The sequence below is a fragment of the Talpa occidentalis genome, unplaced genomic scaffold, assembly GCF_014898055.3.
Source record: "Talpa occidentalis isolate TD23 unplaced genomic scaffold, MPIMG_talOcc4v2.1 talOcc4.9, whole genome shotgun sequence".
In the NCBI taxonomy this organism is placed as follows: Eukaryota; Metazoa; Chordata; class Mammalia; order Eulipotyphla; family Talpidae; genus Talpa; species Talpa occidentalis.
Genome location: NW_023605305.1, coordinates 62413966 through 62558144, shown reverse-complemented (window position 1 = coordinate 62558144; position 144179 = coordinate 62413966). Strand labels below are relative to the sequence as shown.

At 43.3% G+C, this 144179-nt stretch overlaps 1 protein-coding gene and 1 long non-coding RNA gene across 2 annotated transcripts; one reads left to right on the top strand and one right to left on the bottom strand.

Annotated features, from left to right (window-relative positions):
• Positions 1 to 47125: 47125 nt before the first annotated feature.
• JUN (Jun proto-oncogene, AP-1 transcription factor subunit) lies at positions 47126 to 50715 on the bottom strand. Its single transcript, XM_037498772.2, has one exon. It carries the CDS (start codon positions 50326 to 50328, stop codon positions 49327 to 49329), a length of 1002 nt encoding a protein of 333 aa, XP_037354669.1. The 5' UTR covers positions 50329 to 50715; the 3' UTR covers positions 47126 to 49326.
• Positions 50716 to 51232: 517 nt separating this feature from the next.
• On the top strand, positions 51233 to 138934 carry LOC119236174 (uncharacterized). Its single transcript, XR_008550425.1, has 3 exons — positions 51233 to 51425; positions 126793 to 126885; positions 138736 to 138934. It is a non-coding gene; the product is annotated as an uncharacterized LOC119236174 (long non-coding RNA).
• Positions 138935 to 144179: the final 5245 nt, after the last annotated feature.

Genomic DNA, 144179 nt, shown 5'->3' with positions numbered 1-144179 from the left:
AAGTGAAAATCTGGATTTAGTGTGAACATATGTACTTAATAAAACAAAACAAAATCCTAAACAGAGGGAAAAAATAGAAGGAATTACTCTTAATGATGGTTATCTTTGGGTGATTATTCCACCCCCATCCCCCAACTCTTATTGCTTATATTTTACTTTGGAATGAGTTACACTGAAAATGAATTTGTTTCATTATACACTTTTGAAATATCAATGTCCTGTACTAAAGATTTGTGGCTAATCCTTTTAAGCTTACCAAGGGAGAGTGTGCAGAGAAATCCTCTGTGACTCAAAGAAAAAGTATCACAGTATCACTGAAGCATCTTGAAGCTGGAGACTCAAGGAGGAAAACCAAAGGTCAAGGGGCTTTATTTATTTATTTTTTTTAGATTTATTTATTTATTCATACAAGAACTTGGGTACAGGCCAGAAGTGCAGTGGGTGAGAGGATTCACCAGAGACAGAGTGGGGAACAGAACAGGCAGATTGACCAAAATACACTGCTGAGGGGAGCAGCGGGTGAGACAGGAGATGTCTACTGCACCATGTGGATTGCTCCCCGACTGGGGAGCAAACTTGTGCTGCCGTGGTTGCAGATAGCTTCATAGGTTGCATCTTAACCTCTTGTACCACTAGGGAGGCCCCAAAGGTCAAGGGGCCCCAAAGGTCAAGGGGCTTTAAATCTTAATTTTCTCCCCTACTCCAGTGCACAGTACTAGTGGGCCTTCCCAGAGAAGACTGGGCTCTGGGATTATGTCCATATCTCCACGGTGTCTAGGATCTAAAGGAACTAAGGCAGCCAACCCCTGCCCTGACCCAACCTTATCTTGAATCCCTCTAAAACCTCCCAGTAGCCTCTAGACCCTTCTTGGATACTCCTAGCAATAAGGAGTAGACACAATTGAGTCAGACTCCCTCTAGTTGGGTAAAGAGTTCTGCCTAAAACTATTCCTCTTCCCATGATGTCCACTGCTATTCTTTCACCATATGAATCTTGTTTAGATCTAGGTTCATGAAACCAGAGATTGTGTCTGCTCTGGGTCCTCAGCATATGACACAGAGCAAGCACTCAGTAAATGCTACAGAATGAATGAACAAGTGAATGAGTGAATGAAGACGCTTCTTGAATCTTCACCAGGCCAAATATGCCAGTTCCTTCAACAAGTCCCCTCTTATGTGTGTCCTGGACCCTCACCACTTTCTTTTGGCAATTGTCCCACTTGGCAATGTTCCTATTCAAATGTACAGTTCAGGTATCTGCACACTAGTCTCAGGACATGAGTGGTGACTATTCATGGGAGTCATAACTTCCGTTGTTTAGAACAATCTATCTTTAGGATGCAACTCAAGTCAATAGCTATTGATGAAATCACTTTATGTCAAAAAAAATCTGCACTATGTTTTTAGGGTTTGGCTACTGTTATCTTTCCCAGTAATACTGTGTTCCTTATTTTGATTATTCAAGACACTGTGCAATGCAATGGAAAGACACAGGGCTAAGACTTATAAGACCAGGCTTCTGATGATTGCAATGGTGGTGCTAATACTGGATGCCAGGTTCTTTCTGGGCCACACATCAGTCCAAGTACCACACACATGTATTCTCTTTTCATCCTAGTTGTAAATATAGATCATATTTTTATCCATGTTTTACAAATAGAAAAGTTTGAGGTGTCAGGAGACTAAGCAACTTACTTAAGCTTATCTCTACCATTAACTTGCCAAGTTTAATCATGCACTTGTCTCCCACACTCTTTGTTTCACTTCCCTTATCTGTTGAATGATGATCATAATCACCACTGGAGAATTATTGGGAGGATCTGTTAAAAGGGTACAATGAAAATAACTATTAAATCCTATATACTTGCAGTACTTTATTGTAAAGGCTCTGGTTTCCAGAACACTGTCTGGAGACCTAGACTTCAATTTCCTCTCCTTGTCTGTGCATTCCGGATTGCTGTCCATGGATATAACAAATGTTTTCTTCCTTTCTGTGATCCTGGCCTTTTTTTTATAGATTAGGAGTAATTACTCCCAAATGGGTACATGAAAGCCCAATTTCTGCCTAACATACATCAAACCACCCATAAATATGCATTTAGATTTTATTTATTGTTCTTCATTAAATCTATTTCAAATGAAAACAAACAAATCCTCTCTTTCCAAGTATTTAATGAGCTCAGTGCCAAAGATTTTTTTCTGCAACACTCTTCCAGCAGAGGGCACTGTTTCTCTTTAGAGCAGATGAACCTCTTCAAAATAAATGCTCAGATTTTGGAAGGGGGTACAATTTCCCAGGGACCCCAGAAATAAATGTACATCAAAATTCTAGGGATTAATAATAGAGAAATTCCATGAGAGTTTTCTGCCTAAAAAGAATTTTCAGTTAATGCAGAAATGCCTGCTTCAGTGTTCTGTAATATTGGGTGGGACCCTTTGCTTAGAAACAATATAACGTGACAGTGTTTTGCAGACCACTTGGCACACAGGTCATAACGAAGCAACCCGTGGGCCAAACTCAGTCCACATCCATGTCTTACTTTCCCTGCATGAGTTTATTGTGTTATTAAATTGACATTAGCTTAGCAGGGAATTGCCCATAAAATAAAAATTTTTAAGTATTTCTTTAAAAATACATCAGTAGAGCCTCCATGGATGAGCCCACATACTTGCATGGTGACAACCAGCTGGAGTTTAATAAATTCTGACCCTTTGGAACAGGCATGTGCTTGCTAGAGCCCCCTGGCGCCCATCCAGTCCACCCTGCTAGTGTACACCATCAACCTTTGAGACCAAAGCGCTTGAGTTTGTGACCTTAAGGTTCCAGTCCAATGTCTTCATGCTGTAGATGGGGAGAGAGAGCCCAGAACCAGGACAGGACTTGCTCAAGGTCACAGCACAAGTGAGATGCTGAGACCAGGCTAGAATCCGGGCCTCCCGAATCACAAGATCAAGGGCCTTTCTCACCCTTGGGATTTTCAGCAAGATGGTCCTCACTCCTGCCCATACCTTAGTGAGGCAGCTCCATCCTTTTCCTCCTCAACTGCAGGAAGTTCTTGTACTTCAGCAGGTGGGAGGGGCTAAGGGAAGCCCCAGAGAGATGCAAGGAGGGGCTTTAGATGGCAGAAAGAGGAAGAGGGGTAGCCCTGTGCTGGCTGCCCTTGCTTGTCCAGGTCCAGGTTTGCTCATCAGACTCCTAATTTCTTTGTTGACAGGGCTTGCAGAGCTTGGAGTCAGGGTGATTTAGTTCCTTAAGATTTCTGGGCCTCTGAGTTCTCATTTATGAAATGGAAGCACTAGTACTTTGTGGAGGTTGTGTGAATAACACCCATTCTAAGAGTAATGCATCCGAAGTCCATTCAATTTGATTTTCTAGTAGATGTCAAATCAAGGGGGCACAACTATCCTTGGAACATGGGGAGTCCTCGGTAAGTGATAGCAATTACAGAGAGATAGGACCTTCGTTACCCTGACCAGATGTTAGGCCCTAGGCCTCAACCCCTCCATATTTTGATAGCTCTTTTCCTAAACCAGGGGTAGTGCTTTTATAAATCTTGATGCAGAGGTTGCCCCCACTCCCAGCCCAAGTGAATCAGAATCTCTAGGGGTCTGGTCTGGTCACCAGTGCCCCTTGTCACTCTCCATTGCAGCCCATGACTAGGAATCCTCTCCCTAACCCACCACAGCCCCAAGCTTGTCCCATCCCTGAGGCTTACCCTGGGGTCACACTTCCTTTCTACAGTTCTGTCCTCTAAGTCTTAGTTTTCTTATGTGGCTAATAAACACATAAGGGAGACAGTGGGGAGCTTGCCAGCATCCACACCCCCTGTGTTTTCCAAGTAGAAGGTGAATTTTGGAAGCTGACCAGCTCTGTGCTTAAGCCTGTGTTTAGGAATCCAACTCTGTATGAGGATGTGTGGAGGCTTCCCCACACCAACAAGCAATTCTCAGACACCAGCAGGGAGTCTGAGAATTCAACTTAATTCAGCTCGATTCTGACACTGTCTTCTGGGAGGGGACATCCAATTTTACAAGGTGAGGTCTCAGCTCCACCCTTTGCTTCAGGCACCATTTGGCCAGATGGTTACCTGTGCTCCTGACAATCACTGTATAAATAAGAGTTCCTGGGCCTCCCCAGTGGCGCAGTGGTTGAACGCTGGGTTGCGAAGCTGCCCGCAGCCTCTGCAGTGCCGGTTCGATCCCCAGCTGCTCCCCGGCCCGGAGGAGGGTCCCACATGGCCCGCAGACCTCTCCTGCCGCCCGCTGCTCCCCTCAGCAGTGTATTTCGGTCCTTCTACCTGCTCTGCTCCCCGCTCTGGCTCTGGTGAATTCTCTCACCCTCCCGCGCTTCTGACTGTACCCAGTGCTTGTATAAATAAATAAAAATAAAATCTTTAAAAAAAAAAAAAAAGAGTTCCTAGGGACTCCTCCTCAGATTATATTTATTTGCTAGAGCAGCTCACAGAACTCAGGAAACTCATTTACTCACTACATCATTGATTTATTATAAAGGATATATATTTCAGACAACCAGATGACTAGGGAAATTTATGGGGAAAAGGTGAGGAAGTTCTGTGCCCTCACTAGTGCATCAATCTCCCCAAATCTCCCTATGTTCACCAATCTGGAAACTCTTCAAACCCCTGTTTTTAGTTAGTTTTTTTTTTTTTTTTAGGAATAATAAGTATTTTTATGTTAATTTTTAAAAATTTTTTACATCATTGTTCATTTTTTTATTTTATTTTATATATTTATTTTTAAATATTTGTTTATTTATTTATACATGCACTGGGTACAGTCAGAAGCGTGGGAGGGTGAGAGAATTCACCAGAGCCAGAGCGGGGAGCAGAGCAGGCAGAAGGACCAAAGCACACTGCTGAGGGGAGCAGCGGGCTGCAGGAGAGATCTGCGCACCATGTGGGACCCTCCTCCAGTGGCCGGGGAGCAGCAGGGGATCGAACCTGCGCTGCAGAGGCTGCGGGCAGCTTCACAACCCAGTGCTCAACTGCTGCACCACCGGGGAGGCCCCATTGTTCATTTTTAAACAATATTTTCTTCCCCCCACCCCCTCAGGTGTAGTCCCCATAGAGTTTCCTTTCCCAATGCACCCATGCATCATCACCACAGTCCCCTGTGCTCCTCCCTCCCTCCCTCCTCCCCTGCAGGATGTCTCTGATTTATAATTGTCCATTTTTGCTTTGCTGTATTTTGTATTGTTACTATTTTTTTACACTGATGTCTTGTTTTCCCTATATTTCTGCTATAAGTAAAACCATCCGATATTTTTCTTTTTCCTTCTGGCTCATTTCACTGAGCATAATTGCTTCTAGTTCCATCCACGTGCTGTGAATGGCATGAGTTTATCTTTTTTGATTGCTGAATAATACCCCATTGTGTATATGTGCCACATCTTCTTGATCCAGTTGTCTATTTTTGGGCATTTGGGTTGTTTCCAGGTTTTACCTATTGTAAATAGTGCTGCAAAAAACATAGGTGTACGGGTGTTCTTTTGAATCAATGTTTTTGTGTCCTCTGGGTAGATCCCTAGTAGTGGAATTGCCGGGTCATATGGTAGCTCCATTTTTAGCAGGTTGAGGAATCTCCACACAGCTTTCCATAGTGGTTGGACCAGTTTGCACTCCCACCAGCAATGTAGGAGAATTCCTTTTTCATCACATCCTTGCCAACGTTTGTTGCTTGTTTTTTTGATATGTGCCATTCTTACTGGTGTAAGGTGGTATCTCAGTGTGATTTTAATTTGCATTTCCCTGATTATCAGGGATGTTGAACTTTTTTTCATATGCCTGTTGGCCATTTGCATTTCCTCTTTGGAGAAATGTCTTTTATGTTCTTCTGCCCATTTCTTGACTGGATTGTTTATTTTGTTTTTGTTGAGTCCTATGAGTTCCTTGTATATCTGTGTGATCAGTCCCTTATCAGTTGACTGGAGTGCAAAGATTTTTCCCCAATCAGTGGGATAGCTCTCTGTTTTGGTTAATGTCTCTTTTGCTGTGCAGAAACTTTTCAGTTTGATGTAATCCCATCTGTTTATCTTTTCCTTGACTTTCTTTGCTTTGGGTGATAACATCTTTAAAGATGTTATTGCCATGCATGTCTTGTAGTGTTTTACCTATATTTTCTTCTATATATTTTATGGTTTCAGGTCTTATGTCCAGTTCTTTCATCCATTTTGAGTTGATTTTTGTGCATGGTGAAAGGAAGTGGTCTAGTTTCATTTTTTTGCATGTGGTAGTCCAGTTTTCCCAGCACCATTTATTGAACAAACTGTCCATGTTCCATTGTATAGTCTTTGCTCCTTTGTCAAAGATCAGTTGTCCATATAAGTATGGTTTTATTTCTGGGCTCTCTATTTTGTTCCATTGGTCTGTGTCTCTGTTTTTGTTCCAATACCAAACTGTTTTAATTATTATGGCTTTGTAGTATAGCTTGACGTTTGGAAGTGTGATACCTCCTTTCTCCTTTGTTTTCATCAGTAGGGCTTTGGCTATTTGTGGTTTTTTGTGGTTCCATACCAATTTCATCAGCATTTGTTCTATTTCTTTAAAGAATGTCATTGAAATTTTTATTGGAATAGTGTTGAATCTGTATATTGCTTTTGGTAGGATAGATATTTTAATAACGTTAATTTGTCAAATCCATGCGCAGGGGATGTCTTTCCATTTCTTTGTGTCTTCTTCTATTTCTTTTAACAGTGTTTTATAATTTTCTTTGTATAGGTCTCTCATCTCTTTTGTTAGGTTCATTCCCAAGTATTTGATTTTTTTGTTTCAATTATAAAAGGGATGGTTTTCTTGATTTCTTCTTCAGATTGATTGTTTGTGTATAGGAAGGCTACTGATTTTTTGTGTGTGGATTTTGTATCCTACTACTTTACTGAATTGGTTGATTATTTTGAGTAGTTTTTCTGTGGAGTTTTTAGGTCTTTATAGTTTCTATGGAGGCTTCTTTACATAGAATGACTGATTAACTCATTGGTCATTAGCAATTGAACTCAATCTCTAGCTCCTCTCCCCTCCCCAGGCCTGAGAGTGGGGCTGGAAGTTCTGACTCTGTTCACAAAGGTGGTTCTCAGGCAGTGGAAAAAGAATGAATGTATATGAGAAACACATTTTGGCCATCTGAGTGAATGAATATCTTTCTTATAAATCACTTTCTTATAAATCACAGCATTAAAGATTGGTTGCTCCCAGGATTTTTTAATCAATCTACCTTTGGCAGTAATTGGTTTCAAAATGAAACTGGGAACCCAACTATCTTAAGTAAGATGCGAGAAGAAGTTTCTAGATATTTTAGTGCTCCTGAGAAGGAACAAGAAGGGCACTGTGAGAGATGTTGACACTTGCAACTACTGCTGCCATGAGTGACCTGCCAGAGGAGGAAGGTGGTTCTGCAACCCAGCATTTAAAGGTGAATGCTGTTAACTGGAGTTTTTAGGGATGAAATCACTAAGGTGATGAGTATTACAGGACTGAGTCCTTATCAAGTTTCAGACCCTCTACTAAGTACATTGTAATATGTGCTAGCTCATGTTATTTTGACACTAAGGTCTGGCATTATAAAGTACTTCATTCAGTCTATGGAATTAAACCCTGTTAATTTCAGTTTCATAATTTAGGCAAATGATTTAATCTCTCTATACCACAGTTTTCTCATCTGTGAAATGGGAATAATGTAATCTGCACATCATGGGATTGTTGGAAGAACTAAAGTAATGCATGTAAATAATTTAGCACACAATTAGGAGTCTACAAAAATTAGGCCTTACATATATTTTAAAATCTACTCTGTAAGGCAGAGTATTATTGCTGTTGTTACCATCATCTGCTTTTTACATATGAATATAATGAGAATCTCAAAACTCAAGTAACTTGTTTGAGAGACTACATGTATAAGTGGCAGACTGGGATTTAAATCCAAGAATTCTTATTCTTAATTGACTTATGCCTTCCATCTGCTCTCCTGCTAGCCATGAACAGTTGAGGAAATCTCAAAGTTTGCCTGCAGTGAGGCGAATAAAGGGAATTCATCCATGAACACAGGTCCGCAAGCAAACCAAGTAAAACTGAGAAGCTGAGTTGGAGGCGTGGATATGACCAAGAAGCTGTGAAAGTCAAGGAGCCTCTTTCATAGAACACTTGTTAGGTTTCCATATAACAAAGGATCACAGGAACATAGACTTCCAGGGCTCAAAGAACTTTTAGATCGTATAACCCAACTCTTCCCTGTGCTAGAATTCCTACTGGCTTATCCCCCTTAATACTGAGGAATTCCTACTTTCCAGAGTGGAGCTGTTGTAATTCTTAAGAAGTTCTATCATTTGTTGAGATGACATTTGCCTCCCTTGAACTTCCAACCCTAAATGTAGCCTCCAGGGAAAGAGAGAACAACTCTCATTCCTTTGCTATATGGCAGGCAGCCCTTTGGAAACATGGTGATGACAGCTCAGTTCACCCAAATCTTCCCTTTCTTCCAAGCTCCCCCCTCCCCCAGCTTTCTCAACTGCTTCTCAAACAGGCAGTTTCTAGTTTCACCACTATCTTGAGGCCTCTTTTGATATAGGAGCCAAAAATGGGATCAACACTTAGAGAAGGATTTTCTAATAATCAGAGCTGTTCACCAAGGGATCAGTGGTTGATTTCAAACTTTATTGCCTGTATGTAAAATACAGGGGCAGGGAATAACATCTAGTATGATAGACATATGTTGGTTTTGTTTGTCCATAATTATAATGTCTACTTTGGAGAGATGATCAAAATCCACTGGGGATTCGCAGCAAATGACGAGGGTATTGTGCATGCAGATTGGCTAGGATGGTCCGCAAGGTGCCCTACTCTATAGTCATGAGCAGAAACACAAGCTGCATGGGCAACCGGCCTTTCCCTCCTCATTGGTCAGGTGAGTGGTTTGAGCTCGATGTTTGTCCTTGGGGCTTAGTTCCCTGTTGCTGTTCACTTCCTGTCTTTTTAAGTTTGTTCCCAGTTTTCCTTTTGAACTTTTGTATTCCCCAGATTCTCTGAATAAATTCCTTTCTGATATGTATTAACCAGATGGAGTTTTTGTTGCTTATAGGTCTACACCTCTGGTTTTACTGGTTTACTTGGTAACAGAAGAAAGGGACAAATAACATTATGGACTATTCATTAAAAAGTCTCAAAACTAGGAGGAAAAAAGAGTAGAATTTTCTTTATTCTTTTATTACTGTCTTTATATGCTTCTTATGTATGTTATCGATGTATGGTGCACATTTTCAGCTATAATAATGTTTTAAAAATTAACTTTTTTGTAATAAAATAGCATGTGCACATTGTAGAAAATTTGGAAAACACAGAAAACCACGTATTACACATATAAAATCATTACTTGGCTGCCAAAAGTGTGAGTCTATGCCCCAGGGCAGAATTTATGCCCCTCAACATTAGCCCAACTTCTTGGTTACCTTTTGGTCTGTTTTTATTTCATTGGGAATGTGGGCCAGTGCTTATTTTCACAGCCAGATTAATTAATGAGAAAATCCTCAGACTTTCCATTTATCATTTCCAAACACCCACTTTTGATGAGTCAGTTGCCATTTGAACAATATAGGATAATTTTCAAATTAATTAAAACAAGACAACAATAAGGCCCATTTCTTACTCAAGTATCTCTGAGGGATTCTGACTTCATTAATCTTTGGACCACTACTCTCAACCAGGGGAAGGACATTAATCATGTCATGTCTCTCCAGTGGGGGAGGGAGAGGACCCAAAGAGAGTGAGTGGTTTGCCATAGACAAGTGCTGGGGTAATTGGGCTGTATCCAGCTTCGAGTTTTTTTTTTTTTTTTTCTCACTAGACAATCAATCAGCTATGTTTATATATTTAGTGGATACCTATTATGTACTTATTGTTTTATGAGTACTTAGGGGAATGTGAAATGCAAACACTACAGGACTTAGCTCCCATCCCCTTCCAGACCAAGTAAAAGGAGAGAAAGATTTGTATGGAAGATAAGAAGCACAGAGATAATACTGTGATATCCATTAAATATAAGCAGCTGTTATTTTGTTCCTGAACACAGTATAAAAATCAAGTTTCTTAACACTTTACCTCTTTTCTGCTTCTTTCTAAATATCAGCTATGCACAGAGCACTTTCACAAACATCTTTTAAAGTTCATCACAACCTAGGGAAGGAGATGACCCTCCCCTCCACTAATGTTACACAGATGAGGGTATGAGGTCCCTTGGTATACTCTGAGGGCACTCTGTCACCATGCTCTCCCTGATTCTTCCCCTACCACCACACCTCAGTGTCACTGGGTTCCATCTCCCTCTTAGCCCTGCTCTTTCTCCCTCCCCTGAACATCAGTGTCATATCCAAAGGTCTTCAGGCATCTTCGTCTGGCTTAACCCAAATCCATCTATCAATAGTTTCTTATCCCCAGCTATGTCACCTCTTTTGTTTCCAATTCCAGCAGGTGGTGGAATCCACTGACACCCTAGAATCCCGATGGTCAGTCTGGATTCCTTCCTCTCCACTCTCCAACACACATTCTTCCATTCAATCAGCTATCAATTCTCTCTCTTACATTTATTTCTAAACTGCCCCCTTGTCACCATCTCCACTACAAGGGCCCTGGTCCAGACTTTACCCTTTATTTTATTTTTTTAAAGATTTATTTATTTATGCATATAAGAACTGGGGTACAGGCCAGAGGTGTGGGGGTGAGAGGATTCACCAGAGACAGAGTGGGGAACACAGGTGGATTGACTGAAATACACTGCTGAGGAGAGCACCAGGTGAGTCAGGAGAGGTCTGCTGTGCCATGTGGGTCACCTCCCTGGCCGGGGGATCTAACTCATGCTGCAATGGCTGTGGGTAGCTTTATAGTACTGCGTCTTAACGCCTTGCACCACCGGGGAGTCCCCCAGACTTTACCATTTATTTGCTGCAAACCAAATCAATCTTTCTCTTCTCCAATATCCACTCTTCTCCAATCCATTTTCCATGCTACAGCCAAAGACATCTTTTTAACTGCAAATAGAATGCTGTTTACTTGGCTTAAAAAGCATTCAATGACTCCAAATGATGTGAATACAAAAGTCAAACTTGTATCCATCCCACAAAAGTGCTTTCAGTTTATCTCTCATCTTGTAGCTTGAGGCTCAGGATTTTTTTTCTTCCCGGAGATTTTCCCACTCCCTCCATCCCTCCTAAGAAACCCCCACTCATCTTCTAAGGTCCAGCTCAGGTACCACTTCCATTACAGAAGGAGTCTCTGACTCCCAAGATGGGAAAAATCTTGGGATGGAGGAAAGTGACATTAGGTATTTATTTCCTGACTATCCTATGTGCTCACCCTGACCTGGCTATGACCCTCAGTCATCAGTCACTCTTCCATTCAAGGTGATCTCCACACAATTCTTCCCTTCCTGGTTCTTCAATCAGCTCACTCACTAATTCTTTTGCACCTGGAGGCAGTAACAGCTTCATTGCTGCTAGACCAGGGTCCTTGTGAGCTCCCTATGCCCCATCCACAACCTTGTAACACTCCCTTAGTAAATAAACTCTCCTAGAAGGATCCTGATTTGGGGATCCTATCTGTTTCAGAACCCCATCTGATTCACCAATATTTTGCAAATAGAGTCTTATTTCCCATCTGTTGCCATTTCAAAGCTATAAGAGCTTCATTTTAATTGATCTTTCACTGACCTTGGTTTATAATTCATTAGCTTAAAGCACCTTTCTATTCTATTTGTCAAAATCATAAACTATCGAAGTCTATAATTTTTATTTCTAGTGCATAGGCCATAACACAAGAATGATAATTCTTTATGGGTCTGTCCGTCAGACTGTGAGGTCCTTGAGGGCAGTACCTGGTTCTTCTTCACCATTCTCTCCCAAAGCACAGCACTCTGCCTGGAATATAGCAGGCACTTAGTAAATATACAATTAAAGAATAACCACTACTAAACACTCAATAAATATTTCTAGAATAAATGAATTTGGGAAGGATGCCCCAAATTTGAGTGCCTTGGGGACTGCAATTATTAACAAGTAAGCACCTTTTTTCTCTCTGCTTCCATGCCAGGGTCCTGGAGTGTTATTTTGCCAGACTTGGGAATTTCCTGAAAAGAAGTTAAACATATTTTTTCTATCCAAAGCACCTTCGCAACACATACTCAGAGAAAACACACTGCTGGTGTGGAACTACTAACCCAGCTCTCACCCCCATCTTCTCCCTCCCACCCCCCTTATCCCACCCCTTTGGATTTGACAACACTGTAGGAAACCAATTTGCTGTTAATCACAAGGGAGTTTTATTTACTCTGTTGAAAGAATTGAAAAGCAGTCATTTTTATTAGTGCCACAGCTGGTTTTTCCATCATGGAGGAAATACAATTATGCGTCTTCCTATGGCTGAATGCAGACAGCTCCAACCTCATTATTCATTTGGGTAGGAAGCAGGCCTTTATAATGAGCAGGGGGAAAATGCACTGACCTCTCATTTGTAAAGGGAACAAATCTTAGTTTCTCGGATGCCATCGTCACCGCCACTATAGGAAAAAAGGTCTTTTATTATTATACTTTTTTGGTTGCATAATAGGGTGCAGTAGGTTCCAAGGCCCAGCAAAGGCAGTCATTATGGGAAGTAGAAAGAGTGCAGGCTTTGGTTTCAGGCCATCTGGGATTCAAACCAGGGCTCTGTTTCTTATCGGCTGTGGAGGAGGTCACTGCTGATTCTTGAGTCTCCATTTTCTTCCAGGAAGTTGGAAATAGGAAAAGAACAGCTTCTCAGGGTGAGAGGGAAACTTGGAGACTGAATTCCTACACGTGGTGTACAAGCCTCAAGGCGGGACATGATCTGGCCCCTGCCTGCCTCTCTGGCTTCATTGTTCACTCCCCAAGCTCGTATGTCTGCTGCAGCCAGTCTGAATGGCAGACAGCTGCCCAGGGCTTGCCATTTCTCCATGCTTCCCTGATTTTGCACAGGTGACCCTCTGCCTGAGTCACATGCTCTCATTTCTTTTGTTCATCGGGCAAACTTCTGTGAAGCCACAAAGCATTCCCTTCCTTTCCACCCCACAGTTCCCATGCCTTTTTGTACAGACCCTGCTATAGGTTATTGTTACACATAGCCATATGTGTGTCTGCTGATCTCTGTTCTAAGTATCAATACGTGAGCTCCTTCAAGCAAAAATTGTGTGCATCATGTTGGCACAGTGCTGGGTAGAATCGGTGGTCAATAAGTGATTAAATGAATGAATGAATAAAGACTTAGGCAAAGCCTTTATGACCCTGCATAGATGTGGTAGACTCTGGTTAAAGTTATACCATTTTTAATCTGCCCCACTTGCCAGCTCTTACCATAGAGGTACCTCCACTGGTAGGGAGTTTGGGATTAGGAGGATTTAAGGCTTCGAGGAAGTGTATGGGGGATATTGTGTTTCCCTGGCCTTAGACATCCTAGCTGCATCTTGGCACAGAACATTCAACAATAGAGGCTGAATGCCCTTTATCCAGCCTCATCCATTGACATATGAGCAAAGCATGGCATTTGGAGTCAGACAAACTAGGGTTTGGTTTTAAGCTCCCTTACTTTGTTTCCTGTGGCAACATGGTACAGTGGCTCAGAACACTGACCTGAGAGGCAACCAGTCTGGGCTCAAGTACTGGCTCCATTTTTAGATTGTTTCATCTTGGGCAAATAACCTGATCTTCTAGTGTCTTAGTGTCTTCATCTATAAATCAGCATAATAAACACCTCCCATATGGGGTTAAATGGGCTAGTGAATAGGAAGTCCTTAGAACAAAGTTTGACACATGCTGAGGACTATGAATACTATGAATTTGTGTCAGCCCTGTTTTTACTACTAATTCAAGCTGTGTACTTTAGGCAATTACATGTGTTCCCTGAGATTTGGTGTGTACATCTGTAAAATGTGGGTAGAAAGTGCCTGCCTTGCAGGATGGTGGTGCGGATGCCTGCTCATGTATGTGGAGCACTGGATACAGCATCTGGCATGAGGCCAAAGAAGAGCAAAATGGATGAAAGACTGACAACCTTGGGGTGTGTCTGAGCAGGTGGTACTCTTGCCTTTGCCCCTTGTCACCCTCTTCCCTTCCTACCACAACAAGAGAGAGGTCCATGCCCCTAAGTGAGGTCCTTTGCTGCCCCTGAGAGTGGACACTTCCCCTCTTCCTTCCTCAGGGACCTTGCGCCATTGACTCAGTCCTTATCCCTTCAGTCTTCTCCTGCTGCTCACTTTTCCCCAAAAGCACTTAAATGGGCTCCACTCTTTTCTACCTTAGAACAAACACCCCCCCCCCAAAAAAAAAAATTCAGCTTAAATCCCAATTGTCCCTCTAATGCCATTCTTTTCCTTTCCATTTTTTCACAGCAAAACTCCTATCTCCTTCCTCACCTCCCACTCACTCCTCTTGATGATACAGCCTTTAAAAAGTAGGTTGAATATTTGGAGTCTGGAAGCAGCAGGGTAAAAGATACAAGAGCAAAGTGTGTTTTCATCTGGAAAAGGGGACCTAGAGAGAGATTGTGGGGCCGCCAGGGTGAGGGGGAAGGAGTTGGTGGAGACTCTGGTGACCAGCGATGGAATTGCCTGGTCCCAGTCTTTACTCTCTGATGTGCAATCCAGGCTCTGGGTGTGTGGGCGAAACTTGCAGCCCAACAGTTCCTGATACAAACACATGCAGCTCCCTCCTGAATTTTGTGTCCTTTTCCTGGTAGCATCTGATTTTTAATCAAGCACAGTTCAGTGTGTGACAATCTCTCTGTGCCCTTCCAAATGGTAGCCTTCCTTGCAACGGGAGGGACTCATGGCCCCAGGTGTTATAGTATAATTCCAATAGAAAGGGGAGGCTCCAGGTTCCATGCCCTACCCAAGGAAGGGTGGAGCTGAGCAGTGAGGAGGAGCCAGAAAAAATTGGGAAAAGAACTTGGGAAGAAAATAAAGAAGAAGAAAGGTGAGAAGCCCTGGATGAGGCACATGGAGTGGAGAGACATGTGAAAAAGAAGCCATGTTTTCTTGCTTCTCAGCCTTGCACTTGCATCAGGGGATTGGAGGACATGGAAGGAGACACTTAAAAGAGATAGAGACATGGGTGAGAGACCCATGGGGAGGCTTATAGTGGCAGCCTTTATCTTGACTTGTATTTTGATTTTGTTCTTTTCCTTCCAGACCTACCTGGCCCCTACTGCCCTTTGGTATGGCTCCCCACCAGAAGGCGCCTTAGACTTGTGGCAAGCTTTTGGACTTCAGTGGCCCCATTTTGTTTGGCTGGGAATTTACTCATGAGGAGATTGGTAAATTTGGGTGTTTAATTGGAAACTATTTTAACTATATTCTTTCTCTTCTCTCTACTGCACGCCAATTATATTAAAGTTCTTTTCCATTGAAGGCCTTACCCAGTAGGAGTATGTTTTGTCTTTATGCAATGAATGGAAAAATCCATTTAGAACAGGCAGGTTTGTGGGCCCTAGGGTGCCCCTCATTTTGCCTGCTAACACAGGGGAGTCCAAGCAATGCCATGAAGAGAAATCTGAGATAGGCAGATGTAATTGTTGATCTTCTCCCTATGTCTTTCTTTTTCCGTTTCAGAAAAACTTTCTCCTATTTCATAATCATTTGTAATTATGACAGGCTAGGGGCCAGATTCTGCCAACCTTCCTCTGATGTTGTCCTCCTGGAAAGTCAGATAGGAAATCTGAAATGCTATACCTGATAGTCCCAGAAGATTGTAGCTGGTGCTTGTGAAGCAAGTGCTCCAAAGCTCTGACACATCTTAGAGTTCATTTGGGTTTCTTAATAAATGCGAGTTAATAGGCTCTCTTGACAACCCCATTTACAGACAGAGAGACTGAGGTTCAGTGAGGGCCAGGTCAGTAGCATCTATGATTTGCATGGCCTGCCAAGGGCCAGACGCTGACTTGCTGGCCACTGTGAAGACATTATCTCATTTATTCTCAGAGCCACAGCCTTCTTTGCAGCCGATATTGCTTCACTTACAGATGAAAAGCATAGGATTTGGTAGAGACAAGCCTAGTTCTGCTACTTTCTGATTGAATGGGTGACCCTGAGTGACCTTCACTTCTCTGGGCAACAGTTTATTATCTGTAAACTATCAAGGCTGAATTGAGTGGACTGAAGATCTCATTCCAGACTGATCTCTCTTTTGCCCAGTAATTGCCATGCATCTCCTCATAACTTCCAACTGTTAGTGTCAGTTCTATATATTGGAGCAACAGAATCAAGTTATTTCTGTTTTAGGAATGGAAATAAAGTGGGTGGAGAAGGAACTGAATGGTCTGTAACTGCCATTCTGTTCCCATTTTACTAAGTTGTTCTTATGGGTCTTTTAGAACACTTCCAAATTTTTCTAAATTTTAAAACCAAAGATCTGATAAACAGGCAGAAGACCCAGATCTAGTATGGCTTATAGTATTTGCTGTAAGCAACATGTGACCTTGCAAAGTTCATCAACATTTCTGAGCCTGTTTCTTCCTCTGAAAAAGTGGGTGCCTGAGGAATATTAGTTGAGAAGATTAAGCAGGAGAGAGTGTGTGAAGCTGCTTGATGCCTGGTGGGTGCTCAGTAACCAGTAGTAATTATTATTATATATTTTTAAGATTTATTTGTTTATTTATACAAGAACCGGGGTACAAGCCAGATTCGCGGGAGGGTGAGAGGATTCACCAGAGACAGAGCGGGGAACAGAACAGGCAGACTGACGAAATACACTGCTGAGGGGAGCAGCCGGCGTGAAAGGAGAGGTCTGCCGCCCCATGTGGGATCCTCGTCGGCCAGCCGGGATCAAACAGGCACTGCAGAAGCTGTGGACAGCTTCACAGCGCTGCGCTCAACCGCCTCCACCACCAGGGGAGGCCCAACAGTAGTAATTATTATTTGTTTTTTTGTTTAATGCATTGTACAGGGCCTCCCTGGTGGACTAGGAGTTAAGTCTCAGCACTATCACCACTATAGCCTGAGTTCAATCCTGGTCTAGGGAGTTAACCCACCCATGCACAGCAGACCTCTCCTGTCTCACCTGCTAATCCCCTTAGCAGTATATTTCAGTAATTCTGCCTGTTCTGCTCCCCACTCTGTCTTCTCTGGCGAATCCTCTCCCCTATTCCTCTGACCTACACCCAGTTCTACGCAAAAAAAAAAAAATTAAAAAAAAAAATAACCCAATGAAAAGTAAAATCCTTTGCACAATAAAGTGATGCTGGAACACCCTAGGAAATGTTTACAGGTTTTGAATTTAGGATTTTCAAGTATTGTAAAGTTTCCACTTCACTTTATTGCACCTGTGTGCTCCTAACAAAATACATCTCTCTGTCCAGTCTCCTCGTGCCCTGAGCAATCAGTCAAGCATGTTTGGTGAAGGTAGGTGGAATTGGGGTGTGTTTTTCAGCAGCAAGTGAGGTGAGGCACCAGGCGGGTGGCTTTGAGCAGGAGGCCCGGGGAGTGACAGCAGAGGGGGAGTGATGCTGAAACGATAATATTAGAGTACACAGAATAATTCACAGCTGCCAGGTCACGCAACTTGAGATCTGCTTCAGAACAGTCAACTCTTCCACAGTGTTGCTAAGAGACCAGGAGGTGGGGAGGTAGTCATGCCTCTACTGAAAGGGAGGGGAACAACAGGAGCAGAGACGAACTTTAGATTTTGGAAATGATTTTATGGCCTCCTACTCACTCAATGGTAGTGACTTTGAAGAAGTTTCACGTGTTAAAGAAATACATGTCTGCCATGTGCGGATCCAGACCCTGGAGACACAGCTGTGGACAGTGTCTGATCTTGTGGAAATCCTATTGGTACTGTCTGCTTGTTGACAGTTGAGGGGTCTGTGGGAGGTCCAGAAAGGGGGGATTAACTGACTGAGGTCTCAAGTTGACCTGCTGGCTGAGCTGATCTTAGAGTCTTGGCCTCCAGAATCCTAGACCAGGATTTCTACGTTTTCCAAAAGAGATTCATCTGCAGAAGATTTTTTTTTTTAATTTTATTTATACAAGAGCTGGGGTACAGGCCAGAGTTGCGTGAGAGTGAGAGGATTTACCAGAGACAGAGCAGGGAGCAGAACAGGCAGACGGAACGAAAGCACTGCTGAGGGGAGCAGTGGGCGAGATAGGAGAGGTCTGCTCTCCATGTGGGATTCTCCCTGGCCGGCCAGGAATCGAACAGGCGCTGCGGAGGCTACAGACAGCTTCACAGCGCGGCACTCAACCCACTGCGCCACTGGGGAGGCCCTCTGCAGCAGATTTTAATGTTACTGAAACTAGGCTTTGGCTAGATAAATAAAAGTTCTCACTGGAGAGATTTCTGGAAATGAACATAAAATAGGATGTTTCTTTAATTTCCAGGATTCTACTGAGAAATTTTATATTTTTGGGGAGTCCTTGCTTGGCATTATTTCATCCAGTTGGATGAGACTGTGGAGTCTGAATGGAGGTGGTAAGACTTGGACATCTTATAAGTGCTGAATATCAGCTAGACAAGGAAGTTCAGAGCTTTGGGTCCGGAACCAGTTTCTGCTCCTTCCTACTCATAACTTTCACAGCTCTGGATGTTGGTTTTCCCATATATCCATGAAATATTGCATTAGAATGAGCTCAAAATTCTTATCCAGCTCTAAATTTTACAACAAATTACCCAACAATGCCAGGCATTGAAAAAGAAGCAAAGGACCAAGATATAATTCTAGAAAGCAATCGTAGTACAAGGACAGAGGCTTCAGCCCTTCCTCCTTGCTCCCACAGTCCTGGGCAGGATGCTGCCATCACACGAGTCCTGTTGTGCCTTGTGACATGCCATGTCAAAGTCCATTGACACCCCTGGAAATGTGCTCTTGGAGGTCAAGGAGCTTGTCCTCCACACATCTGCATTGCTCCCCAGGGCTGAGCAACATACCTGGCAATGACAAGCATTTCATACATGTTTATAGAAATGCCCTTAATTGAAAAGAGGCAGTTTGGGGAAAGGATGTTCCAAAAGCTACTGAAATGGAAAAAGCACTTCAAAATGTTGCTGTGATCGAGACTCAGACTTAAATCACAGCTCGTAAGTGACAGGGCTGAAGTTTAAACTCAGAACTGGCTGACTCTTCAGACCATATTTAACCTCCTTCACTATCCTTACATGTATTCACTGGTTTATTTAAAATGACAGTTTGGTGTCCTTTTACATTAAGTGTACAAGCTCTGGAGTCAGGCTGCCTGGGATCAAATCCCAAGTCTGGCTCTTGAGCACTGGGTAATTTAGCAGTATTTTAACCTTTCTGTACATCTGTTTTTTAATCCATACAGCAGGAATAATAGTGTTATCTCCCTCCAATAATAATTGAAAGAATGTATATGAGGTGATGTATATAAAGCATGTAGCACAAAGCCTGGCATATAACAAATGCTTACTAAGTACCAAATGCTTTTGCTGCTGATGGTCTTACTATTATTAGCACTAGTAGTAGTAGTGTTTGTCATACAGTGGGCATAAGAACTGGGGTATAAGCAGGCAGAAACTTTGTTTTCATGGAATTCCTTGTCTATATTGATGCAATTCATTAGGGACCAGAAATGGGCCTCTGATTCACAAACTGAAGATGCTGACCAGGTCAGAGGAGAAACCACCTTAGATATTCATGACATGTCAGCAGAAAAGGTGGGAGATGCAGCAGCATTGTCCAGCTCTAAAGCGGTGGGTACTAAGATGATAATCTTTTATTAATGATAAAATCTTCAGACTATTTCATATCTATGAAGAAAATCTGATGGAGATTTAATGATAACAATCAGAGTTTTACAATAGACTCCCAAGCTCAACCATATAATAAACAACATTAGAAGGAGGATCAATAAGTCCCCTGTTTTAGAGATAAATTACTGGATGCCAGAGGGGTCTCATCACCACCCAGCTGCCCCAGCTCTGGTCGCCAATTGGGGTCAGATCTAGACAGGTGTCTACCCTCCATGTGGGATTTCAGGGTACCTGAGCTTTTCCTGATAGCACTCTGCAACTAAAAAGTGTCTATTTCAAAACTAATGAAACAGAGGCACAGACTCTTCCCAGACAGGACTCAAGCACTAAAGATTATTCATGCTTCAAAGACTGGCTCAGCTCTATTTCCCCCCATCTTTCAGCACAAAGTTAGTTGTCCTGATTTCCATGTTCCAGCCAAGGTCACCTTTCTCCCATTGTACTCAACAGTCTTCCTGCAGAGCCACCTTCTTCAAAGACTTTCATCCCCACCAGACCATGACAACTTTGATGTCAGGGTCTCTGTCTTACTTGTCCCTGTGCCCTTAGGCCTGGCACAGAGGGGTCAATACATGTTTCTAGAGTAAAGGAATGCATGAATTATGAAAGAATGAGAAGATTGCACTTCCTCTGCATCAGTAGGGAAATGACACAGAAGAGCCTCCCTTAACAAACTTATCAAGGTGATCTGGAGCTAAATGCTGGTGAGGAAGGTTAGTCGTGATTCGTTCAAGGTCACACAATTAGAAAGCAAAAAGCTAGACCTTCTTTCCCCTCCCTCTTCACTCTATACCAAGCGAGGGCGTGTGGCTCCAAAACAGGACAAAGCACGCAGGTAACTATCTATCAAGAGCTATCAGATCACAGTGAATTCTGAAATGGCTAAGAGCCCAGAAGCCAGACAGATTCGAATGCCACTGGAGCGTGGAACCAGCTGCAATCTGTGGCAACTTCATGTTTCTCAGTTTGCATAAAGTAGAAGTGACAACACCTCCCTCAAAAGGTCATTTGTAGGCTTTATGATTAACCTAATTTGGAGGTAGGAGGGGTGTTCCCACACACCCACACACCAAGTCTGTCATTGTCCTGCCCAATTTGTTGCTTCAGAACAATGGGCAATACATACAGTCTTCTTCATGTACCGGTGAATTTGCATTCTCCACCGTTGCTAAGGTATGTGTTGTCCAGCCTTCCTGGAATAGACAGGTCTCGTCTCACAAAGTGGTTTGTGCTAATTTTTGACCTTTGCTGCTGCAGCCTTAGCTGAGACGGGGTCCTTGCTGCTCTCTAATGCACAGCTGCCACCTGCCAGTACCACAGAAGTTTCTCAGGGTTGGCACAAACTTCAGCGCAGAGACACAGGGAAATGGCTTCCGGTGTGAGCTTGCCGTGAGTCACAGACACCACTGATGCACTGGATGGTGAGCTGGCAGATGCCATCAGCAGATGCTCCTCAGGAGCACGGATTGTTTGTGGCCTGGAGAAAAGGAAACTGTAGTGCTGTGGACTCTGCTTTCTGAAAAGGAAGCCGTAGTGCTGTGGGCTTCACCACGTACTCAAAGAGTTTTGTCCAGACCCGAATGCCCCACTCATTACTCACCGGAAGTCAGTTTGAACACTACACAGGAAGATGACTCTCCTCCAATGAGATGCAGAAGGCCTTTCCAAGGAAATGATTTGAAGTGTTTAAATATTCTATTTCTTAGTCTGCTCTTCCTTTATTGAATCCCTCAAATTGAATGGGAACTTTCATACACACATTGATTCAGTTATAGCATCCTTTGAACACCTTGGAGGAGTTTTAATTTGTACTCATGCCAGTTACAACGCTTCCTGCTCCCTTTAGGCTTCTTTGGCACTGCTGTAGAAAGGATGGGTTTGTCACAGCAATGGGAAATGACACAATGGGCTTGTTACTTTTACAATTGGAAATGAACAAACACAATTAAAAAATAACAGCTCACAGTTGTCATGGGTCAGGCTTGAGTACAAAGCGTTATGGGTCCCCAGCATGCCTAAATGAGCAGGATGGGAACTGATCTCTCGGCCCCATTCAAGTCAGCTTATGAGCACATGGCTATTGACTGTGTGATTTTGAGTGGGTGACTTTTTTGCTTGGGACACATCTGCAACATGGGAGACCCCATATATTAACTAAGGGGATGTGTTAGTTTGCTTCTCACTCTCAAAAGTAGATGTGTTTTGGAATGGGAACTCTTATTTGCATTTTCAGAACCAAGTAAAGATTTGTTACCTTTGGGAAAAATTTGACTTCTTATAGCAGATGTCCTGCCAGCAAGGACATATTCAAGAACCCAGTTCCTAGGGAAAGGAATTGAGAAAAGTCAACCATGGTTCCTGATCACCAAACTGTGAGCAGGGACAACAGACTCTGGGCTTAGGGAAGAGATGCTTAGCCAGAAGCTAGGCTTAAAAGTTTGGGGAAGGCAGTCCAGTTTCATGGGGAAACAAACTTTGTACTTGAAGAGCTTTGGATTTGCAGAGTTTTGGTGCTACTGATGGTGTGATTTTTGAGTAGGTCACTTCATTACTTGGGACCCATCTGAAAGATCTCCAATCTTCTTAGGGTGCATCACATTTTAAGAAAGGCAGCACAGCGACCAAGATCAAAGTAAGACATGCTTGGGTTCAAGGCCCTGGCCCAGCAGGTATGAACCATAAGTTGCTTAACTGGTGTACTTAAACCTTTCTAAACTCAGTTTCCCCATGTGTAAAAAGAAGATATGTATATTTAATCTTATAGATCTGATATGAGGATAATTGAGACAATGCAGGTAAAATACTTAGCATTATCCTCAGAACACAGAAAGTACGTCATAAATGGCAGCTATTAATTGATCCTGGGATTTCAGGTACTGATTGGCAGTGAAGGCACAAGAAATAGGGCTGCATGGTGTATGTTGGGGTGGTGGTGGCATTTTTGGGAATACCCTAGAATTTCCCATAGTATTTCAGTCAACTTGACCTTGGAGTCAAGCCCTAAGTCATGTACTGCTTGGTCTGGCAATATTACCAGATTCCTGGGCTGAGAATACTGTCTAAGTCCTGCTAGCTGGGCCGAGAAGGCAAATGAGGTGACTTTGAGGTGAACTTTGCTGGATAGATTTCTCTTAAGGACTGGAGTCTGACAGGAAGGCAGAACTGAGCTTTATAGCTCTGAAAGTGGGGGTGGGTTTGCAGACATAAATTCCTTTAACCTAATCCTTACAGTGTGCATCACCAGTTTCCTCCTTGTATAAAACAAATCTTCAGAGAAGGGCCTCCCTGGTGACTGTAAGGGTTAAGTCTCAGCCCTATCACTGTGTTGGACTGAGTTTGATCCCCAGCCAGGGAGCTAACCTACATGAGACAGTGGACCTCTCTTGTCTTGCCCGCTGCTCCCCTCAGTGGAGTATATTTCAGTATATTTCAGTGGATCTGCCTGTTCTGCTCCCCACTCTGTCTCTGGTGAATCCTCTCACTGCTTCCCCCACCCACCTCTGGCTTACACTCCATTTCTTCTATGCATAAATAAATTAAAAATAAAAAGCTCAGAGAAGTTCCCTAAATGGGAGTCAGTGCTGGCACAGGGCTCTGAACATGAGGCAAAGTCATGTTCCATGCTGCTACAGTGCTCGTGGCGGGCCCCAACCCCAGGCATCACAGCACCTGCTTTGTGAGGGAGGCACAAAACAGGGTTATTCCTGCCCTTACATGGGTGTTGTAATCATGCTAGCAATGTGATAATGGTTACTGTTCATTGAGAACTAACAAAGGGTGCTAGGTATTTTACGCAGGCCATCTTACAGTTTTCTCCCATAGAAATAGTCAATAGTATTTATTTTATTTATCCATTTTATAATATGAGGAAAGGGAGGTTTAGTGAGAGTGTCCAAGAATATACACATGTGGAGGAAGAGCATGATTTAAGTCCCCTACAGTTCCCCTTTCATTCTTGGTGCCATTTCACTTCCTTTCCTGCTTTGGCTTATTATGCAGTCAATGTAAGTATAATTATATACAACAAAGTATGAATTATATACAATAGGAATGTGGCATTGTCTATCCTTCTCACTAAACTACTGATAAGCCCTTTAACGATCATATATAATTAATGGAATTTTTCCTGTTCTGGTTTGATTTGAGTTTCTACCTTTATAATCATATGAATATACTAATGGGCAGGTGGGAAATGTAGTAAATAGTGGCCTATTCTTAATGCTACTATAGTTAGGATTTATTCTCCTGCTTTTTTTCTTCTTTTGGGGGGAATAATTATTCATGCTCTTTGCCAGTTTTTCTATTGAGTTATATTAGCACTTTATATAGCAAAAAAAAAAATCAGTCCTGTTTATTTGTCATATATATCAAAATTATTTCCCCTAATTTGTCAATGGCCTATTGAGGAAACATACAGTATTTTGAGGGGCCATGCAACAGTTTTGTATTATTTTAGGAAAGCTTCTAACTTCAATAGAAAAAGTAAATTATTTATATGCTCAAATATTATGGGTCAATTACTTTATTTTCTATTCTTTTCCACTGATCTGTCAGTCTAATATTTCTAAATTCCAAATTGTTATAATATTTGCAATTTTATAATTTATTTTAATATCTAATGGTACATATCTACCTTCATTGTTATTTTTCCTTGCCTTATATTGCATATTTATTTTTCTCTAAAAAACATACAAGTGATACACCTTTTTATAGAAATATTACAGATAAGTATGAAAAAAGCAAAAGAAAAAATCAATAACAGTAATAATATCATTTAAGAGTTACTGATATTAATTTTTTTGGGTCCCTCATTCCAACCTTTTCCTATGTGCAAACACATACACACACACATCTTTGTTCTAACAAAATTTAGCTAATGTCCTGGTAAATATGTATCTTAAATAGGTATACCTATTGTTTAACTAGCATGCCCATTATCTAATATTTTACTATGTTTACCATGGTCACTATTGTTTTACTTTACTGTAGCCCTATTGTTGAGCCTGCAAATCGCCTCTAATTTTTCACTCTAGCTGTTCATGCTGATCTCTGTCTGGGTGTGGATGGATCTTTTGCACGTTCCTCTGGCACATTGAACAACATCCGATCTAAGCTATTTTTTAATGTCTAGTATTGGGTTTGTGTATCCACACTAGCTCATTAATTATCTGTTCAAAGACTCCTTCCCCCTCGAAAGAGCCTTTCAGACTTGTTCTGGGAGTAATGTCTATCTCATTGTGGGGGAAGTTGGCATTGTGGTTAAGAACACAAGTTTTGGAATCAGAGAGAACCGTGTAAATTTGTAGAAGTTGCCTAAACTCTGGGTCTGTTTCTTCACCTATAAAATGTGGATACCAATAGTTACTCAGAAAGTTGTAGGGGGATTAGATGTGATTGCATTTACAATGTTCTTAGTATTATGTCCAGCACATAGTAAAATGTTCAACAAAGAACATCTATCCAAACATTGTGCCCACACCAATGACTCAATCGCAACTGTCCTCCTCGCCCTTACAAACTTTGCTATTTGACAACCTGGGGATGGAGCTTTGAAGACTAATTCATATGTTCAGCAGCCTTGCTAAGAAAGTGTGGTCCCAGGAGTAGGGGCTTTTGCATCATCTGGGAATCTCAGAATCTGCAGAATTTCATAGCCCACCCAAGACTTATTCACTCGTAATCTGCAGCTTAAGAAACATCCCATGTGAAGCCCTCCCTGGTGGTGCAGCAGGTTGAGCACAGCGCTGTGAAGCTGTCCGCAGTCTCTGCAGCACAGTTTAATTCCCTGCTGGCCAGGGAGATACCCACATAGCGCAGCAGACCTCTCCTGTCTCGCCCCCTGCTCCCCTCAGCAGTGCTTTCGGTCCATCTGCCTGTTCTGCACCCCGCTCTATCTCTGGTAAATCCTCTCACCCTACCACAGCTCAGGCCTGTACCCCAGCTCTTGTATAAATAAATAAATAAATCTTAAAAAAAAATCCCATGTGATTTGTATGCTCATTAAAGTTTGAAAAGGTATTGGCCTAAGCATCCATGGAACTGGTGGTAGTTGTGTATGTAAGGCTGGGGAAAAAGAGCATATGACATCTCTGGTCCTGGATTTACATTCCTTTTGTCCCCAGCCTATCACTCAGCAGCAATGTATTCTTTATAAAGCTCCAATATCCTTTATCACATGGCATGGTACAGAAAAGCTCCATCTTCAGATTCAGACAGAGCTGGATTTCACTCCCAACTCTGTTATCTGCAGGATTTGTCCCTAGCTGGGAGGCCTGGGGACAAATACTTTAAACTTTCTGAACCCAGTTTCCTCACCTATTAAATGTGGATGAAACACTTTTCTGGACATTTTATTAGTGATTATCACTGATAAACTACTTAAGGGGCTGGCACATGGTAGGGTTATAACAAGTATTTTATTCTGAGTTTGGGTCTCTGTTCCATGATCCATGTGACCAGTCACTTCCTATCCTGAACTTAATTTCATCATCTGTGAAATGGGCATTTAGACCAAATAACCTCAGATCTTTTTCTGACTAAAAGTCCATATCTCTAAGGCATATTTCAGTATACATACATGGGAGTTGTTAAATTGATTTCCATATCATAAAGACATATATCTAAATAATGACATGGTGAGTATTGAAATCTCCAAAGCTGGATTTTAAATCTTTGGAGGGTTTGAGATATATATCTAGAAGTTCTCTAATTTGAACCAGGAAGGTAAATAAAAACCTGGCTTCTCGAAGTGAAGTCTTTTTTTTTTTTAAAGGATTTTTTTAAAAGATTTATTTATTTATACAAACATTGAGGTACAGACCAGAGGCACAGGAGGGTGAGAGAATACACCAGAGACAGAGCGGGGAGCAGAACGACCAAAATACACTGCTGAGAGGAGCAGCGGGCGAGACAGAAGAGGTCTGCCGTGCCATGTGGGAATCTCCCTGGCCAGCCGGGAATGGAACTGGCACCGCGGAGGCTGCAGACAGCTTCACAGTGTTGGGCTTAACCCACGGCGCCACCAGGGAGGCTTTCGAAGTGAAGTCTTAATGATAGACAATTAATTTGAAGTAATTGAAAGTATCCTAAGTAATTCTTTCGCCCAGTCTTTTCCAAGAAAATATAGGACCTGAAAAGTCAGAAATACACTCAAATAATAGTCTGTACTTCTGAGAGAGACAACTAATAGAAGCATCATTTGTCATCTGTTTGTGCATCCATTCAGTCATTCAGCAAAACTTATTTGCGCACCAACTATAGATAGACATTGTAGTAGGTGTTGGGGGTGGGGGTTGGGGAATAAACTGGACAATTACAAGCTTTTCAAGAGATGAGCCAAAAACCCTAATAACTCTAATGCTAGATAAAAACCACAATCAGAGGGAATGATGAAATGCTTTGAACATATAGGAAATGGGGAGACTCTTTCTGGAGCATCATGCACATTAGGAAAAACTCCTAAGCAGATGGAGCATCTAATCTAGGCCTTGGCTGGAATTATTCCATATTTGATTCAACAGATATCTGCTAGCAACTAGTGAACCAAAATGCCACATCCAAGACACATTCATAGTTGAATAGTTGTGAGGGAGTTGTTGTCATTTGCTAATTTTCTGTGATTTGTTCTTCCCTTTTTTGGAAACTTTAGTTTGGGGAAGTTAAATTTAGGGGATTATCAAAAGTGGTCAGTGCTAGATGTTGATTTCTCCATGGCAGACAAGCCTGAATTCATTCAGCAAGTACTTATTAAGTATAATCTGTAGGCCAGTTACTATGCTCAGGAATCAGAAACACAATGGTGAAGCCAAGTGCTGTGTCATGCTCCTGGCAGCCTGGAAAGAGAAAGAGAGAGACAATGTTGGATAATCTGACAGATACATGTGGACTTGTAACTCTGATGAGGGGAAAAGGCTCTCATCATGGGGAATTTATCACTAGGGAGATGGAACAATCAGGGGATCAGGGGAGGCTTTGATGAAGTGAAATGCTTGTCCCTAGACATGCCTGAAGTGTAGGAGTAGAAGTCACTAGGCAAGGAGGAACAGACCAATGCCCTAGGTAGAGGGAACAGCGCATGTATGGGCTACACTCCAGAGGTGCTGGAGAGAAGAGAGCTGAAAGGATAGGAATTCAAGGTGAAGTCAGGCATAGGGAAGGAATGACCTGATGGTATAGGATCCCCAGTGAAAAAATGTTGTCTTTATCCTAAGACTCAGAGAAGCCACTGAGAAAATCTTAACAGGAAAGGGGATGGATAGATATATTTATAGTTGAAAAGACCATCCAATTTTCTAGTTCTCAGTGTTAAACTGGTTGCATTATATACTTTTTGGCTGTGTCAATGGGAATAAAAACAAGGCAGGATAGAATGGTTGGGGGAAGTCCAGTCAGGAAGGTAGTGCTGTAGTTTAGAAGAAAGATGATGTCTCTGTGGCTAGGGTAGTGGTGGTGATGGAAAGCAGTGGAAAATCTGAGAGATAAGCAGGTGCTAAATCAATGGTAGGGTGGTTAGAGATGAAGAAGAGATAAGGGTCATGGATATCTCCCAGGTTCCTCTCAATCTTGAGTTCATTATCATTCACCGAAATGAATCAGCAGTTGGCCTCATCCCAGGCTTGTCACATACAGTTGGGTGAACTGGGCACTGCAAAGTGTATCTGGCTGAATGGGGGAAGCAGGAGTGGAAGGTTGGTCCTTACTCTGTTTGCCAAACTGTATATCTTGAGTTGGGTCTCTGTGTATCCAGATTGCAAAGTCTTCTTTTAATGTTCAAAATGGTGTCATCCATTTGGCTGGATTAAAAAGCAATTAGATCTTTTAACTTTGCATTACAGGCACCCATGCAAGTTTGGAGAGGGAGCTACAAGCTGAAGATGGGGTTGACTCTGGTTGTAGCGTGTAGATGATAAGGCCAGGGACAGAGTACCTGGATGGTGGAGGGAGGAGCTGGAAAAGTTTGTGAGAAAATAAGAGGGCACAATGAACACCAAGCTCAGTTTATTTATCCTGCAGTGGCTGTCTCTGGCCTTTCCTGGACTCCTGACCCCCAGGGAGGGATTCTGCGTATGGCTCACCCTTCCTGTTATTTTGATTCTTTTGTTGGATGCCTCTGATGAAAGTAGATATGGAAATCCAGACAGTTAAAGAGCAGAAGCAGTTTCAGAACCATCCAGCGCTCTCATTACATAGATGAGAATACCAGACCCAGAGGATTGGAATGCTTCACCCCAGGTCCCCACACTGAAATTATCTCCTTACTTTCCTGACTCACCACACCTTGCTGGTCTTCCCTCTAACAAGAAATAGAATGATGCTGCAATAAAAAATAAAAATTAAAAAAAAGAAGATAGAAAAAGAAATAGAAGGAACTGTCACTGGCACTAAGGCACATCAGGATAGGCACCAATATCAGGCTGGGTCAACCTGGTTTTGTAGCCCTATTATGAAATTTTTGCTTTGTGATCTAGGGCAAGTAATTTTATCTCTCTGAACTTCACCATTACCTGTAAGATGGAGATAAGAACATGCCCTTTGAAAGGGGTCGAGAGGATTAATGTGAAGCCTTTGGGACAGAGTCTGTTCACAAGCCGTCATCCAGACCTTGTCTCCACTCCTGCAGCCTTCTCCTGCCCCTGTCTCTTCGCCTAACCTGTTTAGACACTTGGAGTGGATCTGCAGAACATGTGTTTCTTTGGAAGATCATTGTTCAGCACTACCTATGTTCAGCACTTTGAAATAATCACTGTATTGACAAATGACTTTACATTTTCTCTTAACCTTGATTCAGGGTTCTGAGCTTTAAGATGCAAGTGACAATTAAACTCTGGCCCCTAAACCAACTCTCTCCTTTCCTGCCATGATGATGCACAAGTTTCAGGAACTTCATATGAAAACAACACCTTGAAACCAGAAGCAAAAGTAACTGGAACTGCTTCTGCAGGAAGCATAATATAAAAGCCAGTTTGGAAGAAGGTGGAGGGTGGGGGCTCAAAAAATAAACGATCATAGGGAGGCTTTTGTTTTCTCTTTCAGAATGATTTTTGATGGCACATAATTACTTTCATTTCTTCCCTGGCTTTGAGAGGCTGACAAATAGCTGTGTTATTCTGAATATCCATTGTTATTCCTGAGGTTTTATGCGGAGTAGAAAGGATTGTTTTGAACAGTTTCTCATGGACAAGTGGAAGCTGTACTCTTGCTACAAATGATTCATGTGGGAGAAATGATATATAAACAAGGCTGCTTGCTTGGAAAGCGGATGGGAGGGTGAAGTATTGCAGGAGGGATTTTCACTCCCATGCCAGCTAGTGATAAAAGCTAGCACTTGACTTCACAGGGGTGCTGAGACATAGGGACTTCAGAAAGTTTTTAAATCTTCCATCTCCTGTTTCATATCACAGAAGATACTCCCTAAATTTCTGACCATGACCAGTTCCTTTCTCGTGGTAATGATGTATTAATAGGTTGGTTCAATTTTGCTTTGTCCTGTTCTGTCATGTGAAAGTGCAAGGGCTCTAGAAACTGATGGAACTGAGCAGGGTGAGGCCAGAGCAGCCCCTGGAGGCCACATTTAAGGTGGCTCTCATTCTCAGGGTGATGCAAGTGCTGGCTTGCACTGGATGCCCCTGAGAGTAGGTGCCTTCTTAAATTTTGCATCCTGGGTGCTTCTCTTAGCTCACCCAGTCCGGGATCTGGAACAGTGTTAGAACCTGGGCTCCATCACCTACCGGTGGTATAACTGCAAGGAATCAGTTGGCACTAGACTTGGTTGTGACAGAACAACCCAAACAGGAACTTATTTCTGGGCTAACCATAAAATCCTGGGCTAACCTAATGTCTATATTCCATATAGGGGCCCTAGTTTCCTTTGCACATTGTTCTGCCACTCCTGTGGGTTAGTCCTCATGATGCCAATGGAAGCCTCTATAGTCCAGGAAATCCACGTTCCAGGTGGCAGGATAGAGGAAGGTACCCAAACCATGTGAATATGTTACACATACCAAAAGTTAATAAACTTATAGTTATAAAACTTGTAGATCAGACTAAAAATTCCCCAATAATACAAAATATTTTTTGGGATTGTTAAATCCCCTGTACTTTTTATTTCTATCAAGACCACTCTAATTCCCAACTTGGGCATTGAGTTTGTCACAAATATTGGGGAATGAATGACAGTCTTGCTCACCACAATTGAAGAAGTTTCCTGTAGGAGATAGTCTGTGAATCCTCATGAAATGTCCCTAAAGCCACAGTTTTGGGAATAGAAGAATTATCCAGAATGCTGAGGTAACACTCAACTGTCCCACATGCATTCCCCCCTCTGATAGTCACATCCCAATTTGGTTTTAGAGAACAATTAGATCCTTTTGCTTGTCAACTTGGTAGAAACTGTCAATTAAGCTGCAGGTGGGGTGGTATAGAAATGTAACTCAGGGCAGGATAATAGAGTACTCCTCTGTCAAGCATTTGTCTCTTAAGTGGAGAGAAAAAACACAGAAATGTGATTGAGGCCTATTTTCTTTGAAAAAGACATGGATTTCAGACACATTCCTCAGCTGCTCTCTGGACTCTGTCCCTCTGAAGTCTGAGTTTTCCACAGTTTCTTTAATTAATTAATTAATTTTTAAAGATTTATTTATGTATTTATTTATATGAGCATTGGGTACAGTCAGAAGTGCAGGAGGGTGAGAGAATTCACCAGAGCCAGAGTGGGGAACAGAACAGGCAGACTGACAAAATACACTGCTGAGGAGACCAGCAGGCATGGCAGGAGAGGTCTGCGTGACATGTGGGACCCTGCGACCAGGGATCAAACCAGCGCTGCAGAGGCTGCAGCTTCGCAGCCCAGTGCTCAACTGCTGTGCCACCAGGGGAGGCCCTCCACAGTTTCTTTTAAATCTGTGATGTTCCTTAGTCTTCCAGTTTCCTTAGTCTTCCAGTTTAACCTCTTCTATTTAAGATAGACTCCATTTCTCCTGCTTGAGATCAAGACCCCTGATTAATACAAGTAGCTATTCATTTATTCACCCAAAGATTTGGAATTTTACAGGTTCTCATGGACAGTATATTCTTGCTATGAATGTTAACTCGTTGGAATGTTTTCATCTCCAGCATTTCTCAGTGCCTCCACCCAGAGGATCAGCCCAATGCTATTTCTAAACTCTAAAGCAGGATATGAAGTTTCTGGGCCTTCTATTGGGTGGGAGTTAGAATTAAGTCATCCCTCTCATATTTGGGTTTTCGTGACTAATAGGTCTGGTTTTGTCCTCAAGACTAAACCCAATCAAGTGGTGAGAGAATTGTGTGCATGACATCAGAGGGGAAATCTGGGGGTAAGGTTGAGGAATTACCTAGAAAGCACCATCCCAGGAAGGAAAGAGACCAATGTCCTGCAGATATCATAACAGAGAGTTGACTATCTCACTTCCCCAATGTGTCCCTGCAGTCCTTATAGTAAAAGCTCATTTTCTTGAGCACCCTGAGGTGCTGCCACCAAGATTAGGTTTCCTACATGATGACCAGGTTAACAAAAACAAAAATGGCATCTAATGTTTACTGGGTACAGACAATAGTCATACCCTGGTAAAGTTCTTTTACTCTTGTAAAGTGCTCATCAAAATCCCATGAAGTATTATTATTTTGGCATCCAACCTCTCACCAACAAATGTTAAAGACCACATTTCCTAGACTTCCTTGCAATTAGGAATGGCCAGGCAAATGTGAATGAAAGTTACTAGGTAAAATTCTGAGAAAACTCTTTAAAGCTGGTAGGGTGAATTTTAATGCCCTGATCCTTCCCCCTTCATCTCGGCTGCTGTGGACATGACAGCTAGAGGGCATCTTGAAGCTGTGAAGTGACTTTGGAATGGAAGCTATAAGCAAACAATGTGGAACAGAAACACAGAAGGAGCCGATGTTGGTGACTATGTAGCTGCCACCCACCACTCTTCAGTCTTCTTTTATGACAGAGGAACTAAATCTCCAGTGCTTTGAGAGCCACTGTTGTTTGGCTATTCTATTTCACATGGTAGACTCTATGGTTGATTGCTTTAATTAGTTTAATTATTATTCCAAAAATATTTAGTGCTCCTTGAATATCTGTGTGCTCCTCCACATTTCTGAGTCTCCCTTGCATTTGGGTTCGGGTGATGTGTCCAATTCTGACCAATAGACTCTGAGCAGAAATGACATAGGCCACTTCTGTGCTAAGACACATAAAAGCCACTGCCCTGCCTCTAAGATCTCTCTTCTCTGCCACAGTAACATCAGAGGACACATGATGGAATGATAAGATAAAAAGAAATAGTATCTCTAGTCACTGGATGTAGAAGAGCCTCCACTGACCTGCCTTTGAGTAAGAGACAAATTAACATCTGCTTAGTCACTGAGATTTCAGAGATTAACTTATCCTGAGTTGGTCTGTAGGTAAAGATATTTCATTCTTTCATCAATCAATTGACTTGCCCCAAAGTGACTACTTAGTGACTAAGTCTATCTCACTCACAATAGCCCAGCTCCATTGTCTCCATCTTCCTACACTGGCCACCACTGGCATCTAATGACATTCGTGGTTCCCCATCATTTCCTTCTATTTGGGTCATTCTACCTTTCTTTTTTTTTCTTTTTAAAGATTTATTTATTTATGCATACAAGAGCTGGTGTATAGGCCAGAGGTGTGGGAGGTGAGAAGATTCACCAGAGACAGAGTGGGGAGCAGAACAGGCAAATCTACTGAAATACACTACTGAGGGGAGCAGCGGGAGAGTCAGGAGAGGTCTGCTGCGCCATGTGGGTCACCTCCTTTGCCAGGGATCGAACTTGTGCTGCAGTGGCTGCAGATAGCTTCATAATGCTGTATCTTAATCCCTTGCGCCACCAGGAAGTCTCCTCATTTCACCTTTCCTGCTGCATGTCTCCTTAGAGTCTGTAAACTAGAATTCTGCATGTCCAAGTCTTAGGTTATAAGACTAAAACCAGAGAATTATGTCTGATACTGTAATCTTGTCTTGGAATTTAGAGTCTTGGCTGGTTGAGTTGGCCAATACTGAAAATGACTGCTCAGCATCTGGCTCTTGTTTGATCTTTGGCTAAACAAATTCAAAATTAATTTTCATCACTTGGTTTGTAGTATTTTCTTTTTTCTTTCTTGATCACAGTGAATAATTTTTTTTTTAAACCTAGAGATATGGCCATTGTACTGCGGCTGAATCATTCAGCTTGGTAGTTTGAAACAACTTGCTCACAAGAAAAATCCGAGCGTTCCATAGATTTTTTTATTCCAGGGGTCCTGACAGATTCCAGGGAGTCAAAGAAAATTTTATGGGACAGCCCTTACTTTATTTAAAGGAGAATCCAACCTAATGGCCTGCATGAGTAAATAAAATGCAAAATAGTGTGGCTAGCCCATAAAGTACGAGTATCAGTCACAATGGTGGCACAGATAAGAAGGTTGTCCTTTCTACTTGGAGCAGCTCTGGTTTCCACACACATGGATTTTAGTGCTACCTTTAGAAGGAGATTGATAAATCCTGAGGTTCTATGCTGAGTGTTTCTCACAAATCAACTCTTCTTCCCTTCACAACTATTATACCTATTCCCAGGTGAAGTAGACAGTGGCTCAGAGAAGGAAAGAGACTTACCCAAGACGCATATGTAGGATTTTTAAAAATTATTTTTATTTATTTATGCATACAAGAACTGGGATGTGGGCCAGAGGCACGGAGAGTGACTGCATTCACCAGAGACAGAGTAGGGAGCAAAACAGATGGATCTACTGAGATATACTGCTGAGGGGAGCACCGGGTGAGACAGGAAAGGTTTGCTGTGCCATATAGGTCAGCTCCCTGGCCAGGGATCAAACTTGTGTTGCAGTGTCTGGTGATAGCTTGGTAGTGCTGAGACTTAACCCCTTGTGCCACCAGGGAAGCCCTATGTATGTAGGATTTTTAACTCTGGTCTGTGCAGCTCTAGAACTTCAATTTTTCCCCAGTGTACCAAACTGGATGCTCTGGTGAGACAGATAGATTTATTCTAAACAAGGTAATCTCCTTGTCTTATCCAGTGAGTTGCCTGAGCCAAGTCCTTCTCAGCTCCATTACAGCATGACCTTCTTGGAAACCGATGCTGCTTCTAGAGGGATCCCTACCTGCTGAGCATTATTCTTCGTTCTGAAATAAGAGCTGTCCTGTAAACAGCATCTGGGGCTTACTTCCTGGCTCTGGCTGGTGGAGCAAGAATGTTTCCAAAGCTTGTATTTCTCTGATCTGTAAAAACTGCATTTATACTTGGTCCCCTCCGAAGGTGGGCGATGCCCATACTTATAGGTCCCAGTGGAATTTGTTAATTTTTTTCTCCTTAATCCTTTACACCCCAGAAGCAGGGAGCATTGCCTCTGCCCTCTGGCGCCATCTACTGGCATAGTTAAAGTCTCTGTAGGTCCCCCCTTGGAGACTTGTACTAAGTAATTAATTGGATGAATCCTGCCACTTCATTAGCAGATTTTTTTCCCTTCAAGTACTAGATAGTGGCTAATTAGTAAAGAGAGACTACAGCAAATGTATTATCTCACTTTAAAGAGACTAGCGTCTCCTCTCTCTCACTTCCTCCACCCAGTTCATTGTGACATTGCTTTATCTTCAATTCTTTCCTTCTTCTAAAAATATTTATTCTATTACTATACAGAGATCATAGCACGGGGTACACAGTCACATACACGAGCAAACAGAGGGGCTGGATAATTTCTGGTATAATGAAAAATATTAGTTTTGAGCTCATTTCTGGGATCCCACAGTAGGCACCAAATCCCAGTTAAGACCCACCAACGAAGTCTTCAAAGAAATACTGTCCCCTGGGCCTCCCCTGGTGGTGCAGCGGTTGAGCGAAGCTGCCCGCAGCCTCTGCAGTGCCGGTTAGATCCCCAGACCCTGGGGAGGGTCCCACATGGTGCCCAGACCTCTCCTGCCGCACCTACTGCTCCCCTCAGCAGTGTATTTCGTCAGTCTGCCTGTTCTGTTCCCTGCTCTGGCTCTGGTGAATTCTCTCACCCTCCTGCGCTTCTGACTGTGCCCTGTGCTTGTATAAATAAATAAATAAAATCTTTAAAAAAAAAAAAAAGAAAAAAAATACTGTCCCAGGTCTGCGCCTGGTGAACTCACCTCTCCTAGTGAACTTGTCTCTCTCTGAGCCAACAAAATGAATAACCCACACTTGGGTTATTCATATCAAAACCTGGCCTGTCATATCAAAACCAGGCCTGGCCTCCAGACCTTAAAACAAGTCACAACAGTGAACCTTACTCACCCATTTTCAAAATACGGTCTGTTCTCTTTACAAAATGGAGCAAAACCTCTCAGATTGGCACTGACTGCAATATTTGATATATCAAGGAGAATCCTGACTCCTTCCAGGTTTCTGCCCGTCTGTTTTAAATCCAAATGGCTTGACCAAGAGTGATTTTCAGTTATTTTTTCATTTGAAATGGAATCAAAAGAGTAGGAGTGTAGAGCCCAGAAAATGATGGGAAGAACATTAAAAAATCCCTGGAGTTCCCCATTCATCTTCTACATTAAAGAAAAGGAATGAGCATTCCTTGTAAACCTACTATGTGTCAAAGTATTACATGGGGGGTGGGTGGTATTGCTAAGCCATTGGAATTTTACAAAATTTCTAATGCTTTGGGTTTTCTCCAGAGGTCTTTGGTGTAGTGAACAAGAATCCAGCCCAACCAACAGTCAAATCCCACTCTCTCTTACAGTCCTGAGGCTGTAGCCACTATCTGTAACATCTGAGTCTCAGTTTACTCATCTGGGAAGAGGTCGGTGATGGCTACCTGATAGGGCTATTGTGAGATCGAAGCAAGCTAATGCAGAAGGCATTGCCCACAGGCCTGGGCATATCACAAGAGCTTTATAAACAGCTAATGTCATGATCAGTCTTGAGAAGACAGGTCTAGAGCTTCTGCCCTAAGGATCAAGTGATCTTCAGAAAAAGTCTGGGTTCTCCTCGCTCACTGTCATCTAATCTCTTGGATTATTGAAGACTTAAGGGTTTGGGTACTATATTTAGACATGCTGAACTTTTTAAAAAAGATTTATTTATTTATACATACAAGAACTGGGGTACAGGCCAGAGGTGTTGGGGGTGAGAGGATTCACCAGAGACAGAGTGGGGAACAGAACAGGCAGACTGACGAAATACATTGCTGAGGGGAGCAGCGGGCAGGACAGGAGTGGTCTGCCTCGCCATGTGGGTTGCTCTCTGGCTGGGGATTGAACTTGTGGTGCAGTGGCTACAGATAGCTTCATAGGTTGTGTCTTAACCCCTTGCGCCAGCAAGGAGGCCCCAGACATGCTGAATTAACTTCACACCATCTGTATTCATCTGCCCATAGCTTCCTCCTCCTCACATGCCCTCCCCCAGGAGGGAGCCTTGCAGTCTAACCACACTGGTCTTCTCCCTACTTCTAATACATATTGTTGCCTAAGACAGGAGTGCTCTCCCCACCCAGTCCCTTATGCCTGACTAATTCTTTCAGGTTTCAGTTTAAAGGCCACTTCCTTGAGGAGGCCTTCCCTAACAACCAGGCTGAGTCAGGCTGGTGTTCTCCCCATCCCCATGCAGAATGCTCTGGTAGCACCTTCCCAGCCTCTGCAGTGACACTCCTTATACATCTCTGCAGCACTTTGTAAAGTGCTGGGATTCATAAAGCAAGTGTGATCATCTGCTCAACAGTCTGTTTGTCTCTTGTCCTTACCTGAAGGAAGTGGGCATGGACTCCTTCCATTTTGTCCATGAATAGTTGATATTTGACCGATGTCTTACGTACCTTGACTGAGTCCTACGTACCTTCGTCTTTAATGTCTCCTCTTCCGAAACACCTTCACCCCATTTTTTGTCAAACTCCCTTTTATGTCTTTTAAGATACAATTCCAAATCAGCTCCTCAATGAAACCATCACTGCCCTGGCTTAGGTAGGGTACGTATTCCCAAGGTACATTGTATTCACCTCTGTCTGGCAATTCATACACTGAATGGCACCAACTTTTTTTGTTTTTTAAAGATTTACTTTTGACAGTAGGATCAACATCTCTCACCTCAGTGCTCAAGTGCTGTCTGGCGCAGAGAAGACATTTGATAAACATGAACTGGATGAGCAGAGTAATATTCTGTTACTCAATCCTGTATTAGTATCCTCAGGTGGAAAAACTGTAACACTACTTGTGCCAGGAATTGGTCACTCTGTTACCTCCTAGAAATGCCTCAAACCACACAGTAGATACTCATCAACCTTTCTTGGCATGTCATACTCACAATCATTCACTTTTTATGCTTCTAACCAGTTTCATGAATTGTCAAAGGTTTTTAACATTCTGGTTTTTAACATTCTGGTTTTTAACACTCTGATTCCCCAGTGTGCAGATTTTTGACCCATTGTGGGGAGCGAAAGAAGAATATTTCATTAAACATTGGTCTTTCCTCAGGATACAGTCAGGTAACAGTGTATCTCATTCTCTTTTCCTCTTTTACTACTTCAACAATTGAATTGATGCAGTTCTATGGGCACAGGCTGAATGTAGGTGTGCTTGCTGAGATTCTTAACATTTCAAAGTCTCACATGAAGTATCCAACTACATTTTGAAATTTAATTTAAAATTTATTTATTCTAATTTTGTACAGTTAACATCATAACACAACTGATATCAATAAATATTTCAAGATAATTTTTATGCCATGTTTTATAGCTCCCTGTGCATTTTATATCCAGAGAAATATGTTCTCAGTAATTTATTCCTGGAGTCCCCAACTGATTAGAAGAGATCAAAAGCTTGGTGTTTGAAGAATGTAGGTTCCCTCTATGCTGGCCTGTGAAGTTTGCAGTAATAACAACAGTACTCTCTCGGGTAGTCAACATCTGTTTGACCTCCAGCATCTACTCCTATGAACACCTGGATTCCCTCTGATAGTTTCCAGTTTTAGATGTGGGCACTGACCTACACCTAAGCCAATCTATATATCCCATGCCATTCCTCATCCATGGTGATTGGTTCATGTTTGGATATATACACTCATATATTCAGTACTAATCAGATCAATGAAATGCCATCCTAGGAGGGTGTGAGGAACTGCTATAGCCAATCTTGTTCTTCTGGACAGAGTGGAGGTTGACGGACACCAGAGACTGGGAGAAAGCTAAGTCTTCCTACAACAAGCTAAGGGATGAAAAGAAATTAAAACCTGGTGACATCATTTGGATCCTTCCTTCAGATAGAGGTAGACTTTTCAATAATATATTTCAATAAAATTCTTTTTAGGCTGAGTTTTCTGTCACTTGCAACCATAGAATTGTAACTGATTAGAACATTTATGATTTGCCAGCACAAGACTGAGCACTTTAACCAACATCACCTATTTAATCCTTGCACCAACCCTATGGAAGTAGGTATTATTTCCATTTCATAGCTAGGAGATGTTAGAGCTGGGATGAAAATTCAGGTCTTAGTCACTGAATGGATATGGGAACATGACTGCAGACTGGCAGTATGTTCCTTCTCTGGATTCTATATCCTCTTAGGCATGCCGTCCATTCTCTCCCTCTCCTCCCCAATTCTCCTAACCATCATTTGCTGTCCGTCCCCTCCTTTTTCTCCCTTCTTGTACCTTGACTTCAAGACTCTAGGGGTATGAATATGAGTGTCTCCACCCAGAAAGTTCTGAGAGCTAAGGCTTTATCATTTCTTGCCGATGGCAGGGGGCTAACTGAGATGACCCTGCATAGCCCTTCTGGAAGCTTTGCCATGCAAGTCATGGCCTTTGTCTGGGTACAGTGATTGCTTCTTCCTTTTCTGGCCCAAAGCCATTCTCAGAGACTTCTTTGACAACATCCAGGGTAACCCAGGCTGAAAGGCACCCTGCTTGGTTAAGGCATTTCACTGCCTGGGCATTTGTGTGCAGCTGGCTGTGTTTGAAATCCTGCCTCTTTCTGAGTTCACTTCCTGAATGTGCTGACAGGACTCTGAGCCAAACCAAACAGGTTCCCAATGCCGTGCCTGCAAAGCATTCCCTTGCGAGTGCAGCTGGGGAAACAAAACTTTCCTCCAGCCTGCAGAGAGGGCCTGCCAGCCCTTATATGACCAAGAAGCAGGCCCTCTGAGACCTTGTTGAATCTTAATGGGAAACATTTTCATTTCAGCTAGGGTGGGGTGTGTGTGTGTGTGTGTGTGTGTGTGTGTGTTACTTAAAAGTGGGAATTCACTATCATCCCTTCTTAAATTAATAAGTCTACAGTGAAAAATGTGTAATTGTTCCTTGTCAGCTTCACTCAGGGAGTGATCTTCCCAACAACCTTCTCCCAGCAAGCCATGGTCAGCCTCGATTTTTATGAAAGAAGGAATTGAGTCTTAGCAATATTCAGGGACTTGTTTCATGCTACTTAGCTACAACTTGAAGGGCCTGGATTTAGCTCCGGGGCACTGTATTCTGAGATCCCCATGCCTCCTCTGACTCATAGTACCTCTTCTCTAATGCATTTATTCAAGTGGGGAGAAGAGTAGTGAGCAACGGTGGGAAGGTCAGTGACTCTCCTGTTTCCCCAGGTCTGTGAAGTTTGGTAAGTTAGTTTTCTTCCTCAGTTTCCTGATATCCAAAATAGCTGTACCTGTGGCACGGAGCTTGTGAGGTTCAACTGAGATAAATTCATGTGACAGTACAACTCAGGAGCACTGTCATGTACAAAGTGTACAAAGCAAGGTCTTTGGAGTCAGAAAGACCTGAGCTTAGCTTGGTCGCCCACCAGTTACTTATTCCATAAACATGAATAAGACCTAAATCTCCACTTTTCTCATCTGTAATATTTAGCCCTAACATTTTTCCTTGTAAATAGATAGTATCTGCTAGATAGTATCTGCTACGTCATAGAAACTTAGTAAATGATATCTATTATGTCTAATACATAGGTGTTAGTTGTTTTTATCACACAATGGTAGATAATGTTATTTCCTATGTGAGTAGTTAGGATATGCCAAGTACTGCTACAGTAATAAGCAGCCCTCAAATCTCAGTGTCTTAAAACAACAAAGGTTTAATTCTTGTTCATGTTAGATCGTTTAGGAGCCAAGGTTGATGGACTCCCTAACTTTGTGCTTCCACAGAGATAGTAGAAACACTTGTCAAGGCAAGTGAAAAGAAACATTATTACACACACATTAATTACACATCACATTAATTATAAAGGCTTCCACCTGGATTTGATATAAGTCACCATTGCTCATATTTCATTGGCTGACACAAGTGATAAGGTTTCTCACACAACTTCAAGAAAGTAGGAGAGAGGGAAGTACCATTCTACCTTGCATCAAAGAGAAGAAGTAGAAATATTTGGTGTAGAGCACTAATCATTACCCAACAACCCCAAAGCCACCTCCATCTCACTTTTTCCTTGCAATCAGAGGGTTATTTTTAATTTACTTAAAAAAATTTACCTTCAGTTTTAACTCTTTCATGGGCTTAGAAAAATATGACTGACCCTAGGGCCTCCAAGGTGGTGCAGCAGGTTGAGTGCCACACTGTGGAACTGTCCAGGTTCGATTCCCAGCTGGCCAGGGAGATACCCACATGGTGTGGCAGACCTCTCCTGACTCACCCGCTGCTCTCCTCAGCAGTGCTTTCGGTTTGTCTGCCTGTTCTGCTCCTTGCTCTGTCTCTGTTGAATCCTCTCACTCTCCCATGCCTCTGGCCTGTACCCCAGCTGTTATATAAATAAATAAGTCTTTTTAAAAAAAAAAAAGAAAAATATGACCCTAAGGAGTAAATCATGACTATAGATGAATCTTGGTGGTCCCACTGTCTGGCCAGGGGTGAGTTTTGGTATAGGCATGTGACCTGTTCTCCCACTATGGAACCCAAGGGAGAGTCTATTAAGATGGATGTAGTGAGTGTCTAAGGATGGTTTCTTTTGCTAATGAATTTAGGGAAAGATTAAAGTAAACATCCTTGCATTGCTGGTGATTACCGTGTTTACCTATGATGCCAGGAACTGCTGCAGCTATCTTGAGTCCACACAAACAATTTCTTCCAGACTGAGAATGGTGGAAAGCCCCTGGAAGATGATGATGTCACTGAGTTTCCATATTAGCCATCCCTGGACATATTTCATGTGTGGGTTTCTTTTATAAAAGGTATATCACATGGTTTCACTTATAGCAGGAATATAGGGAAAACAAATAAGACATCAGTGTAAAAAAATAATAACAGTACAAAACACAGCAAAGCAAAAATGGACAATTATAAGCCAGAGACATCCTGCAGGGGAGGAGGAGGGAGAGGGATCAGAGGGAGGGAGGGAGGAGCACAGGGGACTGAGGTGATGATGCAGGGGTGCATTGGGGAAGGAAACTCTATGGGGACTACACCTGAGGGGGTGGGGGGAAGCAAATATTGTTTAAAAATGAACAATGATGTAAAAATATAAAAAAAAATAAAAAACAATAAAAAATTTAAAAAATCTATATTATGGAAGATTAAGAAAAAAGATGTCTTCTGTAAGCATCTTTCCAGATAGAATGATCAGTTATGTAGCAGCATGATGGCCTGCTTACTCTTTTTCAGGATTCGTAGTAAGGTCAGGCCAAGTTCTTCCTTCTGAGCATGAACCTAGAAGCTGATGGACAGGCAATCTTACAGTGATTTGGGAAAAACCCAAATTCTGTCTGGGTAGTTAGTGAAAACTATCATCTAAGAAGGCAGTAACTTAAGCAGTGATGAATTTTAGTGGGGACACATCAAGTTTGTATGGGAAGAAACTAGCAGGGCTTCTCAGTGCTAAGTGTTCTGGCCCCTCCAGAGAGGAGGAGTTTCTGTAGCAGGGCAAGCAGAGTTCATTCGACGGTGCTGTGGTGTGGATGAAATATCCCAGGAGACTATCTGATTACTTTTGCTCAGTTGCTGTGCACATCAAAGAAACTTCTGATAACTAATCCAATTCCTTGGGGCCCTTGAAGTAGAAGTAGGGACATGTGATGGGCCAAGGGACCAGAATCACCAGGACGTCTGGTTCCTGGAATAAGAGATCATATGGTTCTGGGTGCCTGAGCACTTACTCATGGCCTCCGCAGTTACTGGATTGGGGCCTCAACAAAGTCATTTAAAACTTACTACAAACCTGGGCTTCCGTCCTGTGAAACACAGCCACTGACCAGGATATCTCCAGGGTAATGTCAAAAATACAAGACTATGAACTAGTGAAGTACAAACCCCATTGCTCATTGCCCTCCCCTTTACTCACTCCGTTTCAGGAATGCACTCCTCTTAACCCATTGTGTACCCCAAAGCCTCTCCCTCATGCTGACTCTCCATGTGAAATTCCCTACAACTACTCTTCTGCTCTTCACCTGATGAATTCTGAGCTATCTACTGAGTCTCAGTTCTGTATTTCTGCAGAGAGTTCTTCTTTATCCCCAATCCAGTTTATATTATCTCTTTCACAGTGCCTAGTTCTTCTTCATTGTACTTGTCAAAGTGGAGAACCATACATTTATTGGTATATTTCTTTACAATTGTGTCTCTTATCAGATTATAAACTCCCCTGGGGAGCATTCTGTGGATTTCACGCTCCATTGCTTTCCTAGGACCTAGCACAAAACAAGATTTAATGTTAGCTGCTGAGTAAAATGAGTGTCGTATGAATGTAAGGTGTTATTATCCAGTTTCCCAAACTAAAAACATTGACCTCTTTGTTTATACATTGAAGAGTTCATTTAATCTGAGTCAATTTGAATTTAATCAATTCTGGGTGGCCAGATAACATCGAGTTTGAGTCCTACGGGTGGGGACAACTCGGTACTGTGACCATGGAAGGCTGCAGGCCTCTTTCTTTCCCATGTGTTTATTTGAGCACTCTGACATTGGGAAGGCAGGCTCTGCACCAGTTCCTAAGGTGACTTTTCTTCAAGTATCAGATTGTCACGGTGGAGAGGCGACAATTACGGAACAAGTAGAATAGGTGACAAGTGAACTTCCTGATATCCTTCCTTAGGCCAACTTGTCAGAAAGTTGTGCAGGAAGAAATGGGGCAAGCCACTTTCTTTCCACTCTGCTTCCACCTCTAGGACTATTTAGGCACCGCAGCATTCTAACTCAAACTAAAAACTACTCTCTTTTTTTTGCATTGGTCATAGTTTTATTTATTTTTATTTATTTTTATTTTATTACATATTTTTTACATCATCATTCTTCATTTTTTTTTTTACAATATATGCTTTTTCATCTTAATTATAGTGCCCATGAAATTCCCACCACCAATTCACCTGTGTTACATCACCATAGTCCCTTGTGCTCTTCCCACCCATTTTGATCCTACTCCCTTCTCCCTCCCTGCAGAATGTCTCTGTTTTATAGTTGCTTGTTGATTTTGATTAAAACTACTCTTCAGTATTATAGTTGAGCCTTGAGCAACACAGGTAAATGTTTTTTCTATCCGTGGATTCTTCATTTACAGATTCAACCAATCTTGGCTGTCAGCTGGTTGAATCTGCGGATGCCAAATGTACAGATAAAGACTGCTTTCATAAGGGAATTGAGCATCCTCAGACTCTCCTAAGGTGGGGATTGTGTGTGTGTGAAACCGATCCCTCTGAATAGGGAAGGGTAGACTGTAGTTAAGTTTTGAGGGAGTCATAAGTTATACTCAGATTTTTGACTGCCAGCGTCGATGGTTGGTGGGGGGTGTGGGAATGGAAAGTGTTAGTGGGTGCCTGAACCCCTGTATTATTCAAGGTCAACTGTGCTTTCTTTACCTGCTTCTTCCCCATCAATCCGTCATCCAAACTTGTCAGAACAAATCTTTGTTGAGAGAGTCTATGTCCCTTCTCTGTTATAAATTCTTCTATGTGACTCCATCACCTACATGGTAACCATCAAACTCTTAGCATGGAATAGATATTATCTCACCACCTGACTCTTAAGCATTCCTGCTTCATCTTTCTTCACTTTTCTTCTTGCATGCTCATTCCCACCTTCTCCAAAATCAGCTTATAAATCCCTAACCACATCACTTTTTTCTTGCCCCATGCCTGTGCATGCAAGTTCCTTCTCCAAGCTTTTCTGCCTGGTGAGTCCCATCAAATCAGTTCAGATGTCACCTTTCTGAGAAGTCTTTCCTGCTAATGCCTCCTCCCCTCCATCTGCCGCATCTTTCAGCTTCATCTCTGCACTCCTCCCTATCAGATTGTGAATGCTCCAAGAATGGGGATTGTGACTGGCTTATTGAACCTCCACACTTTGTACAGGGCCTCAAAGAAACCCAGGCTCAGAGGGAGGCTTTTCTTTGGAATGTCAAAAGTCCAAAACCAAATAACTGGGGCCAGCTTACAGAATTAGGAAGGGATAGTTAAATTTTTGGAACCATTCCAGCTTCTACTCCCCTTCCCCTCTCCTATGAGATGCCTCTATACCCACATAGAAATAGGTGATGGAGGGCCTCCCTTGGTGGCTCAGTGGTTGAGCGCTGGGTTGTGAGGCTGCCCGCAGCCTCTGCAGCGCCAGTTTGATCCCCGACCACCAGCGACGGTCCCACAAAAAAAAAAAAAAATAGGTGATGCGTTTTTCTAAATTCAACCAATGTATATCTTCTCTAACAATACAAGGATATGGGAAATATTATTTTAGTATAGTCCTTGTCTCTGTCAAGTAAATATTGGATACTAATATTTATTTTCAGTTAAATATTGGACCCCTGATATCTATTAACTTTACAAATGCAAAGCCCCCCTGCTATTACCAAAGAAGTAGTTGTTTTTAATAAAGTCACTTTTTATGCCTGCTTAATAATCACATATTATCCCCCCCCCCATGCCTACCTCCAAGTCCAGGCAGACCCATTTTATTTTTTTAATTTTTATTTTTTTAAAGATTTATTTATTTATTTATACAAGCACTGGGTACAGTCAGAGGCACCGGAGGGTGAAAGAATTCACCAGAGCCAGAGCAGAGAGTAGCAAGCAGAGTGACGAAGTACACTGCTGAGGGGAGCAGCGGGTGGCAGGAGAGGTCTGCTCGCCATGTGGGACCCTCCCCCAGCAGCCAGGGATGGAACCGGCGCTACAGAGACTGCGGGCAGCTTCGCAACCCAGTGCTCAACTGCTGCACCACCGGGGAGGCCCAGGCAGACCCATTTTATATGAGAAGATGTCCACTTGTGTTAGCACATGAGGGAAGAGACCCTCTGTGTGGCTCTAAGAACATATTTGCTAATAGTATATTTTAAGAATATCCATTGAGAACCATGCTTTAGAACTTGGGCACTGGCCAGCTTTGACTTTTCCGTAGGTCCTCATTCTGTCTGGATTTGGCACTAGAAACGGATGAGGTATATTCACTAGAAGAAATAAAGACCTGGGGTTATACTGGAAAAGGGTTTATGTTCCATTCTTCATTTAGTCATCTCACACTTCTTTTATACACATCTTCTAAATACTAGGCATTGCACTAGTAGTCAACAGATGAGTAGGATGGGGTTCTAGATAGGAGACACAGGTACCATAAAGATGTGCCAAAAATGCCATAGAAATTCAGTGGGGAATATACATTCCCCATATACACCTGATGATGGGGTTAGTATAGAAGGATTCACAGAAAAGGAGCTATTTATGCCAGGCCTTGAAGAATGGGTAGGATTCATTAGCTGAGCCAGAAGGAAAGGTATTCCTGGAAGAGGGATGAGCATAAGCAGAAGCATACAGGGGTGGAAAGATAAGTTTCTTATAAATGAGTATGTAGTGATCCAGTTTAAATGTTTTTGTTATTTTTTGAGAAATGAAAGTGCAACAAATGAAAATATGAAGAGTGTGTATACACACACACACACTTTTGTAAGCATTTTCGTTGAGTTCATAAACCTTTTACACCAATGGATAGAAAGGGTCATGAATCTCTGACTGAAATATATATATACATATATTTACATATATGTAAAATAAATGAAAAGGATTAATGACTTTGTTACCAGCTTCATCTTCTCCAACTAGTGTTTTCCCCTCCCATAACTCATTGAATACCTATAAGAAAATTAACCTTTGAGTGTCTACAAGTAATTAACTGATTTTTCTGTCTTCAAAGTTTACTTTACCACAATTACTTCTGCTACTCCTCTGGATTAGAAAGTTTAGGATTTCAGGGATTTATATTTGGAATATTAGTTGAAATGAATGTAAAATAGGCCTGAGTTTCAGGCTTTTTTTTTTTTAACCAATGGAGTCAAAAGCAAACTTGGGAGTGGTGTGGCTTTTCTGAGTTATACTGTTGTCTGGGCTTAGTCTACCTTTGCAGGTAATTAATTCCCCAGCCTGCTTATTTTTTTTCTAGTTGGCTCTTGTTTAGCTGCCACAGAGCCCCACCCCACAGTGCTTTATTGTCCCTTTGCTGACTATTCCTGCATATGGTCAAAATCAACTCACCTTCCGGGTTGCTGACATCAGCAAATTCCCTGTTTGGCAAACTGGGCTCTACTCCCAGTAACCCTTTGTTAAAGAAGCATTATTACAGTGGAGTGGATCAGATGGCTCACAAGTTTGTCCAATCTCTTCCACTCCTAGATATACTCCTAAGGAGAAACACTTTATGTCTTTGGATTTACAGCCACAGGCAGGATATTAGCACTCCCAGACCTGTTGGGTACTAGAGCACTGTTAATGAGCAAACAGCCCTGCCTCAATTAGTGGTTTGTGAAATATTCCTGGATATCAAATTGCTTTTGCTGCTTGATAATCACTCTAGCTCTTGGGATGAAAAACAACCAAGCAAAAATTGTTCCCCTGTTGACTACTGCCTTGTTGATCCCCTCAGTTATATATCTGTAGACAGAATTCAAGTTTGTTGTTTCCCCAGAGCTAAGATTTGATTTACACATGTAATCATTGGGTTGGTGCTCATGTTTTCTCTTGCAAATCTTTTCCATAGTATCTAGATTATCATCTTTTGAGATGGAGTTTATAAGAATTAATTAAACAAGACTGATTATTTTAGAAACAAATTAAGAAATAAACTATAGAAGGATCCCAAATGGTAAACTGTTATAATCTCTTAGTCATAGGTGTTTGTGTGTGTATGTGTGTGTGTGTGGAGGTAGAAAGAGAGAGACAGAGAGAGAGAGAGAGAGAGAGTGAGAGAGAGAGTTTCAATCATATTGCAACTTCTATGTTGACTCTTTCTAGTTCTTTACTTCTTAATTACCTTCCGGTGGTGTTAATGTTAACCCCAGCAACCGAAAGCTTCAGTATATCACTTGAGAAAAAAAAAAAAAGTAGTAAAGGGAAAGGAATTCAAGATCTGTTATTGGTATTTGAATGTTTATTTGTGTCAAGAATGCTGTTATAAATATTCATAAGCAAAGACCATCTCGTTTACCTAGTTATTATTAAAGTGAAGATTCCAAATGGGAAGTACACATCTTTTGTAAAAATCTGCCACTGTTTTCTGCTTTAAAAAAGCATCTATTGTTTCTACTAACAAAAATGGTCACAACATCTATAATCTGATATAATCTAAACTTTAAAGTGTATGACTTCCCGGTGGGCTGTTGCTCTCCACCCAAAAATTCACTGTCCTCTGTAAGCAACTATATAGATAGTTGGGGGAGGCAAGACTATAACTTGATGAGAATACCAGTTAAAGTTATTTCTAAAGTCCAGTAGAGAACAGCTTTTACTGTTGATAACAAGAAGCACTGAGAGTGACTTGAAGCCTTTCAAGTCCGCTTAGGTAGGTAATCTATAGATAATGCAGAAAAGAGGTGTGTGTGGGGGGGTTACTTTACCCAATATTTTATTGTATTTTCTTAAATATCCTTTCTGAAATTTTCAGAAACAAAACATAAAAAAATTATATACTTTATTACAAATGGTAAACTCAGAGTGCTTCCAAATCTCTTATTTACAAACAACACTGGGTAGGACACCCAAACAAACAAGCATGAAATAACTTACAAAGGCATGAAGCTGTTTATTGACAGTAATCAGCTTTCATCAAATTAAAAAATATATATATGTACATACACAGTTAAGGAAGGCAGGCCAGAAAGAGTTCGTTTGTAGGATCAGCCTTGTTCTCACAAACCTCCCTCCCACCTCCCCTCCCCCAGAGCCCCCCTTTTGTGTTCTTAAGGAGTACTACAGAAGCGATCTACAGTCTCTAGAGCAGTTTGTAACCCCTCCCCCTCCCCCTTTTAATACTGAACGAGATCGAATGTTAGGTCCATGCAGTTCTTGGTCAATGTTAAAGAAAAGTCTAACGTTCTGTTTCTCGCGGGGACAGCCCGTCCGCAAAGCGGGGCAACCCGCAGGCAGCCACTCCTTGGCTCCATGCCAAGGAAGGGCGCGCCAAGTCCTTCCCACTCGTGCACACTGGGGGCGCCGTCAGGACGCAACCCAGTCCAACTTGGATACCCTTGGCTTTAGTCCTCTACTTCTTTTTTTCTCTCTGTCTCTTGCAACTTGTCAAGTTCTCAAGTCAGTCTCTCTGTGTTATTTTTTTCTCCTTTGCCCCTCAGCCCCCAGAGTCTCTCCTCAAAACGTTTGCAACTGCTGCGTTAGCATGAGTTGGCACCCACTGTTAACGTGGTTCATGACTTTCTGTTTAAGCTGTGCCACCTGTTCCCTGAGCATGTTAGCCGTGGACGCCAGCTCCGAGTTCTGAGCTTTCAAGGTTTTCACTTTCTCCTCCAGCCGGGCGATCCTCTCCAGCTTTCTTTTCCGGCACTTGGAGGCGGCGATGCGGTTCCTCATGCGCTTCCTCTCGGCCTTGATCCGCTCTTGGGACTCCATGTCGATGGGGGACAGGGGCGGCGTCTCCCCAGGCATCTCGGGCACCGTCTGCGGCTCCTCCTTCAGGGCCTGCAGCCGCGGGTGCTGCACCGGGATCTGCTGCGGCAGGTGGTGAGCCTGCGGCGGCTGCTGCTGCTGCTGGGGCTGAGCTGAGAAGGCCAGGCCGGTGGCGCCGTAGGAGGGCGCCCCGCCACCGCTGCTCAGAGCGCCGGGGTTGAAGTTGCTGAGGTTGGCGTAGACCGGCGGCTCGCTGTGCAGGCTGGCGCTGAAGCCGCCGCTCCCGCTGCCGCCCGCCACCGAAGCCACCGCGGGAGCCACCATGCCCGCCCCGCTGACCGGCTGCGCCGCGGACGTGACGCTGGGGAGCGTGTTCTGGCTGTGCAGCTCGGCCAGGGCGCGCACGAAGCCCTCCGCGAAGCCCTCCTGCTCGTCCGTCACGTTCTTGGGGCACAGGAACTGAGTGGGGGTCGGCGTGGTGGTGATGTGCCCGTTGCTGGACTGGATGATCAGGCGCTCCAGCTCCGGCGACGCCAACTTGAGCAGCCCCACGTCGGGCGAGGTAAGGAGGTCGGAGTTCTTGGCCCGGAGGTGCGGCTTCAGGCTGCCCACCGGGTCCGCCAGGTTCAGGGTCATGCTCTGCTTCAGGATCTTGGGGTTACTGTAGCCGTACGCGCCGCTCTCGGACTGGAGGAACGAGGCGTTGAGGGCATCGTCGTAGAAGGTCGTTTCCATCTTTGCAGTCATAGAACAGTCCGGCTCTCCGCGTGCGGTTAGTTTGGGCGGCGCGCACAAGTTTCGGGGCCGCAACAGCGCGCAGGCCAGCCGGGGACACTCGCGCCTCCCCGGGCTCTGGGCGAGGAAAGTTTGTCTAGGAGCGCGCGCGCTCGCCGGCTGTCCTGGCCGCTGCGCCCCGCTCGCCCGCGCGCTCCAGGAAACGCAGGGTTAAGGGGACGCCGCCTGCAACGGACTCGCCGGCTCGCGCGCGCAGCCCGGCTTTGAAAAGTCGCGGTCACTCACTGGGCGTCCTCCGGCGCAGCGCTCCCCGGCGGGCGACGGCGGCTCTCTCGGCGCGGCCCCGCCACTGGCCAGCCGGCGGCCGATCTCCGCCGCCCGGGCGCGGACGGCTGCTCCCTCCTCCGCTGCGAGCGGGAGGGCGCGCGGCCGCGCAAGTTCAGCAGCCCGCGCGAGCCGAGCGGAGCGAGCGCGCGTCCCTCGCCTCGCCTCGCCTCGCCTCGCCTCTCGCCGCCGCCCGCGCTGCTCGGCGCCGCGGCCGCTTCGGGAGGCAGCGCTGCAAAAGTTCGTCTCGGGACCCGCGACCGCTTGTCCCCAGTCCTCCGGGCCGGGAAAGTTCTCTGTCGCTGCAGCCGCTCGCCGGACTTCCCCGGGCGGACGGGCGCCGCGCGCCGCGCTGTCAGCAGCGCCCGGGCGGCGGGGTTCTCCCCCTGGGGGCGGCGGGCGAAGGGGTGCTCCGGGCGCTCCCCAGAACACCAGCCCGGGAGCCACCGGCGCTAGCTCTGGGCCGTTGGTGAGAAGATGGCCAAGAAAATAAGATGTGCGGCTGGGACTCTGCTGCCGTCTCCCCTGGCTGCGCCGTCTCTCTGAGTCCGCGCACCTCCACTCCCGCCTCGCCGCCTCAGCCACACTCAGTGCAACTCTGAGCCCTTATCCAGCCAGAGCTCAACACTTATCTGCTACCAGTCAACCCCTAAAAATAGCCCATGATGTCACCCCAAGGCCTTTCCATTGGCTCGCGTCGCTCTCAGGGGGGCGGGCCCGCCCGTCGCCATGGAGACCCACCCTAGAAGATTCTTCACCGGACCCGCGGAGGCTCACGGGATGAGGTAATGCTCCGCTGCCCTCCTACAGTTGGGCCCTTCTTTCTCCGCCACCCCCCGCCCCCTCCCGCGCGACTCGCGCCCCGCTCTTCCCTCCTCCCGGCCCCGACGCGTCTTTCCCGGCCCGCCTGGTGCATTGTGGGCTGACGTCTTGGGGTTTGACCGTCTAGTGACGGTGGCTGCCGCGAGTCGTGCGGACACGGGCGCTCGCAGCCTCTGACAGACCCGGGCTGAAGTTCAGGACCGGGTCGAGAAGGCGGGGGGTTCGGGGATCCGGAAGGCCGGGGAGCTGGGCCGGGGGTCCGGGGCTGAGGGCGCGGGGCGGGCGGTATTTCCCCACTTGAGGGGTTCGGAGTCACGCACGGGCACTTGGCCTCCGCGCGCGGGGCGGCGAAGCCGCGCGCCGGGTCGGTGCCCCCCCCGCACTTCCGGGGGGCGGGAGCGCCTCCCTTAAGGTGGCTCAGTGAAGTCCCCGAAGGGGGCGAGCGAGCGTGGGCTTCGGTGTCGGGGCGGGCTGGCTGAGGTGGCCCCCCACGTTGACGACGCTCCGAAGTTTGTCTCCTGGTCAAGTTCAGGAGCGACCTTCCGCGCCTCGGGCTGCGCCTGGAAGCCGAGGGATTTGCATTTTTCGAAACTGGGCGCTCAGCTGTCGCCGCTGCACCCCCTCTTCACCCTCCTGACCACGGGAGAGAGGGTGCGGGGGTTCACAGCTCTGCCCCGGTGGGGAGGCTTTTTGTCGGGGCTGGAACTAGGGGGGCAGCTCGGCGTCCTGTTGGAAACGGGTGTTTAGGGAACCCGAAACTCAGGGAAGCCGTGTGGTTGTGTATACTCTCCGCCTCCGCGCGCACGCACACCCTCACCTCCCTCCTTCTCTCTCTCTCTCTCTCTCTCTCTCTCTCTCTCTCTCTCTCTCTCTCTCTCTCTCTCTCTCACACACACACACACACACACGCACACCCCTTTATCTCTCGGATCTGCTTCTCGGAAAACCAGTCGCGAGAGCTGCAGACACTCGCCAAAAGTCCCAAGGCGACTCCTGGGTACAACTAGGATTTCAAATCTCGGCTCCGGCGGGGTGGTGGGCCCATATCCTGTGTAGCCTCTAGGAAGCGCTAGACACATGTAAGTGATTGCTTTTCTGTGGTTATGTTATCCTGTCCCATCCCCCAGCCCTTAGGGGCAGAAGTGTATGCTGGAAAAAATACCCAAGTCGGGAATCGTAGGTTCTTTCGTGGTCAGCGCTGCTAGGGCGAGAACTGAGCAAAACACCGAACTTTCCTGAGCCTCGGTTACTTGCGCGAGCCACCCCACTCGAGTGAGTTAGTGCAGCGTGGTTCCCCCAGGGGTAGGAGACAGTCGCCAAACAGCCCCCTTTCTTGCCCTTCCTAGGCATTTCCAGAGCTTCCAAGGAATGCCAGGATATAAGAGAGAGATTTGGCAGGGCCAGGTCTGCTGATTCCTGGGAGTGATGGCAGGACAGGGTGAGAAGTCAGCTCTTCCCCAGGGCGTTCTCCGGAGCACCGGCTCTCCAAGTGGGACAGGCAGCAGCAGTTTACTGTTTCTAGGTTCTGATTCTGGCCTTTTAGCTTCTCACCGTGGGTTCTTATCCCGGAGACTTAAGATATTTGTGACTTTGAAGAGTTTGGAATCAACAATGCAACAGCTGCTGGCGCCAGGGAAATCCTGATAACTTTTCTTCACTCCAGGGTTTCAGCTCTCATTCCCTCAACAGAGAAAACTGGCTGCTGTGAGCCTGACACTGAGCTGGAGTGGGGTTGGGGTAAGGGCTACAGTAAGCGACAAGATTCTGTAACTTCACCCATGGAGGGGACAGTCTCCTCTGGAGAATCATTTGCCTGATTTGAATCATTTTATTTTGTAATCAGGGAACTGCTGTACTCAAATTTTTAAAATAACAGAAATAAAAATAAATTTCATGTGCCAAGCACCTACTATCAGGCAGACATTCATCTAAGCAATTTAAATATGCTGTTTCTCCCCACAACCATCTTGAGATGTGCATATTTGGCTTTCACATATAAGGGCAGAAGCTCCAAGAGCTCGGTACCTCCTCAGGTCACAGACAGCTGGAAACTGACCTCAGGTCTGTATTATATTCCCAATTCTATCTTCTCAGCTCTGGGAGACTTTCCTGTAAAGTATTAGTTGTCTGCAGAGGAAGTGGTGCTTAGATGGTGAGATAGACGAAATCATCTTCCTGATCCTTTGTAACTCCTTTCAGAGCTCCTGTGCTTAGAAACTTAGGACTTTGTATATATATCTTTTTGTCTAAGATTTCTGAGTGTTCCTCTCTGCCTTATGTGATTTAGTAGCTTAGGGTTGATTTTCTCCTTATGTTGCAAAAGCATATTTTGTCCACAAAATGATAGATCTGTTCATGTTAACACCCCTGCTTGGAGCCCTCATTGGCTTCCCCTGAAGACCAGGAGTGTTTAGCTGCCTTTGCCTAAGAGAAGGGGCTTTTCCTTTTTGGCTCCCGGTCTCCAGCATCACCTCTCACTCCCAGTATCAGTCAGGATAACCTTGGCTATGCTGCCCTAACAAAACAGCCCTAACAACTCAGTGGTTTACCCAGGGGAGTTTATTTCTCCCTCATGCTAAAGCCCACTGTGGGTCTGCACAAAAGCTTTGCTCACTGTGAACACTCAGTGACTTGGGTGGTTGAAAGCTTCATCTTGACACATGATTCTCATTAGCTTGTCTGGGGCCAGAAAAGAGGGTAGATCATTCACAGAGCATTCACCTGGAAAGTGACACACAGCACTTCTGCTCACATGTCAGTGGCCAAAGCAAGTCACACGCCATGCCTGATTTTAAATTTCTAATCCTGTGTCTTGAAGAGAGATACTAATGTTCACTAAATATTTGACTTCACTGCCACAAGCAGAATTCCCTCATTCTTTCCTCTTCAGAGAGGAAAGACACACTTAATCGCAGTAACAAGCTCATTTTCCAGATTCTGGGTGATGTAGAATAGACCCTCTTCATCAGCTGCCTATGTACCTCTGTTTTGAAAGGCAAGGTATTTACCCCGCACATCCTCATGTAGCAATGGGGCAGAGACAGTGGACTCTGGAAAGCAAAAGAATGAGAGACCGCAGTAGACCCTAGTCCGCTTCTGCTCCCTGAGTGTAGCTGCTCTTTTCGTTGTTTTCCATGAGCCTTGGTTGAGGTGTCTTTTCTACATCTAAATCAGGCTTTAGGGAAATATGTTTTTAAATAAGCTTTGGAGTACAGAGTGATAATAAGTTTTAAATATGGACTCCTTTAAGCCAGGGTGATGTTGTTTTGGCAGGACAACTCTCACAAAAAATGCAGGCTTCTTATCTATTTCATTTCAGGCATATTATGTGCCAGTAGCCATAGCCAGGGTTTTTCTAGATATATGGTTTGCCATATTTCTTTGCTTTCTTGCTGTTATGCCTGTTGATCTTTCTCATTCTTTCTCCTGACTTGCTTTTTTTGCTTTTTTTTTCCATTTTTTAATTTTATATATTTTATATCGTTTTTCATTTTTGCACAATGCATGCATTTTCATCTTGGTTATAGTCCCCGTACAATTCCCACCCCCACCTTGTTTTGATCCTCCCCCCTCCTCCCCCCCTCTCTAGTGTGTTTTTGGTTTATAATTGCTTGTTGATTTTGATTTTTACTTTATTATAATTAGTCTTTTTGAGTGCTTTGTCCTTTTTGGAATTTAGTGGGAGAGTCACACTTCCAGGACCATTTTGTCCAACCGAAAGCACATTCTGGGTAATAATTTATCCACAGGTTTGTACAGTAGGTTTGAGGCTTTTCCCTTTATGTGATCCATATTTCAAAGCTGATTTTAATTGTTTTTTTCTTGCTGCGAACAATTCTTAATTTTATATTTTACTAGTCGAGATTGAGAACTGCCTCTTCTAACACTACCGATCTCTACATTTATAGATCCTCTCTGCTGTCTTTCATTCCTTCTTGCAATCTGGCCAAATCTTTTCTGAGCTCATCTGTATTTTGTAGTAAGTTTCCGAATGCAGCCAATAACCATGAACACATGCTAGTAAGATGTAGCTTTATAATTTCTTGCTTTAGTTCACTGCATTCATGATATACCTCCTAAATGATCACAGGAGAATATTTAATAAAGTCACTATTCATTTGGCTTCTGATGAGTGTGCCCCTCTTGATGAATGTTCATTTTTTATAACATTACCCTATATCTAAGTGCAATTTTTTTAGTCATGATACTCTAGGTTTTCTTCCATAACAAATAACTCTAGTCAGTGGCTTACCAAAAAGCCTTTATCCCTTCCTCCCACTACATATACAGTCTCAGAAGTCTTCAGCTCCATGTGCTTACTCAGAGACCAAGTCTGGAGAGGGTTTCATCTTGATGCATATCCTTGATGGGAAGGAAAGAAAGGTGAATTCTCTTTGGCTTTACATGCTTCCTCTCAGAAATAATGCATTACTTGCATTCACATATTATTGGCCCAAAACTAGTGACCTAACCATGTTTGACTGAAAGGGTGCAATAAAGTGCAATCCTATTAATGTTCCTGGAGTCAGAGAGCTAGAAGTGCATACCTCTGTGTAGGGTAGCAATCCAAAAATATTTCTGACTTACAACTACAGTTATTTCTCACTTATACTGCATGTCCTTCAGGACTGGGTGTCTGTTCATGCACATCTTTTCACACAGTTCTAGGACCCTTCCTGAAGCTTTGCTGATTGTCATGGTAGACAGAAAAGAACAGGATGATTAAAGCTTCTGCAGAGAGCACTTCACATGGCCAAGCCTGATGTCAGTGGGGAGGGACAGCAAGTGTTTGTGAATCGTAATACAGTCTACCACACCCTGCACTGCACATTCCCTCCATTTTTTCTGAGGCTCAGCCATCCCAAACATTTTCCGTTCCTCTGACATCTTCTTGTCTTTCCATTTCCTTTTTATCCAAGAATGCCTCTTAGCAAACTCCTATTCATCCTTCAAGACCCCGCTCAAATAATTATACCCTCTGAAACTTTCTGTTATCCCATCTCCCACTCTACTCTCAAGTAGTTATTATCTTCTTTCACTCTCACCACACTGGGACATCTACCTGCAGTAGGAGAATGTTTGTCATATAATCTTGTAAATGCCTTTTTGCGTCCCTGACTCCAAGTCCAGGAACTGTGTCTTACTCATTTCTGTATCTCCAATTCTTAAATGCAGTACCTGGCACACAGAATAGAAGGCCCTTAGTAAATGCTTGTTGATATTTTAATAGCCTTTTCCATAGTGTAATTAAGTGTTTTTTTTTTTTTAAAGATTTATTTATTTATTTATTTATACAAGCACTGGGTACAGTCAGAAGCATAGGAAGGTGAGAGAATTCACCAGAGCCAGAGCAGAGAACAGAACAGGCAGAGTGACGAAATACACTGCTGAAGGGAGCAGTGGGCGGCAGGAGAGGTCTGCGCACCATGTGGGACCCTCGCCCTGTGGCCGGGGATGGAACTGGTGCTGCAGAGGCTGCGAGCAGCTTTGCATCCCAGCACTCAACGCTGCGCCACCGAGGAGGCCCTTATAAGTGGGTGTTTTAATAGTGATAACTCAGAACAAACAGAACTCCGTGTAACTGAACTCTGCCCATCTTTCCAACCTCATGTCCTACACCTTCAACTATTTTCTCCTCATTTACTAGGCTTTATCTCATTGCCTCTCCCTCATTTTGGGGACAAATTGTCAAATATCAATAATTCCTTGGCATTTTTATACATGAAAAGTTGGAACATGTCAAACTCCCATGCTAAAACGCTTAAGCACCTCTTAATGGATTTGGGATAACCCCCACAGTCTTTACCTTGCCTGTGAGAGCTCATGTGGTCTAGGCTATGCCTGCTCCTCTAGCCAGAAATGGCCAGTAATCTCCCCTCACTCTGTACCAGTCAAGGCTGTACCAGTCAGGGTAGCCTAGCTTACACTACAGTAAAAAACAATTCCAAATACCAGAGACTTAAGACCCAAAACTTTATTTCTTACTCCTTCTCCATGTCTTTGAGGGTTGTTGACAGGGTTGATCAGTTTGACTCTGATTATATTGCCTTCCTGGAACCTAGCCTCATGGCACACTGACTTTCAGGGGCATTACAGATCTTGTGGTAGGGGGGAAGAGAGTTTCAAAGGGTCTTAACCAGGCAATTAAGTGCCTTTGCCTGAAAATGTCACATGTCACTTCTCACATTTCATTGGCTAAGAGTAGTCTGGCCCCACCCAGAACCAAGGAACCAGGAAGTGCAATCCTACCTGCCTGGAAGGCAGAGAACTGCAAGTATTTGTTGACCAGCCCTATGACTCCCACACTGGGCCTTTTTAGTTCCTCAAACAAGACAAATTGTTTCCTGCCTAAGAATCTTTATCTTAGCCCTCCTTTCTCTTCTGTGTTTCCTGGTCCAGTTTTATCTTCCTTTGACTTCAAGTTTCAATGATACCTCAAGAGACTTTACGTGATTTTCATACCACACTGTACCCCATCTAAATTAGATTCTCCTCTTATGCTTTCTCCTAAGTTCCTGTGTTGTATTTTTCTTTCGAGGAGTTGGGATTTGATGAGGATAATACATAACACCCTTCTCTTTCACTCTTGAATTCAGATCTAGCTGAAAGTTAGACACAGCAATGACATGAATGGAGATAAAAATGTCAACTTGATAGAAGACATAGGCTCAATGGGAGGGCATGGCCACAGTGGACTTCCTAATGTTTCTTTATTTTTTAAAGATTTATTTATTTTTATATAAGAACTGGGGTACATGCCAGAGGCACGGAAGGATGAGAGGACTCACCAGAGACAGAGTGGGGAGCAGAACAGGCAGATGGACCGAAATTCACTGCTGAGGGGTGCAGCGGGCAAGACAGAAGAGGTCTGCCGCGCCATGTGGGTATCTCCCTGGCCAGCTGGGAATCAAACCTGCACTGCAGAGGGCTCTCACAGCTACACAGCACAGCGCTCAACCCACTGCGCCATTGGGGAGGCCCTTCCTAATGTTTCAACCCTGAATTAAATTTACCCATTGGACCCTGGCGGGCAGTTGCAGGTCTTTTCCAAAAGAAGAGTGTGTACATCCTGTAGACAAATTGACTCTGAAAATAGAGAACAGGTGCTTGAGATGGGCATGCAATCAGATAACTCAGCCTCTTCCATAAGGAATAAATAAGGGATGGATAACATGGGCAAGAGAGTTGATCTAGGAAATGTCCCTTCCTGGAAAGCTGAAGTCAGGAAATGCAAATTTCCTCTTAATAAAATTAATCGTAATTTGTTATACCATATATCTTCTTGTAATGGGTGAGTGTGTGCATGCATGCTTTATTTAAGACCTGTCTTGCTTACTAGAGACTAAGCATCAAGAGGGCAGGAAACACATATCTTTTTGTCTTCACTGTACCCATAGCACCTAGCATAGTGCTTGACATGAATCTAGTGTTTAATAAATCTATCCTTTGTATTAGGTCCCTGAGGAAGTTCTCTTAGATCAACTCTCTACAAAATTAGTTCTCATTTGCTTGAGACTATTTTCCACTTTTGGTATGTTCCATTCTCTGCTTCAGTGGAGTTAGTCAGCTCGGAATATACAACTACATCACAATTGGGGTAAAGAGGCAGAAATGATGAAAATTGAAAGTGAATTGAGCTGTCAGAGTTTGTGTAGATTAGGTCTTTTGTCAAGGAGGAATGCATATCTGTTGTGCATACCATGCACTTGATGGTGATATCTTTTCAGCATTCAGTCTTTTCAACAAGTCTTAGGGAATCAGAAAGTGACAAGGGTCCTTACAGTTTATTTTCCCAGTCCTCTCCCTGATGAGGAATACTTTTGGCAGCATATTCACTACTTAGACACTTCAGAGCTGGGGAGTGATCTTTCTACTGAATGCTGTTGGGTAGATCTTGTTGGGAACTTGCAGACTTGAAACTGTAGAAAAGGAGACAGCAGCTCTGACCAATCATAGAGCTCTCTGAGAAGGTTGCCAAATGTGGAGAAACCTGACATCAGCCCCATGGAGAAGAGTAGAAAGAACTGGAATATTTACCTAGGGGGAAGTAGAAAAAACTGAGGGCAGAGATGTATGTGTTTTGTGGTCAAAGTGAGGGAAATGGTTAGAAGTTCAAGGGCAACGCTGCTCTATATAAGGAAAAACTTTCTGAAGTTATAGTTATTTGTCAATGGGACAGTTGCCTTAAAAGTAGAGTTCATCCATTCAGTATATGTTTATTGTCCATGCGGTACCTGATACAATGCTGAATTAGTTTATGATTTTTCCTATGATCCTATAGTAACTTGCAGTAAGCATCCCTCTTTTTCAAAGTAAATTAAAGCCATCTGAAAATAGTCTCTTTTAGAGAATGGGAGTGGTCACCAACATTAGTGGTTTCTCAGTTCTAGAATTGACCCTTTTATTTCAAAATTTGAAAATCTAGGATGATATTTTCTCATGTTCAATGTTAGTTTGATGGGCTTTTTTTGATCAAGACAAGTGTTTTCATGTTATCAAAATTACCTGCATTTCAGATCATTTGAAAAGACTAGTTACTCCCTTACCATTTGTGGCAGAAGAACCCCAAAGTGTTAACTAAATTCCTCTCCCTTTCTCTCCTGCACATACAGCTAAACTAAATTTCTTGACCTCTGTTATAATTAAATGTGACTACATGGCTGGGTTTCAGCCAATACGAAGGGGATGAATGTGATGTGTACCAATTACAGACCTGGTTCAGGAAATCATCTCACCCTATCGCCTGGCTAAATATCAGAGATATAGAGAAGGACAGAGCCACAGATGGAAGTCAGAGGCTTGTACTCCGAATAAACTGAGCCAGGATCTCTGAATCACCGTTGTGGGAGGTTGCCCACTGGCTATGAATATTTGCATTGAACTTTGTCTGAATAGAAATCAACTATATATTGTTTTGGAATGCTGAGATGTTGGAATGCATTTGTTAGATCTGCTGTATCTTCTTTGGTGTTGCAGGGTTTTCTCAACGAGAGAATAAATACCAAGCTGAAGTCAGAAACTTTATTCTGCACTTTCCAGTTAGAAGAGAATTAGCGGAGGAGGCTAGGCTTCCTGTTGTTAATGTTTTCTTCCCCTCTAATTTATAAACTTCATGAGACATATTATATCCTCTTCTATATTTAGTCTTTCACTGGATATTTATTGAGAAATACCAGGTGCTTCAGGGGATTTCAGGCAAAATGTAGGTAACACATATTGTTAATACTTGTTTAATCCACAATTTTTGAGCTTTTACTCAAAAAGCTTTGTGGAACCACTGGTAAGCACTGGTAAACAAAGGCTACAGTACCTGCCCACAAGTTGGAGTACAGCAAGAAAAAGAGTATCTAATAACCAGGCAAGGCTAGTCGAGTATGATAATACTTTGAGGAAGGGACATCTGTCAAGGGTAGCAATCAGAGAGTTGTATTCTAAGGAGTTGACAAATAAACTGAGACCTGGGGTAAGAACATCCAGAAAAAGACAAGGTAGTGGAGAGATAAAGAGTGTCTCAGCAAGAAGAAATGCAGATACAAAGGCCAGAATATTGGGTATATTTGAAGTGACTGAAAGGTAAGCCAAAAAGGAAGAATAGCGAGGGTGAGCTGAGAGGAGGGCCTTGTAATATATGTGAGTATCTACCTCCTGAATATGTCCAGAAAGCTTCATACTGTAATATGTATATGCATTTACCTAGGAGGGAATGTGGCTGATTAACCATCAAGATGACAACTGTTGTGATATTTGGGTATTTTCTATTTTCCTCCTTATGCTTCTCTTTTAAAACTAAATATAATAGACATGTATTACACGAATAATAACCAGAATCGAAATGTTTCTTCTTATTAGTTGTGACCACGCTGCTGTCTCCCATTGACCACTCACAATGGGGGCCATCCTGGGAGCAAACTGTAGTCCTGAACTGAACAGGGAATCTGCAGCTAGCCTTGTGAAGGTTCTGTTCAGTCTGCTTTCCCTCTGTTTCACCAGTGTTTACTGCAGTTTCTGAGTAGCAGGAATTAGTGACTTTAGTCCTAGCTACATGACTATGTAACCTGGAGACACTGGGTCAGCATGCTCATGATTTTGACCTACCTAAGAGGCGTCCCACTACAGAGGCTGATCCTTTACCTGTTGGCCTATGTCACTAAAATTACCTTTTCTGTGATTCTGTCATGCCCTTTGCCTAGTGATTTAGTAATAAGGGAGAGAGCTACTGATTAGTTTTTAAAATTAGGTAGGAGGTTGTTTCCCATTATTCTGTCCACTCACATCTTGATTGGCTGGGCTGTTCGGGTGTGGCCAAATCAGTGATGAGGAATATTTGCAATGAACACCCATACACTTGAAAGTCTTGAAACACTGTTTCAATGTTCTTTAAATTACGTTGCAGTAACAGTGCAACCCCCATATCACAGATTTAACACAACGTGAGTTTGCTTCATGCATGTTATACTTCCATCCTTTTACATTTAATCCTTACTTCTGTTACTCTGAGATCCCCTGTTCCAGATATTGCCAGTTTATGTTACAGGGAAGAGAGAAGCCTGACACCAGGGGATAGCTCTTAAAGCTTTGCCCTCATGTTACTTCCACTCACCTTCAATTGACGAAAATGTGTCAGGCTTGTTAGGAAGGGGCAGCATATATTATGATGAACATATTCTCAGCTCTTGGAGTCTCAGTTTCTTTATAAAATGAAATTGGTGAAATGCATTATAGTATTTTCAGATCATGGTATATCTTGTGGCCATTTTAAAAGATGAGTTAAATACTCTTGAAAAGATGAGTTGACCTGGAGAAAATCTGTGATAGAGGGTTCCAAGAAGAAAGCAAGTGGCAGAGGAATGTATATAGATAGCATGGTCTCATTTTTGTGTAAATTAAAAAAAAGTTGTATCTGAGTATATTTGCTAGTATGAGAATATTAATAAAGGCAGCTGATGTTTAATGAGTGCTTCCATCGGGTGCCTATCACTCCTTTTTGTATGCCATTACTTCTTTAATCCTTGGAAGACCCAGAGTAAGGAGCAGAGAGTTACTATAAATGGTTACTATGAGTTGCTTTTCTTGAGGGGACATTAGAGAGACTTTATTTACTCTGAAAAACATAGGTTACTATCAATTTTTCATTTGTCACAATGGAACATTAATCAGTTTTTGTTATGAAATAAACCACAAAATCTGAGTGCTATACAACATTAAGTGTTTTATGCTCATTGGGCTGCAGCTTTGCTGAGGTGGCCTAACCTTCCTAAAATCCCATTGGGTCTCTTTCCTCTCCATTTCATCTGGAGAAATAGGGCTGAGGATCAAATGCAGGTCTGCTCCTTTTGTCTGACCCTACAACCCATTCTGGAGAGCCAGAATCTACTAGCAATATGTTCTTTTTTTGGCAGAGGCTTGGACAAAGGAAACAAGGGAAGTTTTTTACATGGAACTGGTGTGTTACCATTTTTGCTTACATTAGATTAAATGAAACAAGTCATATGGTCAAGTCTGAGATCAGTAGAGGTGGGAAGTCATGGAGGTTGTGGGAAGGAGTGAATACTTGCTGTATAGTAATCTACTACCATAAGCATTGCTTCAGTACTTAAAAAATGTTTATCAAGTGAGGAAAAAGAGAATGCTTAGCATGGATAGTTTAAATTGTGTTGAGCGTATTCCAAAGTCACTTTCAGCATGTCTTAAAAATACAAACTCCATATCTACAATTATAATGAGCACAGTAATATTAACATGGACATTTAATTAACCAGAGTACTCACTCTCTACTGGGGCAGGTAGGAGTTTATACCAGCTTGGCTTATGCTGCTTGTGGTGTGACATTCTAAGCATAATGCAGAGACTGTTTAATGGCCCCATATACATCACTGCTACTTGTGTGGCCATCTGCAATCCAAGGAACTTAAATCATGAAATCACAGATTCCCAGACATGGAAGGGCTTTGTGGTAGTCAGGTGCCTCCTAACTGACACGGGCAGCTGCTTTTGCCAATTATAGTCTATCTTGATTGGGTGTGTCTGACATTGCTGGAAATAGTTATGGAAATTAACATTCCTTCATTCAACTAATGGGGACAGTGATCCCTTCAGCTGCGACTTACCTGAGTGTACAGTAAGTTAGTGGCCCAAAATGGATGGGAACATGGATAATTCAAATGGGCCCAGAACCATTGACTTCATTTTTCTGCACAAACGTCAAGCATATGGACTGTTTGAGAATACTCATTAGGTCCTGAAAACTCCATTACTCTCTTCAAAAAATGTATTGACTTCTCTTTTTTCTACTCTTTCCTTGGTCTTATGAGACCCAAGTACTTATTAGACCAACTACCTCTGAGTCCTGCGGAGAAATATCACATGGCACAGATGCTGTTAACATTCCTTAAACCAATGGTCAGGGAATAATGCCTGTTTGGATTTCCTTTCTATTCTAGATAATTTAGAAACTTTCTGCCAATATAGCTCATAATTGCATAAATGAATTGTTTTATTAAGAATTTTTTTGTTCAGATTAAGAATCGTGTTCCTCAGGTTTCAGTGATTTACCTATCAGTTTTTCCATTTTGCTATGTCTACTTATACCTCTAAAATCAGTTTACTTTAAATAGGTTTTAAAACTTAAAGAAAAAATACTGGATGGTCTCACTTATAGCAGGAATTAAGAAAACCTAAATAAGGGACCAGGAAAAATACTAATTATAATTAAGAAAAAATCAAAATCAACAAGCAGCTATAAGCCAAAGACACACTGCGGGGGTGGGGGGGAGAAGGAGAGGAGGGATTAGGTCAAAATAAGGGGGGGGGGGATTGTATGGGGAATAGAACCAAAATGAAAATGCATACATTGTGCAAAGATGAAAAATGATGTAAGAATTATATAAAATATAAATTTAAAAAAACAAAACTTAAAGATTTTTCTAGGCAATGCTGTATTACTATTATAAATATTATAATTTTATCCATTATAAATGGATGATGATTATTGCTTGCCATAACTATTTAGACAACTGTAAGAGTAAATATGGGGGCCTCCCGGTGGCGCAGCGGTTGAGCGCTGGGTTGCGAAGCTGCCCGCAGCCTCTGAAGTGCTGGTTCGATCCCCGGCTGCTCCCCGGCCACCGGAGGAGGGTCCCACATGGCGCGCAGACCTCTCCTGCCGCCGGCTGCTCCCCTCAGCAGTGTACTTCGGTCCTTCTGCCTGCTCTGCTCCCCGCTCTGGCTCTGGTGAATTCTCTCACCCTCCCATGCTTCTGACTGTACCCAGTGCTTGTATAAATAAATAAATAAATAAATCTAAAAAAAAAAAAAAGTAAATATGGGCCTCCCTGGTGGTGCAGCAGTTGAGCACTGGGTTGCGAAACTGCCTGCAGCCTCTGCAGCGCTGGTTGGATCCCCGGCCGCCGCCGTGTGAGCGTCCCACATGGCGCACAGACCTCTCCTGCCACCCGCTGCTCCCCTCAGCAGTGTATTTAGGTCCTTCTGCCTGTTCTGCTCCCCACTCTGGCTCTGGTGAATTCTCTCACCCTCCTGCGCCTCTGACTGTACCCAGTGCTTGTATAAATAAATAAATCTTAAAAAAAAAAAGAGTAAATATGTGTGTGTGTTTCAAAATGCACGTAGAGTCATTCCTGTCTCATAGTGGGAACTACTTACTGTCTTCCTTTCCTCAACTTTTTTTTCCCCCAAAATGTCCCTCATGAACGTATATTGTTAGGCAGTTGGGGATCTGGATAGTATAATTGTTCCCAGAATAATTTACTGATTGATTGCCTACTACATGCTAGGAAATGTGACAAGTGTGGGTACAAGGAAGACTGAGTAATTGAACTTGCAGTTAAAGACATGGATTCAAGCCCTATTTCATCTTCTTTGGATATGAACCTCAGTGTCCTCATTTGCACATGAGGTACATGTCATGTATGCCTATTTTAAATAACATATAAGGAATGTCATAATGGCTAGTGGGAAAGCCTTTGAACTGATATTCCTGCTATAATGTGGCATATATTTTCCTGAAACACTTTGTATTCTGTAGAGTTGTATATTAAAAATATCAGAAAAGGTTCAGAAGTAGGGTTGGGGCAGTTCATTGAAACCTCATACAATATTGTTACCACAATGCTTAAATCTAAATATCTTAATGCAAATAACAGCTCTAAAATATATCTATAAGTTCTGACTAAATACATATACACACACGTACATACTGCAGGGAATATAGGCAGGGAGGAGGCTGCTGGAAGCTTAGAAATGCTCAAAGATGGGGTGCATCAAGCAGTAAGCTCTTGCAGGAAAGAGCGTGGTGGCAAACAGCGCGGCAGGAGAGTGGAGGGCTAGAAAGCTTTTTCATCCAGTGCTTCCAACTACTGTATGCCTCTGTAGCAAATGCTACGCTGTGTGAGTGTAATTTCTCACTAAATAAATTCTGTTTGTGAGTGGAACAAAATGTTAACATCCTTGGGAAAATAAGTGTGAATAAAGTAACTTGCATGTTACCCTGCTCTCGCTCCTCTCATTATCAGTCCTACAGTAACGTTCATCATAGTATCCTGTATTCTAGCAGGGAAAGCCACGTGTGCAGATGGGGAATCTCAAAGATAAAGGCTTTGAGCTCTCAATTGAGAGAGCATGTCCCAGTTCCAGGCTTCATGAGTAGAGCAAGCAGACTCCCAGAGGTAGAGTTTATTCAGGGACCTGTGTCTTCCCCTCTGTGCCTCCTTCACTCCCTTCCCAGGCTGAGCCATCTATGTCCTCCACCTTTCCTTGTTTTCAGGGCTGCTTTTCCTCACTGTCCTGTGAGATCCTTGAGAGAAAGCGCCCTCACAATTCTCAGTGTGTTCTGAGGACCCACGCAGACGGGAGCAGAATGGTCACATTATAGTTGACGTCTCCAGGAAAGAGCTCTGGATTCACAGAGGGACTCCTGTGCTCATGGAGGGCATGAGAACTACTGGACTGCATGGAGATGAGGATGGAGGTGCTCTCCCAGAACAGGGACACATCTCATTCAGCTCTGTCTAGAAGTCAACTGTTCCTTAATGAGGTGGGACTCCTCGGTGGGTCCCAGTGTTACTGTATCCACAAGAAGGTCATGCTGGGTTAGCATGACATCTTCCTCCTGGGGCATTATCCCCTCCTCTCTCCTTCTCTCGCTCCCTCCCTCCTTTCCTTTCTCTTTGGTGCTCTCCTTTTCTTTCTTTTAACAAATGTTCCATGCCAGACACCGTACAAAGTCTTTGGGATGGTGGGGCAAAAAGATGTGGGATCTAGCATCATGGCCCTTTGTTATTGCCTGGAGGTTAAATGTTTAACCTCTGGAGCTAGATGGCCTGAATTTGATATCTGGCTCTATATCAGTTTGACTGAATTTCTCTCTGAATTGCTGTTTCTTCATATGCAAAATGAGGATCATAATAGAACCTATTTTAGAGGGTTGTTATGAATATTAATTGAATTGATATATAAAGTACTTAGAATAGTACCTGATCCAGTAAGTGCCCAATAAATATTAACTATAATTACTAGTCTTATGGTTACTGTATATAGATACTAAATGATTGAATATAAAATCATAATAAGTAATAAATTAGTGTGTAAGTAAAAAGGACTTAGTGGAAATTGCTTATAACCTGGAACATGTTTTCACTGTGCTGTAGCTAGAGGATGTAAATATTATCTGATGTGGGGAATTGGGACATGATGACCAAGACTGGGGCCTAGATAATCTCTCTTTACCCTCTGCTTTTGAAGGTGAATAACAGTGAAGACTTTCTTAAAGAGGTCGACCTGAAGAGGGACTATAATAGAAAGGTTATAAATACTGACATGGGAGGAGAGTGGTGTGGGAGGGGCATTCCAGGCCAAGGAAAAGCAAGAAAGAGCCAACACCAATGATCAGGAGTTGAGGACCTTCCCTATGGGCTCTGATTCTGCATTTGGCCAAGTTTGTTAAAAATCCTTTGTTCCCTGCTGGTCAGTTGAAGGGCTCCCAGTGGGAAGCCCTCAGCTTGTGGCTTTTAGGCACTGGAGACTGGACACTGTTACCATCCATATTCTGATGAGAACTCCATTTCTTCTCAGGTTATTACTGTGATCTCCACCACAGTGCCATGTCTGCCCTTGAGCAAATTAAAGAAGGGAAATTTATGTTTCTATAAGTTTGAATCAGTATATGTTACCAGCCACAAACAGTTTGGGTAACCTTGGTCATGTCATCTCATTTGCCTGTTTGTTCATGAGTATTCATTCAGTGAATACCCATTGAGCAAGAAGTGTGTGCTGGTGTGACCTAGTGGATAGGTCTCTTGGGCACTCAGTTTCTCCATCCATAACATGAAGGCTCGGGTCAGATCACTGGTTTTCAAGTGCTGTGCTGACACCCTATCCCCATTTTATGAAACAAATTAGAGTGGATTTAAGGTTATTTAATAGTTTCAGCCTCATTCTCTGATACACTGAAAAACTTTCTCAAGTGGGAGATAAAACAGTGTAGTGTCTACTAGCAACTGGTAATTTTTAGTTTTTCTCTGCTTTTTAGAGTATTAGGGTATGTGAGCCTCACTTACCACAAGGTCTCCATAGAAAGAGTTGAAGACTGATGAACTGGATGTTCTCCAAGGTCCTTTCTGACATTCTCTGAGTCTTGAGTTTCTTTTTCTTTCCCTCTTTTCCATTAACACCACTTCAATTGCATGTTTCCAAGAACCCACATGGTTGTCTTCCTTGTCAGTCTCAGGGATTATGCTGCAGTCATGCTTAGCGGTTTCCCTCCTGCTTGATTCACTCTACAGGGCTTTTCCAGAGCCCTCATTTCAATGAATCTTAATTGTGTTGTATGAACCAGTCCTGAGACTCAAGGTCTTTACTCCCGATAAAGCATCTACTCCACGAATTAGTGAATTCTTTTTTTTTTTTTAAGATTTATTTATTTATTTATACAAGCACTGGGTACAGTCAGAAGCATGGGAGGGTGAGAGAATTCACCAGAGTCAGAGCAGGGAACAGAACAGGCAGACTGACGAAATACACTGCTGAGGGGAGCAGCAGGCGGCAGGGGAGGTCTGCGCGCCATGTGGGACCCTCGCCGGCGGCCGGGGATCGAACCGGCACCGCTGCAGCACCAGGGGAGGCCCTGAATTCTTAATGACTATCAAGAATCCTATCAGGGGGCCTCCCTGGTGGTGCAAGGGGTTAAGATGCAAACTATGAAGCTATCCACAGCAGCACCTGTTCGATCCCAGGCCAGGGAGCTACCCACATGGCGCAGCAGAGCTCTCCTGACTCACCCACTGCGCCCCTCAGCAGTGTATTTCAGTCAGTCTGCCTGTTCTGCTCCCCACTCTGTCTCTGGTGAGTCCTCTCACCGCCCCCACACCTCTGGCCTGTACCCCAGTTCTTGTATGCATAAATAAATAAGTAAATCTTTTTTTTATAAAAAGAATCCCATCAGGCACACACATACTTGCAATAATCTTTGGATTATTTGACTTCTTTTAAGGATTCATTCATTTAACTTGTTTTTTTTTATTGAGATATCATTGGTTTAGTGGTATAGATTTATACCCCTTCAGATGTATGTTACCCCACTATACCTACCACCAGAGCACCAAAAAGTATTACTTCTTAAGATGTACTTGCTAGATCCAAAGTTATAAGCAGGTTTCGTGCTTTTATTACCAACTTCCAGATTGCTGTGGCGCTTTTATTTTATTTCAGTGGTAATATTGATGATAATTCTTGTGGCAATTATTTATATTATCCTAACTAATTATCAAGTCAAGGATTACTTACTCTCTTTTTTTTTTTTTTTGGGGGGGGGTGGAGGTATCAATATCCTTTGCATCCCAAACTCCAGTAGTTTGCCTAAAGCCACTCAGAGAAAATGAAATGTTCCCGCTGCGGGTACCAGCAATATCATGTGTTATTGGACACTCTACTTTTTCCCCACTTGAGTACCAACTTGGTTTGGGCTTTTCTGTGATGAGCAGGACAATGAGGATGATGATAACTATAACAACCCTGTGAGGGTATTATTAGTCCCATTTTCCAGATAAGGAAACTAAGGCACAGAAAGGTGACACACCTTGCCCTCAGTCACACAGCTAGGAATTAGCAGACAGGATTTACATCTGGTTCCATCTGACTCAAAGCTAGTCTCTTTTCACAGAACTATATGGCACCACTCCCCAAGTGGACGTTCAGGGTCAGGAGCCTCGTGGGAGAAGCAGGTCTGTCAAGTTCTGCAGGGCAGAGCTGTTTATCCCTGCAAAGGACACTCATCGCTGCACTAATTACATTAATTGCTGCCCACTCTGTGGCTAGGTGGGTGGCTAACAACACCTAGCAACATGTTAATGATGCCTGGGCCTGCCTTTCTGCATGAAAACATCTGACTCTTTTTTTTTTTTTTAAAAAAAACTCCTTCCTGTGGTGTCCAAAGATAGTAATTATAGATTCCATTGGTAGGAAGTTAGCAATTCTCTACCTTGTAGGGGAAAGGTCAAGAGTGTGAACTTTGCCCTCCATCAGCCTTTTTTACTGGAAAGGGGAGGGAAGCTGAAGATTTATTAACCATCAACTATGTGACACTTTATTTAAGGAATCTTTTATAATCCTCATGATAGCTTAGAAGTAGGTATTATGTTATCCTTGTTTTGTTTGCATGGGAACCCAGTCACCTGCTTGGGGTCACATAGCTAGAAAAGGGTAGAAACAAACTCAGAACTCAGGGCTGTGGTAGAACACATCTCGTCTCCACACGTTGCCCTACCCCACAGCATAATCAAGAGACCATTTTCTTCTGATGCCTGGAATTGAATTGCACACCAGCAGACCCAGTGTGCATTTCCAGAGAAGACATGAGGCATTGGGAATTGGTATTTTATGGAGTTCTCTATTGCTAGGGGATGAATATTTGACCTATAAGCCTTTAGATCCCCACACTTTTCCCCAGCTTCTCAAGGATATGTGAATAGACTTTTCCAGTTGACTTTTTAGAATTAAGTTGGCTTTGTTCATTCATCATAATTGGGTAAGTGACTTACCTACCCCCCAGATAACACAGGCTAATTTAGGAAGTTGGAATGACTTTGGAATGTTGGGTATGTGTGTACTCTATGGGTGTGTCCATATCTATATGTGTATATATACAAGTCAATAAATATTGGGGGTGTGTGTGTGTGCGCACGTTTCTGGAAGTCCTAGAGAACTGGTAGACTTAGATGATTTGCTTCTTTCATGGATCTATCTGTAAATGAGCTTTAAAAACATGTTTTACTAACATTCAAAACATCTACATTATCTAACGACACAGGGCAGTGGTTAAGATAGTTCACTGAGACTAGGGGTTGAATCTCGCCACTGTCATTTACCAGCTGTTGTGACTTGGGCAACTCACTTAACCTCTCTGGGCATCAGTTTTCTCATTTCTAAAAATAGGGATAATAATAGTTCTGATGTCATGAGGTTATTGTACATCAGGGAGGTTTCTGAGGGCAGGGATTATGTCTAAATACTTTTTTGTTCCCAGCCAGAATGAGGTGTGGGAAGAGCCGGTTCTGGACTGAGAAAATCCCTTAACTAATTCCAGTCCTCCCATACTGACTTGTGTGGCCTGGTAAAAATTATTGAACTTTTCTGAGCCTCACATTCCTTATCTATAAATTGGAGACTCATTATTACCTCAGTCTTCTGTCACATGATGAGGTGAGATTTATGAAGACCTAGTAGAGTGGTTAGCACACAGGAAGGATCCATTCTCCTTTTTCTATCTTAGAGTGTTAGATTCACCCATTGGTGACTGAGTTCTTGTTTCATGTGGAGGACACATCTTTCTCTTCATTTTTATTTTCTCTTTCCCACCATTTTAAATTCTTTCCCTTCCCTCCTCTTCTTATTCTTTCTTTTTTTCCTCTCTCTCTTTAGCCTGTTTCTATCCACTGTGACTCAGACCCTTCATCCAGGCCACCACCACCTATGCCCTGGATTATGGCAGCAGCCTCCTCACTGACCTCCTCTGCTCTGCTGGGCTCTGCTATTTTATTCTTCTCATAAATGTGAACCTTCCATACCCTGAACCAGACATGACTGTCCTGTGTCAGTCCCTCCACTGCACTTACAGCAGCCTGTGGCCCTCAATAAGGCTGTCTGAACTGTTTTCTGGCACATTCTCTGACCTGGCTTTCTAGGTCTCTTAAAAAAATTTTTTTTTTATTAGGGCGATATTGGTTTATAACACTGTATGTGGTTTAAGGTTATAGATTCACACCTCTTCAGACATATGTTATCACACCACACCCATTGACTAAGCCCCACTAATCCGCTGCTGGGTCCCCTACGCCTTTCCTTTTCCCTGCATCCCCATTCTACTTCTTTTGGTAATCACAGTTCTGCAGGCAGATTTCAAGGTTTTTTTTTTTTTTTTTTTTTTTTTTTTTTTTTTTTTCCTTTTTTTTTTTTTTTTTTCCTTTACAGTATATTCCACATTTGGGTGAAATTTCCCATATTTGTCTTTCTCTTTCTGGCTTATTTCACTTAGCATAATCCCTTTTAGTTCCATCCATATTGCTACAAATGGCAAGATTTCATCTCTTTTTATAACTGAGTAGTATTCTGCCTGCGTACACACCATTTCTTCTTAATCCAGTCATCTGTCTTGGGCACTTAGGTTGTTTCCATAGCATGTTTAGTGCTCTGTCTCTGGCTTTGCTCAGCCTCCAAGGCCGCCTGGCTGTTATTGGAATTTTCCAAGTATGTTCTACCTTCGGGTCTTTTATACTTGTAGTTCCCTCTTCTTCCAAATATCTGCAGACTTCATTCTCACTTCCTCAGGCCTGTGCACACATGTCACTTTATCAGAATGACCTTCCTTAATGCCTCCAGTCACTCTCAATCCTGCATTTTCTTTTTCTTGGTTAGTACTGACATAGTATACATTTATTCATTTACTTTTTTATTGTTTCTCTTCCACCACTAGGATATAAGCTTTATACAAGCAGACTTCATTGTGTTTTCTGTGTGTCCTCAGGCTGGCACACAATAGGTGCTCAATAAATACTTGCTGAACTCATGAATGTGTGTGACCCCCTCTATGAAATGTAAAGGAAGAGCCTGTATAGATGTTCCCGGTGATTCCAGGCCTGAATGGCCCATTCACTAGCATTTATCTTACCCGAACCAGGTTAAGGAGCAATGAGAAAGAGAATCAGATGTCCTTAGGAGCCCACTTCCTTCACTCTCATGCCTTGGGGACCAGTGCTGTTTCATCTATGGCAGTGTCCCCTCCATGCTATTCTGTGCTATTCTGGTTACAATGTTGTTTGGAATCCCCATGGCAGCTCTACAGTATGATTATTTGTGCTAGTACAGAATGCATCCATTGCAGATAAAGATCCCTGGAGGTTTAAATTTAACATCATCACAACATAAAGTGTAGTGGTCTAATGAGGTGAAAACTAGCACTGAAAAGGACCCTGATATCAGATTGAGCCTGGGGTCTGGAGTAGGAAGGGTTCTAGTCCCAACACCACCACTCACAGTGAGATCTCAAACAGGTTACCTCAACTCTCTGAGCCTCAATTTCTTTCTCTGTAAAGTGGGCCTACTTTAATAACAGACACTCAATAGTATGTGTTATATGAAAGTTGACTAAGGGTAACACCAAGGGTCTAATGGCAAGTTCATAGTGAGCATGCAGAAGAAGCGAGTGCTTTCCATCCTGACTTTACACAATGGGGATGTTTTGATAACCTTTTGTCTTTTGTTGACCTTGGCCAACCTTTAGGATAGGCAACTCAGCTAAAAACAGAGATGTATTTTTTAGAATAAAAGCGCCATGTGATTTTCATGGTTGTCCTACTGTGTGCATATTAGGATTGGAGATTCTCCAGTGGGTAGGACATCAGGGTAGTGAGAAGCAGTTTCTGCTTATATTAGTTTCCTAGGTTTGCTGGAACAAGTACTAGGGGCTTGATGATGTCAAGTGACAGACAACTATTCTTGCACAGTCCTGGAGGCCAGAAAATCTGCAGTTAAGGTGAGGGCAGGATCATACTCCTGTGGAAGGCTCTAAGGGAGAATTCATTCATTGCCTCTTCCAGCTTCTGGTGCCTCCTGGGGTTCATTAACTTGCAACAGCATCACTCTGATCCCTGCCTCCATCTTCACATGGCTTTCTCTCCGGGTGTCTATGTATCTTCGATCCTCCTTTCCTTTGGGATAGGATGGACACTAATCATTGGATTTAGAGCTCACTCTAAGTCCAAACGATCTCATCTTGAGACCCTTAATTATATCTGCAAACACTGTTTTTCCAAGTAAGTACTGAAGGTTGGACATATCCTTCTTGGTGGGGGTGGGGGAGAAACACTGTATCAGCTTCACTATAACATACTCCAGGAATTTCAGATTAGGCAGAGATAGAGCCACATCACTGAGCAATCAGAATTTCAGGTACAGAGTAAAACAAGCCTTTTGATCCAGAACCATTCTCTAAGCCCCTGTTGAGCTGGGTGCCCTGAAGTAGAACTGACAAGGCACAGCTCCCACCTTGAAGGAATCCCACAGACTGATAGGGGACAGAAAAATGAGCATTTTCAGTTCAGCATGGAAGGGTGGTAATGGATGTGGGCTGTGATGCTGTGGAGGATTAGCAGAAGGTCTGGGCTACAACCCAGAGGATTGGTGGTCAGAAAAGGCTTTCTGGAGGAATGATATTCTTGCCTGAGGCCGAAAAGATGAGGGGGTAGGTGCCAGACATGCCCCAAAGGGGAGGAGATCTCGGGAAAAGGAACAGAGAAAGACAGCCTGGCCTCTGTGAGTCCCGCATAAAGTAGGGGGTGGTGGGCTGGAGAAGTAGGCAAGGGTTGTGTAGGGTGCTGGAAGTCATCTAGAAAGTAATAGAGAACCACAAAGAGATATTAGGGATGTGACCATATCTGCATACTAAGTAAAATTTGGGGAGAGCCTTTAGTGAAAAGTGATTTTCCAGGAGATTTGAAAGTTGTATTTATTACTTACTTATTTCTTGAAGAAGTATAACATAGCTGCAGAAAAGCACACAAGTCGTAAGAGTGTGGTTTGATGAAGAGTGGGGCCCTGTGTGTATACCACTAGGTTGTGTGGGTGTAGGGATAGTCAGTGCAGAGGCAGAATAGTGAGTTCTGGATGGGTCAGTGACTCAGAATTCCTCTTCTTTTTCCTCTGGAGAAAGAGGAAACAGAAAGAACCTAGGGTCTGGAGTAGGAAAACTCAGTTTTGAGTTCCACAGCTGTGTGAGCTCAGGCAAGTACTTCGTCACACTACTCTTAATCCTCGGTTTTACCATCAACAGAATGGGCCAGTAGTATCTGGTGGGTGAAGGTGAATAGGACAAAGCTGGGGGACGCTGTCTCCGTTAAGTAAAAACAATCATTAATAAGATTGTTGAATTCTCAACTGTCTCAGATCTGGACTGCTTCACTTTACCTACTTCCCTCTCCACCTAACAGTCTTACAGATGAATGAGGAAGGGAGGAGGCACTTTTGTTCATTTCCCATTCTAAAATATCTCTGCCAAATCTGGAGTGTCCCTGCTGCATCCTTCCTCATCCCTGTTCTTCCTGCTCACTTCTGGCCCTCGTACCCAACCAGGCTCAAAGAGGCAGAGGTCATATGGTAGCTCCAATTTTAGTAGTTTGAGGATCCTTCACACAGCTTTCCGTAGTGTGGACAATAATGTAAAAAAATTATATAAATTAAAAAAAAAAAAAAGAGGCAGAGGAGGGACAGCAGGGAGTTAGGCTCTTTGAAGGGGAGGAGAAATCTGATTCCTGTCTCCCAGTCTTCCCTCAAGTCAGCTCTCTCCTACTCTGCCCTCAGTATTTGGGATTATGATGTGTGGTTGGGGGGAAACACAGAAGAGAAACATGACATTCCCTCTCCATCTACTGGCTCATTTGTTGAGGCAAAATGAAAACAAGTCCATAAGAGAGAACGCCAGCTAAGGTCAAAGTCTTAGTGTTAAAGGCAAAAAGCCCCAAAGGAGTTGAGAAACAGCAGAGATCACTTCATCAGGTAAAACACCAAAAAGAAGGTGAGTTTAGCAGTTGACTCTTCATTTCTGCTCCCAGTCCAGATTGTTGGCACTTACACAATGCATATCTTTAAGTGTCTGTGGCATGGCAGACCATTCTTTGACATGCACTGTCTTATTTGATCCTTGCAACATGAAGTAAAGCTAAGTATTATAATTACCATTTTTCAGAGGTGGGGACTAAGATTTCCAGTGACTTGCTCAAGATCTTACCACTAATAAAAGAAGGAAACAGCTTTGAACCTACTTTCATCCAGTTCGAAAGCTCCTGCTCTTTCCACTCTGCTGCACCATTTCATTGACTGTGCGTGGAAAGGAGCAGCACGTTTCGTCGACTGTATTGCATTGCATGCATTTTTAGTATTTGTGTGCACATGTCAACAGGCATGTTGACATGCCTGCTGGGTGAGTTGTAATGATTGCATTTTGAGTGGCTAAATGCATTTTCTCTGGCAAGGCCTGGCTCAAGGAGAATTGGAAAGTAGCTTACAAGCCCACTGTGTGGGAGGCCAGTCACACAGAGCAGAGGGCTGGTCCTTAAATAAACGATTGAGAAATGGCTCAGTTTAGCTCTGGTAGAACTTTATTTCACTTGGGGGGGTGGAGATGTGGGGAGAGGTTCTGTGACTATTGTATTTCCAAAGCATAATTCATTCTCCATTTCTTAAAACAAAAAGGGGAACTAATATTTGTTTAGCACCCACTATGTGCCAGACATGGTGCTTGGTGCTTTATGTGCATGACATCATTTAATTCCCACAAACCCTGCCAAGGGGCCACCCTTTGAGCCACTGTTTGGCCCAGGGGGCAGATACAGGAAGGTGGGGCTTTTTGCTGTGGATCACCCAGCTGGTGTGGAATAGAGCTGGACCTCCTGCCTAGTGCTGTCCAGATGACATTTTAGTTTTCATTAACTATGACAGGGAAGCAGGACCTGTGGCCTGATTGAGCATGCAGTCAGAGAGACCTGGTGTGTGCAGAGTCTAAAGGGAACACTAAGATTTGAGCTGGTCTCTGATAGTCTCCCAAAGACCTCTGATCCATACTCACTTAATAGCATAGAAAGTGCAAGATGTTTTCAGAGTCATTGGAGAATATTTGGCTTCTGAAACATTTGAGTCACCAGTTCCCTTTAAGAGTAGATGACAATTTTGAATACCTGAATGGTCTTAATTTTTTGCACTGGGAAGACAGATTTATCTTCTAGAAGCAGAATGAATAATAACGACTGATGTCTTTGCAACTCTATGGCATGTCTTTTCAAATTGCTTTTAAATCTCATAAAAGTAGGGAGCAGTAGAGAGAGAAGCTGGGGATCATGAGCTCTTAACATGGCTTGTGGGGGATGGAGAAAGGCTCATAGCATGGGCTATGCAACCATGGGTACATGCCACTCACTTCTCTGCCCCAGTGTTCTCTTCTGTCAGTTGGCAATGGTAATAATGTTCTCTTTTCCCTGCTCCCGGCCCCAGGTGGCTGCTGTGAGAATATGTTGATGGTTTTGGAGCAGAATCCCCATACAGAGGAAGTGTCTGGGCAAGAGTCAAGAGACACTGCCCTCAACTTTGCATCTCTTTCTGTATGTCTGTCTTTCTGTAAAATGAGGGAATTAGAATAACCTTTTATCCTCTATAGTCCCTTTTGAATCTAACATGCCATGATTCCTATCTCTAAATGGAGAACTAGCAACAATTTTGAAGAGATGAATGGCTCTTTTAATATGTACCTATTTAGTTGTTCAACAAATATTTAATAAGAGCCTACCATGTACCAGGTATAGCATTAGGCAATGGGTGTAGTGACCAACAAAGCCTCTGTAGCTCTTGCCCTCATGATACTTCTGGTCTAGTATGGAAAGTTTGAGAGAACTTTCTCATCTCAGATGGCTGAAGTGCCAGGACTCCAAGAGGGACAGTGTTATCTGAAAGAGCTATGTGTGCAAATATTTGTAGAACAAATACTTCAATCAGCACCTTAAGGAAACTCTTGGTATGACCCTAGATTTGGGGAGCAGTTCCTAGGAGTCAGGAAAGGTTGTGGGAGCTGTGGTCAAGAGGGTGTGTAATTGCTAAATTGTTTGTTTGTTGAGACACCTGAGAGAGGTAGGATCTGCCCCTACCTGCCCGGTTCTCAGGAGGCCATTTACTGGGAACAAGGATGGCTTCCCAGGCTGTCTTTTTCAGGGGGTGGAGCCAGGACAGTTGCCAGAAACCAAGGAGATAAGAGTGGCCAGAGAAAAATGCCAGTGTTAGCAAGACATTTGGCAAAGCCCAGATGACCCTGGGAGGTTGTCGAGTCCCATAGAAGGGAGAACAGGGGCCCAGTCGGGGAATAAGACCATGAGAGCTGGCCCAGTGCTGGGGTCAAGAGGCTCTTGAAGAGGTGGAAGGAACCTGGGCTTAGGAGTTGGAGACTGACTTGGGTTTTAAGGCTGGGGAACCATGAGCAAATTACTTCTCTGAACCAGCTTCCTCCTGTGCTAAATAGACTTTATAATGTTGGTCTCTCTGAGATATCAAGAGGTATGTCTTTGGTGCTTAAAACGGAATGATTGGCACTTATTATATTCCCAGATCCTGTTTTTGTGCAAAATTGATGAGAAAACTTAGGATTTTGTATTATTCTCAATATAAGTGAAATAGTAAAACTAGACAGTGGAGTTAAAGGGATTAGCTCTAGTTTGAATTACCTACTAATCAGCTGTCTGACCTTAGGCATTTTCATCCTCTTTTGATACTTGGTTTTCTGCTTTGTTAAATGGGGCTAATTTTAATATCTTTTCTCATTCATCTATTAAACTTTTATTGAATGCCTTTTAGGAGCAATCTGATACCTGAGGACATAGGGATAGGACACAGTCTGTCCCTAAAGAAGCTCACTCTCTAGTGGGACAGAACATTAAACAGATACTTACAATAGAGTAGAGACAGGTCTGATCCTTTTTGAGTGGACAGGGAAGACTTCCTGGAGAAGGTGGCATCTAAAGCTGAGTGCTGAAGAATGGAATAGCATTTAAGCAGGTAAAAGTAGCAAAAGAAGCAAAGAGCTGGAAGGGCATTTCAGGAAGAAGGCATTGCATGTGGAAAGGCTAGGAGGTAAGAGGTACAGTGAATGATAATGTGGCTAGCTGAGTATGCTTTTCTGCAGTGTGGACTTGAATAAAGGTAGTAGGAGACAACTGATGGAGTCTACTAAGACTACTAAGCAAAGGAGCTGGAATCACATCATACATTTGCATTTCAGAAAGAAAACTCAAGTGTTTTTATTCCCCCAAAGATTTATTTATTTATGCCTACAAGAGCTGGGGTATAGGCCAGAGGTGCAGGTGGGGAGCAGAATAAGCAGACTATTGAAATACACTGCTGAGGGGAGCAGTGGACAATTCAGGAGAGGTCTGCTGGGCCATATGTGGGTCAGCTCCCTGGCTGGGAATCAAAATCATGCTGCAGTGGCTGAGACTTTAACCCCTGTGCCACTAGGAAGGCCCAAGAAAACTCATTTAAATGTGCATGTTTTGAGTTGTATTATGGAGAATGTTTAGAGTAAGTGGATTCTTTTCTCCTCCATTTCCCGCTCACACATGACAGCTCATATAAGATGAAATAAACCACAGAAGCATGGAAGCACACCTGGTGTAATGTCTGGTACATAGTAGGTGTCTTATTATATATGTTCCCCATTTTTAAACATAGTCCCTGAAAGAAGAATTCCCTGGCTTAAGTACAAGTTGGAGCAAAATACACTGGGGTGTGGCTGTTTGTATTTTCTGGCTGGTCAGGTATAGCCTACAGGATTTAGGTCAAAGGAAGTTCTCCAGACAGTACAGTTTTAACCAGTTAATCTGGGGTTTCAGGGAAGGCAGTTACAGGTCATACTCTCCTTTTTTCAGGCGGCTACTCCTTCCCAGGGTCTTGGTCTTGAAAACTTACCAGAAATAGGCAATCCTGTTAACATGTCAGTGTCTTGCTTCCTCTGCAAAATGAGTATGAAATTACCTGTGTTCCTGACCACTCAGGGGGATGCCATGAGGATCAGCAGAGTGTAAAGCACACAAAATAAAGATTACATTAAGTAGTGCCTACCTTGGACTAGGCCTTTTTTTACAAACAGGTTTTATTTTTTTATTTTTTTAAAGATTTATTTATTTATACATACAAGAACTGGGGTACAGGCCAGAGGTGTGGGGGTGTGAGAGGATTCACCAGAGACAGAGTGGGGAGCAGAACAGGCAGATCTACTGAAATACACTGCTGAGGGGAGCAGTGGGCGAGTCAGGAGAGGTCTGCTGCGCCATGTGGGTAGCTCCCTGGCCGGGGATCGAACTCGTGCTGCAGTGGCTGCAGAGAGCTTCATAGGTTGTGTCTTAACCCCTTACTCCACCAGGGAGGCCCAGGTCTTAATATTATCCCTATTCTTCAGATAAAATAACCAAAATACAGAGAAATCTGTCAGTCACTCAGGGGCACAGAGTAAGTGGCTGTAGCTAGAGCCCAATCTCTTAATGGCTACACTCAGACAACATGACACTGTATGGGCCAGATGGCTCTCCTTCGAAATCCACCATTTGCTACCTTAGCTCTTAGTTTGATGCAGTGTGCAGGGAGGTGGAAGAAAGAGAGAAAGGAACAGTGTTTTGAGTCTAAGAAAGTCTCTACCCCACTCCTAATCAACTTAGAAGCACATTGGGAAATGGATCTTTGGCCCATGTTAAATTGACCTATTACCTCTCTGTTTATTGCACCAGTACTGGTAAGGACAGGGACTGTGTGCTGGTCATATTGGTGTCATCAGGGCCCAGTACAGTGCCTGGTGATCAATAAACACTGTGAATAAGTTCCTTATTTTGCTTGCCTGAGTTTTTTGCCCAAGTTTTCCTCTTAACCAAAAGGTCTTTGAAACCCTAGGGTGTATCTTTTCAAATCTTTTCGGGCTCATTAAAGTGGGGAGCAGTGAAGCTGGGGTATCATGAGCTCTTGGCATATTTCCTGGGGCTCTTAGCAGGGGTCTAAGAATTGAGCATAGGATCCATTGTCACCTGAGGAACTCCAAGGGTTTGCTGGGTGGACTTAGGTTCATGAGACACTGTCTGGGCCAGATGGTTTGAGGTGAGCCCACCTGCCTGATGACCCATCAGCAAGTTACTTGAGAACCTCCGGCATATTTAGCAACCAGCTTTCCTTCCTTGCCCCTGGCAGGAGTTAGGCCAGGGAAAGTGAAGAAACCTGTTTGGGGCTTGGCGAGGTGGGCGTGGGCGGGGTCCTGCCGGGAAAGGGGCGGCTGGACCAGTTTCCATTGCTCCAGGACCGGATGTGGAGCCAGGACTCTGGAGGAGGCTGAGGAAATGTGCGCCCTGGGCGCACCTGTACGTGCTCCAGTGCAATGCTGGCTTAGGCAATGATACGACCAGGGGCTCTGGGTCAGCAGTCACCGGGCATGCGACTTCCGGCTGCTAAATCAGGCAAGCGGGCAGTGCAGCTGCAAATCAGCTGACAGGTAGAACTGGAAGAGTCATTGGGCATGAAGTCTACTGGGGAAGGAAAATGAGGGAAGGGGCTGTGCCTAGAAACAGCTGTGTAATCACACTGCTGTCCTGGTGTGGCCACAGCACATTTTTGTACCTTACCCCTATGCCTCCCTGGGACAGTAGTGTTGGGTGGAAAGAGCTCATGCCAGATTTGTGCTTGAATCCCATCTACACATTTTTGGACAAGTGACTTTGGCTGTCTGTGCCAGATTCCCCCCAGATGAAAGTGGTCATACTAACCCCAAAGCAGGGTGTGGGAAGTCAGTGTGACTGGATGCCTAGCACTACATAGTAGGTGCTCATAAGACAAGGTTCTCTTTCCTTTCTTTGCTTAGGATCCTGATTTCACTTGCAGCCCTGAAACCTGCCCTACTGGCTACCCTAGGACAAGGAGCTGTGTGGCAGGAGGCCTGGTCTGGAAATAATTCATTTGCGCCTCAGTTAGCCAAACTATCAAATAGGATGGGGCATGTGGGAGGATTCCGAAGGCTTCCTATGGGTCGTTTCTGTTATCCTAGGAGGGCATTTCAATGCATTCTTTCATTCCTGTATTTATTTATTCACAGATTCCTATCAGGCAAAGGCCGCCTCTAACTGCCTCCCCAGCGACATTCCCGGTTTGTCCATACAAGGCTAGCCTCCACCGGCTGCCTTTTGTGTAAATAAAGCCACAGCCTTCCGCCTGCAGGTTGCCGCGGGTCTTGCTCGCAGAGCTCGTCAGCCTGTGGGGGAGGCCGGATGGGGTGCAAGCGCCGCTGAGCAGGCCCAGGAGGCTGGGAGCCTGACACGCCCAGACCCTCTGGCAGGGGCAGGGTGCTCAGAAGCCCTAAACTGCGGAGGAGAGAAGAAATCCTGGCATAGATGTCAGAATTCCCAGCCTTTGGCACTCTGCTGTGGAGCTCACCCAGCAAGGGGCAGGCTCTTGAATCCTCCCAGTGGCCCTGCAAGGAATATTCTCCCCATTTTATACACAGGAGACTGAGACTTGGCAAGTTTAAATGGTCTGACTATTGTCCCAAAGGCAGAACAAGAAATTCTAATAGAATAAATCTGGTTGCAAAACCCGGTCTTTTTCCCACCCCACCTGTCACCAGTGAGATTGTAAAGTCTTAATGGGGAAGAATAAAAACAAACCACAATGAATCAGATTAACAGACTAATGGGAGTTGTGTCTCATACTGGACTCGAATCATAGGATAAACCACAGACTATTTTTTCCTGGATGTCGATTTTACTCCTTTAAAATTAAAAAAAAATAATATCGAGTCTTAATAAAACAATTAATGATGCAGATTTATATGTAACTCAGAATCATTTTAGCAGAAAATAGGAGACTTCAAAGAAGTTTCAAGCTGTTTCCACATCTCTCACTTTATGCTCAGTTGTGCAGATACTGATATTGATGACACCACTTACACAGATGAGGAATCTGAGAGCAAACCAAGTCCCACTTAGAGTTAGAGGCACAGTGGGAAGAGAATCGAGATTTCCACTATTGGCCTGGGGTGCTTTCTGCATGGGGGCAGGGGTCATGTTTGCAGATAACTTTTCTGGGATAGCCTCCGCTGGTCTTGTTCATCCACCCAACCTAGTGGGGGCTATTGTGAGTAATAGCTTTCCTGGGGCTAAAAGCAAAAGGGTTATATTGCTGATGGTTGGGGAGGGTGGTGGGTGAGTGAAAGTCCCTGGTGTTGGCTCTGGTGTCGGTGGGGCCACTGCTGGGGTGCCCCTGGTGCAAGCAAGAGAGCCAGTTGCATCCTGCTCCAAATCCTTTCAAATGTCCCACTGACGCAGGACACCAGCACAAGAGACTGTGCCCCTGTTTCAGATCAGCTATGCCTAGGACAGAGAACCCCTCCCCAATCTTCAGTCCCAGCAAGGCCTAGGAAGACAAGCAGGCCCTGTGAGTCTCAGGCATCTGGGACCAGTGGCCCTTGGGGGCATGTGGGGACAGTCAGTTTGGCAGGCTTGGGCTTAAATCACAGGCCCTGATGGTTGCTATCTGTAAATTCTTGAGAAAATTCCTTAAGCTTTCTCTAGCTCAGTTTCTGCATCCACAAAATGGGAGTTAGCAACACTTACCTCATATAATTGCTGTGAAAAGTCAATGCATGCTTATCTGTGAAGGCCTAGAACATTTTTAAAAAAAGAATTAGATGTTGTGTTTAGCTATTATTGCTAGGTGGGTCTGGGTAGGAATTCCAGTTAAGCCAATTAAAAACCAGATGCCCTGGGCAAGTGTACTTTCTATAGTTTCCCTACCTGAAAAAGGGCACTTCATTACACTTTATATCACAGGGTGGGGGTGAAGACAGATGAGTTCCTCAGCATCTGGGAAGTCCCTAAGTGATTATGTTTGCAACTCTTATTTGCCAACACTGTCTTAAGCAGTTTGTACTTATTAGCTTATTTACATCTACGATTACAATCATAGAATTGAATAAAAGAAGTATTACTGTCATTCCACTTTACAATAGGAAACTGAGGCACTGAGAGGTTAAGTGGTTTGTCTAAGGTCACACAGTTACTAAAGAGGATTTGCATCATAAAATCTGGTGCCATACTCCATATTTCTAATACCTACCAGACATACCAGACACTATTCTAGGTACTGGGGCTGCAGCCAGGACGAACATCACACAGTTACCATCTTGACAAAGGGCAGGGTCTTCATTCTGTCATTACTGGTGTTCCTTACGTAGGTCTAAGCATTGTATGTATATTATTGTATTTTAGATGCATGCATGTGTGTGCCTTGTACATAGTAGGTATTCAACATAGTTAGTCTCCCTCTTCCTGAAGTGTGGATGTTAGTTGTTAAGGTGATAGAGCATTTTGTGTTCATATACCTGAGTTCTTTCTTCCCTGTACTTAGTGATCTTCCAGTTAAATAGAGCTTTTAATAATAATAATTGCTTCTGCCTCTGAGAATTACTGCCTATGCTGTGGAGTTCCCAGAACTGAAGGTGAATTTACTGTATTTATCATCTCCAAAACAGCTTACCATTATGATGTTTTTTAGTCAAAGCACAAAATTCTCCCTCACTTGCCCTCCCTCCTTGGGGTCCGTACAATAACTCTTGCTGTAAATGGCTAAAGCTGTTAAATATAGAATGTAGTTTTTCTTGGGATGCTAGTGTAAGCTGTAGTTATATTCATTGCTTAAATGTTATGATCATTTCAAACTTGGCTTTTGCTTTTGAAGCCTTGAGTTAAATGTGGAAAAAAAAAAAAAACCATAATGATTGGAAATAAAACCGTGCAGTGGGTAGGTTTCCAGAGTAATAAAAAACAGATTTAAATTTTAAAAGATTTTAAGCCTGGTCTGGTTCCAGGCAGAATAGCCTAAGTTCCCATCATTCATCGTGGCTCTATTCAGAGGGTCAAAACTGCCTTTAGACAATTCAATGAACAAAATTGATGACCGAATATTTCATTGTGAGTTTCCCTTTGTAAATGAGATACCATGTGGAGGGAATTCAGTACATGGTAGGCACTCAGGGAGGAAGCTGTTATGACTAGGGACCAAATGCAGAGAGAATACTGAAGACACTGTACTCACCTGATGTTTACTAAACACCTACTATGTAGGTGAAGGTTGCTTGCAAGCCTGTAATTTCACGTAAACCTGACAATAAATTTATGAGGAAAATATGTTACAGAGGAGGAAGTTGAAACTCCAAGATGTTCATTAACTCACCCATCTCACAGGGAACAAGTGGCAGAGTCTGAGCTGGAATTTGAGTTAGACTCCAAGTTCAGTCTCTGATTTACAGCACCCCTCTGCTTTTTCCTGGGTGCCAGCTGCTGGTTATCTTAGAGCTGGAGCCTCTTTTATAATCCAGGTGACCCTGGATAAACACAGAAACTCATGCCCTCTTTTAATAAGGTAAATTAAAAACACTTTATATATCATGATTCAAGAAAAATCAAAGCAAAGGAACTAAGTTTTTGGTATTTTGTTTTTAAAGAAAATACTCATGTTTTTGGTTCTAGTTCTTCAGCTTCACCTACCCCAGCGGAGAGCTGCTGATGTGTGCTCTTGCCACTCCCACCTCAGTTATTTCCAGAAAGCTGAGTTCAGAGAAGAGTGACTTGCTATAGGTGAGCACTTGAACTCAGGCCTCTTTGACTTCAAGTGCACTGTTTGTCGTCTGAACCCGCTGCTAGCCTCTTAGTTCGGTCTCTACCCATGGATTAGAGACTGACTGACTGTCACCTGTAGCTCCAGAATGTGTCTTCCTTTCAGCCTTTGCTTAGCCTATTCCTCCTGTTGGTTGTGTGAGCTCCTACTCCTCAAGATTCAGCTGAAATCAGCTGCCTCAAGGGAGTTTTCGGACTTCTGTGCCTAAATAAAGGGACTTATTCATCTTTCTTGTCTGCTGTTATAGAAGTATCTCCTGGCATTTATTAATACTTAAATGTTATTAATCACTTTTAATCTCCCTGGAAGTCCCACCACCAATATCAAAATTGTGGTAGTTGGGGTGAAATCAACGTCCGTTTTCTGTAGAATGCATATAACAAGCACTCAGTAAATGTGTAAGAAATAAATATACACAAAGTGAGTATCATTTTCAGGTGATTTAATTGAGATAGTCTTGAGTCTTCACCCAGACTGTAAGCTTTCATGGACCACAATCCTCGGTTGAAGCATTAAGCAGTGACTGCTGGTTTTTCAGACAGTCAGTCTCTATCTTAGAGACTTGCCCATGGGATTGAAGGTGTCTATCTTCCAGTTTCCAGCCTTTGCCTTTGTAATCTTTCCATGGCAAGATTTTATTTTATAGACAAGAGAGGAGCATTTTTCTCCCCACTTATATTTATTTATTCAAAAAATAGTATTCACTGCTCTCTCCCAGGTGCTCTTTTGGGCACCGGGGATATAGTAGTTGGCAAGGTAGAGAAAGTAACTCCTCTCATAGCATTCACACGCTACTGAAGGGGAAAGACAATAAATAAGTAAATGATAAATGTATCAGTTCAGATGGTAACAAATATTATGAAGAGAGATTAAGACTTCAAAAAGACAGACACAAGTGGGCAGATTATTTTTGCTGGCAAGGTCAAGAAAGGCTCTTTGAAGAAGTGGATTTGGCAGAATGCAGTGAAGGAAGAAACCAGGTTAAGATTGGAGGGAAGTGTTTTCTAAGAGGAAGCAGTGAGTGTAAAGGCCCTGAGGTGGGAATAGTCTCAGCAGGTTAGAAAGGCAATAAAATGGTTAGAGTGACAGGAGAGACAGTAGCTGGGGTGGTTGTGGGTTGTTCTCAAGGCAGCTGCTGGGGTCAGATGATATTTTGGCAGGTGGGGTAACAAGTTCAACTATGGCAGCTTGTTCTGAGTTCAACCCAGTGCAGGCTGAAAAAACTTGAGGGTTAACCCAGAAGAAAGCAGTCTGGTAAGGAAGAATTATACCTGTCAGTAGCAGCTTTCCCTCTCCCTCCCCACAGGCTTTATACTTTTGTAGCCAACAGGCTACTTTCAGTAGGAAAAGAAAGAGTCACAATGAGAAACACATTAGAGCCACAAAGCAGGGGTAAGAAAGTTTTCTAAGTCCCAGCAGAGTTAAGATATGCATGCTGAAACTCTGATTGTTATCTCTGTGGCAGATACAAATCTCTGTGTGAGGAAGGCAAGAACTTAAGAGATAAAATCTATCATAAAGAAATACCTTTGTTTTCAGATTTTTGGGGGGGACCCAGCTCTGATCTTCAAGGTGGCATTTCTGTTCAATGCTCTGCAGTTGCACACAGAAAGCTCTCCAGGGAATGACAGTGTATCTTTTTTATTTTCCCTTTGTGCTCCAGTTTTGCTGATTTTCTCCCATACTGTGGGTGAATGAAAGAATGAATGAGTAGCCTGTCTGCCAGGAAATTGGTGAGATTTTTATAGCTTTTAATCAGCAACAAAATGAAGGCTCATGGAGCAAAACAGAAGAGCAACATGATCTTTAAAATTAGTTTAAATGATCGCCAAAGAGTGAGTTTCTGAATATAGAATAGGTGACATTTTCATGTTTATTTCTTAAAAAGGAATCTGCTAATGAAATGTAAAAGTTGCTTTCACTGTACTTTTGGGGAGGGCACTAAGATGCCTTCCCAGGATTGTGCTGTGGACTTTGGAGTGAGGCTCCATCTCAGAGTTATCCCCTCCCAAGGCTTTGGAGCCTCAGTACTCACAGGCCTTCTAAGAATAACACTGGCCTTTGAAGGCACACCAGAGGAGGGAGCCCCAGGGTACCCTCTTCCACCCCCACCCCTCCCTAACCAGGAAACAAAGTGGAATTCGGTGGAAATCTGGTTGAAACAAGGACTTTGTCTGATATTACAAGGGAGAGTAAAAGAGATTGATCTGGAAGTCCTTTTGCCTCGGGGCTGCCTTATGCCAGTGGCACTCCACTTATTATAATGATTATAAAACAGAGCACAGCTAAGGGAGAGCCAGGGGCCCCTGACCCCTAGGCACACTTTGCAACCTCTGGATTTTGCTTTTACTCACCCTTGAGGGTAGATAAAGCTCCAGTTACTGTAAAAGGACAGGGAAGCAATGTGAAGGCAGATGCCATCTTCATTTTCAACTCTGCGGAGTGCTGGATGACTGTTCAGAGTATTGCTGAACCTCTCTGTGTCTCAGTTTTCTCTTCTTGAACGCTTTATAATCCTCAGGCTTTTCCTGCTCTGTGGCCTTACCTTCCTGGGTTCCTGACTGTGTGCCTACCATGCCTCTGCAACAATAAAGATGCTAAATCCTATTTTTTAGGAGTCAAATGAATTCTGGCTGGACAGTGCATATTTGATATTCTTGCTTCGTAAGACATTCAGTCTTTACTTTACTTGTTGTATTTCATGTAATTGTAGGCATTTAGTCAAGAAACTTGAAATATGTTTGCAGAGGAGTAATTTTGTACTTTTCTTTGAAACGGAAGGGGAACTTTTAAATAGGGTAGGGGAAGGGAGAAATGTACAACTAAGGTTTATTTAAGGTATTGTTATGTTGGGGATGGGGTAACTATTTCTTTGCCTTTCATTGGCCAAACAGATTTAAAGGTTTGAGGGAGTTGTGTTTTCATAGTTGTGTCTGAGCACGGAGAGATGGCAGCTGTGGGGAAATTGAAGTGCTATTAGAGGGAGGAGGGGCCTGGGTAATTTAGGGACAGGTCCATTCCTTGTGATTGGCAACCCTGCCTAAGTTTGGTGCTGAGTGAGCCAGTGAATGCTTTGCTCCATGTCATGTGATAGCAAGGAGAAATGTGTGCTCATCTAAAGACCTGAGTTCTTGTCTCAGTTCTACCCATTGGATATGTACCTTGCTTGCTCTGAATTCCATTTCTTTGTCAATAAAATGGGGGAGATTTGGCCAATCTACATTTTTGGGTTGTTTTAATAATCAGATGCTCTATGGATCTCCCTATGTGTTACATGTGATTATGGCAGGAGTAGTGTGATAAAGTCATCCTAGACTCTATGGCATTAAAACTCATGTGACCTCAGGAAAATTATGTTGCTTTACTAAAGCTGTAACTTTTAATCTAAGAGAAAAATGGAATTAATGTCTGTACTGCCAAATTTATAGAGGTTCAATGAGATACTGGATAATAAGGCATTTTGTAAATTATAAAATGCCAAAAGAAAAATAAGGATTACTCTTTTCCTCTTCCTCATCTCTTTTCTCATTATTATATTCCCTAGTTTCTGAGAAAGTCTCTAGTGTGGACATGTACATTCCCTCCTTATCAGGGTTCTGCTGTGTCCAGAGCACAGTCACTGAGGCTTCTGTTCAAATGGCTGCTGTGTGACCCTGGGTAAGTCACTTAAACTCTCTGAACATCTTTGGATTACTCAGGGCAATGAGATCTCCCTGGGAGTTGTATGTGTAAAATTCAAACAGGAGAGCATGTATGTATCCAGAGCAGCATCTGACAGAAGTTCTGTCTTGCAAGTTAGATGTCTTGCCCCTAGATGTCAAGCCCCTTTCTCACTTGGATCTTCAGGCTAAAATTCACAATGAGGTGGCTATAGTGGGGGGTTGGTCTGGTTTATTCTTAAAGCTGCTTGTCATATGCTAAGCTGGGTCAGGGTGAGTTGCATGAGTTCCTTTCTCTGTTAGGCTGTGAACTCCTGAAGGAGAGACTGTGTGGTTTGCAATTCTAGCTCCTGGTACATGCTGTTCCAGGCACAGGGCAAAAAGCACAGACACTGACTATAAAGAGCTGGGTTCAATTTCCTTCTGCTACCTCCTTCCTTTTAGTAGGACCCTGGACACATAATTTAACTACTTTGAGAATCATTTTCTTCATCTTAACAAAAAACCAAATAGAGCTGCTCTTTATATAAATACATGGGTTGTTGGACAGCTTGGATATAGGGCATGTCCCATACCTGGCATTCTAGCCGGCGCACACTGGATCTTAGTGAGTAACTGTTATCTGACTGAAGGACTGCACAGCTTTACATTCTGTCACTGACAGCAAGTTCTTTTCCTGGGCAGAAGGAAATGGAAAGTGTTCCCAGAGGAGGCATCCTCAGGGCTGTGCCACTTGTCTACATACCATTTGCCCTGGCGAGGAAGAATATTTTATACCTGGCCTTGTTCAGATTTTTTGCACATAGTGACAATACAAACAAAGAATATCTCTTCCTACATTTTAGTTTACTTTTGCACAAAAAGCTCATTACAGAAATGCACCCTCTTTTACCTGTGCCCCAGGCTGAACTGCTCCTACTTCCTCACCTTTAGGTTCATCAGTGGCTCACAGAATTAAGAGACGGATGGGGCAGAGATGATTGGAAAAGAAGGTGGGCTGGAATGACAAGGCATTAGGTGATTGCAATAGTGGTGTGTCCATCGTGCTGCAGGAGTGCTATGCTCAAGCTGCCCACCCACACTGGGGTTGGGACTGAGGTTTGGGAATGCAGGAAGACTTATCAGGTGTAAGAAAGAGTGCCTGCAAGGCACAGAGTTTTCCCACTGCATACAGTATTCTGGGAACCTCAAATGGGTGGATTTGGTTGGAGTTGACCCAGTGGGACATATAACTTGAATTTAAAAAAATTCTCCCAGGGAATGATTTCAAATTCCCATTTTCCAGCAAGTTCTGAAGAAGATTCCAGCCTCCTGCTGTATTGTTCTCTGAGCACAGAGCTTGGTGGAACCCTGTCTTGGCCCATAGCCATTAGGATATTTCTCAGGGAAAGCCCTTGGACAGAGAAGTCTGTTTTTTCTTTTCTTTGGAAACTATGGTGTTCTCTGTGAAAACAAAGGAATTTGGATTCTGTTCAGGAAAAATGTAACCTACAAACAAATAGCCTTGGAAAATCTGTGCCTCACCCTCAGTGCCTGGGTCAGGCACAGGGAGAGCCCCACCTCTCTGCTGCTTTCTAGATGGAGGCCACCTCCTTTTTCCTTTTCTGTTGTCTCTGGCCTCCCAAAGGGCAATGCCTTCTTTCCTTGCCTCTCCCTTCCCTGCTGCTTAAGACCCAAGTCTTTGCCAGTACCCTTGCTCTGCCTGGAATGTTCTTCCCCTCCCTGCCTGTGAGTCCTTAATCACTCTGTTAAGACCTAGTGCCAACATCTCCCTGTCAGTTCTGATTTCCCCAGATGATTAGCTGCTCCTCCACTGTGTTGCTCTGGATTTGAATATTTGAATATCATTCCTTTTTTTTTTTCTTTTAGAGGGTAATGCCTGATTTTATTGAAAAAATTTTAATAGTGATAATGATAGCCGAATCCTTACACTCTTTGGTGCGAAGCAGTGTGGCATATCACGTTACCCACCTCATATACAAAGTGCTTGGGACAGAAACTGACACTCATTGAGTAAGTGCTCAATAAGTGTGATTATCATTATCCTTTTTTGAAATTATAATTCGCTCATAGCACTTGCAGCAAATCTGAGTTGACATGCAAATTATTATGATCAGGTTATAAGTCTGTGAACAACTTGAGGTCAGGGACTGTGTCTTCTTCCTCTGATCTGTCCAAACCAGTGGATAGTCAAAGGATATTCAGTGAGTGAACATCTAGCCATTGAATTTGGTGACTGGATGCAAAGATTTATTTCACAAAGTCCCAAACTGATTTAGAGTAGCTATGGCCTAAGGAATATAGGACAAGGGAATCAGAAAATCTGGCTTAATTCTATTTCAGCTACCAACCAACCTTGTGACCTGGGTAAATTAGCCAATCTTTTCTGAATCCCAAACACCTATTTTCCAAAAGAGCCATTTCTAGCTTGCTTTCTCATAGGTTTTCTCTACTAAGTTCACCAGTTGGAGATGTGTTCATATTCCGGCACTTTAAGAGGGAGCAAAAGTGGGCCAAATTTAGAGAGAGGCCAGTACCAAGATCCTCCCAGGTTAGTCTGGCCACAGTTGAAGTACTATTAGAAAGAACATCTCATATGTGTGCATAGGTGGTGGGCAAAGTGAGGCTAAGAGTCCTGGGAATGCTCTCCTCATTCTTACAGGGCTGCCAACTACTGTGTGTTTTGTGTCTCTGCCTGGAAGGACCACAACCAATGGGTGGAAGGTAGAGAGACTGATAGGTTTACAGTGAAACTAGGTTTACAATGAAACGAGGTTTACAGTGAAACTAGGTTTGTCTAAAGACATAACTAGGATCACATGATGCTGATACCTGCATCTGTGTTACTTTCAACCCGTGAGCTGCACAGATGTCAGAGACAGTGCATGTGCTGAGGGACTGGGGGAGCATCGGAGGGGAGGGGACTGTTAATGGATTTGATTACTTGCTGAACACATGCTTTAAAATAGTTTTTCCACAAATTCACACTGTTTCTCTGTAAAAACACAATGAAAGGTTTTGTATAAAATGAAGTTAATTTAATGTGCCAGACACTGTGCTGGAGCCTAGCAATGCAAGGTTAAAATCCTCCTCCGTTCCCTCCCCCCCCACCACCTCTTAACTTACAGTATAAAACAGTTAGAGAAACAACATAAAACAGAGGTAACCAGCTACAGTAGTATAACAGTTAGGTGCTTAACAAATATGAAGATTGAGTGATTTTCCTCAAAGATTTTTTTGTTGCTGTTACAGTGTTGACTTCATTGTAAGGTCAGCAATAATCCAATTGGCTGGGGCTTGAGAGGGTTCATGGGACAATGAGATGAGTCGATTATACTATTTTATAGGATTTTTGTTTTTTAAAGTAAGGAAGACAAAGTAACTGTTATGACAGCATCTATGGGAATAGAAAAAGAGGGCATGTGTCTTCTCTAAGGGGGAAATCAGGCAAGGTTCAAATCTTCATTAGACCTGTTGAACAATTAGACATTGTTTGACATTTTATTGGAATTCAGTTGATCTCGGTCACATGTATGAATTAATTAACACAGGGCAAAAAGCACTTGAGCTGAGTGTTGAAGGCTATGTAGCATTTTGACCATAGGCAAAGGGGGGTTGTGGAAGAAGAGTCCCAAAATAGAGAAATCGGGTATGGTAATTGGTCAATAGGATGCTTCAGGAGTCAAGTCTCTTCCTATGGCTATTAATACTTCTCTTGGGGAAAGCCCTTGAAAGAGTGAGTCTATTATATTTCCTCTATTTTTTTTTTCTGTCCTGCAGACCCTCCCCCACTTCCTTTTCTGCTTCCTTCCCTTTTCTCTGTTGGAAGAGATAATGCTGTTCACAGAACGATCACTTGAGATCTCTTTCAGGGCAAGCCTAACTAGCAACTAAACCATCCAGGAAACTCTCTGCTTGGTAATGCAGCGAGGTGCAGTCAGAGCCAGAGGATGCAATTTGGCCAGAGGAGAGCAAATGGCCTGGATGGTGGGTAGCAGCCTGGGAGAGAGAAGAGGGCGGGAGGCATGAAGGCCAGGAAGGAACTTGGCGCCACATGGTGTAACGTCCAGTTGCAAGTCACAGGGCACAGGGTACTGCTCCAGCTTGTGTCGCACAGGTGTTTCCTACTGGATTCTCTTAGTGAAGACAAAATGTGAACTTTATTAGGGAAAGAGAAGCAAAGGGGGAAAATTACTTGAGCAACAACTATGTGCTTTATATGCATGATCCATAAGTAAGCATTTTGAAAGGAGGAATCATTAACCCCATTTTGCAAATGAAAAAGTAGAGGCTTAAAAGATCCAGGGACTTGCTCATATGTTAACTAGTACTTGGCACAAGCCAGATTTGAATTGAAGTCTGTCTTTCCAGTGGTGGTTTTCAACTTCCTATCTTCCTTTTACATCTTACTGAATGAAAGCAGAACCTTCCCAGCCTCCTTCCTCTTACTGCCAGTCTCTTCTCAACATCAGTGGAGACTTCCTCACCAGATTCAGCCACTCTTTCCTTCTGATGGACTCAAGGCACCCTGTCCGCAGAAATATGTCGGGATCTTGGTATCTCTTTGGCGTTATTAAATACATTATTTTAACCTGAATAAACCCCTAGGACTTTGTGATAGTTTCTCTTTTCCATGAATTCTAAGGACCGTTTCGTGTGTATCATTGTGCTAGGACAGGGCACCTTTACCTGCAGTAGGAAGCTGTGGGAATCTCTGAACCCAAGTAGATACAAGCTGTCTCTATCTTCATGCCCATAGCCAGGATTTACGAGCAAAACAAAGGGAAAAATAAGAAAATTAAGGTTCCAGTCCTGGCCCTGCCATTTATTAGCAGTGTGACCCACTCCCTTTACTTCTTTGGGCCTCAGTCCTACTATCTGTAAAGTGGATGAATTGTACTTGCTCTGCTTACCTCACAAACAATAGTGAGATTTTACTTGGACTGGAGTAATAAATCAGAAAATGAAAGAAAAAGAAGGATGTTAGCTTTATAACCTTTGTGCAACCGAGTGAGCATAAATCAAATATTATTTTCAGTTTCTTGGTGGTTAGTCAGTTCATGTAAAAGAAACCCAAACTCAATTTAGTTTTAGCCTAAGAGAGGACTTTATTTTCTCAGATGAATCTTTTTTTTTTTTTTAAAGATTTATTTATTTATACAAGCACTGGGTAAAGTCAGAAGCGAGGGAGGGTGAGAGAATTCACCAGAGACAGAGCGGAGAGCAGAGCAGGCGGACTGACAAGGTACACTGCTGAGGGGAGCAGCGGGCGGCAGGAGAGGTCTGCGCACCATGTGGGGCCCTTGCCGGAGGCCGGGGATCGAACCGGCACTGCAGAGGCTGCGGGCAGCTTCGCAACCCAGTGCTCAACTGCTGTGCCACCAGGGGAGGCCCCTTATTGGATGAATCTTAAGAAAGGCAGGGCTAGAGTCAGCCTTAGAAATGGCTAGATCTGGTTCTCCAATATTGCCAGGACACATCTCTACCCGCTACTTCTCTGAGTTGCTGCATATTGGCCCCTTTCTCTCCTGTGCTTCATCAGCTTCCTGTGTATGATGTATACTGTGATGGCTAAAACTCCAGGCTCTGCACGTAATGATGCATGTACAGTTCAGGCTTCCACTTGATCTCTCTTTGTTATCAGAGAGGAAAGAGGTTTTTTTCCCCTACAGTTTGAGGTAGAAATATCCCACAGAAGCCCTGTGATTGGTCTGGCATGTGTCATGTGGATGCCTTGGACAACCACTGTGGCTAAGGGTGGTTGTTACTGTTAGTTCATCCGAGGTCTCCTGCCCAACCCCTGTGACCAAGGGATGGAGAAAGCACAGACATGGCCACACTTGTAATCACAAAAATGGGGTTTAAATAATCAAATATATGGAAAGGGGATGCTTCTGGAGACTTCAGATTCTTCTAGGATGTTCCCGCTCAGGTGCATTTTCACCTGGGAGTGTCCTGGGGGACTTTTGTCCTTATTGCACTTGCCACTCCTTGCTCAGTGGAAGTTTGGCTAGGTGGATTGTACAGAATAAACATTTACTTGCTTTGTCAAACTTAGTATAGAGAATGGAGTAAAATAAGTTGGCTCATGGATAAATTCTGGTCTATGCCTACACATACCCCTGTGTAGCAGGGAAGGCAGAAACTGAGTAAACATCTGTGCTACAAAAAGAGCTATACAAAGAGAGAAGCTACAAAAGAGAAATACAAAGCACCTAGCAGTTGACAACACAGTTAAAGGATATATTGATGTAAGCTCAGTAAGGTTTCATGGGTGGGAGGAAGGCCCTCTATATTGAGGGCTTAGCATGTGCAATAGTCCTGGGGTTGGAAAGAACACACTAGAGGATATAAAAGAGAGTCAGCATGTTTGAAACAGAGAACTAGGCTAGAATGGGTCAAGATGAGGGAGGAAATGTCCAGATTAGGCATATGGAGAAATACTACATGCTAGGCCACAGTGAGTATTGCTCTTGCTCTTTCTCCAGCTTTGGCTAGACATGGCCTGTAATTTTTAGGAAGTCTATGGCCCCGCTCCCAAGCCTGCCCCATCCTGTTATGGCATCCCCTTTAAGAACAAAACCAAGCAATAGAGGAAGCCTCGGCAGCTGGGAAATAGTTGCAGGGCCATTTCCCCCTTTCAAAAGTGTTAAGCCCTGCTGCTAATAATACTTATTATTAATGCTAATCATCATATTTGACACTTCTATTGCCCCAGAGCATGCCAACCTTCAAAGCGACCAGGAGCAATAATTACTCCTCCCAGCTCCTTTATGAAACAGGTAAATAGGGGTCTGAGTACAGGATGAGACATAAAGTCCTGAAAATCAGACTCCTTCTCTGTGGCCTGGGGCAGAAAAAGGAATATGTACCAAAAAGCCCCCTTTGGCTCTGACTGTAAAAAGGGCCGGCGGGTGGGGTTGGGAAGGACTCTGGCCTCATAGGAGTGCTGAGAAGTTTAATTAGAAGGCTTGAGGTTCACTTTCATGAGGAAAAGGGCTGCTCAGCTCTGCTCTTCCAGACTTCTAATTCCCCTTTAGGCAGATGGAGCATCAGCGCTCAGGCAAGGGAAGCTGGTGTGAAGGAAGGGAATGGGACAGTGAGTACTTCCCCTATGAGATGCCCCATGTCTGGCTTAAAGAAGGCCAAGCTAGACCAAACTCATTACCTGTCTTGGGCTTGGTGTTGCTGAGATTGTGGCGTGTGTGTGTGTGTGTGTGTGTGTGTGTGTGTGTGTGTGTGTGTTGGGGGGGTGCTTACAGTAGGGGGAACAAACCTTGTGTTATTCAAGTCCTATTTCCTCTGTGCTGAAATGCTCTGTGGGATTAGCAGCTGTTAGGTCTTTGGTGGCACAGAAAATATTCCCAGGGTTTTGTGTGGGCTTAAATATGACTTGTAGTTTGCTTTTATGCCTTCACTTCCTGAGCCTTCCTCAAATGCATCGATTCAACATTCACTAGGTTGTACATCCTGGGCTAGGCAGTAGGGGTACAATGATGGAGAAACATGGCCTTCAGCCCCAGGTCTGGTGGGGAAATGGAAGCACAAATTGACCATTCCAATTCCAGGTGGTGTGCTTTGGGGGAGAATGGCAGGGAATTGTGGGATCCCAGAGGAAGAATAGCCACTGGGTTAGGGAGACTGGGGACCTCCTCCAAAGGGACTGAGTCAGCCTGTGCAGGCTTTTCCCATTGAGCCTAGTTCTGAACACCTGTCCCAACCCTAGAGCTCTTGTGTCTCTGAACATTGCTTTAGGCATCAATTTTTATGTCCTGAATGATTGAATGAATAACAATAGCTACTATCCCTTATGTTTGCATAGCATTTTGTGGTTTACAGAGTATATTCACAACCTACTCAGGGAAATGCAAATCAAAACCGCAATGAGGTACCACCTTACACCAGTAAGAATGGCACATATCAAAAAAAAAAAACAAAACAAAACAAAAAACTAGCAACAACAAATGTTGGCGAGGATGTGGTGAAGAAGGAACTCTCCTACATTGCTGGTGGGAGTGCAAACTGGTCCAACCAATCTATGGAAAGCTGTCTGGAGGTTCCTCAGTCTACTTAAAATGAAGTTACCATATGACCCAGCAATTCCACTCCTAGGTATCTACTCAAAGGACACAAAAACATTGATTCAAAAAAATACCTGTACCCCTATGTTTATTGCAGTACTATTTATAATAGGTAAAACCTGGAAACAACACTAATGCCCAAAAATAGATGACTGGATCAAGAAGATGAGGTATATATACATAATGGAATACTATTCAGCAATCAAAAAAGACAAACTCATGCCATTCGCAGCAACGTGGATGGAGCTGGAAGGAATTATGTTCAGTGAAATAAGTAAGAAGGAAAAAGAAAACTATAGGATGGTTTCACTTATAGGAGGAATATAGGGGACCCAAATAAGACATCAGGGGATAAGTAATAACAATACAAAACACAACAAAACAAAAACAGACAATTATAATCGGAGACATTCTGCAGGGGAGGAGGAGGGAGAGGGATCAAAGGGAGAGAGGGCACTGTGGTGATGGTGCCCGGGTATATTGGTGAAGGAAATTCTATGGGGACTATATCTGGGGGGAGAAGCAAAATTGTTTGAAAATGAACAATGATGTAAGAAATATATAAAATAAAAAATAAAATAAAAAAACCAAAAAACAAAGCATATTCACAACCATCACCTCCCTCATTGCACTTTGAGATGTCAGAACATTGACTTCCCAAAGTGGATGGATCCTCTTGTCCCCTCCCTTCCAGGCCCAAATGTCTTTGGGGGTAGCTGCCCAACAACGGAGTAGCTATGCCCACCAGAATATCTTCTCTCTAGGCCAGAGCTGAGGGAGCCCTTTTCAGACCTTACTCTAGGGGCCTCATTTTCCCATCTCTTTGCAGATCAGTTTTCTTATATACATTTCATGACCACAGTGTCTCTTAGGAATCATGTTTTTCTATTTATCTTCTTGTTATTTCTACTATATTCTGGACTTGGCACTGCAAGAGAGTATAGAGTTGGACACAGCTTCTACCCTTGTAGCATTTCTAAACTGGGGGCGTTGAACACCCCAGAGGGTAAAAGAGTGAAGGGAAGGGCATCTAGGGGTTTGTGGGATTTTTTTTTTAAGATTAATTTATTTATCCACATAAGCACTGGGTACAATCAGAAGCGCAGGAGGGCGAGAGAATCCACCAGAGCCAGAGCGGGGATCAGAACAGGCAGGCTGACGAAGTACACTGCTGAGAGGAGCAGCAAGTGTGGCAGGAGAGGTCTGCGCACCATGTGGGACCCTCGCCAATGGCTGGGGATAGAACCGGCACTACAGAGGCTGTGGGCAGCCCAGCGCTCAACTGCTGCGCCACCGGGGAGGCCCGGTTTGTGGGATCTTGGAGGAGAAACACCTGGCTAGGCAGGGAAGACTTGGCGGGAGGGATGTGGTGTATATGGACTTGGTCTTTACAGGCAGAGATTTGGAGGGAAAGAGTTGAACAAAAAAGAATTTTTATCCTTGCATGCATTGATCATTATATCCCTGGAGAACCACACAGATGTGTGCATGGAATCTGTAGGGCAGACCCTAGATAGGGAAGCAGCTCACATACATGTACATGTGGCTTGGTTCCTCATTTGTGAGAATCTCTATCCTCCCTGACTAGTGTCATGGTTTCCTGGCCCCCTTTTTTCCCTTTACATTTTTCTTCAATGTTGTTCCAGTCTGACAATGTCCTTTAGAAAACAGCAGCTTGAGTGGCGCTTAAGAACCTGGTCTTTGGGATTACACTAGACCTGGGTGTGAATTGTGGCTTTGCCACTTCCTAGCCAGGAGAGCTTAGGCAAGTTTCTCTGAGCCTTAGTTTCCTTATATGTAAAATGAGAGGGTGAGAGTGCCCCATCAGTCTGTGAGGGGCTTTTTTTAGATCATGTGTGTAAAATGCCAACACAGACATACAAGTGCTCAATAAATGTCAGCTCTGGGCAATTTTCAAAGTGTGGGGCCTAGAACTGTATACAAGTTGACCTGAGGGAGCCTGGCCAGAGCTGGAGTGTTGCCTCCTGGCCTGACACTGGCCTTTTCATGCAGTGGAGGATCACCGTGGCCTTTTTGGCAGGCGTACCCCCTGCTGACTCACCCTAGGTTGCCTAGTCTCTGGAAGCCTTAGGCTGTACTCATTCTCAAGGGCTGTACGGCTAAGTCACGTCTCCCCGACCATTTACTGGAGACATTGGTGTTACAGAGTCTGATCCAGGGCCTGACATTTAGACTTGTGAAATTCTGCTGTGGGTACATTTAGTTCATCTATCAAGCCTGCTTGGAATCTTGGTTCTGCCTCCTAATATTTGCTAGCCTGTTTCCTAGCAGGATTTCCTCCCTGCTCAAACCGTCTAACAAACTATGGCTACAGGAGGTTTTTGAAAATGCTGTTTTCTTCAAAGTCCCTTCCTGTTCAAAATCTTTTCATTGGTGTTGAATGGATAAAGTTCATATCCCTTAGCCTAGCACACAAGACTCAATGATCTAATTTCAACCTACTTTTTGTATGATTTTATTTTTCCTGCCTGAATAGGAATGATAATCATTTCTATATCATAGGATTTTTATGAGGATGAATAGAACAAAGATTCCAAGGACTGTGAGGAGTCTGTGAGTGTGCCACTTAAAAACTGACAGGTTATCTTGGCACAATTCTATAGCCATTTTCAAAGGGTCGAGCCTAGATCTGAATACAGGTTGACTAGATCAGAGGCAAGGATTTTATCACTCATAGAAACAGTGGGAGTATCAGTGTTGTGCCTGTTCCCTGAGCCCCAGCTCCCAGCAGATGACATGAAAAGGGCCAAATGACACCTGGCATCTGTAGGTTGCATTAAGGAGAGGAACCCTTAACTTGAGGAAACCACAGCTTTTTTAGTGGGCTGTAAGCAATCCTGCTCTGGTAGGAGGGGACTCTCTGTTGTCTAAGTCTCCCCTTATATAAATGTCCTGAAAAAGATGGTCTGAAACAAAGGCAGTCAGTATCTCTGCTTGTAAAATGTGTAGACAAGCCAGAGGCCCATGGAGACTTGTCCCCCAACAGGGTCAGGTGTTTCGTAAGTGCTGATGAGTGTTAGCCCTGATGCGGGCGTGATGGTGGTGGTGTGTGGGGTTTGCTTCAGTATGGCAGGTCTTGTCATTGACTCTGACTTCTCATTGACATGACTTCTGCCACTAGTGCCTTTACTTACACAGTTTAGGCGGTTTCTCACACCTCCCCATCCTCCAGCCCTGTCTAAATACTCTGTATCTAAATCTAGCTCCTTTAGTACATCTTTTCTGACCACTCCAATTCAAAAAGAGTTGCTCTTTCCACACTGTGACAATGTCATTTTTCTTATTCTATCAGTACTTAGCAAATACTAAACCTCCCTCCCCTAAGTCCTTTTCAAAGGTCTCTCCTCACCCCCCCACCTTGGATTTCCTGGTTAGCTCTCTTCAGACTGACTCCACCTCATTCTTTATAGGCTTAGATGACACTTTCTCCAGAATGCTTTCTTGATCTTTCCTGTACCCTGGTCTACCTAGCACCTGCCATAGTGCCTGGGACATAGAGTCATCTAAGTAACATTAAGGAATGCATGATTGCACAGATGTATGTATATATATGTCACACATTCATGCAAATTTAACAAAAAAGTCTAATGCTGTAGGAAGGTTCTGGAAAGTGTCTAGTGGTCATAGACACTTCAGCAGGCTTTTGATATCTTTTGGGTTAATATCTTTTGGATTGGTCGATGAATCATTACATTCCCCTTCAGATGGGCCAAGTTGATCTTGCTTTAAAAGTTATCTCTGAGGACAAGGGGACCTCTATTTGAGGAATGTAACCAATGTAATGATACACTGTCAAACATATTTTTCACTCTGACTTTCTATAAGGGAAAATTCTACTAAGGCTCCTCAAAGCTATTTAAAAACCATAAACTTCATGTTCCTTTAACTTTAGTAAATATCAAGCTCATTTCATTCTTAATAGTCTACAAAATCAACACTAGTTTAAACTAATGGTCTGTTTATAGTGTTCATGGCAAGTTTCAAATTGCAAATGCATTTTTATAGGGCTTTTGAAGGTTGATGTTGAAAAGAATGACAGAATGGTCACCATGAATCCTCGAGCTGAGTTTGAGGCTAACTCCCAGTTTTCCATAATGTGATAAAATTGTACCAAAGAATGTGAAACTTGGAAACTCATGCCATGGGATGTGAACCCTCAGGACACTTGTGGATGCAAAGAGCACAGCAATTAAAAACTAGTCCATGGGGCCAGATGAAGCTGCATTTATGAGTCCCACTTCTCTCAATTTCCAAGTCTCAGCTTTTATATGTGTAAAAGCAAGAAAATGACACACAAGCCTATGACACACAGCATAGGCTCATCATGAGAATTAAATGGGGTAACATGTGTTTAAAAAAAAAATAGCATAGGATGTGCTATGTAGTAAGTTCTTAACAAACGGTAGCTGTTCTCTCTTCTTAATTTTATAGTCAGAAAGACCTACATTTTTATCCCAGCTCCGGCAACAACATCTGTGTGCAGGCATCTCAAGCTGAGGACATGAGAAGTCACCTGCTTCACTTCCCTAAGCCTCAGTTTCCTCCTCTGTAAAGTGGCTGTAACACCACCTGGGTCACAGGGTTGATGTGATAGTAATTGGTGAATGATATGCTCTGTGCTCAGGGGATGTGTGGCATGTGGGAAGCGCTCAGTCACTGATAGGTTTAAATAATGATAATAATTGCTATTCCACGATCCTCATTTTTCTTCATAAGTTGAGGAAATGCCATCGTTGTTACGTTTGTACAAATTAGAGGTAAAATTTGCAAAGCACTTAAACCAGGGGAAGCACATAGTAAGTAAGTAGGTACTCAAGAGAGGGAAACTTGTTTCTAGACCCTCTTCCTGCCTCTGCCTGGTTTCCAACTCCGGATCAATCAATGGAGGTGAGGCAATTTTGATTTTGAGGGGCTTCTCTGACAGCACTGGGTGGGGATAAGGGGCAAACAAGGGCTCCATCAACTGCAGACCACAACCTGGAAGTGAACTTCCCTAATCAGCGCTGCAGGATTCCTACAGCTGGTTCTACTTTGGAATCAATTGGAACCTCCTGGGCCCCTTGCTCTTTTTCTGTGAGGAGCAAATGCCATCCACAGCTAAGATTTAGAAATTTGCCACACTGTATCAGAAACAGATTAAGCCGCAGGCAAGGTCAAGGTTCCCTAGGCCGAAGCCCTACCTCTGGAGACTCTGCAGCCCGCTGGGAGGCCTTGGAGGCTAAGGCTCTGGCTTGAGGTCAAGCCTGCCAGTTGTACTGCCCACAAGCACTGTCCTCTTGCCAGCCGTTAGGAATCACCACCCAAACCACCCAGATTTCCATTTCAAAGAGTGAGTCAGGTTCGGATGTGGAGAGCACGTTAAATAACAATTTTTAGGATATGAGTGTTAAGAGTACAGCAGCAAGAATGCATTTGATTTGGAAAGGAACTGCTTCCTAAATGCCTGCCTTATAATTTCTTCCATCTGTCCACATTTCTGGTGAGCCCTTGAGGTCTTCAGAGCCTCCAGAGTGGCTAGCACTGCTCTGGGTACTGTAGGTACCCAGGCCTGTGCTTGAGTGACTATTATCACCTCTGCCTGAGACCTGGTGAGTCATCTGGCTGAGCGGCAGAGCACAGTCCTAACTTTGATTTTACTAGCTGTGTGACCTCAGGAAAATCCCTTGCCTCCTGTAAGCTGCTGTTTCCTCATTTGAAGAATGAGGGTTGAACTATATCCTCTTGAAGCTCCCTCTTTGCAGCAATTAAATTTTTCTGATTACAAGTGATCACAGATGCTATAATAGCTCAATGACTGAAAAATGACAACTGCCATTAATTTAGCAGTTTTGTTAAGCACTTTATCAATGAATGAATTGAATGAATGAATATAAAGTTGGACTGACATTTTGAGCACCTATTGTGTATTAGATACTATTCTTAGTATCATTTATTTTGTCTTACTTATAGATCTTATTACCATAATTTATAGATACTTAAATGGGCTGGGCCTCCCCGGTGGCTCAATGGGTTGAATGCAGCGCTGTGAAGCTTTCTGCAGCCTCTGCAGCGTGGGTTCGATTCCTGGTCTGCCAGGGAGAGTCCCACATAATGCAGCAGACCTCTCCTGTCACACCCGCTGCTCTCCTCAGCAGTGTATTTCATCAGTCTGCCTGTTCTGCTCCCCGCTCTGTCTTCGGTGAATCCTCTCACTCTCCCATACCTCTGAACTGTACCCCAGTTCTTGTATAAAAACTATAAATAAATCTTAAAAAAAAAAAAGGGTTAAGTAACTGGCACATAAGTAGAATAGCCAAGGATTCCAAGCCCAGCTTGGGGGCTTGGAACAGGTGCATGTTTCTGTGTTTCTTGGATTTTGCGTCCTCTCCTAAATGTTGCTCAGAAGTGTTGAGGCCAGGGGCCTAGGAGTAAAGATTGGGCAAATGGATGAAGAGGGTCTTGTGATCAGCTTGAAGAGAGCCAGTGCTGTGCCAGGACACAGAGTGTGTGTGGGGGTGTGTGGCAGTGCCCATTCCTGAGTCCTCAACCTTGGAGTAGCTGCATTTCCCTGGCACCCGTGAGAACCCTCCACTTAAACATATCTGGCCACTTCTGATCTCTTTATTTTATACACAGGAACAAGTGGGAAGGATGGCAAAAGGTACCTTGGTTGAGCTTCTAGGTAAGCAGAAAAGATGGTAAAAGACAGTGAGGAGGAGAGGAAGAGAAGGACATGGGATGAAGCAGAAAACTGGGCCCAACTAGACTGTGTCTGGAGTTCTGGAAAGAGTGTTCCCTGGTTCACTGCTGTTTCATACACCTGTGTTGGTGGGAGAACCTGGTACAAGCCTCCAAAGGCCCCAGGGAAGAGCCCATGCCTGCTTTATAAACTTGGAGATGGATACCCCATGCCCTCACTCCCCTAGCCTTCAGCTTTTCCTCCCCACACGGCAAAGACTCCTGGAGCATAGACTTTACAGAAGGCTGTGACACAGTCCTAGGGAACATGAGACCAGGAGAGAGAGAAACCTGGGAGTCCATGCTCCCACTCAAGAATCTTTTCTAGCTGAAAACATCTGAAATTTGGTTAGTCATGCTTTCATATAGTCAACACATATTTGCCAAGATCCTATTTTGATCCTGGCACTTCTAGAACATAGTGAACAAAATAGAATTTATTATGGCCCATTGTGGTATTTCTTATACTCTAGTTGGGGTGGGGAGACATTAGTCTCCTGTGCCTACCATAACAAATTGTCAAAATCTGGGCATCTTAACATGACAGAACTTGAGTAGATTTTGTCAACCTTCATAATCATGAGAGTGGATTCCTTATGGTACCTCCTCTCGCTCACTTGTGCTCTCTCTCTCTCTCCCCCCCCAACTCCCCGTCATTGTTTCTCTGCAGAACCCCAACAAATAAATCATCACGATCACTTCATCTTCTTTGTATTTGTCCAGCACCTTTTCATCCATTACCTCTTTTATCCACAAAAACTAACATTAGGAGGTTGGCACAAAATCATTGTGAAAATCTCCATTTCTCCGAGGAGGAAACTAGGCATAGAGAGGAGTCCATCCCTTTAACTGCTATGAAACAGAGCTGGTCCCCAACCAAAGAGAAAACCTCCTGTCCCAAGCCAGAGGACATACAAGAGAGCAGAATGAAAACATTATGCCCAAGTCTGGTTTCCTAACAAGAGAGCAATGTTTTGATTATTATTAACATTTTTCTTTTTTTGTGACCAGGATAGAAAAGCAATTACTCTCCTCTTTGATTTTTAATATAGCATTGGTCATCAATTAGAAACCTCTTAAGATTCCCTCTGGGAGAAATATGAGACTGCTAAAATGTAGACTAGGCAAGTCTTATGAAATCATATATAAGCAAGAGCTTTTAGAAAAGCTTCAACTGGACTTAAAAAAAAAAAAAGTTTAGATGAGTCATGGAGACTCAAGTTTAAAATGATCTTAGAACTTACCAATTCCAGTCCCCTCCTATGCAGCAAGAACACTGAAGCCCAGAGAGGTCAACTGCTTCCCAAGGTCCACACTTTAAAAGGAATTTATTGACTTGATTGCTAAGATGCCTTGACTTGCAATCCGGTGCTCTCTCCCTTAATGCCTATGTAGTCAGTGCAGAGATTGTTCTCCCTTCTTCCCAGCTCCTGGGGTCATTTGTTGCCAGCTCTGTGGGGTGGGCATGAAAAGGATGTTCACACTCTTGTTATCTCCATATTTTATGCTCACAAATAATCCTTTAATGTGCAGGTTATTTCCAGCCTTTGTAAGCAAAATAACTTGTAATCAGTGAATACAGACTTGGATTTCAATCCCAGCTCTGTTGTTTGCTAACTGAAAACCTGGGCCAATTACATAGCGTCTCTGACCTCAATTTTCTCATTCACTCAATAGTTGTAGTAACATACTTACCACTGCAGTTTTCTTCTGAAGACTAAAGGAGATAATATAGATGAAGTACTCAGGTTGGTGCTGGATACAGTAAGTGCACTATCAATGTGACCAGATAGTAAGATGAAATGTAGCATCAAGGGATACGGGATGGGGCGGGATGGAGGCTAAGAGCACACCTAGTTCTTCAAAGCTAAGTTCAAGGCTGCCTCTCCTACCCCATCGACCAGTGGTAAGTCTGTCTCCTCTGCATTCTAAAATCATTTGGTCAGTTGAGCCTTTCCTGGCTGTTATGCCATGTATAGTCTTGTATTTTTCCTCTATCACCACAGGAGACTTTCTTCTCTGGAAAAGATGGAGGCAGGGCTTGGTACCAACTGCACAGGAGTTTTGAGAGATTTCAGTGAGTGTGAAAGTCCTTGGCAAAATAAAACTAATTCATTCATTCATTCATTCATTCATTCACATGTTTATTGTGGAAAAGCCAATGTGGGTTTGGCAATGTGGTTGGTACTGAGAAAACTTTGGCAATAAAGATCATGTCTCTCTTCTAGGACTCACAGTTAAAAGGAAATTGCAATATGAAATTGTTATGATTATTTTAATAGTTATTGCCATCAAATTTCCTGGGATCTGCAAAATAGGGAACTTCATGAAGATTATATTATCAAAATAGGGAAGGGGTCAGATCCGAAACTGGCATAACTGAAACTTGCAGAGGGTATGATCATTCGTGCCCTCCCCCTAACTTAGGGATCTTCAGTTACTCCAGGTATAAAAAACTAGCTTCTCAACCAACTTTTGAGGTCTTCCTTTGTCTAATTAATTCTCAATCTTTGTATCTTGCTTGATACTCCAGCCATACAGAGCTCCACTGAGAGCCGCTGGACTGCCATTCACTTCCTCATGCTGTTCCTTTCGCCAATGATACGTATAATTCCAACCCTTGCTGGTCTTATAAGATCCACCTTCTTTTTATTACTCTCTAGAGCGGGTCAGACACCTGTGATTACCTCCAAGAAAGTGGCAAATGCTACCATCTGTATTTTTGTTTGTGCTCCTGATAGCTATGGCCCTCTATACCAGCAACTCCCTGGCCCTGATACTCAGCATGGTTCCTGGACAGAGTGGGGCTCCGGGCATGTTGGTGAAATGAATGAGTGAATGAATATCAGTCATTCTTTGTTACCTTTTCAAGTCTTGGGTTGACTATAGTAACCAGGCATCCAGTCAAATAGATTGGGCAACAGAAATTGCTTTTCTGCCGCTTTCAAAAGGGAGAGTTTTATACTCATGCAGGGCTTCTGGGAACTGTCTGAATCTGTTACCCCAATCAATATGGGTGTGGATTCTAAGAACAAGGGGAAGCCGGAACCTACTGGGGTGGGAGGGGATAGAGATTTTAAGAATCCTTTCTCAGAAGGTCTCAGAAGTGATTGTCAGTATTGTCAATGTTAGGAAAAGGACATTTACCCTGCGATCCAAGAAGTATACCCTTTAATATATTTTTATTCTGGAATTTCTGTGGGTTAATTCAAAGAATTCATGCTGTGGGAACAAGAGCTCTAGATCTTCCGCTTGTTAGTTCTGTGACTTCAGGATCCCTCTGAGCTATGGCTCCTCCTTTATAAGACACCCACCTCACACTGTGGTGGACCAGATCCAATAGGATGCCATATGTGCCCCATCACATCCAATAAGTACAAGTCCTATTCCTTCTATATCATTCTGAACAATTGTTACATTGTACCAGCCATATTTGAACCTGGGAGATGCCTTCTGAAATTTGGTATCAAGAATAATGGCAGAACTTGGAGTGATTTCTGTGGGCCAGGTGCTCTCCTAAGTGCTTACATATCTGATCCTTTATGGTAGCATTGTGGGGAGACCCATATGTAGTATTATCATTCCCAGTTTCCAGATGAGAAGAGTGAGTGAAGCACAGATATGACACGACTCTTGCTTGCTATGGGCTACATAACTGACTAAAGTCATTGACTCTTCACAACAATGAAAGAGATATATATATATATATATATGTATATATGTATACATATTATATTATATTGTATTCTCTGGTTTATAGTTGGGGAAGTAGGTTCATACATTACTTCATTTGATCTTTGTTATAATCCTTTGAGGTTGGTTCTCTTATCATGAAACAGATGAGGAAACAGAAACTCAGAGAGGCTAAGAAACTTGCCCAAAGTCACCCAGTGAATTAGAGGCAGAACTGGATCTGAGACCCAGCTCTTTCTTTTTTTTTTTTTTTTTAATTTTCTAGAGGCATGTCTTATTTATTTATTTATTATTTGTTTTGTTTTGGTTTATACATGCACTGGGTACAGTCAGAAGCGCGGGAGGGTGAGAGAATTCACCAGAGCCAGAGCGGGGAGCAGAGCAGGCAGAAGGACCGAAGGACACTGCTGAGGGGAGCAGCGGGCAGCAGGAGAGGTCTGCGCGCCATGTGGGACCCTCCTCCGGTGGCCGGGGAGCAGCCGGGGATTGAACCGGCTGCAGAGGTTGCAGGCAGCCTCTCAACCCAGCGCTCAACCGCTGCGCCACCGGGGAGGCCCCGAGACCCAGCTCTTTCTGACTCAAAAGCTTGGGTTTTGAATTACTGTGATGCAGTTCTCAAAATAACCTATAATGTCAGCAGTGGGGAAACCGAGGTAATAGGGAGGGAAATGGTTTACCTAACATTCCCCCGGCTTTGCCCTGCTTTCTAGATATTTTGATGCTTCCTAGTTGCACACAGGGCTTTGGAGTCACTGCGTTTACCACAGTGATGGGCCCTGGTGAGCTCTCAATAAATTCTCATTGTCATTTTCAGTGTGGGAGTTGGCAGTTCTCAACCCTGGGCAGACATGGTGCCGGCATCTGGGACTATCTGTCTTCTACTTTGTGCTGGTTGTGCTTGCATTATAGGACTTTTTTTTGTCATTCCATTCAATGCTCACTGATGACACATCTCCAGATAAAAACCACCTGAGTCTCTGTAGGGAAATGTTTCCTTTGTAGGAGGCCCATCTACATGGATGTGGTCTGCAGGAGACCCTTGCAGCACAGACTGGGTTCCTGAGTCACACTGAGCTGTCCCTCATCCGGTTGAGACTGGCCTAGGAGCCACCCACCTCTCCCCGCACCCTCACTGCCTTCTTGGCTCAGATCTCCGGCTGCAGCCTTTGGACTCCAGGCAATAGAATTACTCACTCACTGATTCCTCCTTTGGCATCTGCCAGAATCCCAGGAAGAGGGCTTTGTATTCTCTCTTTCTCACTCAGCTTTTCCCCTGCTTTCTTTATTGGTTGAATTGCTGGAGCCAAAACTGAATTTCTCTCCCATTTTCTCTGAGGACCAGTATCCGGCAAGAATCAGCCTTACGCTTGAGAGGCAAGGCTGGGGAGAAGTCAGACACCAGTTCTGGCACTTTGCCTCTGGAGGAAGAGTTAGTCACTTGGTTACTGCTGGCTGAAATTGATCGGAGATGTCACGGGGAGGAAATGCACATCTCATGAGTTAGCAGAGCACAGTCTTCAAAAAAAAAAAGGCCTTTCTGTGGCACAGAGAAAGTGAGTGGTAAGCTGATTTCCTCTTCTGAGATTCTGTCTCTGATCCCCTGGAGGCTGCCGTTGGCAGTTCCTTTCCACCTCATGCATCGAAGTCACTGCAGGCATGTGAGCAAAACGTGGGGTTGGAGAAGGAAACTAGATGCTTTAGACATATTGGCTCATTTTATCCCCTCAACAACCTGCTACCATTATCCTTAGTTTTTTTTCAAGGGTAAAAATGTGAAATGTGAAGTGGCATCTGAGTCTGTTCTTGCCTGTCCAAGGTCACACAGTAACCAGCAGAGCCAACATATGAGCCCACATCTGTCCAATGCCAGAGGGGGAAGCAATTCTTCTGTCTCTTTTTTCTCTTTTTGGTTTCCCTTTTTCTCTTTTCTATTTGTTGCCTTTCTTTATCTTTATTCTCTGAGGAGTCAGAGATTTTACAAGGAATTAAATAACATGACACATGACTTTATATACAGTAGGTGCTCAGTAAATACATATTGAATTTGAATTGCCAGGCCATGCCTTTTAAGGGTGTTTACATTAAAAACAACAACAACAACAGCAGCAAAACTCCTGGAGAAGATAGTACCTGATACCAGCAACTGAATGGTAAATTTTGAATATGGGGTTCCTTAGTGGGACATTTCTTCTCTCCCTCCTTTCACCCCTCCCTACCATCCTATCACGTTATCTCTTTCAAGACAAACACTGGCACTAGCCTAAATGCTTTATAAATATTTACTGATTTTATATATTTATTTATTTTTTGTAGGAGAACTCGGGTGTGGGCCAGAGGTACAGGGGGTGAGAGGATTCACCAGAGGCAGAATGGGGAGCGGAGCACTTCCGAAGCAGTGGGCCAGATAGGAGAGGTCTGTTGTGCCATGTGGGTTAGCTCCCTGGCTGGGGATCAAACTCAGGTTGTAGCAGTGATAGTGCTGAGACTTAACCCCTAGGCCACTTGGGAGGCCCATTTACTGATATAGTCCTCATTACCACTGTATAAGGTAGGTACTATTACTATTAGCAATATCCCATTTTTCAAATAAGCGGCGCACTAAAAGAGTGACTTAATTTTCTGCCCAGGAACACATAGCTTATAATGAGTAGAGTTGGAGCTTGAAGGTGGACAGTCCGCTCTTTAACCCCTGCCAGAGCACTCTTTACCTACTGAGGCAGGAATAGCTTCCCAGAGCCACCTCCACCTGGTATACCCACCTGGCATTGCAATTTCCAAGGTATGTTCACATCTCTCATTCCATTTGATCCTTACAACCATCTGTGAAGTATGAACTGTGATTCCTACTTGCAACAGAGAAAACCCAAGCTCTGACAATTAAGTGACTTACTCAAGGTCACACGACTGGGAAGTTGGCAGAGCTTAGGAGCCAAACTGACTTGTGGTCACTTTATTTCCAAGAATGAGATTGGTGTCCAGGAATTAGAGCTGACCACAGCAAAGACAAAATTTTGAGCAGGACAAAAAGCTCAATATGCTCATGTTTTTTGTTGACAGTTGGACATAGGAAATTGTGTGTGTTTGTGTGATAGTCAAAAAATATTCCTCTGACCTTGAGGTTTTAATAAAACGTGAAAAGTATTTTTACTAGCACCCTCCCTACCCTTCTGGTTTTTAAGCTCTGCCTAATACAAGGAAATATAATCCATATGTCTGATTATTCATACTTCCATCATCAAAAAATATTGTTGATTCTTTGGGTAGTGTTTGATGTTCTGGAAGCCATTATTATTATTTTTTTTGGAGGACAGTGGAGAATAGAGAGCAAATTTTTTAAATGAAACATCCTTCCTCTTCCTACTATTTTATTTCCTTTGAAAAACATTTTATGGCATTTGACTGAGTTATAAACAAGTGGTCAGTAGATTATTCCAGTTTTTCTCCTATAGATTTTTAATCTAGATGAACCCAGGAATGTGGTTTTCAGACCCAGGGTTCTGATGTGGCAGGGATGGGAGTGAATATTCATGACAGTCCTAGCCTGGGTGGCCATGTTACTGACATGGTCTTTGGCAGTGTTCACACCCCGCCTGGGAGAAGGTGCCTTTGGTTCCATTTAATAAAAGAGGAGTTGAAGCACCAAGGCCAGTTAGTGAGGAGGCCAGCTGGGATGTATATCCAGTTTTGCCCGTCACCCCACCTCCAAGCTTTGGTGTTCACTCCTTTCAGCTCCTCCAAGAGAAGACGGGCATTTGCCATCCAATGAATGTATTACTCAACTTCACTCACATCATCTTCTCTATATCCTTAATCAGCCACTGCACCACTTCCTCCCAGGAATCCTTGCTCACTTCTACAAGGAGTGAGAGCATAGGATTAGAATTCAGGGTACCATCTTATTGAGTATCTACTATGTGCTGATTACAGAGCTAGTGCAGGGAGGACAGAGATGAACCCAGAAGTCCCCTCTCCTCTGGAACACTGAGTCAAACTGGGGATCCTGCTGCACCTCCCCCCATGTGTCTCTACCACTGGGAACAACCCCCTCACATACCATCCTCCCCATGCATAATACTACTGCATCCTAATGCCACCTGCTCCAAGTAGTCTACCCTGGCCTCTTGTCTAAGGGGCCGTCAGCTACAATTAAGTCACTTCAGTATATTGTAATTTATAACATAGCTCTTTTTTATAATATGACATTTTTCTTATCAGTTTGTTTTGTTTATTATCTATCCCCATCCCTCTAGAGATAGAGGATATAGAGGGTGCTTAAGAAATATTTGTTGAAGGAAAGCATGTCTTCTTCATCACTGTATTTGTGACAGACTAGGTATTTAATTATAATACCATCCAGTATCTACTGAGCACTTACCATGTACCAAGCATTCTTTGAAGGATTTTATATGTATTATCTCACTTAACCTACAAGAAATCTCTTAGTTGCAGTTATTATTCCCATTTTTCAAATGAGGAAACTGAGGCACAGAAAGACCACAATCCCACAGCTAGCAAGAAGTGGGGCTGAGTTTTCCATCCAGCCAGTCCTGACTCCAAAAGGGAGCTCTTTACTATGATTCTAAATGTTAAATGAATATGGGAATGATCGGGAGAACAAGTAAATTGAATATGGAGCTTTGACAGTATAAAGGAAGCAATGTACTAAATGTAGAGAAGAAAAGCAAGTTACAGTAACTTAGAAGCAAACATTTTGGAGAAAGTTGACAATTAGGCTTAGTTTTAGGTTGCTATTCCAGAGAGCTCAGAGTTAGAACTCTGGCTAAGATAGAGGAGAGGACAGATTATGCACGGAACAGGGAGTGAGGGGGAGGGAGGAGTAGGCAATAAAGCTGGAAAGGGAGGAGGGAGAAAATGGAAGAGGCGTAGAAAAGGGAGAAGGTGTAGAAAATGGAGGGCTTCAGTGATGCGGTCTTGATGGTATAGCATAGTGTACTTGGAAAGATTTCCACTCAGGGAACGGCCATGATTGGAGTCTGCTGCTTTAGGCTGTGTTTCATGTTTAACCTGCCTATCAATTTCAGATTTCATCTCATTGCATCTTCCACTAATCGCAAGAGGTTCAGATTACTGTTCTCATTTTACAAATGCCCCCGAGAATGCTAAGAAAGTTGAATTTTCCCCAATTCATCAGCTATTACATTGCAGAAGTTGGGCTCTAATTCCCATCTGCCCAGGCTGTTTCTACTACCAGGTAAAACATTCCCAGCTCTCCAGGTGTTAGGGGGAAAGGAATGATGCTACCATACCCACCTCAACTTCCTGAGGGTCAGGGAGAGAATTCCTGGGTCACTTGTCCCTTCTCAACATCTGAGGCTGTTTCCTGGGCAGACAGTTTCTGCCTTAGAGGAGGGAGGAGCGAGATGTAGGGGTAGTGGGGTAGGCTGTGGCTGGAGTGAGAAAGAGCCCTGTGGAGGAGGGGAGAGCGGGAAAAGAGACAGCAAATTGTTTCTGGGTGGAATTTTCCAGACAGGGCCTCTGTCAGAGAACAAATATGCCTTCTGAATTTTCACTATAATTGTTATTGACCTTTAGTGAGATGAGCAAAATTACTCTCCCATGCCCCCCACCCCCGCCCCTTTTTACAAAATTGTTTTCCCTGACTTTTCAAAAATGAAGTTTGACCAGCCCAGCCCTGACTGCCAACTGTGGGAAAACAATGCATCTCCTTATGGCCCCAAACAGAGCATTTGCAATTAATCCATTGATCTCAGTAGAAAACCCTATTGTATCAGGGCCGGCCAGGAGAAAGCTGCATCCTGCCCCTCTTCTGCCCTGCACAGACTGCGCATTTAAGTCAGCCCCCAAATTGATGACAGGATATGGCCCTAAAAGCCTCCAAATTAAGGGGACCAGAAAATAATGGTGACTGGATGGTGGACACTGGGGTGGGGGAGGTGGGAGAAGACTGGGCTAGGGGGTGGGGCTCTGGGGGAATCTGTGGGTAGAGCAGAGTGGCAGGGTCTGCCTGTGTCCTGAGCTGTAAGGGATTGCAGGCTGTCCTCTACTCTCAGTTCTCCTTAGTTTGTCCAGCAACTTCAGACTTTAACTATCCAGTTTGCTGATTGGCCTTTTGTTGCAGCTGCTGCTTATGCCAAAGTAGAGAATAATGAAACTCCCTGGGATGCATTAGAGTTTGAACAATAGGTATCTCTACCCCCTCTGCTTCACCTCATTTACTTCTCATACAAGCCTTGGTGATGGTGATGGAGAGCTAGCTCTTGTTGGTAGGTAGGTCCCAGCTTCCATGTGACTTGATACATTCTTTTTCATTTAACCCTTCAAACTCTGGAGGTGAGCAGAACTGATCAGGTGAACAATAACCCAGGACACAGTAGCCCAGTCCACCATCTTCAAGAGGCGTGAAACATTAAGCATCACTAGAAACGCAGATGTGTATTTTCTAGAGCATGTCTGGGGCAGAGTTTGTGGTTGGAAGGAAGAGTTAGGCAAGTTGCCTGGTTGAGGAGAGAGTCCCACGGGCCTCTATGAGGATGGGCTAGAGGATTGTAGGACTCTGTCTTGCTGAGTGGAGTATGCAGTGGGAGGCTGCCGTCCTGGCAAGCCACATGTGCTTGTGAGGTTGTGCACTGCTTACATATATTGGAAGTGTCACATCTCCCCTATGTACATGTACACCCAGGAGCCTAGTTACACAGACTGTAGTGAACTCTGTGGGACAGACTTATCACAGGCTCACTTTTCAGCTCTTCCCTCATCCAATTCGCTTCTTCTCTTCTAAATGAAAGCAAAACAAATGCTCAAGAATTATAAGCCATCCAGGAACACCTGCAGTGTCAGTCTGGTTCTGCAGGTGTGTATTACTCTCACTTTACAGATGAAGAAATGGAGGCACCTTGAGGTAGAATGACATGTTTGAGGATACACAACTATTAAGCAAGTGATTCTGAACCAACAAGGGTGTAAGCTCCAGGAAAACAGAATCCCTTCTGTCTGATTCAGAGATATTTGTCCCCTATCTAGAGATGTGTGTGCTCCCTTTTCTAGTAAGTCCTTGGCATGTAGATGGTGTTTAATTCATTGCATAAATAAGTAACCTGCTTTTTGCTCTTTTCTAGGACGTGTCAGACTCTGGTTCCTCTCTGCCTGCCTGCTAGCTATACTATAATTTGCCTGGTCCTTCTATCTATTCTCCTAAAATCCTTCCACAAGGACCTTCTGTTTAACTGCCACACACCCCCCCCCCCCAGCCCTGTTCAATTATAGGATGAAAATAGGTTTCTTCGGACAAATAAAAATGTATTCTTCCTCTCATCAGAAAACAAATGCTATAAAATCCTTTGCATTTCCCATTTGTCTTGACTTCCAAGAAGCTCAGAATTAAATTTGGCAACAAATTTCATATTATTCTTCGGTTAGCTTCAGAGTACAGTGGGGTTTTTTTCTCCCATGAATTTTGTAGTATCAATTATATTCTCCCTACGTGGTTCAATTATACAGGTGTCTTTTTGGGTGTAGGGAAGATGTAGTCTAATAATAATAGTACAGTGTGAACTTACATGCTTTTATGTTTTCCAGAGCCTCCTGTAGTGCAAGGCCTCTACTGTGAAACCACCCAAGCCCAAACTTTGCTGTAAACATCATAATTCATCTTCTCCAGAAGTTCTCAGCCTGGGGGGTGGGGTGGGGTCAGTGCCTCTCAAGGGACTTTTGACAGTTCTGCAGGTATTATTTTTGTCATTGGCATCTAACAGGTAGAATTTGTGATGCTACTTAACATCCTACTGTGCACAGGACAGCCCCTCTGACCCCTGACCCCAAATCTCAATAGTGTCAAGGGCTGAGAAACCTGTGAACTGTCTGTCTATACCTGTCAACTGTTATGAAGCATTTCATGGATATAACTTGAACTTCATCTTTATTTCTTTTTTTTAAAGGTTTATTTTATTTCTGCATACAAGAACTGGGGTACAGGCCAGAGGTGTGGTAGGTGAGAGGGTTTGCCAGAGACAGAGTGGGGAGCAGAACAGGCAGATCCACTGAAACACACTGCTGAGGAGAGCAGCGGGTGAGACAGGAGAGGTCTGCTACGCCATATGGGTCACCTCCCTGGCCAGCTGGGGATCAAACTCATGCTGCAGAGGCTGTGGATAGCTTCACAGTGCTGTGCTTAACCCCTTGTGCCACCAGGGAGGCCCTTCATCCTTATATCTCTTCCTTTGGCTGAGGGTGCTCAAGGAGAGCCTTCATCACAATTTCCTATCAAGTTTACACTGAGCAGGCTCCTTGGATCTCTTTCCCCCTTAGTTTTTGTTTAACTCACATACTAGAGGAATCCAGACAAATGAAGACCACATCTTATGACCTTTTGATGTTTGATTTTCCCACAGGTCTCTGCATGGAGATTTCTCTATTTAAGTTATAGGCTAATCCCACATTTTTATCATTTCAGAATGAAATTGTAACCGGGTGGTCCCCAGGAAAGGGGGAGGTTCCCTGCCCCACCCAAGGGAGGGTGGAGCTGAGCAGGGAGAGGAAAAGCTGCAGAAGAGACTGAGGAAGGAAGCAGGATGGAGCCAGGAGACCTGGAGGAGGCGCATGGAGCCTAGAGACACGTGAAGAAACTTCGCTTGTCTTTTGGTCGTGGACTGGGTGACACAGATGTGGGTGAGACCCATAGGGAGGTGACAATGGCAGCTTTTATCTTGATGTTGATTTTGCTCTTTTCCTTCCGGACTTGTCTGGTTGTTTCTGACCCTTTTCTGTGGGTCCCCACTGGAAGATGCTTTAGACTTGTGGCAGGCTTTGGGGCCTTGTTCTGGGCCAATCCCATATGGATGGACTTTTACCCACGAGGGGACGGGTAACTTTGGGTGCTTCATTTAGAAACTAGACTCTTTGCCTTACCTGTATTGTTTCCTCGTTTTATTAAAGTTCCTTCCCATTAAAGTCTCATATGTTTTGTGTTGATGCGGCGGATGGCAGAACCCATTTAGAATAGGCAAGTTTGCGGGGTTTGGGCTGCCCCTCTCCCTGTCCTATAACAAAATAATTTTCTCTTACTGATTATCTTTAATTACACAGTTACGCAGAGGAAGTTAACATAAGTATAGTGCCCCTGAGATCTATGCTGATAGCTTTTGGACAGAGTTGGATATTTTTGCTGTGTTGGCATCATTGGTGTGAAGGCATGCTCCATGTCCACTTCTGCTGTTGTTCTTATAGTGGACTGTCAGTAGCATCCTGGGACAAAGGACAACTTTATTGCCAATAACCCAGACTCCACTCTGTCATGGCACCTCACTATCTCCAATCTATAACTTTTCCTCATCTTGTATCAAGTTGCCTAGTCTAAATTTCTGGAGAGCTGCCTCAGTTTCTCTATTTGATGCCTTAGGTTCTTCCTGGAGTAGAGCACAGGCATGAACTCAGTCATGAAGGGTTAGAACCTGATGCCAAAGCTACTTTGTGAGCAGGGGAGGGAGTGTGCTGAGCTCTGCTTTTCCGACTCCTCCTCTACTGACAAGGTCTTTTCTGTCACAGCCGTAATGTGATAGCTTCTGACATCCACATTGCGACCATTCTCCCGGTTTTGAATATCATCTGTGGCTTGTCCTAGTGAATGATAGGATCCCCTGAGTTCTGTCATTGGTGGAATTGAGTTCAGACTCACTTTCAGGCAGTTAGACACCTATTCATTTGATAACATTTAACATTTTGGGCAAAACTACTATTTGCAAAGCACTATGCCAACAATTGGGTGTACAAAACCAAGGAATCCCATCATTAGCTCCAAAGAGAATGAAGGAAAACATACAGCAATCTGTGTATAAAGGCTGTGGTGGAAGTGAGCACTGGGGTTAGTGGGACACCCCAGTCTGTGTGAAGGTGACAGGGACACCTTCCTGGAGGAAGGAATACCTGAGCCAGGTTTTAAAAGACTCAAGCAGCTCCTCTAGCTAAACTGGTCTCCCCAGCAACTAATTCACTCTGCTTCTCCTCTGCCTCATTTCTCTTTGCTCCCACTCCCCACAACCTCTGTGTTGCTATACCTGTGGCAATTCCCTTTTTCTGGACCAAAAAATAAATGGAAATGAAAAGAGTGATGGACCCACTGAATGGGGAAAACTTGTATTCTGAGTAGTTATGCATTAGCCATGTGACTAAGGGGTGGGCTCTGAGAGTTCAACTCGAGGTTACTTCTGCTCAGTAGCTTGCTGCTTCAAGGTGCCCATACAGAAGGCTTCTTTTTTTTGGTAGAAACTGCTGTAGGGCTGGGGGTGGGATTGCCACACCTGCCAATCAAGCCTCCCCCCATAAGACAAATGATCAGATAAATGCCAAACCATGAGGTGGAACATATTTGGATAGATTCATTGTCCTCAGTGCCTTGCTGAAAAAACTGAGACTCACATGGGGAGAGTCATTTTCTAGTACATGCAGGAACCAGGATTCAGAATAGGGGCTTTTCAAAGAGCAAATCTGAGAGCAAATCTGAGCCCCCACCCAATTTTCTCTCAGGCTTGCTCACCTACACTTGCTGTGGAAATAAAACAGGACCAGAAGAGAGCTTATGTGTTTTGTTATGTCACACTTCTTTTTCCTAAGATTTCAAAGACATGGATCCATTTATCTAGATACTCAAATTCTCAACAGGGGTGTTAGATAGAGACTGGAGAATGCAGTACTGTTTTGGAAAGGATGAAACAACCCTTGCAGTGTTTATATTCAATTCCGGAGACCTGGTTAGAAAAATATTTTTAAAAAATGGAAGGAAGAGTAACTATGCACTCACAAAATGTGGGATCCTCACCACAGGGAACCTTTGCCCTTGGATTCTGTTCCCAGGAGTGGACGTTTGCAGCCCAAACTGCCCTCAGGAGATGAAAGGGAATCTTTCAGCATTTCCTCCTATTGTCTGAGCTTTCTCCCCTCTTTGTCACCATAACATTCTTTTTTGGAATTCCATTAATGTGGAGTTCTCCCCTCCCCCAGAAACAACTGAAAGAGGAACATTGGCAGGTCCAGTCTGGAAGAAATGCATTCACTCCTGAATGAGTAACCACCACTTGTCTTGGTTTGCTGCTTCTAGTCAAAGAAGTTTGAGCTTACTGAGGAAAACAAGCACACTCCAGTGATGTGGAAGCTGGGTTACTGATCTAGTTGCAGATGTAGTTTAGACTATCGTGAGGCACTGGCACGGCTGACTATAAATTGGGGGCCAGAAGACCTGGGTTCAAATCCTGATTTCCCTCTTTACCAGTTGCTTGACCAGTTGCTTAACCTGTTTGTCTGAACTTCAACAAGTTCACTAGTAAAAATAGAAAGTCTGCCTATGTTGTGGGCCCTCCCTCTTTGTAAAAATGAAACGAGATAGAGAGATGAACATAGCTGGCTGTGGCACTTTTTCAGTACGTCTTTTTCTTTCTACCTCTTGTCACATTCCTCCTCTCAGCAGTCTCCAACATGGAGTTTTTGAATTGTTGAAAGAATAGGAACACTCTCAATGTTCAGAAAGTATTCACATATTGGTAACTTTATTTAACTAGTGAGGTATTGTATGTATGCTTGCAGGTGTGAATGTTTGGAGCAGTAATTTTTAAGAGCTGAAGAGTACTTGTTTGAGACTATGGGTTTTCAATATCAGAGTGCGAATCAGAATATATATATATATATATATATATATATATATAATACTTATATATATCATTTTCCTGTATGAAATAAACCTGTCATTATTTTATATTAATACAATTTATCATTTACTATTGATTTGTGTTTATAAAACTATGTAAATTTGGGGTGCTATATCTTCCCCTTTATGTTTGTATAAGCTTCACCTCACCTACCACCAAAGTTCTTTTCCCATTTCCTTGTCAGGTCAACACCCTTTACCTTCCTTCCCACTTAACTTCTCCCTCTCTGGTCACCACTACATTTTTTAAGAGTCTTAGAGTAATTTTTTTTGCTATTTGTTAGTTTTACATTTAGAACTATGGAATATTTTGTGTTAATTTTTATGATGGGTGTAAGGTGTGTGTCGATATTCATTTTTTATGTGGATATCCAGTTTTAGCATCATTTTTTGAAGAGAATATCTCTCTTCATAGCATTGCTTTTGCTTGTTTGTCAAAGTCAAGTTGGATGTATTTATGTAAGTCTTTTTCTGGCCTCTTTAATCTGTTCCATTGATCTTTCTGTTTCACCAGTTACCCTCTTAGATTACTGTAGCTTTATAATGAATTTTGAAGTGGGGTAGCATCAGTTCTCCAAATTCTTTATTCTTCTTCAATATCGTGTTAGCTATTCTGGGTCTTTTACCTCTCCATATAAACTTCAGAATCATTTTGTCTTATACAAAAAATAACTTTCTAGGATTTTTATTGGGATTTCATTGAATATATAGATACAGTTGGGAAGAAATGACATATTAATGGCATTGAGTCTTCCTATCCATGAACATGGAATATCTCTCCATTTATACAATCATGCCATCTGTGAACATACTGTTTTATGACTTTCTTTATAATCTACATTTCTGTTATTTCTTTTTCTAGCCTTATGCATCAGTAAGGATTTCCAAGATTATGTTGAAAATGAGTGGTGAGTGGGGGACACCTCTATTTCATCCTGATCTTAGTGGGAAAATTCAAGTATCTTACCATTAAATGTGATGTTAGTTGTGAATTTTTTATAGATAGTCTTTATCAAGTTGAAAAAGTTCTCCTCTAGTTTACTGAGAGTTTATCTTTTTAAATCATGAATGGGTGTTGAATTTTGTCAAAAGCTTTTTGATATGATCATGTGATTTTTTCTGTTTCAGTTTGATTAGGTGATGGATTACATTAATTGATTTTCAGATGTTGAACCAGTCTTGCATATGCGTTAAATCTCAGTTGGGTAGGTAGGTTAGAATTTTCTGTTTATTCTGACTTCAAAGTCACTCCTACTATAATTAAATTTCACAAACTCCTATGATCTCTAACACTCATACTAGTGTCTAGTAGTCACAAACATGTGTTCAGGCATATATTCAGTCAAGGAACTAGCATGCGCTGTGTATGTTCCAAAGGGGGTGGGGAGGGCCTCCCTGGTGGCTCAAAGGGTTAAGATGCAACACTATGAAGCTACCTACAGCCACTGCAACATGAGTTGGATCCCTTGCCAGGGAGCTACCCACATGGCACAGCAGACCTCTCTTGACTCTCTTCCTGCTGCTCCCCTCAGCAGTGTATTTCAGTGGATCTGCCTGTTTTGTTCCCCACTCTGTTTCTGGTGAATCCTCTCATCCCCCACACCTCTCACCTGTACCCCAGTTCTTGTATGCATAAATAAATAATTAAAAAAATCTTTAAAAAAATAAAAATAAAGGGGGATGGGGAGTCTAAGTTTAGAAGATGGCCTTTACCAGTTATCTAAAATTTATGAATTTAAGATTTTTATATGTAAATGGAAATACTAATAGTACCTGAAGATTTGTTTGATAGGTTTACATGAAAAAAAGAGTATGGCAAGCATCCCAGATGGTGCTTGACATAGGAGGTATTTGTATAAGAGTCTTAGCACACTCAAACTGGGCAATTTGAGGAGAATAATTATTTAAGGAATTACAAGCCAGCTTAAAGAAAACAGTGAAGGATAATGCTAAGATTAAAACAGAAGGGAGCTTTTACTATCCCCAGACCTGGTAAGGTGAGAGGAAGAAGCAGTTATGGAACCAGAAGAGGACAGTTGTATAGAGACTTTCAGGAACTGTGACCTTTGGTAGAGAAATACAGTCAATTTAGAGCAACCTGAGACAGGGAGTCAGTGGAACAAATACTCAACTTACTCTTCTACTTTTGATCCTGCTGATCAAATCCGATTGGGAGCCAGAGGGCAAAGGAGCCAATTCATGTCCTTGATAAGATCAGCCTCCCAGGGCACAGAGACAGATGGAAGAGTAAAGAGAGTGATCTAGATGGGCAAATAGGGACTATGCAGCAGAGTATTTAATCAATATTGAATTTAAATTCCCATTCTAAAATTGCTTACGGTCAAATAGCGAAGATGAAACTTTTTTAAAAATCCACAGTGTTGTCAGGTGAGCACATTACAATTGGTTTTAGTTAGCTGAGATGCCACTTTATATTTGTCACAGCCTACAGTAGTTCCCCAGTCTCTACCAGAGCTCAGACACTAAGTAAGTATTAGTGAACTCAGATCATGTAGAGTCCTCTCTCACTTGATGTTGTGGCCAAATTGGATCACTCTGACAGTCACTTTATAAGTCACGATTCCGTGTATTAGTTGAAGTGATTTCTTCAGTCTAGCAGGCCCTGTGCTTCTTCATTCCCCACATTCTCTTCCAGTAAATGGTCCATATCCCATTGCTCCATGAATCCTTCCCAGCTCACTCCCACTCAGTTTCAGCATTGTGCTTCTGTGGCATGGCATTGGCTTGTCTCTATAGGGTATACGTCTTTCAACAAACATTTTATCCAACTGACTGTTACTGAATGACTGTTGCGTTCCTGCCTCTATATGAAAAGAGGGCTACACAGGGAATCTGGACTGGTGCTTTCCCTTAAGAAGTTCATATTCTGGGCCTGGTGGCACAGGGATTAAAGACAGTTCTATCAAGCTGTCACCAGCCACTGCAGCACGAGCTTGATCCCCAGCTGGCCAGGTAGCTACCGACATGGTGCAGCAGAACTTTCCTGTCTTGCCCGCTGCTCCCCTCAGATCAGTAGATCTGCTTGTTTTGCTCCCTACTCTGTCTCTGGTGAATCCTCTCACCCCTTCTCCATATTTCTGGCTTACACTCTAGTTCTTGCATGCATAAATTAATAAATCTTTAAAAAAAGTTCATATTCTTCCTGGGATTAGAAATTTCCTTTTACTTGTCCATCTTTCTTCTAGACTATGGGTGTTCTGAGGACAGGGATTCTTTTTAATTATCTTTTTACTTTCAGTGTTTAGCAACCATGTGGCATAGAAACCTGAGAAAGTGGGAAGCAATAGAAAAAACAAAGTAGGATAAATTAATTTATTCCACAGTTATTTCTAAGTGCCTAAAATATGCCAGAGCCTGATACAAAATTAATGGCATAGATTGTATACAGGCAAGCAGGTGTGTGTGTGTGTGTGTGTGCGTGTGTGTGCTTGCCTGCACATGTGCATGTGTGTGCTCATGCCTTTTTGGACACACACACTCATGAATGAAGACTGAGGAATTGCTCGTGTCTACAGAGCTCTAAGGACTAAGCAGAGGATGTCTCTTGAACTGCCTTCTGAACTCAAGTTTCTTTTTTTTAAGATTTATTTATTTATGCATACAAGAGCTGGGGTATAGGCCAGAGGTGTGGGGGGAGTGAGAGGATTCACCAGAGACAGAGTTGGGGACAGAACAGAGAGATTGACCGAAGTACACTGCTGAGGGGAGCAGCGGGCAAGACAGGAAAGGTCTGCTGCGCCATGTAGGTTGCTCCCTGACCGGCCGGGAATCGAACTCGTGCTGCAGTGGCTACGGATTGCTTCATAGGTTGCGTCTTAACCCTTGTGCCATCAGGGAAGCCCCTGAACTGAAGTTTTGAGAATCCAGAAGAGACCAGAGAAGGGACCTGTTTAGATGCCCAACTAAGCAAGTTCCAGAGGACTCTTCAATTTCTGCAAGCAGGTGATTTCTGCAAATGAGGGCTTGTCGGCATATGGTATTTGGATGATATAATTTCTTTAATTGAAAGTGTTATCTTAACCAGAGAGTTTTGCAAAACCCCAAAACAAAGACATCTGTTGCTGTTTTTGTTCTTTTTTCCCAGCAAACAATCTGGTGGTGAAAAATAGGAATGACTAAATGAAACGCCGGGGGAAATTGTGGATTTGAAAAACAAATCCCTATTTTTAAGGGGTTTGGTGGATTAATGAAGGTACAAGGTAGGCAGTTTCTGAACAGACATCTTGGGTCATTATAACTCTGATTTTTATATATCAGTAATTATTAAGACAACACCAGTGGGATGAGCTTGTGGCAAATTTAGTGCATTTCTCTGTTACCCGTGAAACTCAACTATTAGTTTTGTGACGCTGATATCTTGGCTAAACTTCCAGACCAGATCCTTTGAGCCAGTGGTCCCCTGGACAAATTCTCCTGATGTTCCATGTGTACCTCATCAGTCCACTGGACTTCTTCTGAATTCTCCATTTTGAGAAGTGCCCTACTATCCACCCAGTCCCCAGGGCCTTTCCTCTCTTAGAGACCCTGCACAAGCTGACATCAAGACCCAAAACTTCCTCCTTGGAAATATTCTCTACTCTGCTGCGTCATCTTCTACTTCTGCATTCCTCTCTTAGGTTACTGCAATGCTGTCTAGAGGTGTCTCTCTAGCCTTGACCTCTGTATCAGCCAGAGTCATGGCAGGTAGCAGAACTCACCTTACCTAGTTCAGACAAAGAGTTAATAATGAATGAATTACATAGGGAAGTGGGGGGCAGAGATCATAGAATGAACAAAGGATGCTGAGGCATCCAAAAGTTAGCAAAGTCTGAGGCTATTATCACCTCTAGGATAGAAGGGAAAGAGGAAGAAAGAAATATATCAAAGCCCAGTGAGATCTAGAACTATGGAGGAAGCATTGCCCAGTGGGACATACCAGAGGGGCTGTACAGAAGCAGGGAGAGAACAGGAAAAAAAATCACAGAATATTTCTTCCACACACCTCCCTCCTTTTCACTGGTGCTACCTGTTGAACCCAGGAGCCTGGGTGTTGTCATTAGGGACCAGCCCTTTCCAGGCACAGAGCAAGGTGGAGAAGGACTGAGAATGGATCTGCAGACATGGAAGAGGAGAACAGAGAATGGCCTGCCTCTCTTATCTGTTCTGTACTCCGGTAGTGAAGTGTTAGTTCTAAAACCCAAGTGGTATCTCTCCTTGGACTGAACCACTTTAGCACTTCAGATAAAAGCTCCTTGCTGGCATTGAGTCTTCCTTTTCACTCCTTCTGACCGTTCTAGTCACAAATCTCACCTCTCCTGATCCTTACTGACACCCCAGTTCTACTGCTTTACTTTCAGGCCCCTGAATATGCCATACTGTTCAAGATCTTCACGATTGGTCAATATGCCCTTCTTTCCCTGGAGTACCCTCTTTCCTGCCCTAACCTTCCCAGCACTATCTCCCTAGCCTAGCTTAGACATTACCTTCTCCAGGAAGCCTTCTCTAACCATCCCTCTCCCTAACTTTGAAGGAATCACTCCCTGAGCTGTCTTCATTATAAATATTTTTATTTTTTCACCATTGACACACTTTGTGAATTGCACTGAGCTAGTCTGTATCCACAGGCAGCCTGGCAGGTCCTTGATGGTAAAGACTGTGTATTATATGCACTTTGGCATCCCAAGTGATTATCATAGTGTCCGGAACATTAGATCCATTCAGTAAACATTTAAAAAGAAGGACAGAAGGGAGGGAGAGAGAAAGGGAGGGGGAAAGGAAGGCAGGCAGGCATTCCAACCATTCAAAGAATTTCAAATGCCTTGCCCCATCTGACCTTTATAAGCAGTGTAGGTGCCAGGGTAGGGATGGTACCTGGGATAAGCACACTGAGTATTGGAAAGGATGGGAGGAGACTGGGGGAAAGAGCAGGGAGAGCAGCACGGTTGGAAATCAGTGGATCGGATTTGAGTTCCATGTCTTTAACATGGGCTATGAGTTCTTTTGCTGAGCTTACTAGGGACCTCTCTGAGCCTTTGCTTTATCTCTGCAAATTGGAAGTAATAATAATACTAAACCTCCCAGAGTTGTGGGTGAGACAGTGTGAAGATGTTTCATATACTATCAGGACAATTAGGACCACTTTTCAGCATACTCTGTTTTCAGTAATTCTGATTGATTGATTGATTGATTGACATCTCCTTCCCTGCCCCCACCAGCTGTCCTATCTTATATGTCCAAACTAACAGGAAAAAAACTGAGGAAATTTTTCTCACAGTGAGAAAGTTGTTTCATAGAATCTTAAAATTGTAAATGCAAGTCTAGAAGATACCTAGAGCCCCCTAGATCAATCTTTGTTCTGATGCTAGGGCCACCTTGACAAGTGAACGCAGGCTTCCCACAACAGTGCCAGCTCACTCCAGCCCAGCCAGCCCCATCCATCTTTGGAAAACTGACTGTCAGAAACTTCCTCCTGTAGAAATCTTTGCTTCTGTATAATTTTTCATACTGACTGTGGTTCTAGGTTTTAGGACCACACAGAAAAAACTTATGCTCCATGTTACAGTACAGTTCCACTGAAATGGAAGCAGCTCTATTGTCCTATGAACTGTTTCTCTTTCAAGACAAGCATCTCTTGACTTTCAGATGTTCAGGATGGAAACTTTAAGACTTTTTGTTACTCAGAGAGTTTCATCAGAACTTTTCTTTCTGCTGATACTCTTGATTCAGACCTGTAAAAAACGACTCAATTGTCTTTTAAGATGCTGACACTATATCAAGTCATCATCCATCTAAAATCCATGTAATCACAAGCTAAGGAGGGTCTCCTGTGTCCAGAGAGGGAGGTTGCAGCTCAGAGAGGTGAGCATCCCTTGCCCTAATTCATGTAGATGGTAAATGGCACAAGGATTCTACCCAGCCCTGTTTGACTCAGAGGCCCTGTGATTTCTACTGCCAGTACCTTCTCTTGCTCCATTCAAGCTATGGAAAGAAAGAACAAAGGGGTGCATTGGACAGTCTTACCCACAAAACACTAGTCTCCTCAAGGAAGAGATGCTGTTCAGCTGTGTCTTGCTGATTCCTAATCTTCAGTAGTACCTTCTACATAGGAAGCTCTTGAAAGAATTATGTTTTTGTCATTATCATTATTCAGTGCTTTACAAAACTTGCCAAATGATTGATTTTCCATGTCATTCTGAGATTTCCAGTAACAAAAGGTTTTTGAATTATGTAGACTAGTGCAAAGTATGATGACACAAATTGTGATCTGTGAACTGGTGTTGGTATATAGACTGTTAGGAGTTTGTGCTGAAATATGAGAGTGAATTGAGATAGAATGATGAGAAAATTTATAGCAATTTGACATCACCATGGCATCCAATTATGTGATTTGTACTTTATTGATGTATCAGTATGGCCACAGATTGAGGGAAAAAAAAAATAACTTGATCCTTCACCATAGATACTGAGAAGCAGTGATGCCGACTGTTCGCCTGATGATTCATTCTACTTCATTTGTAGGAATATTTGAATTTCACTTGGACAGTCGAATCAATTCAGCTCAGTTTGGCAATATACCAGTCACACCTTTGGTATGGCCCTTGGCCAAAGGTTGTGGGGGACAGCACGGATGAGCAAGACATCAGTTCTTCCCACAGCTCAACAGAAAGCACAGAGTAGAGGCTTAGTTCATGTTATTGAGATTGAGTTGGTCTGACTTGACTTTAAATTTGCACTTCTGCAGACTACCAAATGGACCATATCTGCAGGGATACTTAAAACTGGCCAAGAAACTTGAACATGTGGTCTACGCTTGTAGATTGGAAGCAAAGTGAAGGTAAGGACTTCCAGCATTTTCTTTGCACTCAAGCTCAAAGACATACTTTTTCTTTCAAATATAATTTTTCAGAAATCAATATGGATCTGACAATAGATATGTGCAGATGTGTGTAATCTTACTTTCTCTTTCCCTTCTTCAACCTAAAAGTTATTAAATCAGCAGTGGGTCTTAAAATTAATGGCATCTTAGAATTTAAAAAAAACTGCAATTTTATGATTCTAAATTGCTTTTAGCATACTGTTGAACACATATAGAATGCTGTATAAATATTCCGTGGTTGATTTATTAGCATTCGTTTTTAGAAAGATCATCTGGCATCACCCAGGGTGGAATATTGTGTAGAAATTAATGTCTTTGTGTCTCTAGTTGAAACAAACATTTGTTTGCTAATTTATCCCTAACAATAGTTCTTACCCTGTGGGTAGCTTTATTCCTGATTTCAGATGAGGAAACTTAGGCTTAAAGGGAGATGCTGTTGTTTGACCAAAGTCAACAACTGTCATTTGTTGAACTAAGAGTCCATGTTCTTTTCACTGCTGAATTGGTCATCTGTATGCCTTACAAAGTCCAATTCATAAGTCATTCTTTCAGGGAGACTTCTTTAATTTCTTTACCTAGATACTGGGGATCTTTTTTTTCCTATACCCACATTATACTATCTGTGTCAAGCTAATGACCTTAATGCCTTATATATTAAACTGTGATCTTTCATGCAAGTCTTGGTTTCCACTGTTAGATACCAGTTTCTTGGGAGGCAAGTAACTAAGAGACTGGCCTCTGTTTGGGGATGTTGGCAACTCTCCTTAGATCTGAAACTTTTCTTTGTGTCTATATTGTTCATCTGTGATATAAGATGGGAATTCTGGTCCCAACTAAAAATTCTACCAGTTTGCAAGTGTTGGAATTACTTACTTTGTAAATTGTATTTCGAAAGAAGTATATACCTATTATAGAAAAATAGAAAATTCAGATAACTAAGGAAAAATAAAATTTTGATTGGTACAAAATTTCTGTTGTATTTTATATATTAAAAACTACATTTATATCTACTGTATTGTTCCAGTCTCATAACAACCCTATAAAGTAGGTAACCTTATACTCATTTTCCGTAAAAGGAAATGGAAGCTGAGTCACCCTAGGCACCCACTTACAGCTAATAAGTGGCTGAGTCCAAAACTAAAACGCGATCATCCATTTCCCTATCGGTGCTACTTCTAATAATACAATAAATGCTATTGTGGCTACTTTTGTTATTTTCATAACACAGCTCTATCTGATGTAAACTCATTATGGCAATGTACTCCCTGTTGGCCAACAGGGATTTGTGTTTGATAGAAATCTGTTGTGGAGCTAGAGTTCCCCAGGTAATATCTCAGGTAGGTCATTATGATTATCAGGCATCCAGCAGACATTATCAATCATGTTTGCCCTGGAGGTAAACTGAACTACAAAGATGAAGTCACCCAAGAATGGAAAGGTCCTTTCCTTGACTACTAGACAGGATTCTTACCTTTCTCATGGGGTGATTAGAAAGGGCTTGAAGTAGGAGGCAAGTCACATATTTTCTTTTACCTGGTAGTGGATGACCCAAGTCAGGTCCTAGATGTGCTCAGTTTGATGCTGTCTTTGAACCATGAGTAAGATCATGCCCCACTGACCTGGAGGGTGGCTGGGCTGTCCAAAGCAGATGCATTACAGGTATCCAGTGTTTAGAGAGCACTTCTTACCTGTGGACTTCCACTGAACTCCTGGGTGCCCTTAGCTCCTGGTCCTCTCCTAACCTAGAATCACTTGCAAGGGGACCTGGTTTTTCCAAATGGTTCCCTGTTACTTGAGGTTCCCTTTGGTGGAGCCAAACCAACTGGATTAAATGCTTTTTTAGGCAGCTAAATTTAGAGCTCAGGGGAGCTTGTTCCTTTCCTGTGTCTGTTGAGTTCAGCTGTGTGATGAGGAACACTCAATTTCATCCTCTAAAGCCTTCTTCTTTTTTTTTTTTTTAAAGATTTATTTATTTATACAAGAACTGGGGTACAGGCCAGAGGTGCTGGGGGTAAGAGGATTCACCAGAGACAGAGGGGAACAGAACAGGCAGACTGACTGAAATACACTGCTGAGGGGAGCAGCGGGTGAGACAGGAGAGGTCTGCCGCACCATGTGGGTATCTCCCTGGGCCAGCCGAAATTGAGTCCACACTGCAGAGGATACGGACAGCTTCACAGCGCTGTGCTCAACTGCCTGTGCTACCAGGGAGGTCCGTCCTCTAAATCCTTATAAGGTTGCTTTCTCTGCGTAGTTTCCCTTGGTTTAGTTTCCCTAGGTAGACTTTCACGTTCTATACTACTTCTTTCTTTATTGTTTTAATTTTACTTATCTCATGGTATTATAGAACTTGCTAACTAGGTAGTCTTTACCAATAAAACATTTGCTCCTAAGGCCAGGAACTGTGGAATCCCAGGGCCTAGCAGGGGATCCTGTACAGAACTGGAGTTTGGTTATTTATTGCTTAATAATAAATCATGGAATGACTTGGCACCAGGAGAACTTAGATGGCAATTCACCAGCTGTGTGAATTGGCCACATCAGAACTTACCTGGTTATGACTTTACGCTCAGGTAAAATGGACAAAACAGTGATAGTCAAAAGAGGAGAACTGCTGTGAAATTCGAAAGTTATATGATACAAAGTAATTTGTTATAGATCAGCAACATATAGTGACCCAGCACCATGAAATTGGCACAGTTCTAGGCAATTCAGTGGAGTAGGAAGTGAGTCTTGCAGTGACAGCCTGAGGGTGTGATTATCTATGTCTTTACATAGGCACAATGTCTTTTTATTTTTTTAAAGATTTATTTTTATTTATTAATGCATACAAGAACTGTGGTACAGGCCAGAGGTGTGGGGGGAGGGGTGAGAGGATTCACCAGAGACAGAGTGGGGAACAGAACAGGCAGACTGACTGATGGGAGCTCTGCTGATCGGAGCAGCGGGAAAGTCAGGAGAGGGGTGCCACGTGGGTGGCTCCCTGGCCAGGGATGGGCAGTGGCTGCGGACAGCTTCATGGGTTGCGTCTTAACCCTTGCGCCACCAGGGAGGCCCCAAGGCACAATGTCTTAACATTGATGAAAATATAGGAGTGAGGAGAGTGATTGTCAATGATGAACTCAGAACAGAAAAGTCTGTTCATCAGTCTTATACACGAGGACTCTTGACAATGCCCACACCGAGGTTTCCTCCAGTTCCTATCTCCCCACGATGGGAAATTACACCAAGGTCGGTGCAATCTCTGCAGTACTACAACCACAACCATGTTTCTTTAATGCTCTGCTGCCAAAATCTGCAAATTTTCTATAATTCTGAATAAGGAACCCAACATTACCATTTTGCACTAAATCCCACAAATTAAGTAACCGGCCCTACAAGTAATTTCCAGAGGAGGTTGCGGTCCTCTTTGGATGAGGCTGATGGCCATGATGTTTTTCTACTTAAATCCAACTGGGGAAATTCAGCTCCATTAGAGAAAACTGTACACTCATTTGTTCATTCATTCAGTGTGTATCTACTGAAGACCTTCTATGGTGCAGGCACAGGAGAAAGTATATACAAGGCTGAGTCGTGCTCTCTTGCTGTAAAGGTCAAAGAAGGAAGACAAACAAGTAATGAGGTGGCTGCTGTCGTGTTGGAGGCTTGGTGTTCAGTGGAAGCACAGAGGGATGGCTAGCTTCAGGGAGCAGGGGAAGATCTCCTGGGGCTATGCTTGACCATCTGCATTTCATAGGAGTCAGCTGCTGCGAGGATGTAGAAATTAAAATGCAGATAATACAGATTGAAATGAAGATGACTTGCCTCTAGCGGTAAGAAGCTTCAGTCTTCTAGTTGCAGGAGGAGACTTCATCATTCAGGTCAGATAGGTCAACAAACTTTCAGAGCTCCTGTTATGCAAATGCTCACGTGGAATTTAAATGACAAGTCTGATAAGGGATCCATTCTAAGAGTATAATTAAGTGCTAAATGCAGGGAAGCAGATCATATGTGATTGGACTTTTTTTTCACCCAGAGCTACTTGATTGCTTGGAAGATCTAGCTAGTGCCAGAGAGTCTATTCATGAGCTTCAATCCCAGGTCAGATCAACAATTTTAGGGCAACAGGCTGATTCCCCACCGCTGCACCAAGCTGATCTTCCCCCTTATACTTACTTCTGTTGTTTTACAAGTCACAATGTATGAACTGTATTTATTCCATCCAGTGTCCGTCTCTCCACGAGCCCTGAATCCCTTGTCCCTCCTGGCAATTAGTGGGAAGTTATTGAAAGCTTATTGAGTAGGGAAAGTTGCAAAGGGTTTTACAAACACATGGCAATCCCGATTTTTATGCATTACAGAGTTCCAACTTCCTCCTCAATTAAAACAACAACTGTAATCATAAAAACCCATGACAACAACAAAAACATCATCCACAAAAGTAATTGCTAATATTGAATTAGATGAAGCTGAACTCTTTAAAACAATTAAACAGCTCTACGGGGAATTGTGGCAAGATTGGTCCTGGATCCCTGCATCAAGCCCCCGGCATGTGGAGAGGACCAGACTTAGTGCTGGCTGTAGACTGAACCAAAAATAAGAAAGTTAGGGACATAGCATTAGAATCTCCCAAAGTATTTAATAGAGTTGATAGACCTTTACTGAGCATTTAGTGTGAGCACAGACATGATGCCAGCGGGCTAAAAATTAGCATGTTTTGGTCTGCAAAGAGCTCACAATTGGTCAATGCCTTTATTGAGGACCTAGTGTGTGTCAGGCTCTTGCTCTTTCAGATGCATTTTTACATCTGCTTGATTTTACGATCCTAAAAACTTTTGCAAGAGAAGATGGTTATGAAAGGGGAGCCCCGTAGTAAATGTTAGGGGCAGTAACCTCTACTTTTGACCTTTATTTTTGCCCCTGTGGTACAGAGGAATCTTCTGGTTGCTCCAAGAAAAGGAAGTTGCAAGGGACTGCAGGTAAAACTTGAGAGAGGGGAAAAGCACCAGCTCTTTGGACTTTTAGGCAGACCACTTCACTTAATGATCATGGAATTACCATTTCAGAGATGAGGAAACTGAGTCTCAATCAGATTGGGAGACTCACCCAGACTCACTCACATTGCTTCAAAAACTATACTATGATGATCAAACCACATCAGAGGCTGGTCTTTTGTCTTCTGTCTTTCATCATGATAAGAGTTAAGGTCCCCACTGCTCTTTCTTTTCATCTTTGCTGCCTCACCCGTTCAAGGGTGCAGCGGTGACCACCACATTGAGAGCTCTGGACGTCTGGGTTTCTGTTATAAGGTTTTGAGAAAGTTGCTCTGCATTTTGGTTCTGAGTCACTTCATTACAAAGCAAGAATGTATCTGGGGGTATCTGGATTCAATCTTGATTCCTTGACCTGCTAGCTCTGCTTCCTTCCTTGTCTGTGAAATGGAGCAAAATTATACTAGATAGGTCAAATAAGCAAAGGTATGTGTAAGTTTTTTGCTTTAATTTTGGCACATAGTTGACACTCAGCTTTGCGTTTCTCCCATTTTAGGTGATCAGGTCTCTAGAGAACTCACCAGAAGTTTCAGGAAACATTTAGGCTAAGGGTGTCTCTGTTCACTTCCTCCCTACTCTATCCCTTTCCTAATCACTCTGTTTCTTATCTTCATTGTAGGCCTGTGCATTGATCAGGCAAGGGAGAGAGTGAGACTGCAAAGAGAAGGCTCTGAGGCAGTTGGGCCCCCGGGAGGAAGGGGGTGGGCAGGTCTCATTCTATTTGTACAGGTGCATTGTAATGCTGCCTGTGGTGTGAACATTTTCCACTTCATTACTCCTGGCCCTGGCCCAGGCCCCGTCTACTCCCCTGGCCCCTGCCTTGGTTTAATTTCAGCAGTTTCTGGCCTTTGGAAGGCAGCAGTAACAGAAAGGAAAACAAATGAGGTCGCCATAAACATTTCTGCACATTGCCCGACCAGGGCAGATGGGTATGCACTTGTGGAGCAGGAGGGGGGCTGGTTTGTCTGGGTCGCTGGTACCCCCATCAAAGCACCTCAGTCCCTAAGGGCCTCTGTCTGGTGAGCCCAGTCTTTCTAGCTGGAGTGGGCTTTGGTTCCATGTATAAGCACGGCCAGAACAGATTCCCACGTATTCCAGGATTCACACACTCCATAATAGACAGTTGACTGAATAAATAATAGTAGCATTTATCAAGCACTTAAACTGTGTGCTAGGTGCTGTTCACTTTAGATGGATTTTTTTGACTGAGATATATACTGTTATTGTTCTTGTTTTGCAGATGAGGAAACTGAGGGACATAGTATGGGTCATAAGTAGAACTAGATTGTGTCCCTGGCAGTCTGATTTTAGAATCTGTATGTTTAAGTATGATGTAATTATGTCTCCTTATATAAAATATTCTATGAACTTACATTGCAATGATGAGAAACTTAAGTTTCTATTATACAGCTAGAGAATAGTATACTTTGGACTCATCGACTTCCAGGATTGGATTGGAACTAGGTGATAAGTTAACAAGTCTGATGACCCACTAGATGCTGGGATTCCCCACAGACATTATCCAGACTTACATACCTGCACCGATGGCAAGCTCATTACTGTATGAGAGGTACCTTTCTTTTACATGACTGTCTAATCGAATGGCAGTGCTGATGACCCTGTGCAAAAGGAAACTTTTTCGTAATTATGTTGGTTGTTTGTGAAGTCACTGTGCCTCGGAACAGATCCCTGTGGTCTCTAGGTAAATATTTCTTTCCTCTTTTCACAAATTAAGAAGATAAAGAAGAAAATGTTTCCTTATCATACTGACACAAAGTTATATTTCTAAAATAATATTAAACTCCTGTCTCGTTTGAAAGTTGAGACTTTTGAGCAGGGCAGGGAGATCCAGTTCTTGCCTTTTTTTTTTTTTATTCCTTCTCCATTCTTTCCCAAGTGGTTTGTGAATACACCTGTGGCAAACATTTGTTAGTCATGGGACTGCAGAAAGGAATAGAGAGCATTCCCTGCCTGTGGGGAGTTTACATCTACCGTGGGAGCCTGCCATGTAAATAACCTACAATTAGAGATGTGTACGAATGCCACAGAAAGCCAGCAGCAGCAGTGGTGAGCTCACTGTGTTCACCAAGGCTGTTCCCCAAGACCTGCTGGGCCTAATGTTGCCACCTCCTGATCAGCTTATCCTATGTATTTGAAAGACATGTTTGTATTTGAAAGCTGTTTAAAATTATCCCCACATGTATAGTTTTATGAATTGAGGGGCCATGTTGTTATTGTATAAGCACACCAGGGGTTGAAATCAATCCTATTCCTCTCATTGGCTTGAGGGAATTACCCCTACTCAGCCCCTATGAGACCCCTTTTTCTCCTGCCTCCTCAGTTTATCACTTTTTAAAGGGTCATTCTCGTCAGCCTACAAACATGTTATAAAGTCTACCATTTTGAAAACAAATGCTATCAATTTCCACCTCCCTCTCATCTTCTCCTTCTTCCAGACAAACTCTCCAGAAAATTGAACCTACTCTGAATCTCCACTTTTTCTTCCTCTTCTCTCTTGGACCCAATCATTGTCTTTTATCCTCACCACTGCACTGAAACAATATTGTCAAGTTGATTAAAGGGCCACCCTTTGCAAAATCTGAAGGTCAGTTCTCAGCCTCACCTTTCCCTGGTTGGCCCTATGGGTTACTCCTTTCTTAAAACACTTCCTTCACTCAACGTCCAGGACAGGAGTGTCTGCGTTTTTCTCTTCCCTTAGTGAAATCCTCCCGCTGGGTCTTCTTCCTCTTTATTAGCCCTAGCCATTGGAATGTTCCAAGGGTCGGTCCTTTCTTCTATTTCTACTCAGTCCCTTGGGGATATCAGTCCAGGTCATTGCTTTTAAAGAATGCTCAGAAGAAAAGCACATTAATATCTCAAGCTTGCTTTTTTGCATGCCTTTCTGCCTTCTATTGGATCTCCAAAATGTACAGTAAATATACCATATTTAAAAGAGAACTCACCATTATTCCCCTAACATGGTTTCTCTTATTACCCTCCCCCAGATTTCCCCGTCTCAAAAACTTCATCTTCCAGCTCAGTCCAAAAGTCACAGTCATCACTGACTTCTCTCACTTGCCCCGACCTTCAGCCCATCAGCATAGTCTGTTACCTCTTCCTGAGAAATAGATCCAGAGTCTTCCACTCTCACTACCTAACTGCTCCCCCACTCTCGGAACAACTGACTTTCCTGACCTGGAATGTAGCAACAGCCTCCTCGCCACTCTTCAGACTGTTACTTACCTGGGAGCTGGAGGGATCTTCTAGCCCATCTCATCATGTTGCGGCTTTCTTTGCCTGTGTCCTCCAATGGCTCCATGTCACTCAGGGTAAAATCTGAAGTTTGTTCAGCCCCTATGAGACCCTCCTGAACGGGACCCCTCAATTTTGTTCAGTTTCCCCCTCCCTCTCTCTACCCTAGCTGGTCTTCTGGATGAGCCACACACATACCAACACGCTTCACACCAGGACTCCAGGGCTTCATCTTCCTATCCGGATACCCTTCCATGGCATCTACATGACTAGCGCCTCACTGCCCTCGGTCTCCTCAGAAAGGACTTGCCTAAAGATCCATAGAAAATAGCCCACCTGCTACTTTCTGCCCTCAGCCTGTGTTTGCTTCATAGAACACCGTCACCTGATATAGTATGTATTTGTGTGATTGTTAATTGTCTCCTCTAGAATTTAGGTTTCTCAATAGAAATTTGCTTTGCTCATGACATTTACTCCAGTGTCTAGGGTGATGTTGGCACCTAGTAGCTGCTCAGGAAATATTTACTGAAAGAGTAAGTTGGGAAATGTGTGTGTTTTAAATTACCTGTGCCCAGGGCGAATCACTTCACCTTTGTGCCTTGGTTCCTTCCCTCTGGAAGGTACAGTACTATTTCTTGCTGTTCCAAATTCAGTAGGAGTTAATGAAATACAATGAGATTTGCATTAGGAAAGCATGTGGTAATGAAGACATAATGTATAAAATCAGTAAAAAATCAACTGCTTCCCAGTTATGTCCATATTGTAAATTTATCCTGGCTACGAGAAGAATGGTATAAACATACATAGACTCCTGTTTATCTTTCAGAGTTTTATCTGGAGTATGAAGAGGGGAGGGAAGAAACTGCGATAGTTTGTCTGGTCCCCATTGAGGCCAGGCATGTGGTGCCAACCCAATAATTGATACCCAACCCAATAATTGATACAGCTCTGACTAGTAGGAGGTGTGTGTACCTCGAGGACAGTAGCCGTGTGTTTTAAGCTTCTAGTTCACAGGATTGGCCTCGACAAGAGTTTACCAAATTGGGGATAGGACTTAATTGTATTTCGTTGTTGTTGTTGCTGAGGAAAAGACTCAGTGATGCAAGAGACTTGCCCAAGGTCGCACAGGTTTTAGGTAGTGTTACTGTCCTCTGCCAGAACCATGGTCAGTACCTCCTGCTTTTAAAAGCTCTGCCCACAGCACAGGCTGCTCAATTTGGTGTAAGTCTCTTAAGTCTGAGCTGGGCAGTTGGTTGAGTCTTTGCACACACATCTTTCCTAGGAGCAGCAGTAGGCTGTGTGCCTCCAGCATAATAGCTACTCTACAATGCCTTTTGAAAGGAGCCTGGAAAACTCTTCAGTTAGAGAGGGGAGGGAAAGGTCCAGCAGAAAGCCTTCTCCCAATCAGGCTTGACTTTGCAGCACCTCCCAAGTTTCGATGTGCAGTTTCAAGGTTTCACTATGGCCACTGCAGTTGCTATGGAGATACAGCAACAAATATTTGGAGGCCTGTAACACTTCCCTCTTCCTCCCTCCCCTCCCCAAGCCTAGTCAAGAATGTTTGGGACAAGGCTCCTGCCCATCAGGCTGCTGTTTGTGGCTGAATGCAGCCTTTGTGACCAGCCTCCTGGCCTGCCACCAGGCTCCAAAGAGATGACTCGGCCCACATCTTTCTAAATAGTGTTTGTGTTTTAGTTGTCCACAAGAAGGGGGAAAAGCTTTATATAACTTGAAGAAAATCACCCAGTCTGTGACTGATTTTCAAGACCAAAATGATGCTAAATCTCACTTTGCAAATATCATTCAGGAGAGCCTTGCCAGGTCGCTGTGAGAACAATGCAAGTTCCCACTCACTGAGCACAGCTCTGTGCCTGGAGCTCTGCTCTTCCAGGGCCCTGCACAGCCAGATAAGTCTGTGCCTTCACTCCCAGCTCCCAGATGAGGAAGTTTGTGCTCGTGAAAGGGACACAGGTTGCTTGAGGTCGGCAAGCTGGTGAGTGGTGCTGCCAAGGTTGACTTGTCCCGTTGTTACAACAATTATTGGCGGTATTGTGAAGTCCACTAGATCTCTGTTGCACAATGGCTGGCAGCTTTTCGGAGCCCCTTACCTTGCCTTGTGCTGAGTCAATCTTGAGAGAAAAAGTGAGACAGAGAAATTAGGCCTTAGCTGCAAGCTCACTTTCTTTGTTTGTGGGGTGGGAACTTGATAGGCTTGCTTATCACTGCAGGCCAGGCATTGTGTGATCTTACCGGAATGTAAGATCAGCCAGCAGGCCCTTGGCTTCCCATCTGGCTCCAGTTCTGTTTGGGGGAAGGAGGCAGTGAAGGAAACTTGACTTAACGGCAGGTGTTACTTGAGGGTTAGAAAGGTACCATTGTCTCCTCAGCAATAAACTGCCTGATTTTCACCTGCTGGCAAATCGCAAATTCACTTGCCATTAAAATACTGGGTCATTGCTTCATTAATTTAATAAGTCTTTATTAAATACCTACTGGGGGTCAAGCACCGGGCTGGGGATTGGGGGATAGAGAAATGAATAATATTTGTTTAACACGTATTTATTGAGTGTCTGCTCTGTGCTTTTGGTTCTATGTTAGGCCCTGGGGATACCACACATTCCCTCTTCTCAAGGGAATTGTTTGCAGATAAGTCAAGTAAATTGGCACTTGTGTAGGAAGGATTACTTCTTCACATGTAAGGATAGGGTGCTAAGGGAGCACCCAGCCAGGGCACTGAAAGTAGTCTGTACCTGCACTCCACCAGACATCTGTGGCTACACTTGATATGAGACTGGTCTGATTTGAGATGTGTTGGAGGTAGAAAACATACACTGAATTTCAGTCTTAGTACAGAAAAGAGAATGTAAAACACTTCATTAGCTATTTATATTGATTACATGTTGAACTGTTTAATATTTTGGGCTAGATGAAATATATCATTAAAATTAATTTCTCATTTTTTGGGGGTGATGTCTTTTAAACCCCCAGCAACCTTATGAGATATGTATTATTTTATCCTACCTTCTTTTAACTGATAGAGGGATGTGCTAATGGGTCAAATGACTTGCCCAAGGAAGGGCAATTGATTTGCTCAAAATCACACAACTGAACCTTTCTAGAGAAAGTTCATTGCTCATTTGGCTTAGAAATTGGGTCTTTCATGAGCAGGTAGTTATCTTCCCTTAGCGTGTATTAATCTCTTCCAGAGAGAGCCCAAGAGTATGTCAGAAGCATGAGCCAGTTTCAGTCACCGATCAGCTTCAGCAAATCTTTCCTGGCTGTGTTGGAGGATGGCATTTGTCCCCAGATAGCTGCTCTCCCTTCCATAACAACAGAATCCTGGCTTTTTGGCTGGCACATGGCTGCTGGAAATGAAGTCTATGTTGTCTGTCCTCCATTACATTAAGTGTTGTCATGTAACTAAGTCTTGGTCCATCTGAATGCAAGCAGAAACAGTATGTGAACCTTCTGGAAAGTTCTTCCACAGGAACATACCCTTCACCTGACTCTTCCTCCTTCTTGTTAGAGGGAGCAGCCATTTGGGGCAGAAAGTGGAAACAATGCATTGAAGAAAGCAGAACAAGAAGACAGGAAGAGTCTGGATCTCTGCCACTGTGAAGTGCTATCCCAGTCCAAGATCACCTCTCTCTAGGCTTCTGTTATATGTGAAAGAATTAAATATCATGATTATTGTGAGTTTTCTGTCATATACAGCTGACTATAATTTTAACAACACCATCTATCAAAAACATCTCCAAATATGTTGGAAATGAGATGCTTATAGTAGAGCTATCTCTGGACATTAAAATTCAAAGTCTAAATTTTTGGGAGCATGTGTCATCTTTAAAACTTTGCAAGGTCCATGTTTTAAATAAATTATTTTCCTTTTTTGGAGAAAGAAACACATGCAAAGGATTAAAAAAAAACACTCAAGCAAAATTTTAGACAATGAAAATTTATGTAACCTCTCTGTTTTGTAAATGAGACTAACATTACATAAATGAATATGTGAGTGTGTGTACATGTAATGTATGTGTTTTGATGTCAGTGGGCACAGGACTAACACACAGTAAGTGCTCAATAACTTCTGCTTTCTCTCACACAGTCCAATATGTGTCAAACGGTATAACAAAGAAGTAAAGGGGCACAAGAAATAGTCCCTAGTCTTCAGAAAGATTGCAGCGGGATTGAGTAGATGATTCCTGTAGGAAAATACAATACCCAACAAGATGAGTGTCACTAAGGTATGCAAAGAACTTGCTAAATAAGAACCAAAGTGACTAAGTAACTTTGGAGCTAGGCAGACTGGTGCTTGAATGTCATGAGCTGTTTGGGTTAGCTTTCTTTTCTGAGTCTCGGTTCCAATGGGGGCAGTAATACTGACTTCCGTGTAAGGTTGGTAAGAGTATCAACAGGAGCATGTAAGGTACTAATGTAATGACTTTGGCAAAATAAATGATCAATAAGCGTAACTAGTACGATCATTTTAGGTGGAGAGGGATGAGAGAATGCTTCCTGAAGAAAGTAACTTCTATGCTTAGATCTAAAGATTGAGTAAAACAAGAGAAGAACCTTCAAGGGGAAAAAAGTATATTAGCAAGTGCAATGAGGAGGAGAAATAAATGGCAACCCCAAGGAGTAGAAAACACATAAATTGGGTGAATGTGAGGGACTTGTAGTAGAGAGAGGAAGAACACTTGGAAAAGTAGATTGAAGTTTAATCAAGAGGGTCTTGAAAGCTGGGCCTCCCCTGGTGGTGCAGCGGTTGAGCACTGGGCTGCGAAGCTGCCTGCAGATGCAGCCTCTGCAGCGCCAGTTCGATCCCCGGCTGCCAGTGAGGGTCCCACATGGTGTGCAGACCTCTCCTGCCGCACCCACTGCTCTCCACAGCAGTGTATTTCGTCAGTCTGCCTGTTCTGTTCCCTGCTTTGGCTCTGGTGAATTCTCTCACCCTCCCATGCTTCTGACTGTACCCAGCACTTGCATAAATAAATAAATAAATCTTTAAAAAAAAAAAAAAGAAAAAGAAAAAAAGCTAAACTGGAAGTTCTGACTTCATTCTCTACCTACTGGAGAGCTAGAAGAATTTTTTGAACTTAAAAATGATATAGTCATAATGGGTGACTATAGCAAATTACTTAACTTCTTAGAAGGAAGGTTAATTACTTCTTAGAAGGAGGCTGGGAGCATAATCAAGACAAAAGATGATTAGGGCTAAAATTAGGGCATTGACGCTAGAATGGAGAGGAAGGGGTGGCTCTGAGTTGGAGTCCACTGGGCACAGTGACTGGGTAGGTGTGGTTCTTTACACACTCTTGCAAGAGACAGGAGTCGACCCAATGTGACGTCTCTGTACCCAACCCATCTTCAGTCCACATGAGGTGTTTTCCAGACAGTGTGCTTGGCTGGCCTGAGGGAGCCCTGGGCATATCTGTCTAACAGGACAGCCCTGCTTTCTCCTCAGGTTCCAGGTTCACCTCAACCCATGACTCAGGTGAGAGGCTGACAGATTGGCTCTGTGACTGTGGAGATGGGTGAGTCATGTGCAGCAGAGCAGTGCCACCCTACCTGAACCAGAGCACCTTGTATTATGGAATCTAGTAGAAAGGTTATCAGAACAGGTCTGAATAAGCCTGACTTGGTCATTGATAATTCCTTGAACTCTGTGCATAGTTGTCTCTCCATCTAAAAAAATGGGCCATCTCTTTAATATCTGGGGCAATTAACTTAGGCAACAAATTCTCCCATCGGTTCATTCCAGCACCAATGACTGGGACATCCTCTTTGCCAGTGTGCTGGGAACAGAGGAATGAGCACGGCATAGACCCTCCTTCAAGGAGATCAGATTCTGTTGGGTAAATAGATGTGTAAATCAAAGAACTAACAGAGAAATAAACTTTCCAATATATAGTTTTGCATTCACTAACTCACTTGGGTTGTCTTATGTGAGGGAGAAACAACTTACACCCATTTGACAGATGAGGAAACTGTGGGCATGATTTATTTGCTCTCTCTGATCTCCTGTTGTCCTGGTCATAACTTTGTCCCGGGTTGGAGTTTCAAGTGTTTATTTTTCATCATAAACTTTAAACTCATTTCAGAAAGGGCTAGCTTATTTCCATTTTGACTACCACATCTAGCCCAGACTCAGAAAGAGAGCGTTGGCAGGCAGAGGGAGGGGAAGGGGGATGCAGCTAAAAGTTATGGAGCATTGGCCAAGGGCAAGCTTGACTGCACGCCTTACATTTGTTGTTTGTTAGTCTACAAAAACTCGGCGCAGTGGGTATTATTAACTGTTTTATGGGAAATGTGCCAGAGGCTGAGATGAGTTATGGGATCTGCCTAGGTCACATTGAGAGTAATCTGAGAAGTTTCATACTCCGAGATGGTCCAGAAGATGGGGGTGTGTTTGTGTGGGTGGGGGGGGGGCGGTGAGAGTGAGGGGAACTGGCGAAATGGGTGGAGCGCCCAGCCTTTCAAACCCAGAACCAGAGCAAAGTTCCTGTAGAACATTTAGCTGCTCCCCAGAAACATCTTCGTTTATCAGAGCTGGCTCCTGCTCTCGGGCTTGCGTTGCCATCTGCCTTCTTCCCGCTGCAGCACCCAGCTGCCCCCACAGACTTCCAGCGAACACTTGCTGAATAAATGCTTGAATGGGAGAACAAAGGCATGAAAAAATCACAAATGCTGAACTGTTGCTACATGCCAAGGCACTGGGGTAATCCGTTCATTTATGCTTTCTCTTTTCATCCTCTCAACATCATGATGAAGTCAGTACCACACTGCTCCCCGTTTTATAGAGAGAAATTGAGTCTTAAAGACTTGGTCTGAAGTCACAAAGCTGGTAAGTGGCTTTGAATCTGAGGCTGTCAGGCTTTAAAGCCTGAACTGTAACCACTATTTAAAATGATAGATGCAGGAATGAATGTTAACTCAGCTCTTCTGAAAATGAGTCTCTCGTAAGGGCCACAACAGTATTTGCTACACCCCCACCTCCCACCCAAGGCAGGGGTGTCTTCTATTCACTGACTGGCCTGACTCCTGATGAAATAGCCTTCTGTCTGCCAGTTCCCCTGGGAGGGTCAGAGCATTTTCCAGTCTCCTCCTGGATCTAGTGATCTAGTTCCAAATATGAGGGCTCCCCCAAATTACTTGCTGAGGAATTCCCTCAAGAATCCCAGTGGAATGTGACCAATAGAGGTCTCAAGAAAGCAGGCCAAGTAGAGGAAATGCTAATGAACAGGAAACTGGGATGTAAGAGAGTCCTGAGTAAGTAGCATGGCAGTGATAATATAGATAATGTGAACTTCAGCTTTATCAATAGGTGCATAGAGTCAGTGAAGCAGACTCTGTGGTCAGAGTGGAGCTTGAATATGGGCTTAAAATCTACTTCCACACTTTCAGATTGTCATAGTCAAACCCAGGACTGTCCAAAAATAGCAGAGCTAGAATGTGGGAATGATGTTGTCCTCCTTATAAAGGTTAAAGGACCTATGTCTCTTTTTCCTGAGAAACAGCAGAGGTGAGGAAGTTGGGAGAGTGAACCCAGCCCTCCTCTATCACTGTGTTAAGCTTGGGCAGATGCTTTGTTCCCAGAGGTTTTCTTACAAACAAGGCAGTGGATTTCTTCTGTCTGAACCCAGAGGAAACATATGAACTCTAGAAAGGACATAATAGAAAGCTAGATTTAGATACAAATTGAATAATGCTTTTCTACCCATCCAAAAGATAGCCATAGCAGGAAATCATTTTGAGGAGAAAACTTCAAGGAACTTATGTTCTCTCATCTGTGATCCTGCTCAAGGTTCCCAGTTTTCCTGACCCTTAGTTTTCTTGTCTGGAAGTGTACGGGAATCCAGCCTATGAGTCTGTGGGGCCCATGAAGTACAATGGTTTCCCATTTGTCCCCTGGACTTGGACTTCTGAGATTGAAACCTCAGCCTAGAGCAACCTTGCCAACTTATTTTAACTTTTTGGCACCTTAGTTTCCTGATCTGAAAAATGGGGTGAATATGTGTAAAGCTACAGTACTGCTATCAGTCCAGCAGCAACTGCAGTACCATATAAAAGTGACTGTCAACACTTTTTGTTAACTGTCAACACTTATTGTCTAGAAGATAATAGATGTTCAAAGAATGCTTCCTCTCTCTCTTCCCTCTCCCCTCCTCCTCTGGGGAACGCTTCTAAAGTGTCTGTAGGATGTCAGGTTCTTCTGTTCTCCAGGATTCTGAAGAATGCTTCTGGATGGTGCAATACCTCTTTATAGAGATTCAAAGGCAACTGCCTTGCCTCCATCTAAATCCTCCTTTAGTGAAGAAAAATGCAATGCAAAAAGAAAGCCTACTCCGACTTGTAGAAGTTCCCCTTTCTTAACAGTGTACTTTGCAGTGTTTCTACATCCACAACCTCATTCCCTTACCAGGACATGACCAGGCAGGCAGAGAGCGCCCATGTGGAAAGTGAGACTCAGAGAGGTTCTGTGACTTACCCAGGGCCACTAGCACCTAAGCGGGTGAACCAGGACTTGAATTTAGCACTTTCTGACTTCAAAAACAACAGCATATATGTCAGACAGCCCCCAGCCCCTGAACCCTGGCTCCACACATCCTCCTGCCCTGGGATTCTGCTCAGGAGAGCATGTGAAGGGCACTCAGCCAAGCTCCAAACCTGGAAGCCAAATCCTAGCAGTATTAGAAATGCCCAAGGAAGAGAAACAGGAGCCTGGAGCCCCAGTATCTCTGCCAGGAACCCAAGCCCTCGCTTGGGCCAACGCTCTGTTTTGAGGTGGTTAAGACAGGCAAGCTCCAGAACCAAGCTGCTAATGTCAAAACCCCAGTGCCCCACCAGCTTTGTCCAACAGAACTTTCTGTGATAATCCTATACCGGTACTGTCTAATACAGTCGCCGTTAGCAACATGTGGCGCTTGAGCACTTGCCACGTGGCTCCTGAGACTGTGCTAGCATTATCCC

What these genes read in the sequence shown, in the direction of transcription:
- JUN (XM_037498772.2), bottom strand. Translation starts at nt 50,328, where the DNA reads ATGACTGCAAAGATGGAAACGACCTTCTACGACGATGCCCTCAACGCC.